Source organism: Anastrepha obliqua, chromosome 1, assembly GCF_027943255.1.
Source record: "Anastrepha obliqua isolate idAnaObli1 chromosome 1, idAnaObli1_1.0, whole genome shotgun sequence".
NCBI lineage: Eukaryota > Metazoa > Arthropoda > Insecta > Diptera > Tephritidae > Anastrepha > Anastrepha obliqua.
Window position 1 is genome coordinate 79,975,369 of NC_072892.1, and position 144,179 is coordinate 80,119,547.

Sequence of the window (144,179 nt, forward strand, 5' to 3'; positions counted from 1 at the left end):
TCCCGATAGGTCGACATGCGTTTTTTAATTAAAAAAAAATACCGCACTATTTCAAAACCGCATAAAAAAAGCCGCATAAAAACAGAACCTACTGTATATACGTTAAACATTACTTACAAACACCGAGTTAACCATACAGATAATTTTCCTTAACTAACCTTAACTTATTCCGTTGGTTGTTTTTGGACATGCAACCATATCGTTTCAAAAAATTTGGTCACATTTTGACCAACTTTGGTCCTATTCTATTCTGATATTATCTATATTTCACTCGAATGTCTATATACATATACAAGCAGGTATACGTGTATAAACAGAATTAGTAGAAGAGAAAGCAAATAACCAAAATGCAAATTATATTCTGTATTTTCTTTAAACTCCAATGCGAACACTTCACAGTTGCTCATTAACACAAACCTCTAAACTCGATTTTATAGTGCGATGTGACGCATATATGTAAATATCATATAACGCATATAAATTTACCGTCTACCATTTGCAGTGAGTCGCACTGTAACATTGTAATAGATTATGATTCTCTCCGCACACAACGTACAGAGGTGTGTTTTATGCTTTCGAGCTCATTTCCACGGCTATTGCTGACTCGTTTCCTCAACAGTGTTGCAGCTCGCGTTTCTGCGATGGTGGTGAGAAAAATGGCGTATATACACACACATAGCAACAACAGCGTATGAAACAATGGCACAGCTATGGCTTCTCCACTGCCGACAGTTGGGTATGTGTGGGCAGAACCATAACGCTTAATTTGCGGCACTCACATTGCTGGGTAGTTTTGTATAGAAACCAGAAAATCGGGTTTTATAGCAAATTATTAAAGTGAATCGAACGAAAATGGACTGTTGGCAAATACTGACGGATGGCAACGAACGAGTCCAAACGGCTGACTGAATGACTGACAAGGGGAACAGGTTCGCTGATTGTTGAGTCGCAACGAGTCAAGCACAACAACTGAACGGCTCGTCATGAACAGACCGAACGGAACACAGGAATCGGACTGTGCGCGTAATTGAAAGCGGGGTTTTCAGTTTTGTCGCAAAGCAGCGGCTCAAGAAATTTGACGTTTATTTATTAAATTGGAATTTGCTCTGGCGTTCGAATTGGATTCTACCGTCGCGCCCAAACGAATCTTTCGAAAACGGTTGAACTAAATACCATCTCCTTGATTCTTTATTTGCTTTGATAGTTATTTGCTAGTGCGTAGAACGTTTCGTCGATTGAAGTGCTTCAAATTATTAATCAGCTAAAAAAAATTATTAATCAGCAAGTGAAAAAGTGAAATAAATGTGTTGATAATGAAAAATGCTACAAATATTTAATTTTAGTGAATCATTTACTCAGTGTTTTTTTATAACAAAAGTATGCTTTAAATCATAGAAAATGAAAAGTTCTGAGTAAAACGTAGCATAAAATGTTTCGCTATTGTTTGTTAGTGCCACTAACTATGTAGTGGATTAAATAAAACCGAAAACGTGCGCTACAAAAGCAACAACTTATTTAATTTATTGTCAAGGTTAACGTCTTTTCACCAATTAAAGCTGGCACGAAGTCTTATTAAATAAAAGGCTAGTACTTGGCAACAAAAATAAAAACAAACAAAAATTATTTTCGTCTGCAAGTTTAGTTCACTATGAGCTCATTTTTAATGGGTTATCCACACGCACCGCATCATGTTCAAAGCCCAATGGGTATGGGCAATGGCTTAGATCCAAAATTTCCTCCCGTTGCCGATGACTATCATCACTACAATGGGCATTACTCCATGACCGCAACGACGGGACATATGTCGGGTGTAGGTGGCGCAATGGGTGGTGGTATGCCACCAGGTATGCCGACGCATCCTCATGCTACCCATCCTGCCGACATGGTCAATGATTATATGGCAGCCGCTGCTCACCATCATTCCACTGCCACTCACCATCCGCCTCACCTACATTCCCATACAAATAGCGCGCTCGCAGGTCACCACCACAATAATGGTTACACCAACTATGCTCCAACCCCTACTCACCATCACCATCAAAGTCTTGGATATTATGGGCATCACGCGGCAGCGGTGCATTCTGGTCCGCCGGAGTTCATATCGGCTGGAGCGGTACATAGCGAGCCGGTGACGTCCTTGGGCGGCAGTGTCTATCCACCGCCGGTCAATACACCGAATGGCATCAGCGCATCACTCACATCTAATGGATATTATGGCGGTTATTATGGTACAAACGGAAGTGTTGGTAGTGCCCATTCGCAAGGGCATTCACCACACTCCCAAATGATGGATATGCCCCTGCAATGCTCTTCAACGGAACCGCCGTCGAACACTGCGTTAGGGCTCCAAGAATTAGGTAAGGATGAAAAATATTATTATGGAAGTGAATGGTAAGAACCCAATGGAAGCTAAATAAATTGTATAATAGTTTTTGACTACAGATTTGATTTGATTATAAACATTTACAAATACTGGAAATTGGATTTTACTAGGCAAAGATTTAGGAATTTCGAGCTAAAATAGTAACCCTCCTCAACCCACAGGCACATAGTTTTGATGAAAAAGAAATCTACCCGGAAATGCGTCGTTGCCTGGAAGATTTACTGGTACTAATTGTTTTTATTTGATGCTCTATACTCTCAACATAGTAAAACCTAACCTCGTATGAATATCCGCGATCTAGATTTTCTTATTCCTTCATAGTGCAGTTGTATTTGTAAAATTCTTAATAAGCTTTTTCTTATGACAACACCTCAAATTCCCACCGGCGGTATATTCCGTTGCTCTGTTCGGAACGCGTGCGTGAATGCTGAAAAGCATTTTCATTTGAACATTTAGCGCCATGTAACCGTCCATGTATGGTCTTCATTTAGGTTATCCGTATTCGATGGCCACCAAATCACATTAGAGCTGAAATTGATTTTTCGAAAATTGTATTACTTAATTTTTACCTGGATATTATTTTTATAGTATGTTGATGTTTTGTAAAATTTTTTGTTGAACTCTAAGAAAATGATTCGTTGTCAACTATGTAGAGAGACATTCTTATGAGGCAACGAGAGTAAAAGACGTACTAACTATCAATATGAGTTTCAGGTCTTTCCTTCGCCAATCCAAAACATAATTTTAAATTTAACAATTTGTCAAGAGTTCCCTTGCTAGTTATGGTTGTTTATTCCAACGCAGAATTAGCCGATATGTATTCGGAAAACTATAACAACTTTAAGGCTTGCAGACGAGATGTTAAAAAATCAATTAGATTAAGTAAACTAAAATATTATGAGCATCAGTTTAGTACTGCGGCTGGTTAAAAATAGACGTGGAAAAGAATTCATGAGATCGGGATTGGGAACAAAAATTACTCTATCTCCGAATTATGTAAATGTGCTAAATGAGCAGTTTTTTCGATTCTGTAAATATTATATGTTACCAGAATTACAATTTAAACTTAAATATTGTAATGTTCCGTTATTGTTTCGAAGGTGTCCAGGACTGTCAAGTAGTTCAGTCTATACTTAGTGTCAAATCTAATGCGGCCGGTGTGGATGGCATTCATTCTAAGTCTCTTAAATGTTTATTACCAAAGATCTTACCGTATTTACTTACGTACTGAATACTATTTTGACAACGTCAATCTTTCCCTACTCTAAGAAGAGAACCAAGATTATACATATAGAGAAACTGAATGGTGACTACCGCCCGACTGCAATATAGTATGTATTACCGTTTCTATTTAAAGTTCTTGAGCGTACCATGTATTGCCAGATAAATACGTATCTGAGCCATAACGCTTTGATAAACTCATTGCAATCGGGGTTCAAATAGGAGCTGCACCATGGCACTCTTAAAAGTGTTGGATGATATAAGACTAAACATTGACAAAAAGCGTGTGACTTTTCTTACTTTACTCGATCCTTCCAAAGTATTTGACTCTGAAGACCCCGAACTTTTAACCTTGCAGCTTAAAAACGTGTTTCATTTTTCAACTTCGGCTTTAAGTCTTAGTGACGGATTAAGAGTAGTATGCGATGTAGACCATATCCGACTTCTTACCTATTACACGCAATGTACCTCAAGGTTCTATTCTTGGCCCTATTTTGTTTGTCTTGTACATTTTTGATTTGTTTAGTCATGTCCATGTACATGCCGATGATATAAAATTATATGTTAGTTGTCCCCCTAACTGCATTGATATTTGCATCAGCAATTTGAATACCGGCTTTAGATTTATAAGCAGGTGGGCTTCTGATAACGAATAAGTTTCAATGCATCCCTATGCACAAGACATATCTCAAGCTTGACTACTAAGCAGAAGTCAGACTAAATAACGCTGTGATTAAATACGTGGCCACTGTTAAAAATTTATGGGTTACATTTAATAGTACTTTGACCATGGAGTAATCACATTTTTATTGCAATAGGCAAAGTAATTGGTATTTGGAAATTTACGGACTACTCAACATTTTACACAAGTAAATATTCGACTGCATATTTGAGGCAACATTACTGTATGGTTGTGAGTTATATAATCATTTTGATAGTGTGTGCCATAGTTAACTTAGTTTTAATAATGTCGCGAGAGACGTTTACTGTAAAAAAACCTTTTTTGACCACATTTCTGTTTTTGAGAAATTTTTTGAAATTGCATCGGTATCTTTTGACGATTTGCTTAAGTTTAAATGTTTTGTGTTACTCCAGAAGATCATTATTACTCAAGAAATGAAATGTATAAAAGTGAACTTACGCTTCTAAAATGAATTGCTTCGTTACTTTGCAGAAAATTGTTGATTGTACTCAAATAATTTCGTATTCTTGAACTCCAATCAATCCCTACATCTCCAACTACAACCACTACAATTTCAACTTTTTTGGTATTAACTGGAATTTTAATTTTACTTTTATTGTTAAGTTTTGTAATATAATATGTTGCTATGGTTATATGTTCGACTTAAGTAAAATAAATAAAAAATCATTTCATGTATGGTCGTGTCAGTGGCATAGCCACCAAAGCATGACTTCTTTATACTGAAGTATATCCAAACCACGAGATTCCCTTACACTGCATGTTCGGAAGAATTTGCAATATCACGCAACGCTTCATTCAGCAAACATTGTTATTTAGTTAAAAGATCAAGAGCCTAGTCCGGGGACGAGTACGCAGATAATGCCAGCAGAGCTAATATCCCAATATTCGTTTTACTAACAAGGCTGGGTCCACATGAAATGGAGTTAATAATTTTTACAAAACGAAAATTCCACGTTCTAATGGAATCTGGACATCATATCCGCCTTTATTTTGGATGATTATCGAAATGGCAGGTTTCTAGGTCCTATTGTTTTACAGAACCCTTAATGTATGTAACCTTTTCCACTTGCACAAAAGTACGCTAATCACAGTAAACAAATATTTTCTTTGTAAAATGCATAAACATTTGTGTTTTTATTTCTTAAGTTAAGTTTTTAAGCTGCGAATTAAAAATAATAAGAGAATAACTTTCGAACCATGGTTTAGACTTCCAAAGTATTTTATTTTATTTAAATTTAAAGGTTTAAATATATTATGAAATTCCTTATCAATGTAAGTTGGTACGTTCTATTCAGTAGTCTGATATTTTTTTTAAACTATAACCAAATTCAAATTTAAGCTTTGTATAGCTTTATAAAGATAATTGAAATTCTCAGTAGGGATGCAAAATTTTGAAAAGAGTAAAGAGTACTTGCCGCGGTCGAGAAGATTAGTGCGTGACTACCATTTATTTAGTACCGGGTTCGATGTCCACTATGAGTTTGCAAATCAAAGGATCTCTACAAACCGTCAGCCATTCTAAAGTGGTGTAAAACTGAAGTTGTTCTTGGAAGAACCTCAAACCGTAAAAGGTTGTTGATATCTTAAGTGTATAGATTATCTATATTCGTTAAGAAGTAGGATTTTAAAAATCGGTTTCTGCTTCTGGCTAGAGCCGGGCATGTGCAAAAAAGGTGTTGAATTGTTTCCAATTCCTCCTCATTTCTGCAGCTACGACAGAAATCATGCGTGTATACGCCTAATCTCCTTGCATGATTTCCTATGAGACAATGTCCTGTGAGGGCCCCTAGTAAGGTCCTGATTTGAAGTCTACTCAGTTATATAATACTCTTGGATAGACGTAAATTTAGCCTTGCCCAAGTTTGCCTAGCAATATCGCAGGTGTTAGCGCTAATCCATCTCTGATGTGCAGAATTGATTAGTGCGTCCTTAATGAGAAGCTTACAAGTTGCGAGAGGTATCTCCATAAAATTACTTATGTCTGGCATACAGGTACCTTCTCTTGCAAGTTGGTCTGCCCTACAGTTCCCTGTGGCCTGGGATCCAGCATAAGATATTGTTTGGCCATCTCATTTAGAGATTGGCGACAACGTAAGACACTCCTTGATGTTGTTTGGAATGCATCCAGGGCTCGTAGGGCAGCTTGGCTGTCTGATAGAATGCAGATATCAGTTGATGATATTCTGTTTATCTTTAAACATTTTAAGGCTTCATGAATAGCGTTTATTTCCGCTTGAAAAACGCTACAATGATCCGGTAATTTAAAGGATTCACTAATAGAAAGCTCTTCGCAAAATAACCCTGATCCTACACCGGTGTCCATTTTGGATCCGTCCGTGTAGATCTTAACGGGTGTGTTCGGTGTTGGATCTTCTTCAAGCCATTCCAGTCTAGAAGGGATTTTCATTAGGAAATTCCTTTCGAAGCAAAGAATGGGAGGGTGATAATCACAGTCACTGGGTATATCCGTGTAGGAGTCTAAGATGGTTGAATGTCCATGTGTGACAGTTCTCCATTGTGAGCTCGCTTTGAGCCTTAAAGCGGAGCAGGCCGCTGAGTATTCGCAGAAGAGATCTAGGGGTGGCAGATGTAGCATGATGTCCAAAGCCATGGATGGAGTGGTTTTCATGGCGCCACATATTGCTAGTTCCGCTGATCTCTGCACCTTATTCAATAAATTAGAATAGGTTTTTTTCTGCATAGCACACCAGCAGACAACATTTCCATATAGAAGGATAGGTCTGACGACAGCAGTGTAGAGCCAATGAGCAACCTTAGGTTTAATTCCCCAGGTCTTACCTAAAGCTCCCTTACAGGCATAAAAAGCTAGGTTCGCTTTCCTGACACTTTCTAAGGAGTTTGACTTCCAAGTCAGTTTCCTATCTTTGTTTAGTCCCAAGTACTTGGTTTCTTCCGAAATCACAAGAGCTTCCCCTTTGAGCATAATTGGACTTAGCTGAGGGATTCTGTGTTTCCTAGTGAACAATATGAGATGTGTTTTGTCTGGGTTGACCCCTAGACCACACTTTCCTGCGTTCCATAAAAACGGTGAGAGGACTCCACCTTGCGGTGTACCTCTTCTTACCAATCTCCTGAGCATCGATTCTCCTAGTTCCGCTTCAATGATTCTGCTATTTAGCATTTTGCCAATGAAGCCTACCAAGCCCGGTTCTACCGTGAGATCAGTGAGTGCTGCAGTAATTGCCCCCCCCCCCTTCAACATTGTTAAATGCCCCTTCACTATAAAGGAAAACGGCTAAAGTAAATTCCTGTTTGTGCAGTGAACTCTCTGCCGTGTAAATAAGGTGATGTAGAGCTGTCTCTACCGATTTCCCTTTCGTGTAGGCATGTTGTGACGTAGAGATCAGATTTCTATCTATAGTTAGGCTCTTTCAAAAACTCGCTCTATGAACTTCGCAAATACAATAGATTAATTTTTTTCAAAGAGAATTTTCATAATCTGAAAGCGTTGTTTTGGCGTTATAGGATTCATGATGAATTGCTAAAGCTTACTGAATAGTAATGTAAATGTCAATGTGAAATAGTAATGTTGTCATGCAGTTAAACAAAAATATCCGACAAATAAGGAAAATAATATAGAAAAATGTGGGGACATAGATGAGAGTAAGGATAATAATAAAGATTAAGGTGAGGATAAAGATAAAGATAGAGCAAAATACATAAAGGTGACGAGCAGGATAGAAAAGGAGAATAGGATAGAGACAAAGATAGAGAGAGAGATAGAGATGACGTTGATAAAAGTAAAACTAATTGAATTTCAATCATTGGGAGAAAATTAGTAATTATTATAGCCCGCACGTCTAACAAATGTATACAAATACACACCACTAGAATGGGAGCGAGATTTGGCTTAGATTCTTTCGTAATAGTTTCTGTGGCGTTCACCTTTAAGTTGTCCTACAAGTAGAAGCTTGCATTGTTTTACCCCGTTTCCAAACATTTAGGAGTTTTCTATTAGCGCTTCTGTTTTATATTCTGTCTTATATCCGGAATGGAAACGCAATCCGGGAACTAATTACAAATACATTCGGTTTCGGCGGTCTCTAGAGTATATTTTGGAATTTGGCTTTTAATTTTTATAGCCTTTCGAAAGGGTTTTACTTCGCAAAATATTATATGCCAACTTCGGCATTATACAATGATATAAAAGGCTAGTAAATCAGCAATTATGCTTATTACAATTAATTAATAGAATGACTGAGAAAGATTTATTGGAAACGATAAATATAGCATTTGGATTATACAGGTTGGTTGAGAAGTAAAAAGGCCACAAAATAAAAGAATGTGAATTTTTAAATGAAGTTATTCATTTAACCCCCACAGTTTTTATAAGTTTGAAATCGTTCAAAAATCGCGTTGAGATTTAACAATATTGTTTGCACACAATTTTGAGCATTTTCTTCCATATAAAATACTTTCGAACATCTCTTTTCATGTGTTAGGAGAAAAAAAGTCTGCATGCCCAAAAGTTTTCTAAAGATCATGTTTATAGGGTATGAAATTTTGATGAACATGTTTTTTGAAATCCGTTATATTTTTGTTAATTTATATGTATGTATGCTAGGCCGGGTTGATTTGTGGGGAGGCAAAAAAATTACCCATTGCTCTGTGAAAATCATATTCTAGGGATCAAAATAAGAAACTTTGCCGAAGGAACCATACCTCTAAAACGAATTCTGATGTCTCCCAATTTGGGTCGAACTTTTTAGTTTCTTTTCTCATGTAAAGGCCAAAAATGGTGATATTTTGAAATGATTGTATGGGGAACATCCCATGGGAGTTCCAAGGGGTGTGCCACTGGCATGGGTGGATCGGCCGTCTAAAGTTAGTGGGGGTCGGTCATACATTTGGACTCGATTGGAGCACTCTAAATGGGTCAAAGTGGAATTTTTCGTTCGACCCAAATTGGGGGACATCAGAATTCGTTTTAGAGGTATGGTTCCTTCGGCAAAGTTTCTTATTTTGATCCCTAGAATATGATTTTCACAGAGCAATGGGTGATTTTTTTGCCTCCCCACAAATGACACTAAAAGTTCGACTCAAATTGGGGGACATCAGAATTCGTTTTGAGGTATGGGTCCTTCGGCAAATTTTCTTATTTTGATCCCTAGAATAAGATTTTCACAGAGCAATGAGCGATTTTTAAATCGACCCGCCCTAATGTATGCATACCAAAGAATAAAACCCGTCCAACCATGATACATCTATTAAACACCCCTGATTTAGATCCGACATAATTATTAAGATCGGATAAAAATTATGCCCTGTTCTTACATGTTAGGCCTAAATTTTCGTCTATCCCTCTGATGTTACAAGTTATGTATAAGTCCCATGGCCCATGAGTTTATTTGATTCCAAAAATTAACATCTAACTCAAATTGTAAATAAATAAAATAATTAAATAAATATATAAAATTTGATCTGTACAGAATTTAGCCTTCCTTACTAGTATCAATATAATCTCCCGTAATTGTAATACACTTATTCCAGTGACCCTTTAATAATTTTGTACGATCCCTGTAACGATTATCCTGAAAGTTTCCAAAATACTGTTCCCTACCTTCTTGTAAAATATAGAGTAATAGTTCATATGAGGTGCCAATGATATCAGCAGTTTTATGCTTAGTCAAACTTGGATCTTGGACGTCTACTACGTGGTTCATGTCCAATTCTTGCGTGCATAGCTGGAAATAAAGGAACAAGTTCCTTTACCATTTGCACAAATTCCTTATGAGTTTCTCTTGCTGATAAACCTTCCAAAACAAAGAATTTTATCATTGTACGATGCTCTATTATTTCCATTGTAAAAAATACACTGACTCGTCAAGTTTAAATGACTTGTAAACAAAGAATGAATTGACAGATCGATTGTGTTAAATAAAAGATGAAATATTAAAATATCGTACATCAAGTCGATAGCCTCTGCTGCTAATTGCTTTAATCATATAACGTAGGTAATTATAGTATTTATAGCTACATTTTATATAAATAAATAAAAAAATATAACATAAATCTCGATGCCTTTACTGATTAATAGACGTCGCAGTCAGTACTTCTCAGCCAACATATGATTTTAGATTTATATTTATATTAGACTAGCAAACCCGGCCCGCTTCACTGGGCACACTAAAATAGAATAGATATGGCTTAGAACAGAAAAGATATGGTTTTCATATTATTTATTTCTTTATTATTTATTCAAGCGCTTTGGGATAAACAATATTTTTTGTTTTTCTATTTGTTTTTGAAAAATATAAAATATAAATTGAAAATCAGGAAAAAAGAAGATTGTTTTTAAATAGGTATCGAAACTACACGGAAACCATCTTCAATACCTACTTAACAATGTGTGTAAGTTTGGTTTAATTCGGGGCAAAGACACGGCGGGTCCACGTTTTGGCATATATTTCGAGACCCTAGTCATCAATAAGTATGAAAATTACTCCGTATTAAAGCACTTATCAACAGCTTTCATTGTACATACACAACCAAAGGTTTCCCGGGTCCACGTTTTGACCTATATCTCGAGACCCCAGTCACGGAGCGGCATGAAAAATACTCTGTACTATAGCATTCACCAACAGATTCGATTTGATGTCGATATTGTACAAACACATTCTAGGTTCCACGTTTTGGTCTCTATCTCGAGACCCTAGTCACGGAGCGGCATGAAAAATACTCTGAACTAAAGCATTCACCAACAGCTTCCATTTGATACCCATATTGTACATACACATCCAAAGGTTACCCGGGTCCACGTTTTGACCTATATCTCGAGCCCTATCCACCAATAGGCATCCATGATTTTCATGTTGTTCGTTTGTTTCATAATAATCGGCCCAGACACACACGACCAAAATGTATTCAATTCTAATGAATGCCCTGTGCGGTACAAAAAATACGTGCGGCAAATAGCAAAAACACACTCACTTAACCGACGCACCGCACACACACGCGTTATCGGATTTCAACCAAACTTCACCGAAACCTTTGCTAAAGAAACACCAACAATTTGTGAAACTTTCATTGTTTTCCTTACACGCGTTGCTGAGATTACCGGAGACAAATGCACACTTTTTTTCAGCTTAATTTTTATATATATAGATTTGTGAGCCTACCCGTAGGTGATTTTTAAAACTAAAATCTCAAAATTAGTTCTCCTCGTTTAAATTGCAATTTAAAAGCAATGAATCGAATTGGGATGTGTATGACTCTAAAAGTAGGTTCAAAAAGAGATTTTTTCAAATACATTTAAATTACACCATTGAAAAGATATATTCTGTATTTGCTTTTATTCGACGTTTTAGTTCAAACACAGTTAATCCATTTGCTCTAAAGCTGTGTTTGTAGTCATCTTGATCAAAAAGATCCAGGAATATATTCAGAAATTTCAAAACACAAGTTTATTCTTCAAAATACTCCCCATCAAATGCAACATACTTATGGTCCTTAGGTCCTTTGGGACTAACCTTGCAGTAATTCTCCGCAAACAAACTTTCTGATGGTGTAATTTGCTGTTACTGTTCAACGTTTCTTTCACTTTATTGATGTTTTTATCAGTTTTCGGCGGCCTGGCACTACGTTTGTCACGTCGATGGACTCACGAGCTCTTCTGAATTCCCGACGTGATTTTAGCAAAATTTCAACAAAAAAAAAATTTATAATTGTAAAAGTTATCACTGTTTGTGTGGAGCTCGTTTCTCCAGAAGTCCCTTGCGGACAAGAGAAATTCGTTTTATTAATAGGTAGATAATCTTGTGCCTGATCGAATTTTTTTTTTTCAAAATTAACAATATGACAGTCACAGGAAATATTTTTCATATTTTCGAGAAAAAACCGACAATTAACTGTTTAAGAAATATCGAAACTTTAAAAAAAAAATCCTTCGATCAGGAAACGAGTTTTTTATGTTTTTCAAAAGCGGTATAAATTTTATTGAAATCTACCAAGCGGTTTTTAAGTTACAGTAAACACCGGTTCAAAAAACAAAGTTTTTAGAAAAATGCATTTAAAGATTTGCTATTTGCCCGAGCGCCCTTTGTTAATTGTTAATAACTCGGGAAGTATTTGTCACATAATTCACTTAAAATTTTCACACAATATTTTTAAGATATTATGCTTTAAGAAAATGCAAAAAAAATCAAATTTTTTCAAAGCATTTTTAACGCAAAATTAGATACAAGCTTACAATTGTTGAAAATACATTGCGAAGGTAGATTTACTCAAGACTGTGTAACTTTTATAAATGTCAAGCAAGGGCATGTTTGAATGAATGAAAGAGTGTTAATCACAGATGTGGCAATCTTAAAAAGGAACAAGAAAACAGACTCACGTCAGAGCACTACCTGGCGGGTGTTGCGGAAACCTCTTGATTAAGGTGGTAAGCTGTTTTTATTTAGAGGCTATATGAACGTGTCCACAAAGTATTAGACCGTTGTGCTTTGCGTGCCTTGCTTTTCACTGATACAATTCCATCGAATAAAGGTCGGTGCTTTCTCATTAACCTAAAATCACTAAATAGTAGAGGAATATTCTTTCCTTCACTTTCGCCTTCGATTTGGGGCTATTTACTCCCCATTGCTATTCGAAAAAATGTATTTCAATATTCTTCAGCGAAGAATATGTAGTTCTCTTCATTCTCTGCTTTCGATTTTTTTCCACAAAGTACTATTTCAAAATTGACTAAAGGTAAACAACTCCTGAACTTTGTAAACTTTCTACATCAAAACGAAATAAGTAAAGCATAAGTATTGTTTTTATTTTCATTATTTTTAATTGAAGTGTTAAAATAAAACATAGTTGTTTAGCATAAATCTGTGTACTTCTAGATGATTATTAATTAATGCTTGCTCTTTAATCAAAATGACCAGATAAGGTAATGACGCGCATCGTTTTGAGAGAAAATATTTTATATTTTTTTGGCAGTATTTAATTTATAGCAGAATCTAAGTCACATACTAATGCAGTAGCCACTTAATTAAGAGGCATGCCAGGGATAATATATAAGTTGTTTTGGACCTGCTTGGTGTTGCCGAAGCTTAAGTGTTTGCAGAAATCATATTTGTAGTCCGATTTGGCTCATAAATAGAATTTATAAAATAAGAAATTTATATTTCTGCAGAAAAAAGTTACTCGTTAGGTGGCGCAGGAGTAGAGATTCTTCAAACCATGTGTGCATTTGTGTTGTGTACCTGAGATATGTTTTTGGAGTCCAGCTAAGTTTTATTGGAGTCCAGCTATTTAAATAAATATTTACCGTCCGAAATTGAGTCACTACCGCTGTGATCAAGATTTAGTTCATAAAAATATTGTAGTGGTACATAATAAGTAAACGGGATGCAATATTTATTACATACACTTATTTATAAGAAAGTAAAAAATTTCACAGAGAACATTCCTTTAATTCATTTATAAAAACTCCGCATAATAGAAAACTTACTTTCACGGTCAGTTATCATATGCCGCGCCCTCGCGAGTGGAAAATTCAAAAGTTCTTTAGTTTTACATAAGATGGAAATCCAAAAATAAATTACTAGTGTATCTCGAGGCGTTGAAAATAAATACTTTGCCTTAACATAAGAGTGGCTTCCGTAGACGGATGAGTTGCGCGTAACTATCATTCGGTAGTGCCCGTGGTCGAAACCCACTGTGAAACATGAAACACTGAAATGATAGAAACAGTCTTTAACGGTCGGCCCTCGGCTGGTAACGACAAACAGCTGAGTGTATTTCCGTTACGAAAAACTATTTGCGTTTCGAAGACGACTTAAAATTGTAAATCATATGGGTGTGCGCTTCCTTTCGCACTATCTCAAAGATGCAAATTGCTGTGTAGGCCATAGCACAATGCTTTAAAACTTCTTGAAAAAAGCGCTGTCCGGATTTAAATTAGGACTACGGAACATTGACGGTAACGAAAAGGCAGATGAACTGGCAAGAGTTGGATCTACTATGAATAACGTTCTTGCCGAATCGGTGTAATCAAGAATACAATTAATCAATATAACGCCGAATCGCGGATTGTAGATGGAGAGGCCAGACGATATGCAAAATTAGCAGAACGTTACCTACCATTACCACCTACAACCTCAAACAAACGTCAACATCGTAAACATGAAATGATGGGACGTCTGGAGACTCACGGCAGTCATATCTTACTTTTGGTTTGTCGGAGGACAAGCCGCCAAAATAGGCATGCCTCACAACAAACTCTGTTCGAGAGTCTCGAACAACTCTCTGGCTGAGATGTCAACAACTTAATAAGATTCTTAAACCACGCAGACTGGAAATAGTCATGCTGTAAATAACCTGCAAAATGATGCGGAAGCGCCTGTTGGATTCTAGATAAATCACCACTTCAACCAACCAAGAAGCAACATCCGCCAAGCTTACTCTGAACAAGAGCCTATTCCGATATGCCTTCGCAGGTTTTCATGAGGAACTCTTTCATGACAGAAATACATACACTTGGAGGTTTGCTATTGTCTGCCGATATATATATATATATATATATATATATATATATAATTGGCACGTACACCCTTTTTGTGTGTTTGGCCGAAGCTCTTCCTCCTATTTGTGGTGTGCGTCTTGATGTTGTTCCACAAATGGAGGGACCTACAGTTTCAAGCCGATTCCGAACGGCAAATATTTTTATGAGAAACTTTTTCATGGCAGAAACGCTAACGCTATTAGAAAAAACGTTTTCTTAATTTTTGATCTTTCACCGAGATTCGAACCGAGGTTCTCTCTGTGAATTCCGAATGGTAGTCACGCACCACCCATTCGGCTACGGTGGCCGCCTACATACATATATTACATCAATTAAATTTCCATCATTAGCACATCAACAGGTTCAATCTTCCAAACAGTCGATTCATGAATGCCTAAATATTGAGAAGGTTGTTCAGCAAGACTTTGCACTACAGCAGCAATGCTCAACAGAACTATATTCCCGAAATTTTTTCATCAACCTGAAGTCGACTCACTTGGATGATTATTTCTACCAAAAATATCAAGAAGGAGATGTTGTTCTTAAAGATCGACCATTATCATATCGACAGAGTAAAATTGTATAACTGTCTACTTGACAAATGCCAAAGGTGACATAAAAAAGGTGCCGTCTAGGAATTATTCACTATTGACATCTAGGCGTCATGAATACCCTTTATTATTATTTTAAAAATTTATAGCTAAAAACTTACAGTCGAAAGCTTATGTAGCGAGTGCGGCATTTTCTAGTTTGTATGATAATTTTGTTTTTATTATATAAGATTTGTTAGAATAAAAAAAAATTGTACAATAAAATACGTATTTATTATATAAATACAAGATTCGTGGCACTTGCTTCGCTACTTGAAAAATAAAAGTCTCTTTTATCAAATAGTGTTCCTTATTTAAGTTTTTAGGGACTGATTGGCATACCATAGTTTGAGGTCACGCTCTTAAGTTAAAATTTGCTTGCTCGCCGTGAAATTCATTCGCAATTGTGTAGGTAGCGCAAGCTTCTGCTTTTGGACTTTAGGTTTTTAGCCTTTGTGCCACTATAGCTCTTTATAATTACAGTGCCGCTAGTTGCCTATTTTCATTCGTTATTAACATTGAAGTGGTACATTTCTGGTAGCAATGTCCTTGCATGCAGGTACACATTCGGTTTTACCTTATTAACCTGACATTTTCTTTTAAAGGTTTAAAGCTTGAAAAACGGATTGAGGAAGCAGCGCCCGCCGGACAACAGTTACAAGAACTTGGCTTGAGACTACGCTGTGATGATACTGGATCAGAAAATGTAGGTATCTTGAAGACGAACTAAAACAAAAATTTAACAGTACATTGACGTGCTTTTTTCCTAAGGATGACATGTTGGAAGAGGATCGCCTGATGTTGGATAGATCACCAGATGAACTAGGCTCAAATGAAAATGACGATGATTTGGGTGACTCGGATTCAGACGAAGATTTAATGGGAGAAACCGCAGATGGCGAGAGAATCATATATCCATGGATGAAGAAAATACACGTAGCTGGAGTTGGTAAGTGTCGAATAACAGTTTATTTTTAAACACATAATTAGTATATCATTTAATAATTTGAAAATAGCTAAACACATACATTCATTCCATTTCTTACAATTAAGTGTCATTCAAACTTTTTCTCATTAATCAATTGCCAACATATTTAAATAGATCCAAAATAGATCGGTAGCTGCAGAGAACTTCAAGTAGCCATTTGGATATGGTGTGTAAGTGGCTATAAATCTTTCGTCACTTCCAACTGATATACAAAGACTGTAGCACTTTATTAGGTTTTCAAACCATAAATAATATTTATCACGGCTCTTCAGGCTACCGATCCATTTTATTATTCGCCCTTGGCCAGAAGAGATGAAGATTGAGTTTTAAATTTATTTTACACCTAATATGGAAAACGACTCCCGTGGGATGCAAATAATTACAAGCAGCGGCCAACATCAGCCAGGCCACACGCCATTATTACAAATGCAATTATGTATGTATATGTATGTGTGTATAGGTATGTATGGATATACATGCATGCGCATAGATTTTTTGATTTGAAGTGTAGCTCATTTGTAACAAAATAAGCAGCGTCCGACAGGAGTGTGAGTGTATGAACTTGCACTGCTGGCTGCTTAACCAACGAAAGAGTCAAATGCTCAAATGTCAAATAATTTAGAGGGTTTTCGGAGCCAGCGCCAAGGCGAAGCTATAATCAGGTTCCTACTGTTAATGTTCATACACTTAGTGTGTGTATGTATGCGCATACTTGGACGCGCGTCGATGATAAATGTCACAACATTAACATCAAATGACACGGCTCATCCGTCACTCGGTCGGTGTCATCGCCGTTTGTTTGCGACTATGGAACAGTGCGTTGCATTGAGTCTATACTGGTTGCTATTGAGTCGGTGTACCATACTTTTATGCCAGAAGGCTCGGTTACTAGTTGTTCTCCTGAGGGCGATCATCATTTGTTGCTTGTTGAACATTTATTTTATGTTCATCATCAGCATAATCGGCTTCACATTGACATTCCATCTCAGATACCAGTGCAAGTTGTCTGAGGTAAGGTGTAAGACGCACGAATAATTTGGGCGAAAATGAGTGCCGCATTGGGAAAAAGTAGCAGTGATTAGGAGTAAAGAGAAGAGAGTACTAGGTATATCGGGTTGACCGGCCGTACGAAAAAATCTCCAGAAAAATCGTATTATCTGAAAGAAATGTAAGAGCTCCGAATTCACAATGCCAATTCTAAGGAGCACCGCTTAAACAAACTATGAGGGGTGAATCTTAATTGTACACATAAATATCCTGGTTTTAGTTAGAAAAATTATACACAGTATTAAATGGTATTTGGTAAAACCACATCAATACGTAATCAGTTTTTGATTCTTTTCCTCATAAATCCGGTCGTATGGTGGATTAAGTATTGCAATAAATCGTTTGTTAATCGCGCTGTATGGCAAGTTGCCCGTCTTGGAACTAAGTGTCGCTGATCTTTTGCTGATTAATTTTATCCAGCATGGCCGGATAGCGCTCGTCATTCTCACCGTAATGGCAGATACTTTCTAATTTCGAAAGAATTAAGGACCGATGATGCCACAATTTGGAAAAGTTGTTCAGGGGTTAAACGACTCATGATGACTTCCCAAACCTTAAATGCCAACACAGTTGATCATTTTTGCTGTCAAATCATATATCAACATCATGTCTAAAAACGGGAAGTGCTTGTATGAAAATCCTGCTTATAAACTCTGACTATGCGTACATTCAAAGCATTCTTTCCAAAATTTACCGGTGCTTCTAATTGAATGAAACGAACGACTATAATAGAAGTCAATTAAATTAAATGAATTTCCATTTAAAACAAGACCAAACTGAAATTTCATTTATTTAAAATAAATATATAAGCCGAATTTTGGTTCATTCGTTGGGTTTTACATATTTACACTAAAAGGTGGCCCAAAATTAATCATCCTATCGGAAGATGTATAATGTTTTGAAATGACGTTGTACGTCAATCATACTTGACACTTGTGCAGAAGACTGCTGCAGTGTAGAAACCGACAGGCAATGGAACACGGTCCAAATAAAGACTTCCATTATCCAATTTTTTTTTTAGAAAAAAAATGTATTCAAAAACACAATAAATAGATTAATTTTGCGCCACCGTACTTGTATGAATTTATTGCTTGGTAGTTTAAAAAAAACCTGTAACTTTCGGTTGAACGCTCATTGTAGCGTGGTCAAAATAGTGCATCAATCTTAAGTATAATTTAGTGATAAGTGCAAAATTAAATTCCAATGCCATTTTGTGCTTGTAAGCGGGATGCTCATATTGTGATTTTTTGTGTACATTTAAGTAGGTGAAATTTTCTTACAGGTTTTCTAGTGCTGTGGAAATGCTTATAACCGGTATGGTTATAAACGAGAATAACTGTACTACATATATTCATGTACTGTGAATAAATTCATTTAGGTGTTTAGACGAAATCCGCCTCCAATGTGAGGCATAGATGTTGTATTGTAAATGGTCGATTAACAAGATTATGCCGTTTCTTAATGGCATATGATTTTTATGACAATTTCTTGCATGGCTCTAATACAGTCAGCGTTTGTCATGGTCTGCCGAAAGGTGACTTTGTTTCTTAGCACTTCATGTTTCATGTCCACATCCAGGTTCGACAAATAATTTGGTGGGTAGTTATACTCCCACGGAATTTTGTAGGTAGATAATTAACAACGCAGCCAATGCTTTCATTACAGTTAAAATACATCATATTTTTTCCAAAAATTTTAAATGCATCTTTCACCAATCATAAACAACCTCGATTTGAATTAGTGATTGATCGTCATTTAATTGACTAATTACATTTGAAGAATTTTCACATACTACTGTGGGCAAAAAGTAGGGTGAATTTATTTGTCAAACTTCGCGTGATTAAAATTTCGCTCTAGTTATTTTTTTCATGAGTTGGCAGCACTGTTAATAACATCTGGGCCAACTTTCATGTGAATGTCATTATCAGTAATATATTTACGCTTGTGTTTACCAAACGACCAAGAGTGCATTTTTCGATTTTTACAATGTCTGATTTGATTGAGCAGAGAAGTGCCATCAAATTTTGTTTGCGGAATGAAATTTTGGCTGCGGAAACGTTTAATGTTTATAAGTGGTACAAAGACTTCAAAGAGGGTCGAGAACGTGTTGATGACTTGGAGCGCTCCGGACGACCATCGACGTCAAGAGATGACCAACACGTCAATAAAGTGAAAGAGTTAGTGCTCAAAAATCGTCGGTTGACTGTTAAAGACCTTACTGATATGATCGAAATATCAGAAGGATCTGTGAAAACCATTTTGAAAGACCATTTGGGCCTACGAAAAGTCAAATCTCGTTTGGTACCGAAAACTCTCAATTTCTTGGAAAAAAGTCGTCGCGTTGATGTGTGTGAAACAATGCTTTCAGACTATCAGGACAAGCTCAAATGCATCATTACAGGATATGAGACTTGGATTTATGCTTACGACCCTCAAACAACCGACCAATCAAGCGAATATCGTGCTAAAGGCGAGACCAGACCGAAAAGAGCACGTCAAAGTCGTTCAAAAATAAAGATCATGATGACAGTTTTTTTTTGATTTTCGTGGTGTGGTGCACTATGAATTCCTTCCACCTGGCCAAACTGTTAATAAGGAATATTATTTGAGCGTTATGCGTCATTTACGTGAAGCAATTCGTCTAAAAAGACCAGAATTATGGGCCAACAACTCTTGGTTTTTGCATCACGATAATGCACCGTCTCACACTGCACTCGTTCTTCGTGACCATTTCGACAAAAATTCCACGCATATCGTTCCGCAACCACCGTATTCGCCTGATTTGGCTCCGTGTGACTTCTGGCTATTCCCAAAACTCAAGAGACCACTCTGGGGAACGCGTTTCGAGTCGATTGAGGAGATAAAAGCTGAATCGAAGAAGGTGCTGATGGCTATACCGGAAATGGACTATTTGGCATGTTTCGGGAATTGGAAAAATCGTTGGCATAAGTGTATTTCATCGAGAGGAGATTAAAGGGGAAAGGGATGACATTGATTTACAAGAATAAATAAAGATTTTTCATTTTACAACCAAATTCACCTTAGTAGTACCTAAAAATAGTTGTTCGCCAAATAAGGCAACACCATGATCCAGGAGGGAATAAATATTCTTAGTTCAGAACACGAGTATTTCGAAGTAAAACAGTATTTCGAAGTATGCGATCAGTTAATAGTGCCGCTTAAAAGTTGCTTTGCAAACGCATCGATGTGTTTTTAGTAAATTCCTTGAAAGACTTCCTGAAAACATATGCATGGCGCGCAGACCTCATTCCATTATTTCAATGAAAAGAGTTTTTCGGTATTTCGGTAGGGCAACAATGTTACAAAACCGTTTAAATCACATGACAAGTTAACATGATTTTCCAGATCAATGTGAAAACATGTATAAAATGTTTTACCAAATTAATTTATAACTAAATGCTCCAAAAAAGTATGGTTTTTGCTTCAAAAAAATAATAATAGAATAAAAGCAGTATATAGAGCAGCAAACGTGGTTCACTCACTGAAAGTGAACTGCTCAGTCTGTCCGGGAGCAACCGGTACCAACCGAATGACAGTTACATACGCTAGATGAGAGTGAACTATATCAGAGAGAAATTAAAGAAAAGGGAGGTGCTAAGTTACAGCTTTTGATTTGAAGGCCATTTCGGTGGACAGTAGACTTTTTTTGTAGCTATGTTTTTCTTCGCATAATAACTGGGCTCTGCCCGTGTGAGTTGTATTTACAGTCGTTACATACTGCGCCTAATTAATAAAGTTCGACTGTTATGTGTCTACGTATGCGGGAGTATACTCGTGTACTTATACTCGTACAAGTAGTCTTAATGCATTCAACATGCAGGCATTCACAACAGTAGCTGTACGACATGTCAGTAACCAAGTAGTAATACTCCTCCTAGTTTTACATCTAAACGAACCACAATGACGCCATAATTATGATTATATGCATTTATAGTAGGTAAATTATGCCGCAGTCGGCTGTGTGCCCATTGACAACAGCTAAAACATGCTAAACTACCGTAGTGGAGTAATCATATACCTACACGCATGCAAATGTGTATGTCCTGCAATGTACGTGTATCTGTCCACCATCTGGGAATCCATTAACAACTAACAAAATGCGTTGAAGAGTTAATTACTTCGCGCGTTAAATGATAAACGATAAAATAACGAAATGTACAAAGCCCATTTCTCGAATTTTGCCCCATTTGACATTCGTACGCAGTGCGAAGGCACAAAAGCCAAAAAAGCTGGATGCCAATTGATACAATTTAGTTTACTTTTAACCGGTTTTGAATAGTATGGAATGGAAATAGTGATAATCGATTCATCGATCATAGGGACCAAGTGTTGTTGAAGGCTTTCTTGCTGTAGCTACCGAATGAGTACTTCGAAGTGCCGGTATAGTGTTTACCTTTAATTGTCATTTGAATTCCAGTAGTGAAGTGTTGAAATGAGCTGACAAGTAAGAACGGAAAAGGTAAAACAAAATTGAGAATAGTAACATTGCCTTTTTAATAAATACACATTTCGGTCGTCATTGGAAGAGCTTGTCGAATTTTCTATGAAACTAGGAGTAATTCAGTTTTAAAAACGAATGATGCAACATTTACAATAAAACAATGAATGAAATCAGGGAGCCATTCAATTGTTTATACTAAGTTTGGGTTAAATCGAAGCAGTAGTTGCAGGTTTATTGGCGTTAATTCCAAAGTTAGCAATCTAAATATCGGATTTATACTATCATAGTAATATACGAATTTAAATGGTATTTCAAAAGCCGTGCCTAGATGTTGTTTTAAAATAAAACTAAAACTAAAAATTTAAATTATTTTAGATTTCAATATTTTTATTCAAAATACGGCTTTTAGCAATTATATGCCTGCAGGTAAAATCCTCCAAACAGCTGATTCGATGCCGAGATATTGATGTTGAAGGTTGTTCAGTAACACTTTGTGCTACAGCAACAATATTCTTAACAGAACGCCTTTTTATATGCTCGACAGAACCAGTTTCTCGATATTTTTTCACCAACTTTTGAATTTCCACCACCACATGAATTTGGCGATATGTTGCTCTTAACGATCGACCAACGATCTCCTTGACAAATGTCAAAGCTGACATAAAAAAGGTACCGTTTGGGAATTATTGTCTATTAACATGGAGGCATCACTTTTGAAAGACCATGTACCTTCTGCTCAAATCTGAAAGAGACGTTATCAATAAAACGGTCCGCGGATGACATATGGCAAAAATAAATTTTTTGTTTTTTGGTAGGACTGTTATAAGCTTACATGGCAAATTTCAGCGTGATATGTCACATAGTTTGTTTTCTGTGCTACTGTAAACAAGTCAAGCTCGAGTGTGTTCTTCGAATTCTCTTTTATGACTTCAATTGTCTCAAAATGTTTTCCACGGAGCGGCAACTTGAGCTTGGGAAACAGAAAAAAGTCACATGGAGCCATATCAGGCGAATACGGTGCTTGCGGAACGATATTAACATTATTTTTGTTCAAATAATCGCGAACAAGACGTGATGTGTGAGCTGGTGTATTATCGTGATACAAGAACCATGACTTGTTGTCCCACAATTCCTTCCTTTTAAGACGAATGTTCTCCCGCAAACGCTTTAAAACGTCTAAATAATATTCAGCGTTAACCGATCGGCCTTGCGGAAGGAACTTCGAGGGCACCACACCTTCGTAATCGAAAAAAACAGTCAGCATAACCTTAATTTTTGAGCGACTTTGGCGTGGTTTTTTGGGTTGATGTATGGTCCTCTTTGAACGATTTGTACCACTGGAATTCACGTGCACGCGATAGAGCAGAGTCCCCATAGGTTGTCTGCAACATTTTTAAGTCGTCTGAAGCCGAAATTTTGTTGGAATAACAAAATTTCAATGAAATTCTTTGTTCAACTTGAATTTCCATCGTTAAATTCGAAAAACACACTCGAGCTTGACTTGTTTACAGTAGCACAGAAAACAAACTATGTGACATATCACGCTGAAATTTGCCATGTAAGCTTATAACAGTCCTACCAAAAAATAAAAAATTTATTTTTGCCATATGTCATCCGCGGACCGTTTTATTGATAACGTCTCGTTCATATTTGAGTAGAAGTTATTATGTAAATAGTAAATATGTTTCCAGTTAACTTTCTGAAGACTGTTCAGTAGGATGGGGTGAAAATTTTGTTTTTTAACCGCTTTTGACAGACCAGCAGAAAGTTGACATCTGGCATTTCCATCCCAGAAATAAGGGTGCAAAATATTAATTTGCTTCATCGTATGATGAGAAGTGTCCTCGAGCCCACTAATTCGCGAAAGCACTTTTTAAACTCAATCTTTTCATTTTCACTTCCCAAAAGTTTTATGTGTACGTACACACGTTCATACACTTGCATGCACTTATATTCACTTTTGGTTGTTGTTTCATTTCAAAGCATTTTCATGACCTTCTAAGGCAACTTATTCAGTGTTATTGATGTATTTGGAGACATCAAATGACTTTCAGTGACAAGCTTCCATGTTGGTTGACAAGTTGTGTCGGTTTCTATTATTTATTATTTAAATTTTTATTATTACTAAATTTATTATTATTTCACTTTAGTATTGCGATTAAAAATAAGTTGCAAACATGAAACTTAAAATCTCTGATATCTGAAGTTTATTAATAACTGTGTAAAATTCTATTTATTTTTCCAAATTTTATAAGGCGGGGAAGCCTCAAAACATTATCTTAAGAAAGTAGTTCAGTTCCTGCTATTTGTTATTTTATTTATTTACCTATTTAGCAAATTGAACAAGATCCAAGCCTATTTCGGCTTCAATCTTTTCTGGATTGTCGGTATAACAACCATATTTCACAAAAAATTTTAAGCAGCTCTGAGGCTCTCACTTGACGTCGCTAAGAACAAAAAACTGTTGTTTGTATTATAATGGTAACTCACAACTGAATGGAATAAGCAAGAAACAGCATAATAATTTTTTAGTGTGAAATGTCACCTTGACAAAGAGCATAAACTTTAAATTGTGTGATCGATACTTTACGAGATATCGATCTACCAATTTAGAATCCGTTCTAATCCGCTATAGTGATAACTATATTCGGATGCACTGACTTCTAGCTAATTACACAGTTCAGCAAAATTTGTCTACAATTTTTTGATTATCAGATATTCTTTAAAAGGCTCTCAACACTACCTCAAAGTATAACTCTTTCACTTTTCAATTAATTTATATCAGAGAAATACTCTGTTGAATTTGCAGTGAATGGCCGTTCGTAATCAATCTTTGCCTACGATAGCTCGACTAAAAATATAGATTTGCGTGCACAATTTGTTTCTTTTTGTCTTACAATTTTTTTTTTCAAAGCACTGAACTTTGTGGCAACATTTGACAATAAGGTGCTATAAAATATAGTGTGGCATTACCTTAATGTTTAGCAAAGAGGAATACATATAAAAATGATTTTGTATAATAGGGAGGGTCGTTTTATTTTTAACGTATAGCATTTTTAAATTTTACAGATATCCGACTAGAAATTTTGGTAAGGCGGTGATTAGGCTCAAATAAGGCAGACCGCATTCCAAATTTGCGCCTCATAAGGCAGACAAACTAGGCCCAAGTCCCGAAAGTAACGCCACACATCTGCCTCATTAGGCGCAGGTTCGAAAAACCGAACTTCGGTAATACTCCGGATGCCCTTCTACAAATCAGTTAGGAATTCCAGTTTATGCCTAAGTGAGACACTACCACAGATTTTCGTGACTACAACCAAATTTGGTATTGTTCTGGCAATTCTGTTTGCTGCCAATGCGAGGTAATATCGTTCTACAACTTATGAAACAACTTAAACACTGCGCACATACTGAAAATGCATAGTTGGCTATGCTGTTCGATGGCAGGAAAACAATGTGTCTCTAAAATATGTGTAGGCATTTTGTATCCAGTAACAAAAAAAGGCATATTCATGCGACTGTGGGCAAAAAGTAAGGTGAATTTATTTGTCAAACTTCGCGGGATTAAAATTTCGCTCTAGTTATTTTTTCATGACTTGGCAGCACTGTTAGTAACATCTGGGCCAACTTTCATGTGAATGTCATTATCAGTAATATATTTACGCTTGTGTTTACCAAACGACCAAGAGTGCATTTTTCAATTTTTACAATGTCTGATTTGATTGAGCAGAGAAGTGCCATCAAATTTTGTTTGCGGAATGAAATTTCGGCTGCGGAAACGTTTAGAATGTTGCACAAGGCATTTGGTGATTCAACCATGTCGCAGAAAATTGTTTATAAGTGGTACAAAGACTTTAAAGAAGGTCGAGAACGTGTTGATGACTTGGAGCGCTCCGGACGACCATCGACGTCAACAGATGACCAACACGTCAATAAAGTGAAGGAGTTAGTGGTCAAAAATCGTCGGTTGACTGTTAAAGACCTTACTGATATGATCGGAATATCAGAAGGATCTGTGAAAACCATTTTGAAAGACCATTTGGGCCTACGAAAAGTCAAATCACGTTTGGTACCGAAAACTCTCAATTTCTTGGAAAAAAGTCGTCGCGCTGATGTGTGTGAAACAATGCTTTCAGACTATCAGGACAAGTTCAAATGCATCATTACGGGAGATGAGACTTGAACTTATGCGTACGACCCTCAAACAACCGACCAATCAAGCGAATATCGTGCTAAAGGCGAGGCCAGACCGAAAAGAGCACGTCAAAGTCGTTCAAAAATAAAGGTCATGATGACAGTTTTTTTGATTTTCGTGGTGTGGTGCAATATGAATTCCTTCCACCTGACCAAACTGTTAATAAGGAATATTATTTGAGCGTTATGCGTCATTTACGTGAAGGAATTCGTCTAAAAAGACCAGAATTATGGGCCAACAACTCTTGGTTTTTGCATCACGATAATGCACCGTCTCACACTGCACTCGTTCTTCGTGACCATTTCGCCAAAAATCGAAGAAGGTGCTGATGGCTATACCGGATTGGGAAAGGATTGAGGAGAGGTAAACTTTTCTTTCAAAAATACGTAGGCTAAAAACTCGTTTCCAATCTATGGTTTCTTCTAAGCCTTCTCTTAGAATAATCTATAGAAACAGAAAATGCCATACGATTTGTCTAAAAATTTTGATCCGAATAATTTGATTCACCCTAATGAGCAAATTGGCTGTTTGGCCTCATAACAATGCGGCAGCATTATGAAAATCATAAAAAGAAGAAATCGTCTAAGGAAACTTGTACTATATTTACTAAGTAATGGGGTATTGGAGATGATTTATCTGCATCCCATATTATTGAATTATTTTTGCACAGAAGTATACATTTGTGAATGGAATATCTATCCGTTCAACGATCAATATCCACCTATTTTTCCACGTAATAGCCATAAATGACTAGAAATGTTATTTATCTGTAAGAAAACGATTTAGGTAAAAAACTATATTCCTAATTTAAGAAAAAACAGACAAGAAATTATTAAACGGTTTCGCCAAGGCAATGTATGTGTTAATCAAAAAGTTGTTGCCCTGAAAATGAGTGATTACGAATTTTTTATACTGCAGTTATAGAAATCTGTACGTACGAAGTATAATTTTCCAAAGAGGATATAGGTATGTATATGTATTTCTATTTATAGATTTAAACGATGTTGAATATTGCATGTCATTAATATCGACAAGTTATAGTACTTTCACGTTGCAGCGTAACGAATTTAATGTTTAACACTACATGAAGTTTAGCACGATTGTTGTTTTCTTAATTTCTTCCTTATACAACAATAAATGCTTATAACTTTGAACAAAGCTATTATAATAACTATTGTTCAAAAATATTCTCGACTAATTCTTAACAAATACTAAAGTTGATAATAATAAATAATTGGAAAGGTCTTAGTTGTAGTGCACTAGACTTTAAAAATTTATGCTGTTTTTATATACGCATATACATGGATTTGTAATAACACTGGTTTACAGCCAAAATGCACCAGAGACGCCGTTATGAAATTCCTATGTAAAATCACCGTCTGATTCCGAAAATCAAGGTTATTTTTTATTCTATGGTAACGTTTTTGAGATATTTACGAATTACCGTTATTTCAAAAAAACAAAAAATTGGGCCCACTTAATCATATATATCTCGAAAACGAATTGAGCGATTCCAAAACCGTTTAAAGCTTTTAAAAGGTAATAAAATTTCCTATAAACTATGTGTAAAACACTTTTTGCTAGGCCCTGCAGATTCAAAGATAACGAACTATCATAACGGATTTTTTAAATTTTTTTAGTAAAAATATAAAAAAAATTGTATTTTGAGAGAAAGGATCTCGAAAACTTTTTACTTTTTCGTGTATTTTTTGTTTTCACTCTAAGCTCTGTTTTATTACAAAAAAAATAAACTTTGATTAAACAAAATCGATGAACTAATACAAAAGTTACAAGCATTCAAGTAAATATATCCATATAGTAAAACTTAAGTATCCTACAAATAATAGCATATGTACTGTATGTATTCTGTCTTAACTCTATGATCTTATTTTATAATTGAAAAAGTTATGTGTCTTGTTTTGACGCTTATTTATATAAGGATCGGTTTCTCTTATGAGAAACCAACAGTAGTCACCCATCATAGCGACATCCCAGAATCCTTGATACCGACTTTCAATCATTTTCATTTGCTGGTGAAACCTTTCGCCATGCTCGTCACTTTCGTCGCCAAGATTTTGCGGGAAAAAATTTAAATGGGAGTGCATAAAATGAATTTTTAAAGACATATTTACTCCTGAAAGAAAATTAAAAAAGGAATTAGATAAATACGTAAGTGACACATTAGCATATAATTTTCTTAGGCTGGGTTAATCTTCCAATTCAGAACAAATTTTGGTCGTTCTTGTTTGTTCGGAGCAGGGCAATAAATTTAGATTAAGAGCTATATATTCTCATGTAAATTTAAAAATTTGCTTTAAAATTTTTTGTTTAGTTTTAAAGTTAACTGAGAAAACGGTCTTATATACATATATATATATATTGTATATATAACGGTCTTATATGTGTTTTTTATTTACCCATTTCCGCATTGTTTTTGATTAAATCGTTCTCTATCAGCTCGAAGGACTTTTGTGTTTGCCTAAAAAAGAAGTAACGACCTTTTCAAAAGAGTCCCACGCCGCTGCCTCCACTGGTGACAATAGTTCTTTGAAATGGGTATTGACCATTATTTTCCTTATTTGCGGCCCCACAAAAATCCCTTCCTTTATTTTTGCTTCTGAAATCTGTGGAAAGATTGTTTTCAAATAATGAAAAGCTTCGCCTTCTTTGTCCAAAGCCTTGACAAAGTTTTTGATAAGGCCGAGCTTGATGTGGAGCGGAGTATGAGTATTTTATGTTATGCACCCCAACTTGAAACGCGATTCGTTCTGGCCAATCCTTTATGATGTAGTGGTCTTGACGTGCTCGGCTATCTCATTTGCATAGAAAGCAACAGTATTTTGTGTATCCAGGTTATAGACCACATAGCTTTCCAACGACTTTTAGATCGGTACATATTTTCCAATCATGTTCTTCGTATTTAATTAATTTAAGCAATTTTTGCATTGTCTCATATGTTTCCTTCGTATTAACTGCATGCGCGATCGGGATAGATGGCTTTTGGTTGCCAATATGCAATAATACGGCCTTTAAACTTAATTTATTGCCGTCTATGAACAATCGCCACTCTTTTGAATCATATGGTTCACCAAACTGTTTAAATAGACCAGCAATGTTTTTGCAATAACAAACACTGTCCTTCTTCGTATAGTACTGGGAGAATTGTTCGTGATGAGTCCTATCATATGTTACCTTAACATCGGATGAAACAAATTTAAATTGTTGCATACGAGAGGCGTGTAGTTCGGCCTTTTCTTTTGACAATTCCAAATCCCTTATCCAATCATTGAGTTGTGCTTGTGACAAAGGGTTTCTTTCGTTTTCCGTTTGCAATTCAGTACAACATGATGCCGCGTAATCAGATACTGCTGTTGACAATGAAACTGGAGCCGAAACTAAAGTTAAATTTGATTCTGGCAATGTAGCTTCCGTTGAATTTAGTTCTGGTAATGACACTGTAGATACGCTCGCATAGGTTACTTTTCTTGACTTTCCAACCCCAAATACTTTTGTAGTACAAATATAGCAGTCCGTTGAATGGCAAGTTGGTTCCCTCCACTTCATTGGTGTAATAAATTTCATATGTCGCCTAAATAGATAGTTTAAGAATCATATGTACATATGACAGAATCATATGTACATATGCTACTATTTGTAGGGTACTTAAGTTTTACTATATGGATATATTTACTTGAATGCTTGTAACTTTTGTATTAGTTCATCGAATTTGTTTAATCAAAGTTTATTTTGTTTGTAATAAAACAGAGCTTAGAGTGAAAACAAAAAATACACGAAAAAGTAAAAAGTTTTCGAGATCCTTTCTCTCAAAGTACACATTTTTTTATATTTTTACTAAAAAAATTTAAAAAATCCGTTATGATAGTTCGTTATCTTTGAATCTGCAGGGCCTAGCAAAAAGTGTTTTACACACAGTTTATAGGAAATTTTATTACCTTTTAAAAGCTTTAAACGGTTTTGGAATCGCTCAATTCGTTTTCGAGATATATATGATTAAGTGGGCCCAATTTTTTGTTTTTTTGAAATAACGGTAATTCGTAAATATCTCAAAAACGTTACCATAGAATAAAAAATAACCTTGATTTTCGGAATCAGACGGTGATTTTACATAGGAATTTCATAACGGCGTCTCTGGTGCAGAAAAAAAGTTGAAATTTGTGATCCAGTGTAATTGGAGTGGGACCTAATATTCTTTTGGGAGTTTCGGGATGCTTAATAGCATATCAGCATATCAGTTAAAATCACGAAGAGAGAATGTAGGATTATGCAGACTGAAGTGAAATTTTGAGAGTAATTTTGGCATTATGTAATTTCAGAGGAGCTTCTCTTTACCTCCGAGATTTTAACAGAAAAGCATCGCTTCTCGGCCGCAATGCTAATCGTTAAACCGTTAACTAACAAATCTTTATATTGATAAAAATTGCTAAGAAAAAACTCGTTATAAATACTATTTTCTTTGTTCATAGTTTTTCATTTCCGAACTACCTGAATTTGTAACAGCAGCTCCGAAGGTGATTATTTCGTCGAATATCTCTGAAATTTTTATTAACCTCATCTAGTGTTTTTCTCCTAAGCATGGTCCCATATGAATAAGCTGCAATAGCGTAGAATCCTGGTAACAGTATATATTGTATGTTCGCTAATACCTAAACCATTCTGGGTTTTAAATATTCCATAAGCGGTAAAAGAGGTTACTGTCCCTGATAAAGCCACAACATAGATATTTTTCTTGGGCTCATAATTGTGTCAATATGATTTTAGTGAGGAATGTTATGGTGTGGCGCTACCCTTCCCTATATTACTCTGATAAGCTGTTTAGAAGGAGGAATATTGAAAATTGGCCAACGAGTTAGTGCTTGGTGGTGCTTGGGTTCAAGCATGGAGCACCAAATGGTGGAAACAGTTTTGCTAATACTAATAGTGGTCGCCCCTCGGCAGGCCATGGCAAACCTCCAAGTGTATTTCTGCATCAAAAAACCTCCTCATCAAAAAACCTTCGTCGTGCGGTGCCGGCTTAGAACTGTTGGCCCCTCCATTTGTAGAACAACATTAAGACGCACGACACAAATCAGAGAAGTAACTCGGCCAAACACCAAAAAGGGTGTAAGCAGGAATTATATAAGGTTGTCAAAAAAGTCTTGCGGTATTTCCGCAAGCTTGTCTTTGCAAGCGCGTAGTTCTAGTTGTATTCGTCGCATGGGTTCACGCTAGAGCTTTTTGGAAAGCTCTTTTCACGTGCTAATACGTGTTTGATTAATTGTTGTTTGCTTTTAGTCGTTCGTGAGTTATAGCGTCACAAACATGGAGCAACATAAAGAGAAAATACGGCATATTTTACAGTACTACTACGATAAAGGCAAAAATGCATCTCATGCTGCCAATAAAATTTGTGCAGTTTATGGACCCGATACAGTTTCCATTTCCACCGCACAACAATGGTTTGAACGTTTTCGTTCTGGTGCAGAGGTGATCGAAGATGCGCCACGTTCCGGAAGGCCTGTCGTCAAAAATTGCGATAAAATCGCTGAGTTGATCGAAAGATACCGGCATAGTAGCTGCCGTAGCATCGGTCAAGAGCTGAGCATGAGTCATCAAACCGTTATAAACCATTTGAAGAAGCTTGGATTCAAAAAGAAGCTCGATGTATGGGTGACACACGACTTGACGCAAAAAAACATTTTTGCCCGTATGGATGCATGCGAATCGGTTCTGAATCGCAACAAAATCGACCCGTTTTTGAAGCGGATGGTGACTGGCGATGAAAAGTGGGTCACTTACGACAACGTGAAGCGCAAACGGTCGTGGTCGAAAAGCGGTGAAGCTGCCCAGATGGTGGCCAAGCCTGGATTGACGGCCAGGAAGGTTCTTCTGTGTGTTTGGTGGGATTGGCAGGGAATCATCCACTATGAGCTGGTCCCCTATGGCCAAACGCTCAATTCGGACCTGTACTGCCAACAACTGGACCGCTTGAATGCAGCACTCATGCAGAAGAGGCCATCTTTGATCAACAGAGGTCGAATTGTCTTCCATCAGGACAACGCCAGGTCACACACATCTTTGGTGGCGCGCCAGAAGCTCCGGGAGCTCGGATGGGAGGTTCTTTTGCATCCACCGTATAGTCCGGATCTCGCACCAAGTGATTACCACATATTTCTGTCCATGGCGAACGAGCTTGGTAGTCGGAAGTTGTCCACAAGAGAGTCCTGTGAAAATTGGCTCTCCGAGTTTTTTGACATAGGGAAGCGAGCTTCTATAAGAGGGGCATTATGAAGTTGGCATTTCGTTGGGAACTCGTCATCGTACAAAACGGCGCTTATTTGACTTAAATCGCATTATTATAACCAATTTTATGAACAATTGAAAATTCAATAAAAATACCGCAAGACTTTTTTGACAACCTTATATATATAAATAATGGCACAGCCAGGGTTTCATCCTAGTGTTCTCATCACCGAGTAATGAAATGAGGGGTGGTATAGATTAACAAAAATTCATTAAACAAAATTGTTTGACTGGAAAGTTGAACAAACTGTTTAACATAGTGCCAACGACACAGTATCAAACTTAAGCTCTTATATTGTAATATATGGAATTTTATACCTCAAATTATCTTATTGAAATAAATTAACAACGCAGTGTCGGTATTTTCAATTCACATTACGCACCGGCTTGCACACTCAGTTGAGCGGTATACGAATACACATACGTATACATGTTTGAAACAACGAATAGTTTTTACGTACACACATGTTTGAATATAAATATTTACACCTTTTTTTGCATACTTTACTTTCCGATCTCGCGAGTGACCGTCGCGGCCATTCTTTATTATTAAAGAATTAATAAGAACCATAAAAAACACGTAATTGAACTATGAGCCTATTGTAGTAAATTTACTAATTGAGAGAATTGCGGATATTAAACCGAGCAGTTGCGGTTTCTTACTTTATTTGTAATACAAGAATGAATGTTCCATTGTATTCCATGCACGACCTTTTGACGCAAGGCAAAAGAGCAGGGGCTTGGAATCGGTTTTGCTGCTCGGTCAGCCTTGATGAGCCTTCACCATGCACGGTGGTTACACAAGGTGTGGCCAATAGTAAACCATTAATCGAGTCTCAGCGATTTGGAAGGAATCAGCTAATTTGTTGACGCGACAAGGGATGTGACAGCGGTTTGCTGGCAACATAGGTCGGCAAAAACTGAGGCTATGTTGGTGATATACGAAAAAATCAACCCACCTATTGCTCATGTTACTTCGTTGCTGTCTGAGCAATGAATGATTGTATTCAACTAACCTCACTTTACACAATTTGGTTTCATTTCATTCGCCTCTCTTCTCTATCAAATCCTCTATGACGTAATAGCATTTCAAAATTTCGTTTCGGATGGCCAAGCCTTGTAATCTATCATCCTTGACCACCATCAGCAAGATCACCATCATCTCCGCTACGGAAATTATCCATTACTTCTGAAATCTTTCAGTTTCTCTGGAAAGTGTCTTATTATAGCGCTGGTGGAACTCAAAATCTTTCTTCGACGGGGTGGATCACAAGCTTTGAGGCCCTTTAAATAATTTTCTTGTCGTCGATGTGTAATACGGATTTTCTGAAATCCCTTCCATAAATTTTTCACCCAAACCGATCTGCCTTCAATGGCATCATTTACACCCATTTCATATACCATGAATTGTCTCGCATTAAAAAATGTCATGCATTTGTTATATGGAAAAAATGCGCAACACCGTCAGTGAAAAAAATTATAAAAAATTAACTCAATCCTTTACCTAGTTCAAACTTGCACTTCATTAAACTAAAATTTAATACTCGATAAAACTGCATACCAAAAATTGTTCCAGGAACTCTAACTAAAATCCGTGGAATTGGGATGAAATAATTGTGGAATTTGTGAATTTTTTTTTAAGTTAGAAATTTTGTTTTAGGTATATGGGTTTTGTTAGACCATAAGCTACATTTTTATGAAAAAAAAAAACAGTTGGATATTGAAAACTAAAAGTGATCATAAGACATAATGCCGCGGTTACACGGGAATCAAAATCAGAGAACAGAAGCAAACTATAATATTTTTTCTTTTAAATAGATACATAGAATTTACATTTGTTGAATATTTCGAAATTACTACTTACTACTACTTAGATTACTTTTATTTGGCGCACAATGAAAAAGAGCAAATACAGATTAAAAAGGCAAAATACCAGTAAATCAGCATGCGCTGAAATAATTCAAAGTACAAGTTCAATATTACGTTTAAACATGGACGAATTCAATAAATCTCTGGTCATGCGAGTACACAGCCTTGTAACCGAGTTTCAATGGCAAATACTCGTACTCATTCGCTACAGCCTGCCCGGCCGCCTGTCCCTGATGAGGTTCCCAAATGTTGCAAAGGCAAGGCGTGCGCGTGTAGTCACTCGATGACTAGCGAAAAATCACATCCATCACTCCAAGGAGATACAGGCGGCGCACAGATGCTGCGAAAAATGTACAGTGCAGACGGTTATGAATTGTAAAATCGAAATACAACAAGAAAATATTGAAAAAACTACAAAACAGCAGCAGCAAGAAGAACAACATTTGAGCACAACAAGCAACACCGTCATCGTCAGCTTCCCCACCTCAGCAACAACAAAAACAACAACAACAAAAACCCACACAATAACGCAATGTCGACAATGTCGAGATGACGAAGTTAAATTTGAAAAGTTCGCTTTTATGACAGATGAAGTACGAATACTCGTTTTCGCTGAAAACAGCAGTCCCAGACAATCGAATTGACAAAGAGACAAATACATCAATCGGATTGGAGACGCATTTACTAACGAACGAGCGGCGAATTAACACCGATTCAGTTCTTCCCCTTCAGTACATCATCAAACAGCAAATCAGCGAATGCTCCAAGAAAAAACAAAAAAAAAATGCTCACTGCGACATTGGCCATACCACCAAAGCATAATTAGCGCTCCGTCGGATAAAACACGGCACTCAGTGCCTTATTGTTATTAAAAAGAAAAAGAAACAAATGGAGGGAAATACAAAAAACAAAAACAAACGTGGTGGCATGTGCCTTTAGAATACATTGTTTTCGTACCCCCTGCCTTGGAGCTGGAATTCACGCTAATTAAACTCTCAATTGTTAAGGGATTTTCAATGCGAAGTTTTCGAAATATAGTACAAGACCCAGAGCTGTGGGGCATCAGCTGATGGGTATTTATCAATTAAAATGCTGTGCTGTATGTTGGTCAATACAGAGTTGGTTTGTAGGAACCAGTGAACGAAAAGCAAGAAAGAAGCGAGTTAGTTAAAGAGTTTTTATACCCAATTCATATTTGAGTTAGTTACTAAGTGGCGTACTCGTATTAGTACTGTATACCTGCCCTAACCACTACTAAATCGTACCCCTACGATTTCTTATCACACACAACCTGTTGCAAAATTATAAGTACATCATTATTTATTCATAAAAATATGGTTCTTACTACAATAAAAACCTTATAACGCAAAATTTCAAACTTTGCACACAACTTTTCAGAGTTTCAAGATTTATACCGTGAAAGCTGGCAGAGAACCATAAAGTCGATCGTCCTTTCATTGGTGGTGATTTATTCTCCAATAAAAAGGCAAATTATTTCATTATTCATTGTGTTCACTATTTTGCAAAACTGTGTATCAAAGCAGAAGGCAAACATTTTCATTAATATATTTCTATTTGTGAAAAGTTCGTTTTTTTTAATAGAAAGTGTATATGAACATAATAAACTGAATTTTTTGTCTACTGTAATAATACCTTACAGGAGCATCCAAACATCATCATGAAAGCTTTTTCAATACTCTATAACGTCCTGAGTTTCTTGCAAGTGCATTGACAAGTTAACTCGCCATCGATCAGCACCGCTTGGGTATGGAAAGATAAGTTATAAGATATGTGATATATGTATTTCCGTTATGAAATGCATGCACATGAATACATATGTATAAAATACTAGTAGTAGGTTGTGGTCCACTTTAAGTTTTCAGCCCAAACTTATTTTGCGTGAGTTATTTTAATTTTTTTTGCTAATATCAAAAAGTGGTTTAAGAGACTTATTACTGAATTCATCGTAGAAAAATTATGAATACGAATGTTCGCTACCAATATGAAATAATAAATATCACTGAATTCCGGTGAATATAAAGTGTTGACAGATTCAGTTTCCACATTTCGTTATTTTGAAATCAAATAGAATAAAGAAAATAAAGTGCTTCGGCTTGTAAATAAAATGTATGAAAAAATTGAGTCATTAGCCTTTGTTATTGCGCTTGAGGAGAGGATATTTCTACGAACACTTCTTCGATGTTGCAATACGTTCGAAATGGAGCAGACAATGTAGGTTCATAAAAGTTCTCGTTAGGGTACAAATTGATTAATTTTTAAATTAATTTTAAAATAAGTTCATAAATTCCGATTAATTCTTCGCTGGGGGAAGCTACCATCATTACGAAGTAAGCGCTTTGAGAAGTAAACGAAATCTATTAATCTATTAAGCATAATATTATTTTATCATTTTCTTCAAAATGTTTCAGTCTAGATTAACATTTTAGTCAGGGAAAATTTTAATGCACCAATTTGCATTTCCCGCCGTTTTGAAGGATATATTACATATTTTTCAGGCTCGACGCTGCGAGTAAAAGTCGATATGACGGTGTATGCCAGAGGTCAATTTTGATAAAATAACAAGTGAAATAACAAAATGCCGTCGCTTTTGTCTTGGGGCAGATCGCTAATCCTTGAGACATTTGTAACTTCGCCTGGAGAAGTTACAGTAGCTGTACCTACCATGGGCGTATTGTAACCATTTCAAACCTGTTTACACAAATACATATGCATGTAGCGTTAGACTGAATTTTCTTAAATAAATAACTTATAAAAAATACTTTATTACACTTTATTGGGTAATGCTTTCGTAACATTTTCCTACCACTTGTCGCAGAAAATCTTTACGAAACTCTACGATTTTGCATTCCGAATGAATTCATTGAATCTTGAATCTACTTTCGTAGCTATTTGAATGCAGTGATGCCATTTTCGATGAGTTAACGAAAACGAACCCACGCTGGATTTAGTGATAGGGCTGATTATATTTTTGTAGATAGGAGTGTATGGACTAGAGTTTTTTCAAAATATTTTCTAATTAAAGTTTTTTCAGCTGAATACTACGTAAAGACGACAACAGTGCGTAACAGTGCAGACCCCATGAAAAGCGAGTAGTATAGGTACATTTTATATTTACTTATATTCCTTGCGTGCATATACATATAATATTTAAAATATAAAATGCTTCTTGTTAAAATTTTAATAGATTTAAGTAATTTAGAATTATTATTTACATACTTGATGTAATACTATAACGCCTCTGTATATTGTATAAGATGCGTTAATAAAAAAAATTTAATCAAAACTCATACTGGAAGTCTGCACTTATTGATAAAACTTGTTGGTTATGAGATGAAGAATATATGAAATGCACAGAAATTATTGGTTGAATAAAGTTATAATAGTCTTGTTGTATATGCATGTATTGGGTATAACAACAAAGCAAATAGTAGACTTAATGCGCAATTGTGTAGTTTGTCTACTATTTGGATTGAGCTGGTTGAAAGAAATTTCAAGGACGTTTGTAGCTTTTGTACTTAGTCATTCACTGTTCGAGCGAGTGATTGTTAGAATTCTTTGTTCCACCAATTTCATCGGGTTTTCCTTTCATTAAATTTTCAAATCTTTATTGTAAATTAAGCTTTTAGTTGGAGCCACAACATTAAAATTAGCTACTCGCTGGAGTATTTTTAGAAACAGAGAATAGTAAGCGACTTATTAAAAAGTAAGAAAAATATGTGAAAAATAAATACGTTTTAAATTTTTATTTCCATAAATGTTGTTAGTTACTTGGTATAAAAACCATCCAAAGTCATGTCTCTAACCTGTCTGAAAGCTTTACATTTTTTATACCCGCGCTCACTCGTGCACAAGAGTATTATAATTTAGTTCATATGCATGTAGAAGCACAAAGGAAGTGAGAAAGACTTTATACGTGCCACAATGCTCAGATTAGTATGCTCATGTGTCCCTCCGTGTGAATAATAACTCAAGCAAAATTAATAAATTTCAATAAAACTTGGTACAACTACTACTCTTTTTCCACCGTAGGTTGTATTAAAAATGGGCGGGAACGGTAATTTTTAAACGATGTGTTCCGTGAAACGATGCAATAAGTACATTCTAGAACTAACTTTGCCAACGTAATCTTAGGCTTATGTAGCTGAATATCAAAAATTCTATAAGCAACTTGTGAAACCAAAAACGTTACTAATAACAGACTTTGTAACAATGAAAGAACCATCAGAAGCCATTAATAACGATTGAAATTTCCTTTATTTATTTATTTAAATATGTTCAATCGACTAGAAGTAAAATAATGTGAGAACTAGGCAGACTTAAACACATTACCATTACCAAATATATAGACATTTTTAATTTTAGTGTAAGACTTTTATTCATTTAACAATCTGCTGATTGCCCCTTTTGGGGCGTAATTAATTTTGTAAAATTCTAATGAAAAGAAAATCATTGCGGCGTGAACATTTCAAGGAGGGGTGAACATTCGTTCCAATTAAGAAATCATGGATAAACATGAACCTGTGTAGGTAATCGGCTCTAAATCAGTCGAATTTGCTTTGATAACTGTTTGAGTTTTTACTAACCAATGCCTGAACATTTTCAATAGGGTTGGCATCAGGTGAATGTGAAGGCCCGAAACATAAACTTAAACTGGATGCTGAACAGTTCGTTCAGGCTGTCGCTTTTTGCCGGCCACGCTTATATTAGGTCGACTGTATGTAGTAGCGATGAGTTTATGAAACTAATTTTTACTCCTAATTTCAATTTAAACTTTTATATGTTGTATGTATGTGAAGATTGAATTTTAACTTTACACAAATTTAAATTATTTTCTAATAAAAGTTAATTGTTTATGCTTAATAAATACGGATGGTTATTATGTGGTTATTACTTTTTCCATGGAATTTTGGGAAAATATTTGAAGTTATCTCATTTACACGACTTTTTACAAGTACGAGCACGAAACAAGTGTTAGAGTCATGGTCGTAAAATCAAAAATATATAATTGAACTACATTTTTGAATTAGACGCATTATTTCTTCTGCTTATTTGGGAGTATAAGCGTTTTCGTCCTTTGCGAAATTCCGCCACTTACTCGTAAAATTTTGCTGAGTTGGATGATATGTTTGGCCGAGCATCATATTGGTCACTTTGCTATTCAACAGCAAACAGAAACACTCGTTATATAGTAACCTGCGTGCATTCGGGACGTCAGTTGGTAAATTTCCATACCCGTTCTTTTAACAGCCAGCCTCGATCTTGAAACCATTTCATTGCTGCTAAACTCTGAATGTAAATATATGTATATTTATACATATATATAATTGCAAACAATTTCAAAGCGAGGTTATGAGAGAGCGGAATCGAAGAAATTGCGAGAGGTCAACACGAAGTATGCCCAAAAATATCAATATAACAATAAAGGAACGAAGAGATAGATCAACCCTACTGATGTTCTGGCACGCTGGTGATGATATCATTTATTCTGATTTCTTCATCTGTAGTGGTTTGGTATAATATATATCGCATGAACCATTTAAATTTTAATGCTGAGAAAATGTATGGATATAAATATTACTTATTTCCGCAAACAGGTACACGCTGCTAAACTTGTTCAAGACTGATGTGAACAAAATTTAGTCGATTTTATTCCCAAGGATGAATGACTCCCAGCTCACCCGACTGTAGTCCCTTGAACTTTTCCATTTGAGGTTATACGCTAAGCAGAAGCTTAAAGATTACAAATATAAGCAATAGGCTTGAAAAAAGGCTTAAGCTAGATGTGATAAACAAAAGTTAAACAATAAAATAACTGGCTTTTAAACCAAATCCTTATACTTCAAATTATAATTGTTAGTCCTTTTCAACTTTTTCAAATGCAGCTTTGATTAATGAGAACTATTTTATATAACTGGTGATATACTGGTCACCTGGTAAATCTCTTTTCCAAATTGTAATACTCTATATATCGCGTTTCTTTCCGTTATGATATCATGAGTTTTATAGCTATAACTAAAGAATAAATTTTATGAGCTCTATATTATTTTATTTATATTCATAAGAAATATATTTTTTGTTATTTACACTTATCCAGTACCAGTCAAAATGACTATCGCAAGTTTCTATGTGATGAAAAAAGAAGTGCATTCGGGCAATTGTAGTGGCAATTTATAAGTGTTGCATCATTTTTTCGGGACAGAATATTATACTTTTTCTGGGATGCTGGGAAAACCATGATTCTGAGACAGGACGTTTGCAGGGGCGTTTTGTTTCAACTTATTTTCATAGTTATCACCAGACACTGTAAATGGCAAAACGTATGAAACTTCTGCGTATTTGGAAAATCTAGCCTGCATACTTATGGAATATATAATTGGCGCTTACACCGTTTTTGGGTGTTTGACCGAAGATGTTCTCCTATTTGTGGCGAGCGTCTTGATGTTGTTCTACAAATGGAGGCAGATATAGTTTTAAGTCGACTCCGAACGGCAATATATTTTTATGAGGAGCTTTTTCATGGCAGAAATGCACTCGGAGGTTTGCCATTGCCTGCCGAGAGGCGACCGCTATTAGAAAAAAACTTTTCTATTAATTGGTGTTTCATTCACGGAGATATAAGCCTAGGCATTTCCGAATGGTAGTCACGCACCAAACCATTCGGCTACAGCGGGCGACATATGGAATGTATTTTTATTATCATTATTATTGTTATTATTAGAAACGGCTGGTAAATCGAGTTTTAATTTTTTTTTGGGTGCAAACACTTAATGGGGCCCGAAGAATAAAATTACTTATGTTATTAAATTTCTAATAATAAAATTAAATTTTGCAAATTTTAATGCATAAATTCTGCACTTCCGCATGAATTAATATACGGGAATAATTAATTAGTAAAATAGGATTGTTTTATATTTTAAGGGGGGATTTGAACAATTTATAAAGCGTTTTTCAGTAAGAGCGCTTCAACTTTTTTTTGAATAAAACACAAACGGTTTGACTTTTTTAACTAATTTTTTTTTATTATCGAGTTTGAACATATACATTTAAGTATGAAATTCGATTTCTTTTGCATGACCACCGCGTGCACGTTTTACGAAGTCCAATCGTTGAACCCAATTTTCGACCACTCTTTTGCATAAATCGGCTGAAATTCCAGCAATATTGGCTCTGAGCTCACAAATCGTCGCCGGCTTGTTACTGTAGACCAATTACTTCACATAACCCCAAAGAAAATAGTCTAGAGGCGTCAAATCACACGAGCGCGGCGGCCATTCGACCGGTCCGTTTCTGGAAATAATGCGCTCATCGAACTTACTTAACTTACTTAACTTTGTGGGTACATTGGTTTTTCGGCAATCTCTCTTGGATTATCTTTCGCCCAAATGTGGAAATTCTGCTTATTGACGAATCCACTGAGGTGAAAATGTGCGTCCTTACTGAAGAAGAAGTGCGCGATATGCATTTTGATTTGAACGCCCGTTTTCATAATAAGCCTGAATAACTTTAGCGCGTTGCTCAAGTGTGTAGCGTTCCATGATGAAATGTATACTAATGAAGTTTACAAATAATAAGCGAAAAATAAAAAATATTGCGTCGTTCGCCCTCCCTATCGGGAAAAAGTTGAAGCGCACTTATTGAAAAACGCTGTATATTTGATATATACAGACACAAATATAGATATTATATATATTTAAATTTGCTATCAAGAAAAAACATTAATTAGTGATTTTGGAACGCGATTTGTTACGTTTAAAAGCTCGTGCAGTTACCCAAAATCTATTACTAAATCTTATAGCACTGTAAATATATTTCTCAAGGTTTGGGGAGGTCAAAAATCTTAATCTATACTTTCCTACCTACGAAAAGTTTAGAAAATTCAATTTTTAATTTATTTTTTTTTTTGGTGTGCGCGAATGACCACATCCTTAATCACAGTTGAATTTTATTTGGCCTAGTTATTTTAGCTTCCTATGAAATATTTAAAAATACGTACTGCACTAAAGGAGAACCTTTGTTCTTTCTAAATTGAACCCATCTTCGTCGAGCTTCTGGATGCACCACTGTGGAATAGTACAAAGCAAATTTACAGCAGTTTAAACATAATACAAGTCTTTTTTGGTTTTATTCATATCTAAAGTAGCTTCTTTTCAGAGCTCCCCACATTCTGCGCAACGGATTAGCAATTTCAGTGTTGAAGGGTGTCTAATTCGTCCGCAGTGTTTAATTTAAATGTACAAGTATTTTTCGCTACTTTAATACGAAGTAGCGTAGCGAGTGAGAGTGGGTTGTAAACCACGAACGAGTAACGTGTGTTCGTATGTTTCATGAGCTCATACAATATTTATTTTTCCTAACAAATTGCAAGTCATGTGACAAGCTGCTGATGCAGCTCCCGCTGTTGTTGAAATGTTGACTTGCTTTTTCTTCAAAGCATTTGCAGTTTGACACACATAGCTATTTAAAATATATATCCATATATATTGTAAGCACATATGTATGTATATTGTAAGCACATATGTATGTATATGTCCGTATACATAAAACTATATGTGTACTTATGAATTTATAAAAAAAAAATTGTATAGTATGTGTTTCAATTTTTAGAATGCTCGCGTGGTTACACACATTTCTGCACCTATAATATTTGTATGTACAACATGTACGAGTGTATGTATGTATTCTCAAATGAAACCAAATTAATGAGATGGCATATTTTATTGCATATTTTCTAATATTTTGAATTCTAATGCAATTTAATTAGAATTCGCCTTTTCACTTTAGAGTAAATTACAAAGACTATAAGTTTTACATTTAAATTTAAGTAGAAGATACCAGTTACACACATTGGTAAAAAGTTAAATAGATGTTCGAAAGTAATTAAATATGCTTATATGTATGTAAAAGCCTCGATTCTCCACTATCTGTCAATCGATTTGTTTCGTTAACAATATGACCTCTGCCAAAAAACCCGCTTGACTCTGATCGATTGTAAAAATTAAAATAATTGACACTAAAATGACATAAAATATTCAAATACTAATGAAAATCAGAAAAAAATAAAAAAATAGTTATTTACTATCATTTTTATATATGCATGAGTATTAAGGTGGTCCAGTGACAAGACGAGAAAAGCTTATCGCGCACAGCAATTCCAACACAAAGAAGTCAAGACAACAAAACTGTAAAAGGAAATAATCGTTAAATTATAAATTAAAGTGTTGTCACGATAATTAATCATATTTCATGAAATACTTGTACCACGATTCACATAAGAAGAAGCCGAGATGCGGATGGGTGTGAATGAAAATAATAATGGAAGGTTGTCGTTTATTACAATAAAGGCACGGAAGTTGTCTTGTTACCGGTAGTTGTTAGCCGGTGGTCGGTGTCAAATCTGGATGATCAGTTGCTGATGTCCGTATCGGTTCTAAGCTATTTACACGCTTTCGTTGTCGGCTGAATTGAAACCACACTCTCTAGCAACTGGCGAGTCAATTGATCGCATTCGGATTAAAAAGATAAACGAAATTAAGCCGCACCGGTCTAATAAGCCAGCTATATGGCCTGAACAACAGCGCAACGATACCACTAAAATAAAAAAGTAAAAAAAAGTCAATATGAGCAAAGTGACAACGAAACCGGTGTACTGCACTTTTGTGCCTTTCCTTACTTCACCAACATTCTTTGCCAGTAGTGAATTTCGAAAGCGTCAAGTCATAATTGTGCGATCAATCATGAATAAATTGCGGAGGAAAAAACATACTGACAACAACAACACACAACGGTTGATCGTTGAAGACGACCGAGTTTCAAACCTGGAAAATTGTTAAAGAGAAGCCGAAAATTGCCCATATCAGCGGCTTTATTGTTTTCAGCTCTCCCGAAGACTTTGCCACACGCTATTGTAATTGGTTTTTGATGTTTTGCTTACAATACTTTGTTTAATAATCAATATTAATTCTACTTACACCCCTGGTCAACTAATTAGAAACGCTGTATTGAAACACTATATTTTGACTGTCTTTCAATTGTTTTGCTTTTTATTTTTCATAATTTTTTTATTAAAATATAGTTCTTTCTATAACAAATATCTTATAAATCTAAGATTCAAACTATTTGATCAGAATTAAAAAAAAAATTGGAATCAGTTTAATAAAGTGCAAATTTGAAGTGGCTCAAAAACCACCACTTAGGTATTTGAAACTCTTTTTTACTGGCATATCACGCATTCTAAATATAAAATGCTCAAAGAGCGAACGCGCTTATTAGTTTTAAGGGGTTACATGGGTTTCGTCGGATCAAAAAAGGCCTACTTTCAATATTTTTTTTCTATATAAAATATTATTTATTTAATTCAAACTGTTTTCTGTCTTATAGATACATATTTAAAGAATATTTTCTGAAATTAAAAAAAAAAAAAAATTATAACTCCTCCATTGTGACGTCATTTCCGGTGACCTCTCGAAAAAAAGGTGCGGCCGCGTTGTCAGCATAACTCCTGACAGGCTCATCAAAAATGAAAAAAACAAAAATAAGTGCTTTAGTTAAGACCATAAACTCGTGCTTGAACGAAGGAAAGAAAAAATAAGTAAAAATTGGAATTTTGGCAGACATTTTTGCAAAAAACTGAAAATTTCTGTCAAATTTGGTTGACATTTTTTTTTTTTAAATAGTTGTAATTGAAAAAAAAAAACAAAATCCTTCGTTCAAGCATGAGTAAATTGTATTTCGAACACCTGTGTAAAATTTCATCAAGACCGGTTGAGTAGTTTTCGAGAAAATTTGACAACCGACTTTGAAAACACGGTTCCGAGAAAAACACGTTTAAAGTTTTGAGTAACAATAAAAGTGGCTTGGAGCGCACACATTCCGAAGGCTGTATTTCCGAAACTATTATTCGGATCGACTTGAAAATTTAGGATAATATTCTTGAGATGTTGTAGAAATTAATAAGCAAAAAAAAAATCGATTTTTTGAAGCCACGAAACCCATTCTGTTAAATGTTTTGAGAATTTCTAAAGTATTGGCAATATATAAGTTAAAACGTAACCGTCATAGTCAAATGTGTTTGTGCGTGACTGCCATTCGGTTGGCTAGGCTTCGAGACCTACAGTAGACATGAGGCATTAAATCATGAAAAAAGTATTCCCAAATGCAGCAGGCAAAGATAAACCTCGCAACCAACCTGAAAAAGCATCTGCATTCGGAGGCGGCATGAAACTAAATGTATCTTCATTCGTAGAACAACATCAAGGCTTATACCGTAAATCACTGGAAGAAATTCAAATACTTAAAATTGCTTCATTGTTTTCCACAATATTCTCCTTCGAAGTCACACTTCTGCATTTGAAACTATTTTCAAAGAACTTTTGCAACTCAACAACTTCTTCAGGCGATGAAAATTGGTCACCTCGCATTTTATTTTTAAGTTCCTCTGCTGGTACAGCTGCGCCCCGACTAGATTTTCTAAAAAAACACACGACAATTCGCTTTGAGGTGCTTTTTTCGGGAACAACTTTTGTTGGATTAAGCTCGTCTTAAAACACTCACACTGCCGATTGCTGTTTTTTTTCTGGCTAATACGCATAGATCCAAGATTTATTACCTGTTTCTTCAACATTTCCTTGCACCAATCGACACGAATGCTTTTTTGGGCAATTGACAAATTATTCAGTATGCAAAGAGAACAAATCTTCTTTATGATGAAGTGTTTATGTTGTATTGAATGTAAGCTAGTACCACTATTGCACAAGAATAACCCTGTCTAGTGATATTTCACATGATAATTTTGAGCTATCAAATGACACGGAACATCATTTCTTTCTGGCAAAGCAACCGGACGGCCCACACGAATCTCTTCCTAAAGGGATCGACGGCCTTTTGGAACTCGTTGCACCAGCGTTTCCAGTTACTAAGTATGGCACTTCACCACCAAAAGTCGAACTAAGTTCATCAATGTACTCTTGTCTCGATAATTCACGTCGAAAATCGTAATAAATTATCCCACGAAAATTTTCATTACTTAATTCCATCTTTTGGACGAGATGAAATTTTGAACTCACTGAAAAAAAGAAGTAAAGCTCGTAAGTGAAAATTTTAAGTGAAAGTACACGCTGAAAAATAGCAAACTTGTCGATAAAAATATAGAAAAGCGTATCATCACACGTAGTGTTGCAAAGGCACAAATATAAAAACAAACCCTGTATGTCTAATGAATAATTTTAGATTTCGCCTTCCTTTACTACGTGCCAAATAATAAAAATCTTGTTTCTGGAAAAAGGAATGTATCTGGGTGAATATTTACAAAAGGTTTCCACTAATTAGGATGTCAGGCCAAGAAACCTTCTCGGTTTTGTCTATTAATGTATACTATAAATATAAATAAAGATATATTTCTCTTCAGTAAATAAATTAAAAATGATTTAGTTGTTGTTTGCCGACAATAACAGTGAAAAAATTCGTTTTTATTTTAAAAAAGTTATAATATAATATAAATTTTTTTTTTTATTTATTTGGCTCTATTTCCAAAAACAAAAAAACAATGTATATGTATTTCTTATAATCAAACGTTTTCGTTTTTCCAGCGAAGACTTTTGTTCTTTACATACATTTGTATGCCTATATTAATATGCTCAAAAATTAAATGAAAGAAGAGAAAGAAAAATTAAATGAATCGCTCAGAAATGAAATGCTTTTCTTGTCTTTTTTCTCTTTCATTGAAATGTGACACATCAATGATATGGCACTTTAATAAATTGGCCACTCTTTGTTACCACATTAAGCACAGCAATCGACACTTTGGGACTGTTAAAAAACCGAGACAATGACAAAGCAATTTGCGGAAAGGAATAAGGTACATAGGCCTACATCAGATTGCCATCCGTCTCTTAATTGGAATTTTTAGATTGCGAAATGCCAGGCAGTTATTGCAAGTAAGCTAGCATTGCAATAACTGCCTTGGAGTAGACAGTATTAAAGGTGAATTAAAATATAATCCATTTGTGGACATGTGCACATTTGTATGAAGTGTATGTACTCGTACTTCAGTTTTAAAGCTGCAGACTTAGAAATTTTACTCTCACTATACCATAAAATTCCGTTGTAATCGATATTTTCTAGTGCTAGAATCGATTACATTTAATAATTTCAAATATATTATTCATATCGGCTGATATACTATATGTACTATACATACCATACATATAATTGAAAACAAACGCAACGATATAATATCTATACTACTATAATGAAACGGTAGGATGGTCGCACAGTGTATCGTCCGCATGTAAGTTGCGGCCAGATGTTGTCAATGTACTCCGACTTCTTTGAAAATTAGTAAACTCTATTCTTAGTAAATTCACTAGTAAATGCTATTCTTCTACTTAGGAATGAAGAAATATGTTTGAACTATGGTGAAAATTGGTTAATTGCCAAGCCCACTCCTCTTGGGGCGGCTATATTAAATATGAGTATGTATTTTCAAATAAATAAAAAGTATCAAATTGTCGGATTAGTTGATGTTTTTGAAAATAGTTTAATTACTGTCATCCGAGTCATAGTACAGTCCATCGTTTTCGTCGCTCTGATGTACCATAAAATTTGACAATAAACTTTGTACGAAGTTCTTTGACTTTGCTTATATTATTTGCCTTTCAGCAGATGCTGTCGATTCTGAAGATACAGTCACTCACACCTTATTTGATACAGATACGATTTTTTTTTTAAGTGTTCTATATTTTATAATATTTTGCGAAAATGGAAAAGCAGAGTATGCAGATGTTTGATTAATTTTGCTTTATTTCATTTCTCAACACAAAATATAAAAAACTGTCCTCTCACCGGCGCAAGTTTCAACAAACAAAATTATATTTTTAGTGTGAGAAAGTTTGTAGAGTGAGTTTGGCATAGAGCAATATTAAGTTTTATGTACGCTTGTGTTTTTAACCATGGACCGCATACTTCGATAGAAAAGCGTGAGTTAGTTTTGGAGCATTTCAAAAAAGGAATGTCGTATCGTAAAGTAGCTGGAATTGTACATTTGCGTTCGTCAACGGATCAGCACATTATTGATCGTTTTATGCATGAGAGTCGTGTGGTAAATAAGTGATGACTGGCTCCAACTAAAACTTTCACAGATGAAGAGTGTCAGTGGTTAGTGCGCCAAGTAAAGAAAAATCCGGCGAGGAGCGCTGCGAACTTCACTGAAATGATACCCAAAAAGATAAGATAAGATAAGACTCCACCCAGAAACTGTTTGAAGAATACTAAAGGAAGCAAATTTAAATGGCAGAATAGCCCATAATGAATCTTTCGCAAGTGCAAGGAATAGAAGTAAAAGATTGCAGTTTACACGTACCCATCTAAATAAGACCCCAACATTTTGGAGGCCCGTACTATTGCAGACGAGGTAAAAATAAATTTATTTGGACCAGATGGCAGAACTGGCATACGGCTCGAAGCCAATACGGCGCTCAAACCCCAAAATTTGCAAGCTACCATAAAACACGGCGGTGACATCGTTAAGGTTTGGGCATGCATGTCATTAAATGGAGTTGGAATTTTGACCTTTATCAAAGAACCAATGAGCGCACACCTTTATTTAAAACTTCTGCAAGAAAATTTTGTTCGAAGCGCTAGAAAATTACAAATTGAAGCTATTCGCTTTTATCAAGATAAGAACGCTAGGCATAAGCCACAAATGATAAAACATGGTTAATATATAAATGTCCCCACATTGTTGAAACTACTGCACAATCAACAGATTTGAACGTCATCGAAAATTTGTGGTCAGTTTTGAAGACAAATATAAAAAATATGATATCCACAACAAATCTGATCATAAAAAGGCGGAACCAAATTAGTCGAAAAGACACAAAAAATTAGGTTGACTCCAAGCCACGTAGACTTCAAACTGTAATTGATAACAAAGGATAGTTTCTGTATCATTTATGCTGTTGCGTGAATTCTCTGTATGTCTTTGTTTGTTTCGCATTACAATGAAATGTAACACTTTCTTGTACTTCATGTTGAGAAATGCAATCAAACAAAATAATTAAAATATCTGCATAAAATAGAAAGGTATTTCCAGACAATTTTTTTAGATCTCTTCAAAAATTTAATTCAATATTTTTTTCTTGTTTGAAATTTAAAACAGCAGCAAAACCAGATAACATAAGTTCTATATTTTCTCAACTTAATTTTAACATAAGGTTTAACGCATTTTTAGCCGCTTCTTTACACTGTGCAGACACGACGTACATTAAAATTACTATCAGAAGATTTCGGATGATGAGGAAATATAGCAGTATAATATATAATGAAATCATTTTGTACTGTTTCTGACTGTTTTATTGAGGATTTCACTGATATATGTAGAGAACAGTGATATCCTGATCTCATTGATGTGAAATTTTGATGTCACGTCAGTTTTGTTGCCGTATATGTTAAAATCTTTACCATAGTGAGCAAAAGCGATTGAGATAAGTTATCGAAGATCATGCCAGAAGCGACCTCTGTGTGTATGTATTACGTGGCTGCACTTGACAGTAAACATACGGATACAAATGGAAAGCAACACTCAATACATACAAAATTGGCAATCACATATATATATTCGAACATAACTTTTCTTTCAAGACAAACCCTTAATTTTTTGACGTGATAACCAAAAAATGCGGCGTCATTTTGCACATGCGGCCTTATCTTGCTCATGCGGCGTTACCTTGCTTGAACTGCAAGCGAGAGCGCGGCACGAACGACAAAGAGGCACAATCGGCCCCCGCGTTCGGCAACGTTCGACATCTGGCTCTCCCCTACTTGAGTGAGCATATATATGTACTCGTATGTATATGCGTATATGTAATATATATAAATTCACATATTTGTATTTGCATATGCCTTCTTCCTGTATGCATAGTAATGAACCATTTCTCTATGAGGATTATTAATCTGATTTACTTGAAGAATTTAAAATAAAACCTATTGTATCATCATCATCCTTACCGAATTTATAATTAGTGACGACTAGTTGTTAATAATACCTGTTGTTTTAATGTTTTTATTATTAATTTATTATTATAAAGAGTTTCAAGGGCAGGTGTTGATTTTGAATAAAATACAATTCTTTTAGGAAATAATTGTTATTTCTCTTTATTATGATAATATTGGTATGGCTCAATTACGTATGGAATAAAATATTGGCACACCTCCAAAGACCACCAAATGCAAATAGTTCCTTATCTAAAGGGTGGTTAAGTTTCAAGAGCTGGTGTTGATTTTGAATAAAATCCAATTTGCTTAGGAGATTATTGTCGTTTCTCTTTATTATGATAATATTGGTATGGCTCAATTACGTGTAAGATAAAATATAGGTCAAATGGCCGCCGCGGTCTCGCCGGCACACCTCCATCTGATGGTCCAAATTTTCGATGACGCTGAGGCATAATTGAGGTTCTACGCCGTTAATGTGTCGAATTATCTCATTCTTTAGCTCTTGAATTGTTGCTGGCTTATTGATGTACACCTTTTCTTTCAAATAACCCCAAAGAAAGAAGTCCAACGGTGTCGCTGACGTTTAGGTGTAGTTCACATTCAACATCGGCCCTTGAAATTTAACCACCCTTTATATGAAGGAAAAAATGGTAATATTTTCCACATGATAGGAAAAGTAGGAAATGAAAGGGAGTGTTTCGAGTGTAATGTGTCTTGAAAAAGTCAACTCGATGATGGTGCCTCTTAGTGTTGTTGACTTATTAACGACTGATGCACAATCGAAATTGAAAATATCTTTCATGAATTTGATAAATGTTTCGTATTTTTTCACGTTTGTGTACATGTAACTTGATCAATTCCATTACGATTCCATTTACCTCCTTCTCTATATCTATACAAAATATCTATCAAACAAATAAAATTAAATTTTCTTTTGAAAAATGCAACCATTCCATCAGTATTTTCTTATGACGTTGTCAAGTTAAACTAACGTCAGTAAACCGACTTTACAGACAACCACTTTTTTAAGGCTTGATTTTTTCACCTCGAAACGCTGAAGCGACATAATGTCTTTGCTAAATCTCCAGTCATGCTTTTAAATAATCCTAGCGCACTTGGACTTCAATCAACCAAAATTAGTATGAAAGCAGCGCACATTATTTCGATTATATGAAGTTAGGTGGCAAAAGTCAAAATCAATTGAAAATCATTTTGCTATTCCTCTGATAACTAATACCCAATAATATTCAGTTAAGAAAAGGTTTCGAACCGTTCTGGTACTTGATTATCTTTATTGGGTGTGGTTGGATGAAACTAATTATGATCTAAAATAATTTTTTCATCCTTCTTCGTTTTGCCAACACTCCACAGATGTAATATACACTAATCTATATAATTCCTGGTAGTTTCTGGCACTTTAACCTATTTAAGACATTTTGCTATTTATCTCACACCAAAAAATGCTACTAACTCAATACTCGTCACGTTTACATCTTATTTATACATTTATGGAGTGAAGGAAGGTTCAGCGAAATTGCTTATCGAATTGTGAAACCAAAGAATTACGATTCCATTTACAGTTTTCTTTGGTCCGCAAATTTCAAATCAACACGTACCTATCAAAAATGACTATTGGTTTAGAACAAATCATATTTCACTTTAAATTGATATATTTTTTATTCAGTGAAGCCCCATCTACCAGAATATGGTATCTTAATAATAAATATACTTATACAAATAAATGTATACATTCAATATATATCTGGAGAAATTATGTAGTATTGGCTAAGAAAATTCTTCTTCTTTTGTGTTAGGGCAGCAGGTGATACAAATGCATTTAAAATTTACTCAATTTTCTTGAGTCTTTAGGTTGAAAAAGGGTTGATTTTTCTCGTTTCCTCCGCCGCACTACACAGCGGCATGTAGTTGCCCTTGAGGAAAATTTTCTTTTAAGCTGTATACTTAGTTATCAGTTATTGTCCGCTTTTTCTTCGCGCCCTTCACATTTTTGATGTTGATTAATTGTACTGCTGCATAAAAACTCGCTTTGCACTGGCCGTTTGGCCTTTCCACGAGTGATGGCGACTGCGACAGAGGCATCAATTGCCACACCTTTCGCGTAAAAATGAACAACTGTGTCCGCTTACTGACAAAGTTAAATTAAAAATTTTCACCGTAGCCAAGAAGTCAGTACACATTTTGTTAAATTTGATTGACTGCGAGAACATTTGGCACCGCCATCTACTTGTAAAGTAAGAATAGATAAGACAATGCGTATGGCTTAAGGGAGTTGCGCGGAGTTCGTAGCATTCAGCTGTCGTATTAATTTGATGTCTTCAAACGCTAAAAGCGGTTATTTCTGTAAAACAAAATAATCTCGAAATTTAAACATTTGTTATTTGCAGTCTATTGTATTTATTGCGGTATGGTGAATTTCTAATATTAACAATACTGCAGCGAAACTCTAATTAATTATACCTAAAACTTTTCTAATTTTTAAATTAAACTAACATAAATAACTTTTTAAAATTTAATTGTGATATTTTTAGCTAATGGTTCCTATCAGCCGGGCATGGAGCCGAAACGTCAGCGCACCGCCTACACTCGCCATCAGATACTCGAACTCGAAAAAGAATTCCACTATAATCGTTATCTCACTCGTCGTAGACGCATCGAAATCGCACATACGTTGGTGTTGTCGGAGCGGCAAATAAAAATATGGTTCCAGAATCGACGCATGAAGTGGAAAAAAGATAATAAATTGCCAAATACGAAGAATGTGAGGAAGAAGACGGTAGACGCAAACGGAAATCCAACACCGGTAGCGCCGAAGAAACCAAAAAGGGTTAGCGCAAAAAAACAGGCGCAGCAACAGCAGCGGCAACTACAACAAACTACTCAGCAACAGTCGCAACAGCAACAACAACCGCCGGTAATAAATGAGGTAAGGTGAAACAATTTACTTAACTGTATTAGGGTTGTTCTCATTTTGAACTAAAAAGTGAAATTATAGGTTTCCAAACATGTTTCTCAATGTAAGTTTTGTAGAACCAGCGTTGGGCATTTTTACACTACCACCACTTCAGTAGAATATATCAACTTTTATTTATATCATTATCACAAACGGAATTCGATTTGAAGAATTCGGCGAACAAATTAGCAGCATTATCCTTGCCTATCCTTATCGTAGACCGTAATGGTGAGCATGACTTTTTCGATTGTATGAAGGTCCAAAAAATCCAAAGGATTCGACTTAATATTAGTCTAGAAATTGAGATGTGGTATATTTCGCTTTAGGCAGGGTTTAGCGTATGAGGTTTCTTTTTGTTTTTAAAACCCTTTGCTGTTGATTTGAATTGTTTTATTTATTTGATTTTGTTATTGATATTGATGTATTCCAATATACTTTGGGTAAAAATTTAGTATTTTAAAAAATTTATAATGATAAAATAATTTAAAAATAATAATCTGGGTATTAAAATTCCGTATACAAATCTGCTTGGGCCATAATATAGTTTTTAGGTACTCTGAAGAAGAAAGTGTATATTGGGATTTTACTTACATTTTTTTTTGTTATTATAAACTCAAAAAGAAGTAAAAACCAACTGGCTATTCAACAATAACAATGAATAAACGCTATTCGTGATATAATTTTGACTGTCGTTAGCGGTTAGTAAGTAATAGAGGTGGAACAAACAAACATTCTGCGCACTTGCATATCGGCAACCACTCATTGACAGTTATGATGTCGAGATTGTAAGAGACTGCGTTTATCTAGAAACCAGCAATAACGCCGATAACAATGCCTTGAAATCTAACGAAGAATCTCCCTTGCCAACAAGTACTACTTTGGAGTAAGTAAGCAATTGAGTAGTAAAGTCCTCGCTCGACGAACGAAACTAACACTCTACAAGGTTCTCATCATGCCCGTCCTATCGTATGGCGCTGAAGCTTTTACGATGACAATATCCGATGAAACGTCCCTTGGAGTGTTCGACAAAAAGATTCTGCGTAAGATTTTTGGACCTTTGTACGTTGCTGACGGCGAGTATCATAGGTGATAGAGCAATGATTCGTATATGCTTTACGACGACATAGACATAGCGCAGCGAATAAAGATCCAACGGCTTCGTTGGCTAGGTCATGTCGGCCGAATGGATACAAACACTCCGACTGTGAAAGGAACAGGTGAGGAGGAAGACCTCCTCTGCGTTGGAAAGATCAGGTACAAAAGAACTTGCCTTCACTTGGTGTTTTCAACTGGCGCCAGTTATCATGAGAAAGAAACGACTGGTGCGCTTTGTTCTACTCGGCCAAAATCGCTTTAGCGGTTATCGGGCCAAACAAGAAGAAGAAAAGTAATACAGGTACATTTTGCGACGACTTTTTCAGATTTACCAATTTTACCTTTTTTACCAGCTTTCCGGTAGAATTCTGTTGGACTGTTGTTAAGGAAAGAAGGCGTTGTACGCGATAGAAAGCTTGAATTACAACTTAATTGTATAATTTTTGGCGGCTCAAATTCACTGATATCCCTAATCTCTAAAGTAGGGTCATGAAAATGTCTACTAAGATTTTTAAAGTTATGAAATTAATAAATAAAGATTTTGCGTTTGGCTGAGATTTTCCAAGGATTTTCCAAGGGTCCATCTACAAAAGTACCGTTTAAGGTCGCTTATTGTTTTAGTTGATTATATGTATTATTGCGTGTGTATTGTTGCTTTACAAATACTTCCATCTTACCGAGTGAAGTAAGGAAATCATTCAAGATTTTCAAAGCACAAACACCAATCAAAATTCGTTGAATTTTTTTTTGAAGATTCTTGGATATGTAAAGATTTCGTCAATTAAGATGTCCTCAAGGAACCTTCATGAGATTTTATTCACTCCTAGTGGTTTGTTTTGTATGAGGGTTGAGCACAAAATAACAAGTCATATATAGTAAATTTAGCGGGGATCCAAAATTGGACATGGTGGGAGAGAGTGGGCAGAATACATTTAGCAGTTAACCATTAGGCATTTACCTAATCTCGCCTAATAGCTTGCACATGCGCCCCACGGACCCTTCACCGTTGGCTTTGAGCAGCTCTGTCGGTATACCGTCGGGCCAAAAGCCTTTGTTAGAAACGTTAGATAACATGAAAAAGAACAAAATTCGTTAATTTTATTTTCGCTGGTTTGCTTGGTGCTTTCAGTATCTGATCGGCCCCTTAGTATTAAAATAGCCTATAAATTTTTTGATGTTTTGAGAAAATGAATTTCAAACTTTTTGTCGAAAGTAGCTCTCACTCAAATCTCGTTATGCCTGTAAATATTTATTATTTTTTGACTGACGTTTTGACCCACTTTGTGGAACTAGAATTTGACAAAATTTTGACCACATATAAAATCGACGATGGAAAATCCAAAAATTCAATAAAAAAATAATAGTCTATGAGCACATAGGCTATTGTTATACTAAGGGGACGAGATGTAGTGCTTTTTGGATATTAAAACGGCAAAAAAAAAAACAAAAGTGATTTACTGCCTATTTCCCGTTTTAGTGTTTTTTGTTTCTCTGAAATCAAATGCAATCAACGTGCATTTCTCATAGATATTTAAAAACCTGAAATAATTTGAAATATTTAATGCTTTGCCATCACTGATTTTACAAAAATCTAATAATTTAGGTGCACTCAAATGAATCCAAGCTCAAGCAATCCTTTGAAAATGTGGCAATGAGGCTCTCGTCTCTGCCATACTTAAATGCATAATTGAATAATGCATATTTTGAAAGAATACTTTGAAATGAAGAATTTTGAAAGGGAAATTCTATAGTCTTAGACTAATACGATTCTTATTCAACAGTATTTTATAATATATTATAAGAAACTTTTAGAAATACGCCAGATCGATAGCCACAGCTGTTAGTTTATTTAGTCTTGCAATGCAACTGTTTATAACTATACAAAAAAAAAAAAATAAATAATTGGCGCGTACACTTCTATTAGGTGTTTGGCCGAGCTCCTCCTCCTATTTGTGGTGTGCGTCTTGATGTTGTTCCACAAATGGAGGGACCTACAGTTTCAAGCCGACTCCGAACGGCTGATATTTTTTTATGACGAGCTTTTTTCATGGCAGAAATACACTCGGAGGTTTGCCATTGCCTGCCGAAAGGCGACCGCTATTAGACATTTTTTTTTCTTCATTTTTGGTGTTTCACCGAGATTCGAACCAACGTTCTCTCTGTGAATTCCGAATGGTAATCACGCACCAACCCATTCGGCTACGGCGGCCGCCTGTTTATAATTATATTTCGTATAAATAACTAAATAGTCAAAATCGTAGCAGTTTCGTTCAGTAAAGTAGTGCATTGCTCTAAGAGAAAATGATTGTTGTGACATTTATTATATGACAGGCGATATAAATTACCACATCGATAGTAAAAACGTTTACTAAAATTCAAAATTCAAAGCCAATTTTATGGCCACATTTGATTTTTATGAATTTTTTATAACTTGGGCCACATCGGTAAAACGGTTCCTCAGGAGTCCTATATTACCCATTTAACATATATTATATATACAACACATATATACGTATATTCATATACCCAATAAAAATAAGCACAATGAATATAAAATAGATACATAGCAAAAATTTAAAAATTAAGATTTAAATGTAATTACTTAACATTGAAAGGCATCAATAATGCAGACGAAAAACATAATTACATATAAAGAAATATAGAGAATGTTGCCTGTTTTGAATGTTGAACGAAACTTAAAAAAAAATTGTTGAGAAAAACAAATTTTTAAAACAGAATAAGCTAAGCAAAACAAAAATAAAAATTTCTACTAATGAAGATTTCAATTGAATTATATTCGTTTTTAAAGCAAAGTATAAAAAATTTACATATACATAAGCACATATTTACAAAAACCCAAGACATGGTCTTCCATGGAATAACATATACATACATATTAAATATTATTATATTTAAAAGTAGAAGCCAAAATTCTAAAAACAAAAGCTTTTATTTAATTTATTTAGTTCGAATTGAATGACTTTACAAAAGAAAAAAAAAATTATAAGTATTTTTGGCTTATTATGTCTAATACTCAAACGAGTTCCTGGGCGCGCTCTCAGGCCAAAATGAGCCAGTCTCGGATGCAAATATAAGAAAAGCTTTCAATTTTTTCACCTCATTGCAATAGGTTCAAGAGAAATTGTGGCAAATATCGTTAGAAAGCAGTGTAAACTTGCCTACAAGTTTTTTAAAATGGGCCTGGGAAAACCTTTAACCGCAGAATAAAAATGATAAATTAGAGCGTTTATGGAATCCTGCTTAAACCATCGACATATCGCGAAGAAAACTGGTCGCAGCCAAAATGTGGTCAACATTTTTTTAAAAAATAACTTAAGCTATGGAGAAAATATTAAAGGAGGTACGTGCAAGGTGGAATCCGTTGTTAGTACTAGCCTGGCTATATTAAAACGCATCATCTAAAGTGATTAGCATGCAAAAGGACTGAAAGTAAGGAAAAACCACCCCTTAACGCATCTGAAATCCTGCTGCCTTCAGTTCTGCCGCGAAATGGTTTTCTCAGGCGAAAGATTTTAAAAAATCATTTATAATAATAATAATTTTTTTACAGGAACCAGATGGCTGTAATTATTATTTCCATGATACGCGAAAAAGTCATTTGACTTGCCTACATATTATAATAGCGAAGGTGGTGTTGTGTGTTTAGTTTCATACCTCAAGAATGAATGCAAAGCGCCACAAAGGCATACTTGAGAAAGCTTTTCCACCTTTTACTACCGCTTTCGGTCAATTTTCATGGAAAATTTGTCCCTTAAAGTCAATTTGGTAATAAGGAAGCTTTAATAGCGGCCATAAAACAAGGTTGGGTTGAAATTTCTTTGGAAACCTTAGAGAAATTGTGTATATCACTTCCAAATACACTTTATGAAGCAATATTAAATAAGGATACCCCATATAAAATATTCGGAATCAGAGTTCAAATGAGTTTAAGTTGGCTATATTTTCTTATTATTAATCTTTATTGGTATTTTGTATACTCTATTTTACACTTATTTAATTCTATTACAATTTTAACTTAAATATTTTTGATTTATAAAGATTGGTGTTTTTAATATAATCTTCCCAATTTCTACTGAATATGTTCACTTCATATAATATTATGCTCATTGTTTGTGTAAATCCTAATAAAGGGTGATTTTTTAAGAGCTATAGGAAAGTTTTCAAAAAAACACACGTAAAATTCAGAAAAATGCATGCAATTTTTATTTAAATCGATAGTACAGTCCATATAATTTAATGTTTGAAGATTATTTCAAGCAAATGTTGACCGCGACTGCGCTTCAGCTTGACATGAGCTTTAACATAGCCCCACAAAAAATAATCTAAAGGCGTTATATCGCACGATCTGGGTGGCCAATTGAAAGGTCCCGAACGTGAAATAAAATGTTCACCGAACTCGCCTCTCAACAACTCCATTGTTATGCGTGCGTGTGGCATGTGACACCGTCTTGCTGAAACCACATGTCATTCAAGTCAAGCTCTTGCATTTTGGGCAAAAAAAAGTTGGATATCATTTCACGGTAGCGCTCACCATTCACAATTACGTTACGATTCGCAGCATCTTTGAAGAAGTACGGTCAAATGATACCTCCAGCCCATAAACCGCACCAAACTGTGAACTTTTCTGGATATATTGGAAGCTCTTGCAATTCTTCTGGCTAATCTTCACTCAAAAATCGACAATTCTGCTTATTTACGTACCCATTGATCCAAAAATGAACTTCGTCGCTGAACACAATTTTTCGATAAAAAATTGCATCTTCGGCCAACTTTCCAAAAGCCCATTCACCAAAAATTCTGCGTTGCGGTAGGTCGTTCGGCTTCAATTCTTGCCCCAGCTGTATTTTGAAAGGCCTCACACCTAAATCCTTTCGCAAAATTTTCCACTTTGTTGAGTAACAGAGGCCCGATTCCTGCGAACGGCGACGAATCGATAATTGATGGTCATCATTAACACTGGCCGATACAGCTGCGATATTTTCTTCAGTTCGCACTCTACGTAAGCGTGTTGGTGATTTGATGTCCAATAATGTAAATTTGGTTCTAAATTTAGTCACATTAACTGGTCGATTAAACTGACCATAAAATGGAAGAAGGGCGCGATAAACTTTCTTAACAGAACACGCATTTTTATAATAAAATGCACAGTCTAAATATTCAGCCACAAAATAAGTTTGCTTTTCAATACTTTGCCACTCTTTTTAGGTAGTCTACTGCAGGTAGTCTACTGTATTAATGATCCTCCTCCTAATGTAGCACTAGTGTAACCCAATGAGGTCAACTAATATTATCACAATTAAATTTATTCTTTAGATATTTACACATAGAGTGTAATTCGTTGGCAGATATTTCGCGAAATTCAAAAACTATTCATTTAATTTCCCTGCAATGTCTAAATCTGATATTTTCTATAGGGTTTTGTGTAAGCCTTACACTTGACTCAAAAAACTAATTACATTTATTTAATATTTTCGCTTAAACAAGCTATTTTTTATATACATAGTAATTTTTTCATTTTGCATAGCAATTTTTTCTTTCTTTTTTTGTGTATTCAATTCACTGTTCTCCATTATCTAAAAGTTTTGTCCTATGATACGCCTTCATTTAAAAGCACTGCATCTATTCTGATGATCTACAAATTTATTAAATTATTCCAATTAAAATTATTTTGTTAAATCATCCCTCCTTTTTTAAAAAAAATATTTTAATTAAAATATTCCTTGTTGCTTAATCTAAAAACTGAAAAATCCACAAATTTTCCTTGTTCTATTTTTTGCATAATCCACATTTTAATCTAAGAAATGCTTTGGGCCTTGGCTTCCATACTTACTACCGAATATTTTCATTGAATTATTTTGTACTTTTTATCTTTTTACCCATTATTCGCATTTCTAGTTTAAATCTCTTGTATTTTTCCTCTTATTGACTTTCAGTGCATACGAACGGATAGCCTAGAAAGCATCGGCGACGTAAGCTCTTCTCTGGGGAATACGTCGTATATGCCCTTACCTAATGATGCGGCGAATTTGCTTAGCGCCCCAACGCTTCACCAGCACCCATGCAATAATAGCAATACTAACGGAAGTGGCAATTACAATGGATCTCAACAACAACAGCAGCAGCAACTACCAAATAGCCATACGAATGGTGGTGTTAATGTTCCTGGTAGCTTGCAAGCGACCGCCAACGCCAACAATCAAATGCATGCGAGTCTACATCCCGACGCTCAACATGTCCACGCATCACTTCCGCCACCACAACAGCAACCAGATATGATGGCGAATCTGCAACACATAAAACAAGATTATGATCTGACTACACTGTAGAAATCAAGAGCATGGGATAGACGTTTGGGATAAGGTTCTTAAACTATAATTAATTAATTCATTTCGATTGAGTGGTGAATCTAATTTGCAAATATATTATAGTATTTAAATGAGAGTCATTTTTTTCTGAAGCTGCGAAAAAATTAACCACGATAACTTAAACGGCGAGGCTCATCGTGGTTCAATTGCCAGTTTTATATAAAGCTACGCAAAACTGTTTTTTTGTATTTAAGTATTTCTTGTTATTAAAATAGTTAAACAAAACTAAATAAGTTATTGGGTACGAAGAGCGCATGTAATACATACTTATTTATATGAGGAATTGTTATTAAGTGTATATACATAACTATATGTACTTGTATATATATTTGTATATCCTTATATCAACATATTATGTGAATAAATAAGTTTATGCAAGGTGGCGCAAAATTAATCGTCATATCGAAAGATATTATAATTTCTGCAAGTGGCGCCGTACGTCAATCATATTCGACACTTGTTAAATAGCAGGAGTATACAAACAGACAAGATGCTCGACTCGAACAGACGAAAAAACATCAACCAGACGACGGGCTACGCAAATGTAAATCATAGCACGGACCTTACAGCGAATTTTAGAGAAAGACTTACGCATATTAGTGTAGAAATAGTGCAAACCGTTCATCAGTTAATGCCTGCTGATCGTTGGTGGTGTGTGAATTAATGTTAAATCATCCTCAACCTTAACAACGAAGAGGACGATTTTGTATTGAAACTGTCATCAGGAGCGACGAAGTACATTTTCACTTAAGCGATTACGTCAATAAGCAAATTCTTCGTTCTTGAAGCACTGAAAATAGGCGTGTGATAGACAAAGAATTCTTTCATCCACTCAAAACCATTGTGTGGTGCGGCGTTCCGGCGCAAGGAGTATTTGGGACGTATTTTTTTGACGACGTCATCTGGCTACAGGGCCTTGATAAACGACTTCCTCCCGTTTTTGCGAGCAGTTATCGCCGAAAATCTTGCGAAAATTCATTGAGCGGACACAAATGTGTATCAGTACTGGCGGCAGGCAATTGTCGGATATCATCTTTTCCACTTAAAAGAAAAAATTTTAAAGATCCAAATAAAGATTTCCATCACTCGAAATCATTTTTTTTATTTAGTAAAAAGTTACACAAAAATAATTTGGATGATTAATTTTGCGTTACTTTGTACATACAATACATGAAAGTTCAAATTAAGTATACTATGTAAGTACATATGTATATAGCATACTTGCAACCAACATAGTTGTATTCTTTACATCCATATATGTATATGTTCAAATTGCCTCTTTTAAAAGTGGCCAAAAGCAGATTCGGGAAATGCAGTGAATTAGTTAAGTAACAATATCAATGTACATAGATACATACAATTATCTGAGGAATTTTGGCCTACCAAGCACCAAACAACAGGATTTGAATGCTCTATGCCTTCATAGCTATAGCTAGGGACACGATATCATATTTAAAGTATGCATTGATACTCACATAAGGTATCGTTCTACATAATTTGGATATTCATTAATTTTGAATTGAAAAGACTGATACCGAAAATAAAGAATTATATGTGTGCACGCTCATAAGTAAGAGTTTGCACATGACGAGACAGGCTAGCGTCCTGGAGGAGTACATATTTCATCCCCTAAAGATTCTTAATTAGCTATTCGGAGCCGACTAAAACTAAAAGGGTCCCGGTGGTCCAGAGCTCAAAAATTTAGGGTATTTTCAGGAATTTTTTTACAATCAAAAAATGAAAAACGATATTTAAATTTTTTAGGCTTTTTATTTAGTTTCTTTTACTTACAAAAATGAAAAAAAGATTGTTAATCTTAATTTAAAAAATGGCGCTAAAGTTAACCCTCCCGAAAAATTGGACCTGTATTGCCCATTTAGGCTCTTCTATTTATCTAAAACACAAAAACGACTCTAGCTACATATGTCCAAATTACAAAATGGCGCGGTTTTGAATTTGACAGTTTTTTAATCGAAAAAATACGAAATAATTGAAATAATAATATAATTCTTGTACGAGCGATAACCATTGATGTTGTGAGCAACTTATTAAAATTTCAAACGATTCGGTTGAATAGTTTTTTTTTTTGACAACACCAGGCTGAAAACAATCGTTTCGAGATAAATGAGTTTAAAGTTTGAGGTACAGGAGCGAGCGTACCGCTCTGTACCTATGTAGTTAATGGGCTATAGAAGCTATAATATTGGGAATTTCCGCATGAAAATTTCACAGTATATTCTTTAGATACTATACTTTCGAAATATTGGAAAAACAAAAAATCGATTTTTAAAATTTCTAGACCACCGGGTCCTCTTAAGGCAGGTTTTCAACTTGTAAAACAAACACAACTAAAACACTTTTTAAAGTAAATTTAATATACTATTATAAATATTAAAAGACCTTACGATTTTTAGAGCTTAAGGAAACCAATTTCAATATTGTCTCGCATATAATTTAAACGAATTGAATTAGAAATTTTTTTAAATTAATTTTTACTAATTTAAGTTAAAAAAAGGTTGTGTTTCATTTTGATATTTTAAAAAAAAAAACATTTATTAAAAAAAAGGTTGTGTTTCATTTTGATATTTTTCAAAAAAAAAAAATTTATTTTAAAAGTTGGATTTCCTGCAATTCTTACGTTTTTTTGAATATCTTTACTTAGTACTCTAAAGTAGCACTAGAATTTCTTTGGTCCTATTTTTTTTAAAGCGCACGAAATACCAATTAACAGAAAAGGCGTTTGTAGTGGTTGCTCGGCAGACAATTGCAAATGCAAATCTCCATCTGTATTTTGGACAAGAAAACACTCCTCATAAAAAGCCCCATCTGCGTAAAACTGTAGGTCTCTCCAATTGTAGAAAGACGCATATCAAAAATAGGAGGAGTAGCCAATTATATATACAACATATATATATATATATATATATCTATAAATTATATAGACGAAACTCCGATTTTCTCGAACTCCCATGGCTGTAAAACTGTAGGCGTCAAGAATTACAAAGGAACAATGCGTACAAAGGGCTTTTCACGCTAAATGACATCTTTCTGATAAATTATTAGTATTTATTAATTCTTCCAGGATATGTTTTTCTGAAACTAGGTAGACAATAGCAAAATAGCAAAACTCCATGTGCAAATCTACTATGTAAAAGTTTCTCTAAACTACCATCTACGTTTCAGCGACATAAGACCATAGACCCGTTCAATTGTGAAATAACATCAAGCGTACACCACAAACGGGAGAGGAAGTTTAGCCAAACACTTAATAATGGGATTTGTCTACAACGTAGTATTGTATGCTAACCAAAACTACATAAGCTGACATTATTTACATACGTTAATAAACCGAGCTTTCGCCACTTACATATATACAAACCGCTCAAGCATTTTGACCAGTTTTGACAACTTTTTGTTTGCTTTTCTTTCATAATTTTCATTGATCTTTTATTAAATTCATAAAAATTTTGTTTATTTTATTATTCAAAAAATATCATATCAATCAAAGTTTCGAGCACTGTACAAAATTTATAAGAACTTGATAAAACTCATTCAAAATTTCAAACATTTTCATAGGAATTAATAAAAAATTGCATTACGAAGTTCAAGTTGGAAGTGTTTAAACTCTTTGATTTTAGCACATTTATTCTCTTGTTCTTCTTCTTAGCATCACAGTTCTTGATGAACCGTTGCTTCATTCACGAGCCATCTCCTCCATCGGATTATCTAAGTTTGTCGAATTTTTCTAATTCTATATTACAATAATACAAAATTTTAAGATTGAATTTATATGTTTTTTGTTAAGATTGAGCTACAGTCTCTTAATAAAATAATAAACACTATAAACAAGAAACTTAGTCATAACTGGTAAACATTTTGATTTGATTTGCTACCACTTTGTCTCGAGCACATACATTTCCACAAAAAGAGTTAAATGTTAATCAAATAATATTCTAACTATTCTTAAAGTTATGTGTGCTCATAATGTTGAAAAGGGTAAGAATAGCTAGGGTGGTTTCATATCTCCCTTTCCCAAGAGCTATAGAATATAGAGCTCGGAAAAGCATCTACACACGAATTACGAACCAGTCAAAATCTTATTATTTTCCCGATTGAAATTTATCGTATAAACTCACAATTAAAAATGATAATATCAACAAAAAACTTTGAAATCTATCCAAATAGCTTGCTTGTGTGCAACACAGAGAAACACTAATGAAATGCCATAACTGCTAGGAAAATAAAAGCTTTGTATTTTAACTCAGATATACTCGTTATTTACTACAAAAAAGTTAAACACAGTCCGTACTTTTCGTAAAATGTTCCATTTTTTTAAATTGTAAATAGAGCAGAGTTAGGTAGAACAACGAATAAATTCTAAAAAAACAGCAAAAGAGATACACTTTGCTTTTTTTTCGGATGTATGGAGGGAAGGTTCAATTTTGGTCAATAATCGTTTTTAGACGGGACCAAAATTCTACAAGCTATAGCTATTTGAAAATCTAAATAAGAAAATGAAAATATGCAAATAGTGCCGAGTTGAGGTTAAAAATGGTGGTAATCAGCGACTTCAAAAATCTCAGAGTGTTCGGTTTGACGATTTGATTGTTTTGCCACATTGATTCCATAAAATATCGTTTTAAAACTATTGAGACATAATATCGGCATTGAATGGTAAAGGGATCGGTTTGGTATCGTATCCGAAAATAGTGTTCCTAGCTATAGTTAAAATAGTCTATTTCTATAAATGTTAAATTAAAATATAATGTTTTTGCAAAAAGTCAGTCCTGAAGTCAACAGTCAAAAGTCCACAGATATGTACTTAAGTTAGAGAGTATATGAGTAGGTAGCTATTTAAGGTATATATGCTGATGTCTTAACTTCCAGCGCACATACATGTGTACATACATACCACACGGATGTATATTATTAATGATTATTTACTTAAATCCACATAGGAAGGACGTAACCTCAAATAAAATAAATTAATTGTATATAATTCTTAATTAAAATTTGATTTATTTGACCTGATTAAATGCTAGATATGTAAGGAAGATGTATACAAAAACTATAGACAATATTAATACCAAATATATTAAAACCAATACTAAATTCAGTTCATTCATTTGTTTTTCCAATTGTGGTGTAGGTGTATAAAAGTGAAGATAAACTTACAGAATTTAATATGTAGTTCTAATGAAACCCTTTGAAATGCTTACTGAACAATACGGGGTAACGCGGTAAGTAAAAAAATAAAATTGTAAGCTTCTACTCACAGAAGCCGTAAATGCAACAGAAATAGTGTAAGCTCAATTCCATAAGAAATACTTAAACATGTAGTGCAAACATTGAAATAATTAAGAGATAAGACTAACAGGTGGGTTGATAACTCCCGGGACTAACAAAGAAAACACTTATTTTTTTTTCAAAATTAGCTTGATTCATTAACGAAATTTCCATCAAGAATAACTCAATTATTTCTACCCCGCTCAAACCTTTCAATACCACTTTTGTAGAATGTCTTTTGCCTCAAAATAGGCCTCAATTTCAGCGATAACCTCTTCATTCGAGCGAAATTTTATATCGGCGAGCAGCCGATAGTCGGCAAGTCTGGCGAATACGGTAGATGTGGGAGCAATTCGAAGTTCGATTCATGTAGCTTTGCCATGTTTTGATTGACTTGTGACACCGTGCGTTGTCTTTCTTTTGAACAGTGAGCAAACGTGGTAGCCACTTTCTCACAATCAAATGTTCATGCAATATAAAGCCAACACCTTCTTCATCACTTTCTGATCATTCAAAACAGTTTTATGGATTTTTTTGAGATTTTGTTTTCTGGTGTTACCCATTTGGACATCTAATGCGTTGTGCATGATGGAGCGGACTCCATTAGCCATTGCTTCGCTTCAACTGTATTTTTTTCCATCAAGAAGCAGTGTAAAAGTAAAACACGAAATTCTTTTTTTTCCATTGAAAATAATTCGTTTTGAAAATAACAATAACTCACGAACTAATGAATAGAATATTATGAAATTTTAACAGCTGCCTTTTGAGGTTAGTACTAACTGAAAAAGAGGCGAATGCAATAAATCTAGTGCCATCTATGTATTAGGCTAGAACATTTCTATAAATTCTAACTTTCCGTTTCTATTTAAAATCACGGTACAAAGTTAAATTTCTAAGAATTTATGTAACTTCTCTATGCTACATAGGTTACTCTAAAGTACATAAAAGTCTATCTTACGTTGAGGATAAGTGATATATTAATTTTTTTTCATGGCCCCAACGGAGTGCGGAGGTTGCTATCGGACTCGCCGCCCGCTCTGGACATGATAGAATAAGTGTTTTTTTCTCTAATAACACTCAGTTCTCGCTTGCTAACAGCAAATCTTTGAATGCATTTCTGACACGGAACTATTTAGCACTCAGAAATGGCATAAAACTCGCGTCATCATCAGTAGTAAAGAAATATCAAGGCGCAAACTACAAATAGGAGAAGAACTCGGCCAAGGCCTATCAAAGGATGTACGGCATTTTATATTTTATAAGCATGTTGGAATCGTAGCTGGGTACTGTACACTACAACAAATTTGCATACTTATCCATTACGTACGTTAAGGTGGAACAAAAGTACATGTAAATTATTTTTAAATTTTTTTGTAATGGCATATCAATTAAAAGTTACCTTTATAAGAGTAATAAAAAATCACAATATATTGCCTTCGCAGGATATTTGTTTGAGGTGCCCCCAGCTTAATCAAATTTTGATAGTTTTTATTAAACTGCATATACCGACACAACTTGTCAACCTCCATTCAAGCTCGTCACTAAAAGTCAAAAAAATTCAAAAATTCCCTTTGTCCTAATGTACACATAAGAATACCGAACAAACACATTTTTCAGGGAATGCAGAAGGTTATGCATGTAGCGTTACCGGTGCTCACTCTCATTGAACTTGTCACTATTAGTTCTTGAAGTGACGTAATTCTAGAGTTTTTTTTTACTATTTTTTGTTCACAAACAACTTTTTTCTTTATAATCTTTATTCCTTGTTTCTTTTCTATTTTCTTCATTCCAACCTACCTTTCATGTTTGATTAAAAAAGCTGACTATTTTGACACATTCCTCTTTATTTCCACGCTCCTCATCTTTAATTAGTTTACGTATTCTATATTTTGCACACATATACAAACACTCGGCATATGCATACTGATAATGATGGCAGATAAGGAGTAGAAACAATAGAGTTTAATAAAACGATTCCCCAGCGCTGCTTACTTTTGGCCGTAGAAAACAACTGTTTTCTTTTGGTTACATACATATTTACACAATACATCGGTTTGTGTGTGTTTGTGCTTGAGTGTATCGACACAATGTTGCCATTGATATTTTTGCATACACACTTTTACACACATCCACGTTGCTTATAAGTTATTTTAATAAAAATTATAATTAAATTATAAAACACCTAATGACAAAGTTTGACTTATTATTTATTTATATTTTAAATTGTTTCTACAGATTTGTTTCATTCTACAATAAATATGTACTATATTTATCCAAGTTTCAAACTTTGTACAAAATGTATAAAAATTAAACAAATTTTCATCAAAATTTCAAGCATTTTCATGGGAATTAAGAAATAATAAATACATCTTTGAAATGGAGCATTAGTACCACTTCAAAATTGAATTAGAATTGGATAGGCTATGCAACTCCATACCCCACAATTTTTTACAAATTCTGACCAAAATGTGAGGAAATTTGATGATTTGTCGAATTTTTATAAATATTATACACAATTTTGAGGCTCCAATGTATGAGGTTTTTGTTATAGAATGCAAAAATAATAAAAATATAAAACAAAAATAATAAAATTAATTGAAACAAAATATATATCAGTATCATTATGTCACTCACTTTATATGCGTAAAAACACATGGACATTTTGACCAGTTTTGGCTATTTCACATCCACTATATTTATTTAGTGTTATATAAGAGTTTAATAAATTATGCAACAAAAACTTGACTGTAAAGCATTTTTTCCATAAATGGTACGTTAAAACTTTTTTTATGGAAGATTATGCCTAGCATCCTCAGCAAAAAAATTTAAAAAATCAACGGTATTTTAGAGTCAGTTGCATACCAAAGCTATTCCTAGAATTGGGATAAAACATTTGAAATTTGAGAGGAAATTTGCATTTTGTTGTATTTATAAAGAGAGATACTTTTCTATAAAATATTAATAGATACTAAATAAATAAAAGTAAAATAGGCCTCCAATTTGTGGTTTGCGTCTTGATGTTGTCATACAGATGGATTGGCCTACAGTTTTATGCCGGTTCTGAACGACTGATGCTTCTTATGAGAATATGGCAAAATGTACTCTTGCTTCCGGAGACAGCCTCTAGGAAAAAAATTTTCTGTAATTTGATGACTCAGGGCCACACAGAAATCAACTCAGCTACGGCGGTCACACGCTACAATTAAATTGGGGAAAGAGACTAATACTAAATACTTATTAACTAATCTACTTAAAATTAAATTGCTGAATTTTTGGCATTGTAGAAAAATAAAGACTAAACCATCATTTACCTTCAACTCTGAGTGGACCGGTGGCATGAAGTCGAAAAAGTGTGTGGATGAAAAAGACAATATGTACATAGTCTAGTAGCCATTTTTGTTGCTGGACAGGGTTCGTAAGCGTGCGCAGTTAATTTAGAAGGCGTTGAAAGTACAAGTATATAAAACTGGCAAGTGTCAGTGACAAGTGTCAAAGTGAGGGAATTGCATTTACTGTGGTTAACGAGCAGAGCCTTCGTCTCGAAGCAGCGAATCAATACAGCAGGGCCAAATTATGTAGAAGTACATAATTATGTGAGCAGAACAGGATATAAAGAAAGTAAAATGAAAGAGTAAATAGGCAACAAGAATAATAGTAGGGCGAAAGTAAATGAAATCAACAAATCTTTAATTCTAACATTTTTGAAATTTGAATAGTTCGTTTGCGAATTAATAGTGTTTTTTTTATATGTATAGGTGACAGTATTTGATATTGTGTGAAGTCATATAACTTTAGTACTTTGAAAGATATTTTTATAAAATTTTGTAGAACTTTTCAAGCTTTGACGGTCTCATGCCCATCGTTGTCCAGTCAATGTCTAGTGTATTGGGCCGCAAATGTTTATTTTCAAACTGTGCAAAGAAATTTTTTATTATTACTCGCGAGGTGAAAAGTTATGTGAAATATTGCAATACGCTACTTAAAAATATAGTTGTGATTAATAAAAAAATATATTTGTATAGTATCATAGCAGGTAATGCAAACCTCTGGAGCACACGCTGCCCTCTAATACAGCCCTGTGCACAATATTAGGCATTCTTGTATTGCATTCCGATTATATCAGAATTTAAATTCAACTAAAAAAATGCAGTAATTGATCAGAGTTAATCCCTTCAAACAAGTTTATACAATAACAAATTTCGCCAACTTTATTAAGAGTTGTCATTCCTCTCTGTCAGTTAATTAGACAACTTTGATCACTGCTATCAGGAGTATTGCCTCCGTCCATTGTAATAATGAGATTAACCGCATCAAACCCTGATTATCGATGCGTTTCAAACAATGATTCTTTAGCACACAATCACATTCACACTATTGACATTGTCAACAATCATCGTCATAGGCGTAGTCATCGTCATCGTCACCGTCATCGCCAAATCGACTGCTCGCGAGCTGATGCAAATGCTGATAATAGCATATGCTAACAAGATTCCTTAATTAAAAATCGATTTTCATGATTAATCACAACCCGTTGGCACCTGTTAGCTTCTGGAAATGTGTTCAACAAGGAGTAACTAACCACACACTCAGCACGCGAAAGGCAAACAGCTTTGCTTGGAAGGTTCCGTCTGCATGAGTGCTTTTAGACACTCGGTGGTATTTTGTGGTAGAGTCGTTCGTTGTCACGCTCGAGTGCACTTGATGGCATATACACACACATACTATATGCACGTATGAGTGGATTGAGCTTCTGGTTGTTGTTGATCATAGCGCTCGAGTTGACTCCATTGCGTTTACGTCATTTGAACTTCGCAGAATTATTTATAACTCCACTCTGTCCAATGCTTTACGCGCATAATGTGGGGATTGCCAATTCAAATCAGAAAGTGGATACATACATACACATGTGTTTGATGGATGAAGGATATCTAACAACCAAGTGACTTTAGAAGTTAGAATAAAGTGCATTTTGATAAGTATGAATTAGGTAATTATTATTCGTTATTTTATTAGTCGACTATAAAGGAGTAAAATATTCTTAGTTCGGCCGCCGCAGCCGAATGGCTTGGAACGTGACTACCATTCGGGTGTGCGTAGGTTCGAATCTCCGTGCATGAACATCAAATAATAGAAACGTTTTTTTCTAATATTGGTCGCCCCTTGGCGTTCGGAGTCGGCTTAAAACGGCATCAAGACGTACACCACAAATTCGAGGAGGGACTCAGCCAAGCACCTAACAGAAGTGGATGCGCCAAATAATTTATTTTGTTTTTTATTTATTAAAATATTCTTACTTACTAGTAATGACAAATTCCAACTCTGTTGGTTTCAGTGACTCAGAATATCATTTCAATGGACACACACACATGTATCAATAGGCATGCAATGTTATCCATTCAACTGTAAAAAAGAAACAACACTTCTGTCACAATGACAACGTGTTAACTTGATCAAACTCGCTTTCTTGCACAAATTTACGCACGCAAACTTATACATAAGTACACAAGCACATACGTACCAATACTCATACTTTGAACAAATATTTCAATACAATCAGTCTACCAGTTTTGGCATTGGATTGTCTTTTGCGAACATGAAAATACTCTTAGTGAATAATTAATCTTTGCGAAAGATCTTCACCACTTCCACCATGACGAAAGAGCGATTCACTGCAAGCAACTTAATATGTGAGTAATATGTAAATATATATGCATACATTCCAACATTTATGTACATCTACCTATGATTGTTATTTGTAAATTACATTTGCAATTGCCAAAGTCAAGCATTAAGTTTTGCTCTTACTTATAGTTCTAGGGCTTTTACTTGTATATATAAATGCATTCATGTTCGTACATACCTTATTTTGGGTAAGTGCATTTTACTGTACGATTTTAGCTTGATAGAATTTCTAAAAAGTTGCATCAAATATTTTATGTAAATACCATAGCCATAGCTGTTTTAATCTACTAAATAAAATACCTACGGATGTTCATGATACAAAGCAGAAAGGTACGACAAGTTTTAATATATTAATATATACAATAATGAAATAAGAGAGAAATCCCCCAATAAAATGGATTTTATATGTATCAGTTTTAAGCCTATTCCGAACAGCAGAGTTTTTATGAGGCGCTTTTTCAGGGCGAAATACACTCGGAGGTTTGCCATTGCCCGCCAAGGGGCTACCAATATTAGAAAAAACGTTTTCTATTATTTGATGTTAATTCGCGGAGATTCGAACCTACGCACCCCCGTATGGTAATCACGCACGAACTCATTCAGCTACGGCGGCCAAATCAATTGGCAATCTTGATTATTTTTATGTAGAATCGTTCATGACATTTATTTTTTAACGATTATTTCTTTCAAATGTTGGCCACAACTGCATCGTAATTCGGCTGTTATCTAATGACTCGCCGGAGGGCTTCGACGGGTATCTCGTAAATAAACCTAGTAATATTGGCTTCCAAAGCCTCAATCGAAGTTGGTTTATTTACAAAGCATTTAGACTTTACATACCGCCACAAATAAAAGTCCAAAGGTGTGATATTACATAATTTTGGTGGGCAATCCACTGGTTCGAGACCAGTCTTGACCATCTTATGGGAACCAAATTCATCGCTCGCAAACAAAACTATCCCAATTAAGTTTTTGCTATTTTCCACTTGTTTTGATAGACTAGTGAATTGGTTGGTTGGTTACTCACTTGTTTACCAGTTATTTACAGCATGACAATATCCAGGTTGTTGACATCTAAGCCAGACAGCTGTTCCAGGCTCTCGAACAGCGGTTTACCCAGGGTTAATATTCTGTCCTTCCATAGGGAGGGCATTCGCAGAGAAAATGGAAGATTGTTTCCTTTTTCTCCGGTTGTTTACAACTGTGACAGTATGTGTTGTGAGGGATGCCCATTTTGGCTGCTTGTTCTCCTATAGACCAAAAGCCAGTTATGACTGCCGTTAGTCTCCAGCCGTCCCGTCGTTTCATGTTTATCAATGTGGACGATTGCTTAAGGTTGTAGGTGGGCCATAACGTTCTGCTAATTTTGCATTTTGTCTGGTCTCTCCATCTACAATCTGCGATTCGGAGGTATTTTAGGGAAATTGCGCTCTTGACTGCATCTAGTGGTGTGAATACCGATTCTGCAAGAGCGATATTCATGACAGATCCTCTTCTTGCCAGTTCGTCCGCTTGTTCATTACCTTCGATGCTCCGATGCACCGGGACCCAGATTAAGGTAACTTTATGGTTTTCGCTCAAGATGGTAAGGCTATTCCTGGTTTGCTCCACTATTTAAAGATTCTTGTAGCTAAACCCAGTGCCGTAATTGCAGCTTGGCTATCCGAAAGAATAGCGATATTGCCCTTAAAAGAGGGATCTGCGATTAGTAGCCTACAAGCTACCCCAATTGCCAGTACTTCCGGCTGAAAGACACTGCAAGCATTAGGGAGACGCACAGATCTTTCAATTTTAAGTCTATGAGAATATATACCAGCTCCAACACCACAATCCATTTTACTGCCATCTGTATAGACTGTAGTGTCGAACTTGTTTAGTGAGAATCCCTTATTCTATTCTATCCGAGATGGAAAGAGATTGACAAAATTTCGGCTGAATGTCACCGTCGGGACGATGTAGTCAGTCCTCTTCGAGGTATACTGGGTTTGACGCAGTAATAGATTGGCATGGTCATTAGCTTTTTCCTTCCAGCGACCCGCTTCATTTAACCTAACCTCATTGTTGCAATCTTCTTGATATGTAGAACGGAATAACGTGTGTCAGGCGTTCAGGGCCTCCCTAGGACATGGTCTGATCGCACCGACTGTTATTGCACAGGCTGATATTTGTATTCTGCTAAGTAATTTGATGTTGTATTCTCTCTCTAGAGCTTTCCACCAAAGTACCGAAACATACGTTAAAATTGGTCGTATAACTGCCTTATACAACTATAATGTATACTTGGGTTGAAGACCCCATCTTCTTCCCAGCATACGTTTACAGGCATATAAAGCGTTTTCTTCTTTCTTTACCCGTTCTTCAATGTTTAATTTCCAGGCAAGTTTATAGTCCAGAATTAACCCTAAGTACTTTGCACTGGGAGAAAGTGAGAGGGTTTGTCCGTTAATGCTTGGTAGAGTAAAAAGAGTAGTGAATTAAACATTAAATAATTAAATAATATGAGTTCAATAGGCGCTGGATACAATTTGCCAGCATATCAAGTTTCTCCCGATGGCCGCGTCTACCAAATTGAATATGCTGGCAAAGACGTGGAAATAAGTGGAACGGTAATTGAATGCGTGGAAAGAACGGTATTGTACTGGCCGTGGAAAAGATTGTTGCCCGTGCATTGTATGAAGATAACACGGCTACCCTCATAATCAAGGTTTAATAAAAATATTGGCATTGCCATTGCTGGTCTGCTGGATATCGCGCCCCAAAGACCTTCCAATTTTCGACAACAATTTGAACGGACAATGTCACTGAAACAGTTAACAGAGCGTGGGTCGGCCTATGTACACGCATACACCTTGTACGCCCATTTGGAGTGTCGGTTATTCTAGCCTCATGGGATGAGAAACAGTAATACAAATCATTTGGACATTTTGCATGTGCCAGCGGAAAAGCTGAACAGCAGGCAAAAACAGAAATAGTGAAATTAAAATTTGCTGAAATGAGCGTAGGCAGAATAATTTAGCACGAGCGCAATGAACTGAGAAATAAAGATTTCCATTTCGAAATCAGTTTGGTGAGTAAAGAAACGAAGGGTCTATATCGCTTGCATCCTCAACCATGGTACGATCAGGCAGTTCAAGCGGGTCTAGCAGCCAAGAATGAAGATGACAGTGATAATGAGATATAATATGATTTTTTAATATATAATCTCAGTTTAGTAATAATCTATTGGATTTTGCTAAAACTGCATAAACGTGCTTTTATTTATTCAAAAAAATACCTAAATGTCAAACCAAAGAAGATCACGGGTTCAATTGCATCAAAAAATTTGAAGAAATATGGGCCGATGATTCCTCCAGTCCATAGGCTGCACCAAACGGTTGCTTTTACTGGATGTGGCTTCGGGTTGCTCTTTAGCCCAAATATGACAATTTTGCTTATTAACGTAGCTATTAAGCCGAAAATGGGCCTCATCGCTGAACTCCATAAGTTGGCCTAAGCGCGTGTACGATTTGTAAACGCATGTACAGGCGTGAGTCTTTCTATGATGAAATGCCAATGAATACTGAAAAAAATGATGTATTTAGTTTGACAATAGTCACGCGTAATCTGTCAAAAACACTGTAATAGAAAGAGTACCTCCAAGCTAATCACCCTTTATTATTATTTCATTAATTAAATAAATTAAATGAACTCAGTTTTAGGCTACATAAGTCGAAGTAAAAGTATCTCGATATAAGCTCTTTATATGGATTATTAGATGCAACACATGGGCCGAAAAGTCCCGAGCGTAACAAAGAAAACATTTAAACATTAAAGCTTTCCCTTTTATTTTTCCTTGCAGAATTAGTTGAAGTACATGATATGATATTTATTGTTTCTCATAATATGGCCCAAATACCACCGCTTTACTGTTATATTTAATACCGTATCGGGTACATTTGTTAAACAACACAAGCTTTGCTTGGTCACATACTCTTATGATCGTAGCAGAACTGAAAAAAATGTATCGAGGTTTTTCTTTTTTGTCTCCATGTTGGATTTCTGTAACACTCTGTAACTGGCTTTACCAAACATAAACTTGTGAAGGAACTCTTAGAGGCATAATATCGACAGACAAAAAAAAGTGGGCGTCATAGCGTGCTTCGAACCATAAAAGCCGTTCGAGAAATAATTCACAGCAATCCCCTTAGAAAGCAAAAAATCGTTTCCAAGGAGGTAATTTGTAACAGAACTTATGGCAAGAGTAAGTATATAAATATGAAGTTATATGAAATAAATAAATTTTGCTTTTATTTCAGTGATACATTTTATGTTGAATGAATTTTTCGCAGAGTATTGATCGGTATGAAAATTGGTATCGTCAGGGGAAATTTGCCAGCTAGTATGAAATGTGCTTAGATTGAAACATTTTACTTTCCACAAAATTTTTGTTTTCTAAGTCAGTAGGAAATGTTACACCCTCAATTCAAACAAACAACAATTTAGTTCTCATCCGAGCTCATGTAAGATAATCTTTCCATTGTCCTGCCTAGAGAAGTCAACCCTTTGCCATTGCACTTTAACAAAATTACAGCAACCAGTTTTTTAGAACCCATTGTACGTTAATCCTTTTAGTCGACATAGCTGGAGTTTCTTAAAGGGCTTCCTGTTTTAGCAAAATACACAATTACCCACGTATTTACTTTGTTCACAGTTGCTAATTTTATCCGATGTGCAACCGATTTACCGTTTTGCATACCCGTGATGGATACTCGTCAACGCCTACCTAACAACATGCAGCATTCACCTAGCACACTGAGTAAAGGATTGAATACAAGGACTCGTCTACAAGCGGTGCTCTCGCTGCATGAGTTGGCTGCCAAACGGATTAACTGTTGACTTTTCATTTTTCGATTCTGAGAACTTAAATCTTTGATGAGATGCCGCGTCGAATTGTTATTGTCTCTTATTGCTACTGGTCACTCAAATACATCTGTTTTCCATATCTATGTACATATGTATGTGTATCTTCATTTGTGTATGAAATTATCCTTATGAATGTAAAACATTACAATAGAATATCAATGGTGACGTATAAACTGGAATAAGCAACAGTTCAATGACAGTCTTATGGCTTATTTTATATATTTAATGCAATGAACTCTAGAATATTACAAACAGACTAGTGAGTAATTTGTACGATTTATTTTTCTAATTTGTTGAAATTTGCACGTAGCATTGAAGTTGAATAGAAACAAGTAAGGCAGGCTAAATTCGGTCCGAACTGAACTATATATGCGGACGGAAATTTAATCCTAACATATAAAAAGTGAGATAGAGATAGAAGGGCAATACGTACACCAAGTTCGGGCGAGTTTTATTGAGTCGGTATCCAAATACACGCAAAATTAGCCAAAAATTGAAGTTGCACTGCCGAATTTTTCAAAATTTTACTTGCGTAAGCATTTGTCCCAAGTTTGAGTAATTCCGCTTTATTCATAAGTAGCAAATATATCCTGTTTAAAAATTACCGGTGTATAAGCCAAGTGCGCGTGGTTATTGACCTATTTCGCCGCTGTTTAATACCAACCAAGTGCAAAAATTATAAATCTTCCGATAGGGTGATTAATTTTGTGACACCTTGCATATAAATATGTATATGGCTATATCTATCTGAATTCATTTATGCTATTACATTCAAAATTATAATATCCTTGTGTACACTAGTACTAAACTCGTTAATTGGCACTGTGGTCGATCTATTTTGAAAATTTGTAATTAACGTTCGATTAACTCTCGGGATATTTTGCAATTGAATTTTCTCTTGGACATAATACAAGAAAACTCAATAGTAATATCCTTAACGGCGGCAGCATAAGAGGTATAAAATTCTGGCAATAAATTGTGGAAGTTTTGTAATCGGCTTACTACGAAAACAAAAGGAATTTAAATGCGTTGCCAGTGGGGAGCAATTCTAAATTCTTATTCTCTCCATTAAATCAAATCGACTTTCCCTAATTTTATATTATTTTACTGACATTAAGGTAAGGGTTTGGATATTTTGCTATAGATATAATATTTGGCAGAAAACAAGTTAACATAGGACTAAAGGATTTAATTCAAGTTTTTTTTAGTATAAAAAAAAAATTTTAGTGCTATGCTAAACATAAAATACTTTGCGGCACCACCGCGTTAACATTTAGTGGCCCATACATCAAACGCGGGCGTAAAAGTGGAGCTCGGGGCCAAATAATATAAAATTTAAGCCCATCTTCAAAAGGATGTAGCGTATCCCGATTAAAAAGCTTAATCTTATGCTAGTATCAAGTTTTGTCTCCCCGCATAATAAATCCAGCGTCCATTTCGAATTCGATTATACTCAAACGGTATGAAACTGTATATAGATTCCTCCATTTGTGAAACAACTGTCTCACATTATAAACTGGGGGAGGAGCTCGACCAAACATTTAACAAAAGCTGTACCCGCCAATTATTTATACACACAGTCTTTCGAATGAAAGTGTGACCGGCAAAACTCAAACGTTATAAAAAAATTTAAATGCTGCTAAATAGGTGCATCCCTTTCACAATACGCAGTGTGCAATTCGTTAGTTTCGTAAGAAATTTAGAAAGCCTTCGTAATTTTTACGAAATAAGTTCCACATATGAAAAACGATTTGAAGGAGTGCTTTTATGCGCACACCCTAAGACGTTCATAAATAAATGGGTGTAACGGTACACCGAAGGTAAAATCGCTGACGACTTCCTCGGTAGGGGCTCAAAACGAAATACATCAGCAAAGCAAGATCAGAAGATCATGGATTTTTTTTTTGTTTTTTTTTTTTTTTTTTGTTTTTTTATGTTATTACTATTGCAATCTAGTTAACAAAACTAATAAGCAATTCATTTTACATATATTTAATTAAATTAAAACATCTCAAGTAAAGACAAAATTTTATGAAAAGAGATCATGCGGTTTCGTCCTTTTTAATCTTCTCGTGAGGTCATCAGTTACAAGTAGTTTGGCTGCTTCATCATTGATGTGCTGCTGAAGTCTCTTTTTATGTTTATTTGCGAATTTTTTTATGATATCCGTAATGGTGTCTATATCAAGATCCTTATGTAGATTGCAATTACGAATGTACCACGGCGCTCTAACGATGTCGCGTAATACTTTATTTTGGATTCGTTTAATGATGTTTTTGTTGCTTTCACTGGTGCAGCCCCAGAGCTGTATGCCATATGACCACACTGGTTTCAGTATTTGGTTGTATAAAAGTATTTTGTTATAAATAAATAGAGAGTTTAGAATGTTGGCCTAACAGCCAATACATTTTCTTGTATTTAAGAATTAACTCCTCGTGTTTTTTCTTGACATGTGCTTTCCATCTCAGCTTAGCATCTAAGGTCATTCCTAGTGGCAAAGCCGAACTTATCGTTACGTGAAGCTGAAGCAGTTTTAAGGAAAAGTGGTGTTAATGCATCCAAAAACAAGATTTGATTACATTTACGTGCAGAAGACCTCACAACCCGGAGCACATTGAAAAAACCGCTGCGCTCATTGTCACAACTCAAAAGTAGACTTGCATGGGCTATGGCAAATTCAGAAGGGAATTGCGCAAACGTAATATTCCGGATAAGTCTTCTTTTTGGGGGAATAGTTGCATACGCCGCTCTTGGTGTACTGCTGACAATCGATAACTTAACAGAAGCATTCAGTTAAGGTTCTGATGGAGCTGCACTTCCGAAAAAGGACTTGACCTTTTATTTGTGTTTACCGCCACCTTGAATGCAGTTTTGTCGAATGGCATTTAACAAAAAACTTTCTTACTGTCAGCTGTGAAGATGTTTAGAACATCTAGTCAACTTTGGATTTTACAATAATGCAACGATCTCAAGCATCAAAGAGATTGAATATTTGCGCATAATAAATATTATAAGTACATACAGTGCAGTTTGGCGTCTCCGGGGGAAATAAGCTGAGGCGATTACGACCTCTCTCTTGCTTCCACCAAACTCCGCTTCGACCAGTATTGTTGATATGTCGCCATCCAGGAATTCTGTGAATGGCAAAAATTTAATGTTGGTATCTATGATTATCGCAGCCCTAGGTTTGACAGCGCTTTTGTCATAAATTACCTGTGTATTTTGGACATTGAGGCCTTGAGGACGGCCTCTGTAGATCCAGTGCTCTTGGATCAGCCCTATGTTGATACCTCCGGCAAGTCTTCTGCTAAGCTCAGTGGTAGCAGCTTTAGCATGGTGAAGATTTGCCTGGAGGCACCTCATTTTGTTGGTTGGTTTTCGGAGTCGTTGGGAGGACTTTCATCCTCTTCTTCTAACTCCACTGCCTCCATTTGGCCAACTAACTCTTCCGTCGTTATGTATTCAGCTTTCAGCCTGAGGGTCACTTGGATGAAATGGTAGTTTAATCTACCATTGTACTCCTTCAGGCTGGCGGCTGATTTTTGGTCTACCGACTAGCGTTACGTTGGAGCCTCTTTCGGCTCTTTTTAGCAGGCACCAGGAATCAACATTGAGGCCTTTATTTTGCCCCTGAACAAAGTCCAGTATCTTGGCTGTCTCAACTTTGAGGGAGTTAGGAGAGTACCCCACTGCGATCCGAGAGCTAGGAATTTTGGATTCCTTTGTGGCCCACAGTGTTGCACCCTCCCACGGCGACGCATTTGAAATGGCCGCCTTGACCCATTCTGCCGATGTGCTCTCCTTACAGTGCAGGACAAGGTATCCTGCCTTGTAAGTAGTGCCCAAGAACGCTGGTTTTGTGGCCTTGTTTTTCCCCTCCAGTATTTTGTCCAACAGAAGTTGTTGGATAGAGTCCATTTGTTCGGTCGTCAGTACCGTATTAGGGTAGTCCTTAGTAAGTACTGCCAACCTGACTCCTGTTGTTACATATTTGTATGTGACAGTGGTCTGTTTTTTGAGGTTTTTTGTTAGCCTCGTGGTTGAAGCCTTCTTGGCCGCTTCCGCCATTTTTTTGTTTTATTGCGATTGGTATTCATTTTTGTTCCCACGAGTAAAGGGGTATATCGGTCACCTACGCCAGTGCCCCGGTAGCGCAGGAAGGCATTTTTGAAATGGGGCCTCGCCAAGGCGCCCCAAATCCGCATACTAGCGACTAGATCCCCCTCTAGCCAAGCATCCCTCGGCGTATGCTGTTCCACCTTGGATTGGGGATTTATACTTACCCAAGGAAGTTTACTCTTCCCGCCCGACTATATTAGCCAGGACCCCAACAGAGACATGACCGTGCTGGGGTATTCTGTTTCCAGTGGCCACCAGGGGGAGGAATAGTCGCACTTCCGACAGTCTTGCAGTTACGGCTCAAAGTCCACGAAGGCCTTTTGCGTTGTTCCCCCTACAAAGACTGCCAGCAATTGCCACCTTTAAGTTGAAATTTTAATATTAAATTTTAAGCCAGTAGTAACGACACGGTGCAAGAGACTTTGAAGCCGCTATCAGCAATTGAAACTGCATCATCTGCACAACAAATAATTTTTATGTTTTGATTGTTTCTCATTTACCATAACTTTAGTTGCGCAATTGGTAGTGAGACTTTTAATAAAAATTTGTCGAGCAATTTTTCTCTCTTTTAAAATTCCCAAGACGTCATTTAGCTCGGTCGAAAGCTTTTCTACGGTTTAAATACAAAACACATGTAAGCTGGACAATCAAATTCAACTCATTTTTCCATAATTTGTTGTAGAATGAAAATGCAATCCATTGTTGACCGGTTTTTACAAAATCCTTGCAGTTCTTCTTTTCCGTGCAAGTATGGCTGTAATTTTAATGATACGGTTTTTGTCTGTCGGTTTTGGAATTGTTACACTGGTTTTTCACTCTGATGGAACTTCAAGATGATATTGAAAAGCTCTATGTACTCTTGTTGAAGCTGTGTTCCGCCATATTTCAGCATCTCATTTGTGATATTGTCAGGGCCAGTTGCTTCTCTGTTCTTTAAGGGGGGACCCTGGTTTATGAGGTCTAAAAATTGCATCTCTTTGCGATTTTTTTTTAAGGAAAAAATTAATTTAGCACTGCAAAGTTTTTTCTATCTTTTAATGAACATTTAAAAAGTATAACAAATTTTTGTACTGGTTAAAATAAGTTCTAATTATCATGATTTTTTATTCTAGGTGAACTAAGAAAACTCAGAGAAATTCCACAATTTCAACTTTTTGGAGGTTTTAAAAAAAATGCCTTTCTATAAAAAAGAATTCACTTCAACTTGGTATAAAAATCTAGAAAATTTTTTTTTTATCTATTTTGTTAGTTCAAATAGAAGAGAATTTAAAACTGAAGGGAACAAGCTATGATTCATTTCAAAAGGTTCATTAGTTTTTTTTTCATTCATGTACGCAAATTCAAAGAAATCATAAAAATGAAAAGTCGAGAAAAGAAGATAAAGTTTGTACTATAGCTGTCCGGTCACAGCGTAACTACCTAACGCTCGCCTACCTTTGGCTTTGTATCTACGGAAATATTGAGAATTAGGCTCTGTAACTTTGTGTGAATATTCTGAAATATATTACGAATCGCTTAAAACGAAAAAAAAATAATAATTTTTTTTGACCTTATAAACCAGGCTCCCCCCGTAAAGCTTTTATTGCTATTCAATTTCATTAGGCGTTGCAACTTCGCTTGCAGTTTCATATTTATAGCAAGAGTCAGATGTTGTCATGGTGTCGTTTTTGTATAGCCCTTTAGAATACGATTCTCATTTGTCAGTATTTATTGGATGTAACTCGACAGTTGCATTTACTGCTCATATGTCGCTCCATCAATTTTGTAGAACTTTCTAAGATGATTCCTTATTTTCTCTTCTTTTTTTTATTTGTAATAATCGAATTGGTAAAATAGTTTCTAAGTTACGGCGGTCGCGCTTTTATTCGACAGACTGTTTAAGTTATAATTGCTATATAACAATATCTTTGAACTACACGCATTTTCAAAAATTAACTTACTTAAAGAAATAAAATACAAATACATATACAGATATTTATTATAGTATTAATCAACCTCATTATGAAACAATATGAACCGTCACTGATAACTTTTTAGTGGTAAATAGTCTTATGTTTCGAGTTACGAATATCATTTACTTCTTTTTTTATCGAAATAAAAATAAATACTCCTCTATTTGCATCAGAATTCGCAATTTTTTGTGCTGCTCATTTCGTTAAATGAACATTAGTGCTCCTTTAACTCAGAAACGTATATGTATTTAATAAGTTTCTTGTCACCTCCTATCACAGGCTGCTTTCTTTGTTTCTTATCATCAGGCGTTGAACGCAGATTTGTACCTGTCAATTAACCCACAATGCAGTTCATTTTTCTGCTTTTGTTCCCTTGACGTCTACTCATCAAAGTCGTCGAGGTGAAGCGTCAGATATTAAACACCAATGCAAGGCTGCTATGCATCACAACAAATATTCAAACAAATGAGTCTGTCAAAATAAACCATTAGATGATATTTATTCTCATCAGGAGCACATTTTCGGCAACAAATTAAATTTTGAAAAGAAAGTAATGGCATGTGAAAGTGTGTATGTGTTTATGCGCATTTTCCTCTTGTCTCTGAATTATGCATACAAAATCGTTTTTGTATTAGCTATTGAAAACAAATACCACAGCCCATAAATCGTTCGAAGGTGAGTTGGAGAGCGGTGAAGAAGTGTAGCAGCGAAGGTATTTTATTTGTAGCTATAAGTTGAATATGTACAATTACAACTGCAATGAGAGCCTCAAGTGTGGCCTCGGAAATCAATCAAGTCTCATCAATTTGCAATGCAGCTTCGAGTGGTGTGCTGAAATGAGTTGCTGTCGCCGTCGGTGCCATCGCCATCAAAGCCATTGATGAGTTCGAGATGTGGCGGTGCGCTTGTGCATGCGAATACATACATACATACATGCACAGCCCTTCACTGTGAGATGCTACAAATTCACCTTGTAATTAATGTGTGGCCATTTATTGAATTGCCAGTTTATGTTCGCATGCGGGTGCTTGGCTGAGGGCCTCGTTGTTTGGCTGCTTGTGGAACTGGTATTAAGGTGGCCGATAGTTGCATTCAGGATTGACTGACAAGACATTGGTTGTTCGTTCGGTCAATTGGTCGGTTGGCTGATAAATGCTGCACATGCGAACAAAGTTCCATACAAATACTTGCCCCTACGTGTGTGATGCCTAATTTGTAACCATTAGCCCTATTATGCTGATTTCAGTATGTGGGGAGTTTGGTTTGTTAAAAACCATTTAAATTAATTGGTTGATTTGTAAAACGGGCAAGTAATACAGAGAATCCGCCTTTTTGGCCAACAATTGACAACAATTGAATGAAAAAAATCCACGCTTTCCCGTTTACGCCGTTTACGCCGTTGATAACGGAAAAACTTTAATTTTCATTCAAAAATCGATTCTATCCATAGTTGAAAAGTAAAAAATTGGAGTTAGCTAACCTGCTTATTCAAATTTTTAATTATTGTCTGTTAAGTACACCGCTTTGACAATAAATGAATGAATGAATGAATTACGTTCTGGATATTGTAGCAGGTTAAACCCCTACATATCCAAAATCGACCCAGACATACTAAACATATGTCCAGCATGTGAAGGTACCCCGCACGACATAAACCACCTTTTCACATGACCCATTAAACCCACTTATCTAACACCCAGCTCCCTCTGGACCTAACCCGTCGAAACAGCTAGTTTCCTGGGCCTACCGTTAAATGAGCTAGACGAAGACGACCGGAGATTACCCTACACTGACAGGGCAAAGGTACTGCTGCAACAACAACAACAACAACAGTTAATAAGGAATATTATTTGGGCGTAATGAGACATTTACGTAAAGCCATTCAAAGTAAAAAAAATTAAGAACTTGTGGGAAAACAACTCGTAGACTTTTCACCACGATAACACGAATACCATTGGATCCTCTTCATATGCGATTTTTTTTTCAATTTTATCGAGTCAAAAATGCTCTCAGGCACCACTTCCGCGTTTCAACTGCCGAAAGGAAGTAATGAAAAAATCATAGACGGCTCTGATGGATATACCAAAAATAGAGTTCTAGAAAGGTTTCGGGAGATGGATCAAACGCTGGACTAAGTGCGTTGCAGTTGATGGGGAGTACTTTGAGGGTGATTATGTCACTTTTGAGAAATAAACTTGTATTTTGTATTTTTCTGAATACATTCCGAGAACTTTTTGATAAAGCTGGCAATTCATTGTTTATATATTTTCACAACACAAAAGCTTCGAAAAGGCGACAAGTAATGTGTGTGGGAAGAACGGTCTGGTGGTGAAAACGTGTGGCCTAAGTTTTCGACTTTCGTTTACAAAATTTATTTGGGATATTGTCTATAAAGAGATGTAATATGTTTTAAGATTTTGCGTTTATATATACTTATACACCTTACACACTTTGTGGGTATCTGGCCGTGGTAATCCTCCTATTTGTGGTGTGCGTTTTTATGTTGTTCACGAAGTGTTGGACTTAAGTTGACTCCGAACGGCAGATATTTTTTTGAGGAGCTTTTTCATGGAATAATTGCACCTGGAGTTTTGCCATTGTTTGCCGAAGGGCGACCGCTATTAAAAAAAAAACACGTTTTCAATTATTTGCTGTTCATGCACGGAGATTCGAGCCCATGCACTTCCGAATGGTAGTCACGCACGAACCCATTCGGCTACGGCGGCAGCCAAACAGTCGATATAGCGGAAAAAAATTCAAGAGATATGAAAATCCTCCAATTTTTATTTTGCACTCAATTAGGTACCATTCGACTATTGAGTCTATTGATCCATTTGTGCTTTTTTTATATTCGCTGTAAACTGTAAGCTTTCAGACATATGTTGCAGCAACAAAAAATTGTCCCACATCTTTTTAATGTTGAAGTTAATTTTATAAAAAAAAGTGTGGCCCATGCGTATAAGTTATAATGGCAAATTGTAGTAGGAGCTTCCAATTGTACCGGTATTTTTACAAGTATTTGTAGACTTTGGTGGGGTGTAACTTTGGAGATTGGATTGGATTGAGTGTAATTCCTGTTTTTTTTTGTTAATATAATTTTTTGCCGTTGGGAAGTGTTCAAATTAGTCTCCCCAACCTTTCCCTGCACACTGGTCTGAATGGCTTTTCTTTGGCATAAGCTCGACAATTTTCATCCAAATATTTGCACATTTTATTATAAAAGTGTGCCTCTTTAGTTAATTCTCTATGTTTGATGGAAATGCACAAATAATTTGTCCTTTGTAGCGTTGCAAAAATTAATATTGGCCTTTTTAAGTCTAAATTTTTCGTGCTTTTTAATTGCAAATTAGTTCAGTTAGTTAGTTATAAATAATATATTAAAGAGTGCTGAAAGGTATGAAGGCTTAGGTGGGATGAAACATTTTTTTGTTTAACGTCTCCGTTGATTTTATTCGTTTTATGTGATGTAGTCCTTTTGCTAGAGTGGAATCTGAAAGTAGCGTTGCGTTGTGGAGCAAAACTAGTAAAAAGTTGCTGTAGTAGCCAGACTTTTGGTGCTGAACTATTTGTTAATTCCTGCTTTTTATATGATATTTATTTTTTCTGCACGAATTTTTAATCATTCAATAATTGCCGAGCAAGTCAAGTTTTACCGATTTTTTTTTGTCGTTTTGACTGGAAATGGTAGACACAAATGCCGAGTAAAATATATTTTTTTTTAATTTGTTATATCTTGACTCATATAAGTAGTGAAATAAAATATATAAATACAAAATACTTTTATATTATAGCTTCTTTTATAAGTTTTCACTTTGAAAACAGTTCGAATCATGAAGAGGTTGTATGGGAAATATATGAAGACGTAATTCAATCTGTCCAAAAAGGCTTTCATAACTTATTTAAGATTTGCTTAGCTAACCAAGTGTCAAAGCTCTAACTTTCTGCCCTGTTAACATCAGATTACTCTTCAGGCACTAAGTTGGATTATCCATGCAAACTAACTTTAGGAGTATGTTTTGCAAATTTCATTGATAAAACCAAATATGCTGAAAGAATGTTTAAGAAAATTGGCAAAATACTAAAGGAATTTCAAAAGCAAATTGGTTGCGAAATTGAAAGATTTGAGAAAAAATACAAGAAATGGTGGGATGGTTAACTTTTACTTTCTGGGCCAAGCGATCCAACTGGGCCCGTTTGGCCAGTAAAAGGCTTTACAAAATGCCACGCGAAACATATGAGCAGGAAAGTTCCAATACTAATCGAAATAAGTACACGTGTGAGCTTGTGTAAGGCTGTCAAAAAATAACTATTCCACCGAATCGTCTGAATTTTTAATGTTCTTCACAGCTATGGCTATCGCCCGTACTCAATTATTTCGTATTTTTTTATTAAAAAACTGAATAACCCCGATTTTTACAGTGTCAAATTCAAAACCGCGCCAAATAGTGAAAATGGTTCCACCAGGTTTAATTTTTCGGGAGGACTAACTTCAACGCAGTTTTTAAAATTAAATTTTTTTTTTCATTTTTATATGTAAAAGAAGTTTAATAAAGGGCCTAAAGAATTTAAATATCGTTTTTCGTTTTTTTATTGTAAAAAAATCCTGAAAATACCCTAAATTTTCGAGCTCTAGACCACCGGGACCCCTTAAATGTGAAACCTGGATTTGAGTGCAGTTCAAGCTCAGAATATTTCGCTTTTTAATTATTTTATTATTTTATTTTTTTAATATTACCTTACATCAACAAATTAAAAAAATTTAACGAAAGAAGTTCTTCGCAGAAAAAATTCTAAATTGATTCTCTGATTAACTGGCATAAAAAGGAACTTTTGAGATAAAGCTTAATTCCTTGCTTGGTAAAAATTGTTAAAAAAATATTGAAATGATTTCCTGATTAACAACCATTCAAACGCGAATGTTAAAACTCAGACTTGAAGAGGACTTATGCCATTGCATGCCTAAATTATAATCAACCTTTTCAGAAAATTGTAAAAAAAACTATTGCTTTCTATAATATTTTCGTTTCTTATAATTTTCAATCAACTGAAATTTGAAGGTAGTATTCTTATGAACGCAAATGCTTTCCCTATTTTTGGGGAAATGGTTACCGATTTTTGCAACATATTTTTTACGATGACAGCAGGAACTTTACAGCAGTGCCCATTGCGTCGAATGCATAATTCTCACACAGAAGCAACTGCATCTAGAATTAGTGTACGAATATGTGTTGAACGGCTGGAAATGGCGAGTTGAGTGAGCTGGTACACTCGTTTGCCGTACAATATCTCGAATAATTGACATTTGATCATTAATCAAAATGCACAATGCAGACATTTCATTTCGTATTTTATTTGGGTGGATTTTTTTTTTCATTTTCATTTTATTTCCCTTGCTGTTTCTGTTTCTGTTTCGGTTTCTGTTTCTCTTTCTGCATCTGTATTTGTTTGGTTTTAGTTTGGTATTGTTGCTGAATTTTTTTTTTATCTGTTTTCCCGTTGCTTTTAATGCAGCCGCCGAGTACGCCTGCTGTGGCACTACGATGCTCTGCATTGCGCCTGTAAGTTTCACCATCCCATATGGATGCATGGCATAATGATAGTTCCAGTTGCAAATGCCGCCATAACAGTCATACCACACACCAGTAAAGGTCTTTCCTACATTTGCAATTGCATCTAAACTGATACAATAGAAATAGCCCGTAACAGTTTTTGCATTTTCATAATTTTTTCTAAAGCTTTTGCCTTTCATTTTTTAAGTAGAAGCCCTTCGCAGCGTAAACACAATTTGATTGGCATTCAAAAGCAGTTCGAGCCCACGCCGTCCTTTGCTTTTTAAGCCCACCCCATGATGGTTAAGTTCTGTCACAAGTACTTGAACTGACGTTTCAAATCCTCACATATTATCTCCACTTACATGTGCTCGCGCACCCTCAATCTCCCGCTTGTCAATCATAGCGCTTTTACCGCCATCAAAACTCTCACTTGCACGGCGTATAGCGATGAAAGTCTTGTTTGCACAAAGGACAAACAGACTCACTTAAATACACACACAACAATATATTCTAATTTGAGGCACATGTGCCAGTATGTGAGTGAAATATGAAAGCAGTTCGTGATCCTTACCTCATCCCTTACCATAAACGCTGAATACTGCCATTTTTGTGGTGTTGTTTGTTATTCCTTCGTATCGTGTTGTTATCCTCCATTTTCTAGTCGAGCATCATTTCTCCAATTCTTTCTGAGCCCCAGAGTCACATACTCGTATGTATACTTACATATGTATGTTTGTATGTATGTAATATGTGTGCATTTGACAATCGCATTTCGTAACTTTATTCCGATCACAAATACGCTTTTACATGCATGTGGCCACGTAGCAATGTTTAAGAATACACTTCAATGTCAAGTTTTACGATTTTTCCCAGAATTTTTCTTACCACTTTGAGGGTGTATCCCCAAGCTAACTAACATTTATATATAAGTATGTCAAATACACTTACCATCTTAGTGTGCATTAGTTAAGGCTTCAGTATGAAATGCGGGGATAAACCAATATTTTTACTTACAAAAAGCAATATTTATTGCAAACGAAATAAATATTTTTACTTTAAAAGTAAACTTGTAAACTCATCACTAATGCAAGCATTTCAGTAATTTAGAAAAAAACTTTAATTCATTTCGTTGTACAAGTATTAGGAGCATATGTATGTATATGATTTACCAAACCTTTTTCACTAGCGGTCATATACTTTTTCTTCTTTTCTTCCAACTAATGCAACTAATGCCAATCAAAATTCTCCTACTGCATTTGATTTTAGAGTTCTACAATTTTATGAAATTATTAACGTTTTTTATGTTTTTATAAATAGTATTAATGGAAATTATTCAGTACTTTTGAGAATTGAGTGCCTATTCCGGTATCGATTCTTTTAAGAATTGAGTACTTTAAAGAGTGTATGGTAATTTATTTTTAATCAGGAATTACTTATGTTTTTAAAAGGATCCAGGCCTCCAATTAGGAAAGAAAACACACAAAACAAAATCAATTGCGCGTCGCTGAGTCCATCTCGTTCATTCCACTCGTTTCGCTTTAATATTTATGACTTCTTTTGAGCACTGTACTCATAATTTAGCACTTAGAACTAGTACAGTGCTTATTTTAGATATGGCACTGAGTGCCTTGAATTCGTACTGAGTACAATATTCAATTTTAGTATTGGTCCAACACTATAAATTCGCTTCATCACCTTCCTTGCGAAGGGGTAGCTTCGTCGACACTGCCTAAGCTACATATCTTTGACATTTGTAAGTCCTTGCGTCTTAGTTAAGAATCCAATGAAGATACATACTTATTGCATGCAATTTTTGGATTAAAGGAGTATTCTATAACACGCCTATCCATGCTGAAACCTTGGAGCTGCGCAGTATGTACAACAGAAAGAAAAATGTTTAGAATTAGAATGAGAAGTAGAATTAAAAGTTTATCGTTAATCTTGTATGCAAATCGAAAGCATTGTAAAAGTAGTGCTGTTCACTGTAACTCGAAAGCCTGCACATTATTGTTTTTTGATTTTTCTTGATGATTAATTACGATAGGTATTGATAAGCTTAGTTTTAAAATTCTTATTTTAGTGTTTTGATTGATGCTCGACGATTTCCAGATTATTCGCAACTTGTGGGAGTCGTTGCACGCTTTATTTACGCGCGAATCTACGAATCTGAATCCGCTAATCCGTCTTTGAATACAACATTTCCTAGTAACAAAATTTATCTACGTCATCGATGAGTACCTCGTTATTATTAATGATAACATCAAAAGGATTTTCCTTTGCTGAGTTAAAGCGCATTATTCTAGTTTTATTGAAATTCACCTTAGGTCAAATTTTATCTGCATTTTTTACCAAAATTTCAATTTTTCTTTATTGGTCTGTACCGTATGCGCGGTAAAACATATATCATCCGCATAGTCCAAATCGCATTGCTTTTCAAGAGGCATCCATTGGTCTCTTTCCGTAAAATTGTATCTAAGACTGAAAAGAAGTGGCGATAGTACACAGTCCTGTTGTGCTCCGTTTTATTATGTGAATTTTTCCCTGAGTTTGCCTTTAAAACGCACACAATTCTGTGAAACCTTATAAATCTCCTTTATTAGATCGATGATTTTGATTGGTAAGCCATATCCGATAGCCTGCCATATTGTATTTCTTTTAATGTTATCAAACGTTCGTTCGAAGTTAACAAGTAGGAGAAATAAAGATGATTGCCACTCTATGGATTGCTCTACATATATTTATACGCATGTGGTGAAGTGGTGCAGGTATCAGCGTCCTCGTCTAAAACCTCTTTGTTTTCGTCTCAGCTTAGCGTTTAGCTGAGGGACAATTCTTTCTAATATTAGATCTTTATACTTTCAACAGGAGGTGTTTTTTTTCAACTTTTTATCTTCATTGCTTTATCTACTTCTAAGTTTTCGTATTAAATAAAGGTAGCTTTTCTAAAATTTTGGGGGCTCAAAGATGACTTTAGAATTTTGTGGAATTTCTTTTTTAGAATTTTATGTAGAATATAGAAATTGCCCCACCTTAACGTACATCCCTATTTAATTCTGCATTTTTTTCTTGGACAGAAATCAATTTTTACTTACAAAATATGCCAAAATTATAACAAAGTTACCAAATTGCCAAATAGTTTAAAAGTTACTGAGATGGAACTTAGGTAGAAAGTTACCAACTGTGGTAACCGTGAGACAGAGCGAGAAAGAGCGTCGATCTCATTAGGAGATAGTAGGATAATCACACAAAGTACCGAATGCAGAGGTGGGCCGGCTCTCAATGATTTTGAAGGAATCAGCTGATTTGTTGACGTAGCCGGGGTTTTGACAATGGTTTGTTTATGGAAAAACTTAGATTGTGTTGGTGATAAAAGAAAGAAATCTACATAATATTCGCTCACGTTGCTTCGTTGCCGTCTAAACAACGACTGATAGGACGAGTGTGTGAATACGTGTAAAATGATCATGCAGGACTTCCCTTTGCAGACACCAGAAGGATTTACTGTGTGGCAACAATGACAGTAGGTATTCATAGTATTGACTCTCTCACCCTTCTAGCAACGCCAATTATACAAATCCCCTGTTTTTCGAAGAAATAGACAAATGTATCAAAGCCATATGTAGATTGGCACACAGTTCTTAGCTTTTCAAAATAATTCCACGTGCCATAAAATTATGTAAACACCTACAATTAGCAGTTAAATATAAAAATGTGTTTAATGATAAAAAATGAGAAGAAACGAATATACATAGTTGCTTATTCGGTTACGCAAAGCACGAGTAATTATTACTGGCAAATAAACTCTAATAGCTCTTCGAACGAACTTATAGGATATACTCCCCCATGATAAATTGAAATGACATTAGAAACAACCAGACTATTTGCGCACATTTATCCTCAAAGTAATCAACTAACTACATACTTTTATATACTCCAGTTGCGTACACATGCGAGGAAAGTAAATTACTCGGGGAATCCAAAGTGCTGTTCAAACAAAGTGACAAAGTGTTGATATTTCGAGTAATTAAAAGGATCTAACTAATTTGAGGGAAAGTTGAGTTTTGACCAAAGTCCATTCATTATCATGAATTCCTAAATAGCTGATGAGTGCTCGATAAAGCTCTCTTTACACGTTGAAATACGTATGTGCATGTATGTATATGAGTGTGTATATACATATGTGAGCAGCTGTCTGTACAGGACATTGGATAGAAATTGGCATTAGAGCGCTTTTGACAAGGGCTTTTGTTGCTTTCGCTTAGGGTTGTGTTTGGTAAATGGTATTGTTTTGGGTGGACGCAGTAGTAAGTGGTGGAGTACATGTATTTGTGACTTATATATGATGGGCTTATGTGTGGGTGTTGCACATTAGGGTGCCTCACACAATATGTACTAGAGGCTGATTTATTGTAAAGTAACATTTTCTTTAGAAATAACATTTTTTTAATATTTTATTCATTTAATATTAGACTATAATCAGTTTGGAGAAGCTGTTGATGTCATACACAGGAGTTGTACTACGACACTTATTAAAGTTTGAGATGATACCAGGCTTAACATTGACAACAATCTCGTAACCTTTCCAAAGCTTCTGGGCCATCCAAAAGCTTTCAAAACTGTTGATCATGGACTAGCTGGCTTGTAACTTTAAAAAATATTTCACTCTTAGGAAATGAAATCATACCTCAGTGATCGTACACAAACTGTATGCCAGTCACATCTTATTCAGCTGCCTCTTCATATGCCTATAACTGACGGTGTTCTCCAAGGTTCAATGGGCCAAGACCAACTTTTGTTTGTACTATATCTTCTGCTCAAATATGAACGAGACGGTATCAATAAAACGGTCCGCGGATGACATATGGCAAAAATAAATTTTTTGTTTTTTGGTAGGACTGTTATAAGCTTACATGGCAAATTTCAGCGTGATATGTCACATAGTTTGTTTTCTGTGCTACTGTAAACAAGTCAAGCTCGAGTGTGTTCTTCGAATTCTCTTTTATGACTTCAATTGTCTCAAAATGTTTTGCACGGAGCGGCAACTTGAGCTTGGGAAACAGGAAAAAGTCACATGGAGACATATCAGGCGAATACGGTGCTTGCGGAACGATATTAACATTATTTTTGTTCAAATAATCGCGAACAAGACGTGATGTGTGAGCTGGTGCATTATCGTGATGCAAGAACCATGACTTGTTGTCCCACAATTCCTTCCTTTTAAGACGAATGTTCCCGCGCAAGCGCTTTAAAACGTCTAAATAATATTCAGCGTTAACCGATTTTGCGATTTGTCCGATTTTCAAGCACAATTTCCTTTACTTTTCCGATGTTTTCGTCGTTTACTGATGTTGCTGGACGACGTTCATGAGGCAAGTTTTCAACCGATGTACGCCCTCTTTGAACGATTTGTACCACTGGAAAACACGTGCACGCGATAGGGCAGAGTCCCCATAGGTTGTCTGCAACATTTTTAAGGCGTCTGAAGCCGAAATTTTGTTGGAATAACAAAATTTCAAACAAATTCTTTGTTCAACTTGAATTTCCATCGTTAAATTCGAAGAACACACTCGAGCTTGACTTGTTTACAGTAGTCAAACTATGTGATATATCACGCTGAAATTTGCCATGTAAGCTTATAACAGTCCTACCCAGTGGCGGATCCAGGATTTCATAAAGGGGGGGGGGGGGGGGGGGGGGGGTTGGTCCGGGGTATTTTAGAAGGGTGTTTTTATTAAAAATCAATTTCGTGAATAAAATATGGCATTATTCCCGCTGCATGTCGTGACTAGCCGATGAAAAAACTAATAGCTCTAGATATCTTGTAAAAAAAATTCTAAAAATAGTAAAGGACTTTGATTCAAAATTACAAGAATAATTGGCGGTTTTTATACATCGTGGGACACCTTCATAAATAATTACGCCTATTTAAGATACAATATATTATAACATGTGTTGGAGCCAACTTGCAATTCAACCATGTATAGTTTAAGTATGAAAAAAATATCAACCCTGTTTGTAACTTCTTTACTTCTTCTTCTTGTATTAATGCTTACTGTGACTCAATTCACTCCAATAAAGTTCTTCAAACGAAACGGTCATGTTTATATATAATATTATATATTTAATTGCGCTTTTCTCTAACAACATGTGTTGCTATATAACGGCAAGAAAGTTACCATGAAAGAGCCGTTGCTAAAAAACTAACATCAGATTTGTAATCATCGACACCAATGTCGAACATACATATATTAGTTTTCTAAGAATCTGTTGCGCCATTAAAGAGGGCTTTTAAAAAAATGAATTTGCATGTCTAAAAGTCTTAAATTCAAAATAGTATAACTCTTTTTTCATTCATCCTAGAAGTCTTTTAAAAAATGGATTTTAAAGCTACAGAGTATTACTTTGCGATTCCGTTGTGGAAAATAAAAAAAAAATTTACCTTACTCAAAAAAAATTCATAAAGATGTCCAAAATCGGCATTTCTTGACTATTTAACCACAAATTGCCAAAAGTCCTGACGTGCTGGAGCATTTTCAAGATCAAATTCGTTTTCAGCACAAAAAAAACTTCAAGAGACACTCGTAGCCGTTTAGGTTCCGGACCCGAAACCCCCCCCCCCCCCCCCTCCCCCCCCGTGGATCCGCCACTGGTCCTACCAAACAACAAAAAATCTATTTTTGCCATATGTCATCCGCGGACCGTTTTATTGATACCGTCTCGTTCATATTTGAGCAGAAGATACGTTAATTATCTTCAAAGCATACTAAAATATTGCAATATTCTTGTTTATGCCGATGATGTTGAATTGTATTATATTTCAGTTGTGCTCTTGTGTCCGGCAATAAATAAATAACCTCACTACTAACTTAGAAATAAGTAGGCTTGCGATTATGGGTTGCTCTTAAATCCAAACAAATCACAGTGGACCGTTTTTTTTTATAAAAAGCCGTTTAAACTTGACAACTGCAATAAAATGAAACTGAAAAATTCTGTTATAATAATTGTGAACACTACAAAGAAAGAAATTAATAATTTTCAACAGTACTCTCACATGAAACAACCAAATCTATATTGCAATGTCAATCTTTATTCGTCGAAATAGTTCTTTGTTTTCTGATCTCTATAATCTCAAAATGTTGCACTCGTCCTTAGTTCGGTACAGGTTATAATATGCGGTATTTGTTTGGACACCGTTTCATGCAGTCTGTATTGATAGATTCGAGCCTGTTTAGCGAGCTTTTGTGCGATTTGCTTTGCTCTCGAAAAATTTCGTTGATGCCATTCCACCTATCGCTCTCGTTGCTTTTGAATAAATCTTTCGTCTGCAGAGTCTCCACGTATTCTGTTGTCGATTTGTTGTGCCTTTGATGTTTGTGCGAGCTCAATAGATTGTCCGTATCTGCACAAGAAAATTCATTTTAATATTTCCTCACTCATTTTCCGTTTTAATGAATTGTTTTTTTATGGGTATTGCTAAAACTGTTTATGATATGACTGTTTCTTTTAGGTGGACGCTAGCTCAATTTAATGCTTATTGTTCTAATTTAGACTTTGATCTTTCTTATTCTAAATCTACTTTTAAGAAGTTACTCATAAGACTCTTGCCATAAGGTCTTTGTTTGTACCTATCCATTTTATACTCTATAAGCGTCCTTTTTGTAGATTAATAAATGAATAAGTAAACAAATTTGTAAGTTATGAACTACTCAGCACTTTGCTCCAGTGGAAATTCGGCTCCTTTTAACAAAAACATTAGTACTTACTCTTGCCATAAATTCTCTGAGAAATTTTATAATGCATACGCGAGAACAAATTCGAAGAGAAAAGTCCCGCTATATTTGCTTTTGTTCGTATGCATTGTCTACTCATAAATTATACTATTTCGTGGCAAATTTCGTTTGTTAACAATGGAGTGGGGAGCTAATGAAAGTCGCATTGCAGAGATTGCTTTTCATAAGTGTGTTTGTTTACCGCACGATCCAACGTTTTTCCTAAACAACTGAAGTGACAGAAAAAGAAATGGTCGACCTCGTGTGGTTCGAACCAGTGCAGAAATAAAAGCCGTTCGAGAAAGAATTCGCAGAAATTCTCTTAGAAAGCAGAAAATCATGCCCAGGGAAATGAATGTATCGAACAGACTCATGTAAAGATTAAGACTTTCGTCGCTCAACGGGTCATCTTATGACAACACGCTTGAAGAAAATTAGACTCGATAGATGCAAGCAGCTTCTTCGGTGGCACGCCGTCAATAGCTATGAAAATATCTATTATTTCATTTATGCTAAAACTTCTAAAGACGCAAAATATGTTATTCCAAGGGTTCAGCGTAGCCACCATCCAGCCTCCGTAGTGGTTTGGTGGGGAGTGTCTTGTAAAGGCGTTACATCTCTTCATTTCTGCGAAAAATGAGTTAAGACTTGGACAAAAGTGGACCAGAAGGATGTCTTAGAAGACGTGGTGAAGAAGTTGAGCAGTACTTTATTCAATTGAGAGCGTTGGATCTTCCAGCAAGATTCCGTTCCAGCCCATAAGGACCAGCAGTGACTAAAAAACAATATTCCTGAACATCTGAACATCGTCCCGAAGTCTTAATTTAATTAGTATGAAGTGCAGTTGCCTAGTAACAGATCGTCAGCTCTTTATCCCGCTATCCGTCTTTGGAATCCCATGCCACAAAAAATCAAAATAATCAGAAGCACACCGCGCTTTAGAGGTGAACTGCTGCTTACTTTGCCAATAATTGCTAATAAGTATGTATCAGGTCAGTCTATGTGATCGTGCGTTTTTTAAGGGTGGTTTTAACATTAATAAAAAAGATGTTTAAAGCATTTATTAATCAATAATAAATTTTCCTTCATTATTTACAAAGTCTTCCCAACGTTTAGGCAAATTTTTAATTCCCTGCTCAAAAAATGTGTTGTCCTTGGAGCCAAAATACGCTTCGATATCCCTTTTATAGCTTCTTTTGAGGAGTAGTTCTTGTTACTCATATGGGATTGAAGCCCACGGAAAAGGTGATAATCACAAGGTGCAATATCCGGTGAGAATGGTGGATGCGGCATTAGCTCCCATCCGAGCTCGTTCAGCTTGCCTAACGTTTGCCTTGCGGTATGAGGTCTTGCGTTGTCGTGGTGAAACAAAACTTTGCGTCTATTCACTAAAGGCGGTCGATTTTTGTTAAGTGCCTGCCCTCTCTCAGGTTTGATAGCTGATGGGAATAATAATCAGCAGTTATCATCTGGTTTGGTTCCAGAAGTTCATAATAAACAATACCGGCTATATCGCACCAAATAGACAGGAGAATCTTATTGGGGTGAATCCCATCTCTAGGGGTCGGTTCTGGTGTTTTATCTTTATATAACCATTGGCGTTTGCGAACAGGATTATTGCAAAGTACCCATTTTCCATCACCAGTAACGATCCTGTTAAAAATTCTTTCATTTTCAAGCCGTTACAACAACTGTTCCATGCGATGAATTTAACCTCTGAGCTATCATATCGACTGTCAAATTTGGCTCAGTTTCCACGAGTTCGAGCAAGGCGTCGGAGTTAAAAACTTCAGGACAACCAGCGCGCGGGGTATCCTCCACGTCACAGTTACCACTTCGGAATTTTGAAAACCTCTTTTGCGCAGTCCTTACACTCACGGTATCTCTTCCGTGAACAGTGTTTATTTCCACTTTTTATTTTTACCACTTTTATAAAAAAATACAAAATATGCCTCTTATACGCGTTCGAAGATTCCTTTTTATTTTTTAACAACACGTGATTCTATCCGTGATTAAAATCACTTGTTGAATGCACACCTAAACGTCAAGTCTTTCTCTGCATTTCATTTAACATTTTTCAATTTCAGATTAACTCAATTTGAACCATAGAAAGATATACAATCGAGCAACGCGTTAAAGTTATTCAGGTTTGTTATGAAATCGGGCGTTCAAATCAAAATGCATATCCCGCTCTTCGTGATTTTTTCTGTCAATTTAATCGTGCAAATGTGCGTACAATCGGAAAAATTGTGCAAAAGTTTGAGCAAACCGGGTCTGTAGGAGATGTGAAAACACCAGTGCATGCTCGTACAGCTCGTACTGCAGAAAATATTGCTGCTGTTCGCGATAGTGTGGTTGAAGAGCCCTCCACCTCAACTCGTCGTCGTGCCCAACAATTGCACCTCTCACGCTCGTCGTTGATGAACATTATGCATAAAGACTTGCATTTACACGCTTACAGGGTGCAATTGACTCAAGAATTACAGCCTCTTGACCATTTCAAGCGTCGTCAATGGTCAGAATGGTGGCTGGAAATGGCAAAAGTGAATGACCAATTTTCAAAGAAAATCATCTTCAATGATGAGGCACATTTTCACCTCAGTGGATTTGTCAATAAGCAGAATTGCTGCATTTGGGCGAATGATAATCCAAGATCGATTGCCAAAAAACCAATGCACCCACAAAGAGTGACTGTTTGGTGCGGTTTATGGGCCGGCGGCATCATTGGGCCGTATTTTTTCCAAAATGAGGCCGGTCAGGTAGGTACTGTGAATAGTGTTCGATATCGTGAGATGATAACGAACTTTTTATGGCCCGAATTGGAAGATATGGATGTGGACGATATGTGGTTTCAACAGGACGGTGTCACTTGTCACACAGCTAACGAAACAATGGCTCTTTTACGCGAAAAATTTGATGGCCGAATAATCTAGTCATGGCGATGTCAATTCGCCGCCAAGATCATGAGATTTGACACCGTTGGACTTCTTTGTTTGGGGTTATTTGAAATAAATGGTGTACGTCGATAAGCCAGCAACAACTCAAGAGGTAAAGGATGAGATAATTCAGCACATTAACGGCATAGAACCTCAATTACGTCTCAGCGTCATCGAAAATATGGACCATCGAATGGAGGTGTGCCGCCGAGGCCGCGGAGGCCATTTGGCCGATATTTTGTTCTATACGTAATTGAGCCATACCAATATTATCATAATAAAGAGAAATGACAATAATTTCTTAAAAAATTGTACTTTACTCAAAACTCAAAATCAACACTAGCTCTTGAAACTTGACCACCCTGTACATCAAAGATAATATAAATACAGTTGTTGTTGTTGTTGTTGAGGTGGTTGAACATTTCTTACCTGAGAATGCTCCTAATTAGTGACTAGCACCGTTTTAATACCACTATCTCGTGAAATGATGAGATTTTTTTTTTTTTTTTTTTTTTTTTTTTTTTTTTTTTTTTTTTTTTTTTCTGTTGTTTCCAAGTCAGATCCATTTAGTGAGGTCCAAGTATAGGAGCAAATCCTTTATCTCGATGACTGAGATCTCCTTAATTTGCTGTAGGAAAGGCTTACCGAAGGATCGGAGTCGTGCCCTGGCTAGTCCCGGACATTCACATAAATAGTGGAACAGACTTTCCTTCGCCTCTTCCGCTTGACAGCTTCTACAGATAGGATTGAAGGGTAGATTGAGTCTGGCTGCATGATCCCCTACTTTCCAGTGTCCTGTAAGGGTTGCAGTGATACGTGAAATGTTTGGCCGAGAACATCCTAACAGGTCATTCGTCCTTTGGAAATTAAATGACGGCCATGTGTTTTTTGTTGTGATACATGTAGGTATTTGCTTCCATCTTCTTTCGGCTAAAGCATGATAGTGTGAAGCAATAGATGCTTTTAGTGTGTTCAGTGGGGTGGAAACTGCCACCGCCTCTGCTATGTCTAGTGTTGAGCCCTTTCTTGCTAGCTCATCCGCTATCTCATTGCCTCGTATGTTCCTATGACCAGGAACCCATATCAGGGTAATTTCAAGCCAATGGCTGAGCAGTTTCAGCTCCTCTCTACACTGTAGGACCAGTTTGGATGAAATGTAGTTGGAGTCTAAGGCCTTGATAGCTGCTTGACTGTCTGAGAAGATAGCTACTCTTGCACCAACTACCTTGTAGAGTTCTAGGGATTTGCATGCTTCTCTGATCGCTAAAAGTTCTGCCTGGAACACGGTGGCATAATCAGGAAGACGAATTGATTGAGATAGGTTGAGTGGCTCCGAATGGAAGCCAGCTCCCACACCACAGTTCATCTTAGAACCATCGGTATAAATTTCGATGTCGTATCTTCCAATCACCTCTCCTTTGCTCCACTCGGCTCTCGGTGGGAAACGTACCGTAAAGCCTTTCTTGAAGTTTAGGTCGGGGACTGTGTAGTCTGATCCGTTTTTGAGCAGCGGGGGTCCCTGTAGGAGGATCTTACTGTGACCGTACGACCTTGTTGTCCAGCTTCCTATGTCTCTGAGTCTCACCGCGCTGCAAGTAGCTATTGTTTTAATGTGTAAATCTAATGGCAATAGATGTGTTAGTACATTGAGCGCTTCAGTAGGACTGGTGCTAAGCGCTCCTGTAGTTAGGATACACGCTGTTCTTTGTATCTTGTTCAGTTTAGTTTTGTTGTATTTCCTTTCTGTTGCAGGCCACCAAACCAGTGCCGCATATGTTAGTATTGGCCTTACAATGGCTGTGTAGGACCAGTTGGATAATTTTGGTTGGAGACCCCATTTTTTTCCCAACATTCTCTTACACGTGTAAAGTGCTATATTTGCTTTCTTTACCCTGTACTCTACGTTGGACTTCCAGCTGAGTTTGGGGTCCAGGATAACCCCTAAGTATTTTGCCTGTTTGGTTAGCGTGAGGCTGACGCCGTTTAGTTTTGGGAGATTAAAGTTTGGCACCTTGATTTTCTTGGTGAATAGCATCAGTTCTGTTTTTCTCGGGTTTACACTTAAACCACAGTCCGTGGCCCAATTGCTGAGTAATACCAGAGCTCCTTCCATAATCTCACTGATTGTGGTTGGAAACATTCCTGAAACCATAAATACAGTAGTTCCGTTATATTCCACGAATAATTTTTTGAATGCAAAAATCGTACAAAAGTGAAATTATGGGTAAAATACGCACGAACTTATGGGCTGACCTGATGCATCCTTCTTTTGTCCGTTTCTCTTCTCTGCTATTTTTATGCCTTCAACATTTCAACATTCTTCGTATTTTATTTCCTACTGAGTCCCTTTGCTAACTCCATACAGTACATTAATTCTATACTTAGTGAATTCAAACATTGTAAAATAAGTTTTGGTTGCGTGTTTTATAAATAAATAACTTTGATAACTTTTCACAAAAAATATAAATGTAATGACTAATATAAACCTAATTTGTGTGGGTAGCTGAGTTGCAATTATTTTCCTTACATACAATGAACAGATTTGAAGGTCAATTTAAAAGTTTTTATGGCAAAGGATGCAACTGTAAGCACCCTAATGTACATATACTCGTACATGTGTAGTGATTGGCCAACACATATTTGTAATCGTATGGTCATTCTGGAAATCACGTAGAAATACCAGAGAAGCTTACCCGACGGTCAGTGCCAAAGAATGCGGAGAATGTCCTATAGGACTTGTATACATTTTGGGAATGCCTCTTTAAGTTCATGAGTTTGAATGAGTGTACAAACAAGTTAACGTTTGTTTATCTACCTATTTTCAAGTTAAAAGCCCTTAAAACTGTTAATAAATGCAAAAACCTACTACCGAAAAGGGGAATTTAAAGTGTCGAATGGGCGAACTTAGGAATTAAATCAATGTAATCACATACATAAATATGGACAAATACGTAGTCGTGCGATCATTCTATATGAAACGATGTACTGTAATTCAAAATTTAAGCATTATTTGAGTAGTAGAAAAAGTAGGAGGATATTTGAATCACTTAAACGCTACAGAAAACGAAGAGGCATAAAATCCAGCTGGCTTAGGCGCAACCAAGCAGCGTCTTCAGTCCCAAAAACACCTTCGTCAAATATGACTGACAGGTTTTCAAGATGTTCACACTACCCGTACGTTTAAAGCGATTTGGGGAGAAAAATGGTTCACATCATCTACTCGCATGTGTGTGCGTCGTGCGGGCACATTTTAATTTATAAGTACATATGTATGTATACTCTCTTACTCATACATGCACGGGTGCACATAACTTAAGGATTTGATTGTGAATTCTGAAGTAAAAAAAAATTCGAATTGTCTTAACAAAAAGAATCATATGGTGGTTGCATCGTTGGCACGAAATCTGTCTATGGCCATCCAACGAGCCAAGATAACCATTTACTATACTACAAAATGGCTTCTATTCTTCATTCAATTGCCATTCGATTTTACGAGTATCTATTCGACGGCGTTAAACATTGTAAATTTTTAATTAATGAATTTTCTTTCAGCTGCTGGTGCATACAGGTCCACATGATTCTATGTATTATTGTCTTTAATCTTTAGAAGTAAAGGATCAACCAGCGGCGGGCTCCTTTTAAAAATGCTATAAAAAACATTTTAATATTTAAAAAAAAAAAGTTGCTTTATTGGCAATAGTAAACCTTCCGAATAATTAAACGAATATAACTTCATTCAAATTGTTCTGCGACAGCCCTACAAATCATCCCGATTTCTCTAGGACTGTGTTCGTGATTTTGATTATAACCAAGAGGTTTGTGTGTGAATATCGTTCGATAGGTCTAGCGTTCGAAAGCCATTGTCATCATGGCACAACAAATGAAAAATTTGAAGTTATTGCTAATCACGACTCGCAATTCCAAAGCTCCAAGTAAATTTCTGCTATGGAATAAGTTTCTCATAAAAAATCGTGTGCCGTTCTGACACGCCAAACCAAGATAGACACCAAAAATAGAAGGAAAGACTGAGCTCAACACCTAGTAATCGCTACCAAATGAAATAATATCTGTAGAAAATATTATAAATATGCATTCTTTGTTTTTATTGTTTGGCCGAGCTCCTCATCTTATTTTTGTGGTATGCGTTTGATGATGTTTTCCACAAATGGAGGAACCTACAATTTTATACCGCTTCCGAACGGCATATGATTTTTTATGAGGATATTTTTTATGGGAGAAACACACTGAAGAGCGACCGCTATAAAAACTTTCTTTGTTTCGAATTTGTGCACTTCTGAATGGTATTTATGCACCAATCCATTTGGCTAAGGCGGCCGCCATACAAAATGTTTTAAATTGGAATTCTTTACATTTTTGGTTATATAAAGGGGTTTTCAATAAGGGCGGGTAGATGTTGGATTGGAATAAAATGGCGTTTGCTGTATGGCACGTAGCGCCGTCCTGCTGGAACCACATGTCGTCTAGGTCCATATGGTTCATAAGAAATTGGAAGGGCCACCACGTCTGCCGAAAAATGGGCGCAATGCGAGCAACGTGTGCGTTAATGAACACTCATTTTGATAATAAAGTTTTATCATTTGAACGTGCTGTTCAATCGTGTAACTTGCCATGATGATTTGGCATAAACAACTGAATAATAAACAAAAGATTTGACAGATGTCACCAAAACAAAATGGCCGCCACAGGGCGCCAAAATTGACCCGCGCCAATTGAAAATCCCTTTATATATATAATTGGCGCGTACACCCCTTTTTGGGTGTTTGGCTGAGCTCCTCCTCCTATTTGTGGTGTGCGTCTTAATGTTGTTCCACAAATGGAGGGACCTACAGTTTCAAGCCGACTCCGAACGGCAGATATTTTTTTATGAGGTGCTTTTTCATGACAGAAATACATGTCATGCCCCCTGCCGAGAGGCGACCGCTATTAGAAAAATGTATTTCTTAATTTTGGTGTTTCACCGAGATTCGAACCGACGTTCTTTCTCTGAATTCCGAATGGTAGTCACGCGCCAACCCATTCGGCTACGGCGCCCGAATATAATGGGACAAATATAATGGGCTTAAATTCATCGTTTAAAGACCTCTTAAGAAAATAAACAAATAATGGATGTGGCGGCCAATTATAAATCAATTTATCATCGGTTTAAATGTAAGCAAGTCAAAATTAAAGAATATGATTTTTTAAATGAATATTCAATACCCTGTAATAATTTTGTATCCTTTCTATGTTAATCTTACAGAAGCACGATAAAATACTGTTCACAGCTTTTTATTAATTCTACATGCAAAATATAGAGTTCTCGTTCATCTGAGCTGTCTATGTACCAGCAATTTCACGCTTACTATAGTCAAACTTGGATCTTCACAAACAATACATATGCACATACGAGCAAATGTTTGTTGATTTTTGGGGTTCTGTTGCATTTTCTGTACAGTTCATTTCTGCGCGATTCATTTTCATCGCTTGTTCGACCACGTGCCAATTCTAAAACTCATCGAAATGAAGGAATATATTATTTTAATACTTGCACTATTTTTTATTTAAAACATCCAAAACAAAGAATTCTATCACTGCTCGATACTCGTATTCGGTTCTTTCCATTGTGAAAAATGCACTGGACTTCAGTTTCAAATGGCTTTTAAGAAAAGATTGAATTGACAGAACGAAATGAAATATACGGTGTTTTCATGCGAAGTATTAACCGGCGTATAAATTTGAAACCTCTACTGGTAAACAACATGTAAGATGACGGTTCTGGCTTCATCTCACGAATCATGGTCGATATTCATTTTAAGTCTTGATCTTTTCCAAATCATCTACACAGCATCGATGTTTTGCAGCCCCTCACAAAAAAAAAAAAAAAAAAAAATAGTCCAACGAGTCTGATCGTACGTTTAATCAAAATCACCAAAATGCAAAAGAGCAATTGAGTTATGCGCTATGTGACATAATGCGAAATCCATGTATCTTCATCTTTACAATTACATGGACTTTTTCAGGATTACCCATCAACAGCAGCGCCAGCTTTGTTTGTTAACGTAGCCGTTGAGATTAAAATGTATATTTTCCGAAACACATTTAGATAATGTCGGCCGCCGAATGGGTTGGTGCGTGATTACCATTCGGAATTCACAGAGAGGTCGTTGGTTCGAATCTCGGTGAAACACCCACATTAAGAACAATATTCTTCTAATAGCGGTCGCCCCTCGGCAGGCAATGGCAAACCTCCGAGTGTATTTCTGCCATGAAAAAGCTCCTCATAATAATATCTGCTGTTTGGAGTCGGCTTGAAACTGTAGGTCCCTCCATTTGTGGAACAACATCAAGACACACACCACAAATAGGAGGAGGAGCTCGGCCAAACACCTAACAGAAGTATACGCGCCAAATATTTATTTATTTTTTATTTAAATAAGATACACAGTTTGAGCAGCATAACGTTTATGTTAGGGTATGCGTGAGGGCCCACTCATACGAGAAATGTTATGTTCCTTGTGATACCACTGTGATGATGAAGAGAGAAAAAGAGGAGATAGAGGATTGGGGAAAGAGGGTTAAGTTTTAGGGTTATTGAGTACACCGAACGTTGACTGCTTACGGTTGTGTTAACCACCTCGACCAAATTCGTCAGGTGTGTGATATCTGAACCTGACATATCCGCAGCAAAAAAGTAAGAGTGAAGATATCTAAATCTCAGCCCAGGGAATACATCACAGCTGAAGAGAAAGTGCTGAATAATTCCACCACATCCTTCAGAGGGCCGCTACAGAAAGGCTCGCGGCGTGGATGTCTAACGGACTATGTCCGAAAAGGATACTTGAAGCCCCCTGAAGGAAATCTCAACCCTCTTATTAAGATGGGAAATCATCTCGCTTCCTTGTTTAGCCAGTTCTTTTTCCCAGCAGTTGACTGTAATATTCCTGTGATAAAGTCAACAGTTTAAGGCTCACTCTTTACAAGTTTCAAAGAGGAAGTTAGTAAACTGGGTTTGCTCCTGGTGCAATTTTATCGCTTTGGAATATACATACAAACAAATAATGTATCTATTAAACATTCGCCGCAACTATTTTGATTTCAACAACCAGTGGCCTAAATTATGTTGAGTAAAATTAAGTATGTAAATATATAGGCATATATGTGAATATGCATATAAAAGGCGTGGGTTATGCCTCAATTGAAGTTGATTATGTAAATCATAAATACTACGAGGGTTGCCGTTTATATTTTGGGCTTTTGTGTGATGAGCTGTAATTCGATATTTTTATAGAAAAATTTGGAATTCTTTAGCATCCTTCCGTATAAAGTTTTCACTTATTTATTCTTCTTTCAGTGAGTTGAAAAAATCATCTTGCCCAAAAGGAGGAATAAACATAACTCGTGGAAACAACTTGCGGTAATTTATTACGATTTTTGACGTGAATATCGAGACAGGAGTGCATTGATCCACTTATTTCAACTTTTGGCGCTGAAGCACCACACTTACTACTGTGGGCAAAGAGGAAGGTGAATTTATTTGTCAAACTTCGCGGAATTAAAATTTCGCTCTAGTTATTTTTTTCATGAGTTGGCAGCACTGTTAATAACATCTGGGCCAACTTTCATGTGCATGTCATTATCAGTAATATATTTACGCTTGTGTTTACCAAACGACCAAGAGTGCATTTTTCGATTTTTACAATGTTCGATTTGATTGAGCAGAGAAGTGCCATCAAATTTTGTTTGCGGAATGAAATTTCGGCTGCGGAAACATTTAGCATGTTCCAGAAGGCATTTGGTGTTTCGACCATGTCGGAGAAAAATGTTTATAAGTGGTACAAAGACTTCAAAGAGGGTCGAGAACGTGTTGATGACTTGGAGCGCTCCGGACGACCATCGACGTCAACAGATGACCAACACGTCAATAAAGTGAAGGAGTTAGTGCTCAAAAATCGTCGGTTGACTGTTAAAGACCTTACTGATATGATCGGAATATCATAAGGATCTGTGAAAACCATTTTGAAAAACCATTTGGGCCTACGAAAAGTCAAATCTCGTTTGGTACCGAAAACTCTCAACTTCTTGGAAAAAAGTCGTCGCGTTGATGTGTGTGAAACAATGCTTTCAGACTATCAGGACAAGCCCAAATGCATCATTACGGGAGATGAGACTTGGATTTATGCTTACGATCCTGAAACAACCGACCAATCAAGCGAATATCGTGCTAAAGGCGAGACCAGACCGAAAAGAGCACGTCAAAGTCGTTCAAAAATAAAGCCTGGCCAAACTGTTAATAAGGAATATTATTTGAGCGTTATGCGTCGTTTACGTGAAGCAATTCGTCTTAAAAGACCAGAATTATGGGCCAACAACTCTTGGTTTTTGCATCATGATAATGCACCGTCTCACACTGCACTCGTTCTTCGTGACCATTCCGCTAAAAATTCCACGCATATCGTTCCGCAACCACCGTATTCGCCTGATTTGGCTCCGTGTGACTTCTGGCTATTCCCAAAACTCAAGAGACCACTCCGGGGAACGCGTTTCGAGTCGATTGAGGAGATAAAAGCTGAATCGAAGAAGGTGCTGATGGCTATACCGGAAATGGACTATTTGGTATGTTTCGGGGAATGGAAAAATCGTTGGCATAAGTGTATTTCATCGAGAGGGGATTAGTTTGAAGGGGGTGAAATTGATTTACAAGAATAAATAAAGATTTTTCATTTCACAACCAAATTCCCCTTACTTTTTGCTTACAGTAGTAGTTACTGTAAAAATCTGGTACAGTGAGTTTCAAAGTTGTCATCAATCCATGCAGGACGAATTTCAACAACGCCGTCCTAAAACGGATGTTGTAACAGAAACAATCATATGACTTATTGCGAGATAGAGACATGCTTGGGCATTAGTGGAACCAGTATATATTTAATATTGTATGAACATTTGGTCGTCAAGAAGATTTGTTCGCGTTGGATACCGCATATTTTGACAATTGCCCAAAAAAGGACTCCTGTCCATTGATGTAAAGAAATATTAAACCAATTCAGTTGCGGTGGCTGAAAGCATGCATATGACATCGTAACAGGTGACAAATCTTCGATCTAGACATATGAGCGGGAGCAAAACAGCAATCGACAGCTTGGATGTTCCAAAACGAGCTTAATCTAACAAAAGTTGTTCGCCAAAGGAGCGTCTCAAAACAAATGGTCACCTGTTTTTCGGGAAAATCTGGTAATGTCGCAACTGTACTACTAGAGAAATTTTAAATAGTCAATTTTGAGCGGTACACAACCATTAGTTTGGCAGAATTTTTCGTAGAATTAAGAAAAACCAACCGACGAAGACGAATCATCCTTCGCCATGCCAATGCGAGCTCGCAAGTTTTTGAATATTCAAAAGAGCAGGTGCCCTGATTTGGCAACTAATGATTTCTTTTTGTTCCCGAGCATTAAAAATAAAATGCGAGGTCAACGTTTTTCAACGCCTGAAGAAGTTGTTAAAGCCTTTAAACAGCTCGTTTTGGAGGTATCCACTTCTGAGTGGCAAACGTACTTTGAAAATTGTTTCAAACGAATGCAGAATTGTATTGGCTTCCCAGGAGAATATTTTGAAAAACATTGAAGCCATTTTCATTATTATTTTAACGTGTTTTCCTTTATGGGCGCAAAATATATAATCATATAAAAAACAGTTATGTATGCGAAAGGAATGTATTGGTTATTTTGTCATTTATCGCTTAACTAAGTAAAAGAGTGAGAGTAGATTTAAAAAACCAAATACATTTACTGCTTTGAACAGTATTCATTAATGTCTTTGCAACAAATTTTAACCATCAAGTAGATAATATAATATACGAAAAAGTACATCGAACTTCAATACGATCTCAAGGTGCGTTCTATAAAAAAGTAGGGTACGTGGATCCATGGGAGCAGACATAATATTTATTTGGGCTTAAGAAAATACAAGTATAGGTATACGAAATATAAAGAAACGTGGCCATATTTTTTAATTTTCACCGAAATATCAGAATATTTCTAGCTAAGCTACTTAAAATACTAGTCTGAGAATAAAATGTCTATTAAGAAGATATGTGTGAAAAATATTTGAAATGAAGCCTATGATCACAGTAACATTGTACAAAGTTAGGATTTTACAAACTAAGCGTTAAAACTTTTTCTTTTCATATATGTATTAATTCAGTATTAGAAAGTCATCATCACAGGACAAAAATGCGGCAAAGTGATCCAGAAATGAAGCACAAAAGTGACAAGATCTTCCTACCTCTGCGAGCCAAAGTCCAAGAAATATCGTGTGGAGAATTCAAAAGTTGGTTTTACTATTCCAAAAGTGTTGTCGATTAACAATTCATTGCATATCACCAAACTGTTAGTGCGCATTTCGATTCTGAGGCTCTGAAGCTTCTGATAATCACATAATCTAAGATGTACACTCGATTTGAAACGTGCAAATGTCTAAAAAAATATAGCGGCTCTAAGGGAAAATTTATTTAATAATTATTTTTAAACTTGCGTAATTACATCGAAAAAGTACCAGCGGTGACTTACAAAAGCAACTCCAAAAGCGGAAAGTCATTGTAAAATAAAACGTTGTTCATTTTCATTAAAACTGTATAATCATGAAATGCATTAGAAAATTCATTAGGTGTGAAATTATAATAATAAAAATCATTAAAGTTTGTTTGCTTAATGCTTTCTACAGAAATAAATTGCACGCGAAAACAATTGTTGCGTAATACGTTAACAAATATTACTTTTTAAATTGTTTTACCAATTTTATTACTAAGAAATATCTGCTCAAAACCGGCATTTTTAATCAGCTCCAACCGTTTCCAGCGCTACCTGTCGACAAAGAGCAAAACAGTAAATTTTAATCTGTTCACAATAAGCCCGGTTTGTGTCTAAGGTTACACTCCAGGCAGCCACATCGATTGTGAATGCAAAAACCAAAGAACGTAAACGAACAAAGAACGTAAAAGCGAAGAGTGTAAAGAAAGAGAAGGCGCAAATATGATTACGATGTATTTTTAGTACAATTGAGTTTTGAAAGTCTCGCTAGGAAGGAATTTTAGAACACTGGTAATATAGACACCACACTAAGTTTTGCATCACACATTTATCACCTCATGATTGCATCTATTAAACGTTTTATCAATTTCTTATTTTCCTAATGATAAGCAAATACAGAAAATGCACAAATGTTTTTAGATCAGATCTAGAAAACAGATAAATTAATAGGTTAGGTTAGGTTGGGTTGACCTGGCTGGCTGAAAACCGGACGTATTGGTCCTTAGTGGTACCAGATGGAGCTTGACCCTTATGTTCTCTTGTAATAAACCTGCGTCTTTTGCGGATCCAAATAAGCTCTGAAGCTCTAACCGCGAGTGGCATTCTAACCTCTCATATTGTAGAGCTCCTAAACATTGCATTCGGGTTCTTGCTAATGCAAGGCAAGAACATAAGAGGTGTTCAAGGGTTTCCCTCTCTTCTAGTTCATTGCAGAATCTGCAGCTAAAATTGTTTGCAATTCCCATCTTGTATGCGTGTGTCGCTAACAAATTGTGGCTGTCCTTTCTTGACAGGGGTACCACGAATCTAGCGTACTCGTATTTATCTGCATTCTGTGTAAACATGCTTTTCGCAGTTTTGCAAGTGGCTAGATTATTCCACCTACTTTCTATCCGTGTTTTCATGTCCGCAGCGATGTCATTGTATATCGTATTGAAAGGCTTTAGTGTGTCGTTTTCTTGTTCGAATTGTATGTAAACAGCGCTTTTGGCAATCTCATCTACAAATTCGTTTCCTGCAAGCCCTTATGTCAGGGTACCCATTAGATGAGTAACCGTCTGTCTGCGGCTAGTCTCTCTATGGCTTCCCTGGTCCCAGGAACGTTTTTAGTTGAAATTTCATATGAGTTTATTGATTTTATTGCCGCTTGACTGTACGTATATATTCATATTGGAATTGCTCGATACCTGCACTAGCGCTCTTTCTGCAGCCTTTCCTACCGCAAAGACTTCTGCTTGAAAAATACTGCAATGATCAGGGAGCTTAATTGGCCGCTTGATGTCTAGCTCTGCGCAATGAATCCCTGCTCCGTCCATCATTCTTTAGCTGTCAAGAAATATATTAAGCGTATTTGGCCTAGGTTTCATACCTCTTTTCTACCCCTCTTCTTCTATTGTTGTTCGGAATCTCTTTACCCAATTGTGAATACAGTTCAATTTATTATTTTATCTTCTAAATCGGCAGTTCATTACATGGTGCACAAATTTAGAAGGTGTGGTCAATATCAGTTAAGCGGCTCTCTGGGAGTTAGAAAGAATCAGCTGATTGGGTGACGTATCTAGGGTTTGACTACGGTTTGTTTACGAAACAACTGAGATTGAATTGTTGATATACGAAAACATCCATGCAGACCACACTCATATTATTTCGTTGCCGCCTGGATCAGAGATGACTAGATACGAAATTATTTTTCTTGTGAGAGCGTTGTCAAAGTTTGAATTTTTTATAAAATTCGTCAGTAATGCCACACCGGCAGAAACATTGATTGGGTATTTTTTAAACCAAAATGGGGAATTTTCAGTTCCTATAACGGCATTTATGTAAGTATTTAGTGGCCCATATCCCAGTAGGCTAATATCACCCGTATACACCTAAATGTAATGAGCAAAAAATTTAAAAATTTAAACAGAAAAATATTGAATACCAAAAAGAAAATTATAAAGTTGTGCAGTTTTTTCATATAAAATAATAAGTGGACAACAAAAGTAAATTTGTAAAACAACGAACAGAAAATAAAATTAACATTTTTATAAGATAACTTATTTTTTATATGATAATATAAAAATAGTTAACAAAAATATTTATGTTTTTAATATATCAACAACTAAGGAGATCACAACTCAATTTCAAAACATATATATGTATGTACATATTTGCATAAATCAGCAAAGTCTGATTGAATTTGCCTGTCCTCTCATAAGAATCGTAGTGTAACGCATATACATACGCACACAAGATGAATTAAAGTACAAGCCGAGAAGGAAATAAGAGACTTTGTGAAAATTCTTTGTACCTTATTTCTGGCAGCCCAACATTTCGTCTATCAACCTAAGGATTGGCAGTACTGCCAAGTACACAACCGAGTTTCTGGGCGCGCTCTCAGATAAAATGAGAGAGTTTCGCATCTTATTATCTTTGGTCTGGACAACGACTGAATGGATGACTGTGTGAATACGTGTGAAATGATCGTGCCGAATTCTGCTGCCGAGTTCCAAGTGACGTAGCAGCCAACGTTACTCCTGGCAATCTATCATCATTGGTCAAACCTGGTAATCTTTTCTTGAGTTCATTAGATTTTATGGTCAAAAGTTGTTTAATCGTGTGGGCAATATCAGACCGTAAGCCAGATAGAAGCGAATTTGACAGACTCAGCTGATGGGTTGCGAAAAAAACTAAGAATGTGTTAGTGAAACACAAAAAAAAAAAAATTGCATAATGTCACTTCGTTACCGTATAAACAGCGATTGATTGCACGAGTGTGGGAAGAGGTGTGAATTGATCGTGCAGAATTCGGCTGGCGAATAAACCCTTTGATGTGGCAGCCGAAGTAAACTAAATCCATCATTCTTGATTAAATTCGTTGTGAATTATCAATGTTACTGGACGCTTTTGCACGTATTTGTGTAGATATGTATATATGTATCTCACTTTTTCGCTTGTAAGCAACAGCCAGTCAATAAAATTTATTAAAAATATGCAAAATTCATTTGCTTACTTTGATTAACCCCTTAACCTACAATGACGGGCATAGCCCGCGTACGATAAAAGGGCCAGGACTGAATATTACGTGTGCCATAGTGTGGGTTAAAAGTAGATGATTTGAAAAAACTGCGCCAGCTGGTATACGATTTCGGCCACACATTTTTGAATCTAAACCGTAGGTTAAGTGGTTAATTATGTGTTTTTGGTACTTTCTTATATATGTGTGTGTAGGGGTAACAATATGACTTATGTATGATTCTTTCCTCTTTATTGCTATTAATATTTACAATATCAAAAAGAAAAACAGTTCTCTTATATTCTATGTAGATGTACAGGTACCACAGTTAGACTTAATGTGTTAATAAATTGGATGTAATCAAATTGTGGAGATTCAAAACAGTAGAATGGGTGTTTAATCAAAAAATGTCCACTGCAGTTGCCGTGATGTCCGAAAAATTTAAGGCGTCGAATTAGTCGAATACCTTTAAACGTTTCCCAAATTACCAGTAAAAATGCTCTATATTAATTTTATAACATTTATTTAAAAAATATGTTGAGAAAGCAATAATTTTATTGAAATGAATATGAATTTGCAAAATGAGTGCATGTATAAAATATTGTTAAATACATTTCAACTACTGAGAATTTAGTGTTTATCACGTTGGGAGGTGTAGTTATTGAAAAAGTGCTGGTTACGAACTAAATTTGTATGCCCTAGTTCCAGTTTCCCTTTAGTTATGTGTGTATGCATATATGTATAGTATTAAATAATTTTTTTACATTTCCTGGTTTTCTCCTGAAGTACTCGTATATGTGCAAACATGTACGCACGTAATCGTACATACATACAGATGTAGTATGTGGGTATAATAATTTCAAAGCAAATTATATAGAGTGCAGGCTTGTCCGGTTCTACTATTCGGGCTCGGGTTCGGATCGCACTGTAGCATGAAACACCAAACAACAGAACATTTTTTTCTAAAAGCGGCCGCCGTCCAGCATTTAATGGTTAACGTTCGATTGAATTTCTTCCATTGAAAAGCTTCTGATAAAATACCCATGCGAGAACAACGCTTCCGAATTGTGGGATTACTTTGAAAAAAAAAAAAAAAATTAAATAGGTTAGCGATACATTCTTTACATTATATGTATTGTTGGATGCGTTTTGTTCGACTCAGCAGCACCTTTTGGAGTGCATTCTCACCTACGATCCAATCTCTGTCAAATGCAATAGCAATGCGGTTGTTCCAATGAATGAATTTCGTTCAGGTTATATAGATCTCTAAGATAAGGCAAACCCTATACGGCCAACCGTCGGACGATTAGCCAGAGAATCGTTTGTAATTATTTGCATAATGCTGACCTAAAAACAAAAAGCTTGATGTATAGATGTCACACTATTTGAGGCAAAAAACGTTTTAGATCGGATTAGCGCCTGTGATTCTTTACTGTACCTTTTTATTTGACCATGACTTCGACTTACATATATTAATCTAAAATTAAGACAAAAGTTAAATATTAATAAATTAATTTTTTTTTACAAACACCTTATTCTCTTACATTACATTTCAAGCCTTAATACACAACATTTTTATAACGTTTAATGCATTGGCATCTCATTGTAAATACATACAGTTTGCTATGGCTAGTAAACGCTAGTGTGTGGTGCAAAAGGTGAACGTAGTTGTAAATATCAATCGTTTCCAGTCCGGGCTGTAGTATAGTTATCATCAGTTCAAACCTGTAGGCCGTTTCTGCAAGAAATGGACAAACTTATAAGAATATCACATTGATCCGAATAATTCACACAAAATTCCATAAATTGGTCAAGAAGAAGAGTTTCTGTAAGCATTAATCGACAAAATATGGAACAGTCAGGGAATTGTATGCCAATCGACCAGTATTGTCTAAATTGATAAATAACTATTTATACTGCTCTAAAAATCTGCGATCATATCGTGTTGTGCTAAATACGGGTGGAGTATGCCCTTACTTCGCATTTGGGTAAGCAGCCATGACGCAGCGTTGCTGATGACTTCATTCAAAATGAATGAATGAAATACTATTTTAAGAAGCCACTTCTGTAATTAATTATTGTACATATTTTCAATTCATATTTAAAATTTAATGAAATATTACCTCTAGAACTACGTAACATATTGTGGTAAATTGTATATACATTCTATTTCCACTTAAGTATGTAACATATGATATAAAGGTAAGAATATTGCAAAAAAAGGTTAATAAGTACAGTATACAAAATCTGTACGGAACATCGGAAAACAATAAAATCCTCTAACGTAAACTAAGAAGCAAAAAATAAATTTCCACAGATTATAAAACTCCTCCTTAGCTTTATAGTATTCACAAGTTGTTGCCACCCCAAGGTCAAGTGGGAATAATGACCGACAACATTTAATTCCATTTGGTTACAACAATCCTTTCGATCGAATATTCATACTGAAATGGAGAGGAACACATCCGTTAACTAGTGCAGTTGTCGATCAATTCGATAAGACGAGATCTCTATTATATGTATACATACTGATCATTCTGATAAATGGCAACGGCGAGGTACATATGTGCTGATTAAAGAGAAATTAGAAGTGTATTTAATATTAGTAGTAAAATGACTTATACATTTTTTTCCTGGAGCTGTTTTATTAGGAGCAATTACCCAACTGTGAAGACACTTTACATTACTTTATAGCTCGTCTGAACGACTTCAGTTGTTCTTGGGTCCAACGCAAAGGTGCAACCCATATCCAATACTTTGATGACTGGAGTATTAACATCAAACTTATTGAATGTGGACATCGTCCAGGCTTCAGCCAACACTTAGATGCAATCCAACTTAACTCCGCGGGAGCACTGTTGCCACAATCCACACGTAATAAGCCTCAATTAAAAGTAAACCATAGAATTCGCTGATTTTAGTTTTATTCTCACTTAGATATCACTTATTTGGACCGAAGTTGTATCCACATTAATATTCCGTCCCTAATGGCTTTTTATTCAATACATAGATATTCGTAAATACTCGTATGTGTATGTGCAAGTCGATTACTTCTACCCTGTGAGATACCTGTAGAGACGAGCTTCTGATAGGCCATGAAGCATTTGTATTTAATGCTATTTCAACAAAAGCCCGGAACTACAGGGTAGGTCACGGGAGCGTTCAAATTGTTTCTAAGCGAATGTAGTTCACGAAATCGTATAGGCTGAAACAAAGAAGAAATAAATTTATTAGGGCAAGCTAAAATAATTTAATTAATTAAAGGTAGAAGGTACAGTTGAAATATTTTTAATTGAAATATTCATAGGCGCCACGTCAAAAGGCACATACGCCTTTAATAGGCAGTAAAAAAATATTGGAAAAAGGGTCACTTTGGTATACTCTCTAATGTTAGATAATATCGGGTGTTTTTTTATCTGCATGAGAAGTTGTTTTTTTATCTGCTGAGAATGGCAAACTGTGTTGACATTTCTGTACAGTAAGGTTTGGCAAGGCATTATGAGTCGTTTAACGCCAGAACAATGCTTCTAAATTGTGGAAATTTACTTAAAAAAAAATTGTTTTGGAAGTTCATAAAGCATTGGCGGCACCATCGGTCCTTATTTCTTTCGAAATGAAGAAGGAGCTGTGGTTAGGATAAATGGCGTGCGCTATCGAGCCATGCTGATTAATTATTCGTTTCCAAAAATTAACCAGCTAAAGATCAACGACATTTGGTTCCAACAAGAGGGCGCAACTTGCCACACAGCGTGCTTAATAGTCGATTTATGGCAATACATAGATAGATAGATAGGTAGATTATTTTTTTTTTATTATGGAAATATTCATAAATATCTTGAAAAATGGTTGGCTGTCGGAAAAACACAACTAAATTGATATTGAAAACCAAACTTTTTCCAAATGAAATGCACAGTTTAATTATATTAATTTAGAATTAATTGTCTATATTTTAAAGCACTAGTGACAAACCAAACTACACTATTTCCTCCGCATGAACCAATTCCATTCAATATATTATTAACTTTATATTGGTCTAAGTAGAATTGCTCAAAGTACCGATATCTAATTTGTTTCAAAATAGGGCGCCTTCCTGGGAAGTGTGCTATGTTTTCTAATACCTTCAAGTTATTACAAAGAGAGCAGTTTAAATTTTTGTGGCCTCCGAGATAAATAAGATCGCATCTGGCCTTCAAAATTCAAGAGATTTTATAATTTTAACCGTATCGTTGAAATAGCTTTTACCAATATTATGATCTAGGTCCTTGTACATGCGAGGAGTTTTCAAAGCTCTTTCCCACAATCTCTGTTTGTTGGTCGAGCTCCCAGTGTAAATGAGTGCGTCCATGCCAGTATTCTACGGCCTCCTATTTGATATGTCGTTAGTCAGATTTAGATTTAATTTTCTTTCTAAGTTCTTAACTGCTTTTGCAAGATTTAAGCCACCATTGACGCTATACGGCCAGATTTTTTGGAAAAGTGGTCAAAAGTTAGACTGAACGAATGGACAATGTATCTCAGAGTCGTGGCGGACATATTCTGGATATCGTATTCAATAAATAAATGTGAGGGAATTATCTTCCAAATTATGCTAAAAAAATGTATTCCAACAAAATTTCTGTTTCGTATTATCATTTAACTTCTCAAGCTCTTAAAAACACACCCGATATTATGACGAACATCCCATCAACGTGAACTGAAGTTCAAATTAATTCTCATTGAATTAAGAATTACATTCATTATTCACAGTTGCTTTAGGTTTTCGAAAAAGTTAGTTTTTGCCATCCGAGTCCATCGAAAATGAAGCTTCTACTATAGCTTGCCTTATAACTCAAGGCCATACATTTTACAGCTTTGATGTCAAGCCGATAGGTTATGTATAGTTGATCCCGCATTTTGCGCTACCTGTTCAATTTCAGAACAGTAACGAGACAAGAGCAATGTTTTAATCTTAACACAGATAAGAACTCCCAAACGGTCCTTGCTCAATGAAGCCACTACGTGAGTGTCTTGCTTAACTAGTTTATCTAACCACTTTCGTTTTATACTTGGTTTACTGCAAGAATGATAGAAAAAAGATTGCGCACATCAGAGAGTGCTTAACGTCGCATTAGCTGACTTGTGCAGTGTTTCCAGCCATTTGCTCTTTGCAATAAATTTAGTGCTTTTTTTATACCCAAATGCGAAAATTTATAAGTTTGGAGTTTGTTTCTTTTTGTTTTTAATTTAAAGCTACCGAAACTGTAAGTTAAAAAAACTGTATTATTAAACAAAAGAATGTTAAAAAAGGTCACTCTGAAAGGAAATGAAAATTTGTTGGTTCTTATAAAATTTGATATTTTTAAAGTGCAAAAAATTAGCTCCTTTTAAGGTTATGCAAGAATATTAAAATTTCTACTCTCAACTCTTCTTAACATTGAAAACCTTTCTACACATTTTAAAAAGCGTTTGAATTTACTGAATGCGTAATCATTTCTTCCGGTCCTCAATCCTTAGTGGGACATAGGGCATCATGAGGTGCATTTATAGTAAAAATAAGCAAGAAAATACTGAAGAAACCATAACGACATTTTACCAAAAAGAGTTACATAACCTCAAATATAGCAAAAAAGTCGTAAATTAAGTTGTACATAACCATAACACATTTATTTAAAAAAACGCGCATTTTAAAGACAATTTGTCACACATATAAAGTTCTTTAAGTAATTCAATAAAAATGTGGTGTTTTATTTTCTTTAAATGGGAATTTTAGTGCTTTTTTATTTATATCCAATCCTAGGAAACAATGCAGTAGCGAGAGAGAGATTTGACTGCTGAAAGGAGAAGAACACTAACAATAACCGCAATCGGGGGCAGTGCGACCAGATGTTAAAAAAAAAGTAAAGCTAAATAAAACTGAGTGAATTATTGAACTAATTTTTAAAAAATGTATATTTTACAAAATTGTAAACATAACATTTTATTAGAACAGGCCAGAAAAATGTCATGAAGAAAGAACTAAAACTCATAAAATAAAAAAAAAATGCTAAATCAAAGCACGAAAATGGTAATCTGGCCATAATGGTTCTAATACGACGTCACTCACGTAGAGAGGGAAGTAACGGTACTACGATAGGCGCCACCTCATTATTCTTTCCATCATGGGTTTACTGTGCCGAACTCTCTCTTATTCTGCTGAGAGTGGGGGCTAATCTCAATTTTTATCAGGAACAGTTGGCTTACTGAGTTAGCACTAGTAACAAATGAAATGCCCCGCCTTCAATACGAAAAACTATTAGTCTAAGAGCTGGCTACATGAAAGTGCCCGCATCAGGTACATGGACAATTTATATTGAAAATAATAGTATTAGTGTAGACGAATATAAAAATGAATGTCTGCCATTGCAAAACTGGGGCGCAAAGGGGGGATACGCAGTGAAAGGTGTGAATTTTGGGTGGGAAAAAATTCATAAGGTACAGGGATTCTATGTACGGGAAAAGGTTGGTTATATATTTGAGAAAGTGTAAAAAAATTGGCAGACATTTTGCGAGGGGCTAACTCGCCGGCAGACTGCGCTGAAGACTGCAAAAATTAATTAAAAAAAATCATAAGGTACATGAATTCCAATTATTGTATTTTAAAGTTTAAACATTCCAAAAGTCATTTACAAAATGGCAGACAAAAAAGTGAGGGCTAAGGGCGCGGCAGACGACGTTAAAAAGTGCGCTACAAATCAACATTTTTAGTCATATTCGCAATCGGAATCTGATTCGGACGTGATATCTCCTTCGCTATCGCTATATTCATCTTCATTTGATTCGCTTTCTGCGTTAACGTCTTCATCGCCTGTAACAAAGCACAAAAAAAATATGTTCAAAGTACAGCCCCAAGCTACACTGACATTTGTTTAATAGACGGATTCTTTCTCATACATTGTATCAAGAATTTACCAAAAACATTCGGAAGTATCCCCAAAAAAAATACTTCAAATGGTGACTAACAATGCAGCCCGTGAAATTCATGTAATTTTTGATAGATATTGGTCACCATCTATCAAAGATTACGAAAGATCTCAGCGAAGCGGTTCCTCTGGTAATCGTATGTACGTGATTTCTGGACCTGAATAGACTTTAATAAAGAACTCCGAAATAGCTTTTTCAAAGAGGCACTCGTGAAATTTTTAATCGTCAACTGGCAAAATCAAGAATTAATTCCATTCTTTCAAAATAAAAAAGTGCTACTCAATTTTGATAACTGTTATCAATATGAAGCTGTGAATGAAAGCATATTATTTTCAAAAAATGATAAGTTTACTCTCGATTTACATGAAGAGGCGGATTCAGAAATAGTATATCATGCGTGCAATATCGAGTCAACAGCGAACATTCTAATAAAATTCTCAGATACGGATATTGCCCTTATTATGTTGGCTAATATGATTCACGTACAACACAATAGCAAAGTTTATATTCAGACAGGGGTTTGGAATAAGCAACGAATAATTGACGTATCGACGTTGCATGAAAAGTTAGGCGAGATAATGTGTCAATCTCTGCCACGATTTCATGCTTTAACTGGCTGCGATTTTAGTCCCGCATTATTTCGCAAGGGAAAGCAACGTCCTTTACAGATTTTGAATGAAGACTTACAAAAAGCATTCGGTCAAATTGGACATGAAGACTGTAATGAAACCGCTGTTTTCTCGATTCTTGAAAAGTTTATCTGTAATTTGTACAACTTTCCGTTGTTGAGCTCTGTCAATGATGCACGATTCGCCTTATTTTTAAAAACCTATAAGGTCACCGATTTGGAGGAACCTTTCCAAAAAAAAAAATTGCAGAATTTTGACTCATCCACTTTGCCTCCTAGCCAGGCTGAATTAACGCAGCATTTATTGAGGACCAAATATATTGCTACAATATGGAAAAATGCTCATAAGAAAATTCCATCATATTTACAACCAGAAACTTGCGGATGGATATTAGTAGAGGGAAAGTATACATTTAAATGGTTCGACGGACCACAGCTGCCTAGTACAATACAAGATATTATTGATTCTGGAACAAACGAAGGTAATATATTTATCCACAGAACATATAACTATTCCATTCTATTAAATGTCTAAAAATCATTTTGCTTTGTTCTTTGTTACAGGCGATGAAGACGTTAACGCAGAAAGCGAATCAAATGAAGATGAATATAGCGATAGCGAAGGAGATATCACGTCCGAATCAGATTCCGATTGCGAATGTGACTAAAAATGTTGATTTGTAGCGCACTTTTTAACGTCGTCTGTCGCGCCCTTAGCCCTCACTTTTTTGTGTGCCATTTTGTAAATGACTTTTGGAATGTTTAAACTTTAAAATACAATAATTGGAATTCATGTACCTTATGATTTTTTTTAATTAATTTTTGCAATATTCAGCGCAGTCTGCCGGCGAGTTAGCCCCTCGCAAAATGTCTGCCAATTTTTTTACACTTTCTCAAATATATAACCAAACTTTTCCCGTACATAGAATCCCTGTACCTTATGAATTTTTTCCTTATCCAAAATTTACACCTTTCACTGCGTATCCCCCCTTTGCGCCCCAGTTTTGCAATGGCAGACATTCATTTTTATATTCGTCTACACTAGTACTATTATTTTCAATATAAATTGTCCATGTACCTGATGCGGGCACTATCTATGTAGCCAGTTCTCCGTCTATATATGGTTCATATAAAAGAAATTCAAATATGAAAATAGTTTTTTAATTAAATAGCAAATTGGACATTTTTCTTAATCAACATCCGCTGCCAAGAAATTATAAAATTTTTGTGTTCTGGTAGCAGAGCCCACATTTGTTGAAAAAATTGGTTTAAAATATGTATATGAATGGAGAGGGTCAGCACTTGTTCAGTGCAGCAGGTTAGCTTAATACCCATATACTGCATCGCTTGCAAGGTGAAAATGCCCATAAGAAATTTACCGAAGTTCCATTCTTCGATGGCCTTAAAAATCATATCAGTTCATATCAGAAAATAGGGTTATGGAAACGTCTAAGGAAGAAGTCAAGAATTTTCTGATTAATTTCTCGACTGTTATCTATCAACGAACTTATTCCAATTCTCCAAATATATTGTATGTTAATCTATACGTATTGCATAAATTATTATGTGTATATGTATGTCTGGTCCATATCTACCAACCAGCATTGTTTCGTTGCAAGTCGCTCCACTGTCACTAATTTGTCTATTTTCAATGATTACTGCATTTCAGCCTTCCAGAACAGATCTCAAGTTGATACAATTTATACAGACTTCTTTAAAGCATTTGACAAAGTATCGCACCGAATGCTCTTGTCGAAGCTTGCATCATTGGGTATACACTCCACGTTTTTGTCGTGGATCAAATCATATTTGTCCAACAGGCACTGCGTTGTAGCCGTGGATAATACAACATCCCCTGCATTTATTGCATCCTCTGGTGTCCCACAGGGAAGTATTCTAGGACCCCTTCTCTTTATACTCTTTATTAACGATATTGGTACTTGCTTTTCTTTTGCTGAACCCTTGTTGTATGCTGATGATCTTAAAATATTTGCGGTGATTAACAGTGTTAGGGACTCTGAAAAGATGCAAACCGACTTGCACAATGTCCGCAACTGGTGCTATTCAAACCGTTTGTCACTAAATATTAGCAAATGCTTTCACGTAAAATATGCTAAATCAAGCAATACTTTGCATACTTCGTATAGTATTGCTGACTTGCCTTTGCAATCCGTTGAGGAAATTAAAGACTTAGGCGTTATTTTCGACTCTAAGCTGAATTCACCAGCCATGTTAACCACGTCATAAGACGATCATATGCGATGCTAGCATTCGTACGCCTAAATTGTTCTGCATTTACCAACCCACACACTCTCAAAACATTGTATTGTGCTTTTGTTAGATCAAGATTAGAGTATGCCGCTGTTATTTGGAGGCCGTATCAAATAAGTCTGTCTAATCGGATAGAGAGAGTTCAGAAAGTCTTTCTTCGTTTTGCGCTCCGATCTTTAAACTTTTCTGAACCTTTACCATCGTACCGCTCTCGATGTTTATTGACTTAAAACCACTTTCTGGATCTATTGATTGTCCTTCCCTTTTAAGTAAAATTCAATTTAATATACCCAATATAAGGCTCCGTCAGTACGAAACCTTTAAAATTGGTTTCTCGAGAACCAACTATGGGGCGAATGCTCAGATTCCTAGGGCATGTGCAGATTTAAATATGTTTTTGAATTCTTCTAGTGCTGATTTTACATGGCCGCATGGCATCTTAGTCAATCATCTTAAATCGTTCTTTTCTTAGTAACTACTAAACTATTGTACAGTAGCTTAATATAGTCTGTAAGAATGTATCCATTCAAAGACAATAAATAAATAAATAAAAGATATCTTTATTGAGTAATAATGCAATGGCAGGTTAATGAGCACGCAGCCCCAAAGCTAAAACATAAAATTTGCATATAATTTCCCTCAATTTTGTTTTATTTCCCATTTTCATTAACAACGTCTGCTTTATAAGAACACGCCAGGACTGGGAAATGTTCGCGCCCAAAAGGGGAATAAAAGTATCTATTTGGAGCTACACAGTATATGCAAATGCTTTCCATAACCACTGTTAATTTGTATTCCTACAATTACCTTTCGTATAGATATTTCAAACTCATTTCAAGCTTATTTTTTATGTGTACTTGCTTGAAAGGTGGTGCAATGCATGCAAAAAATGCATCCAGACTTACATATATACCTGTTTTTTTTTTAAATGTTGCTTCTTAAATAAACGCAACATAGAAAGTGACCATTATTAATTCGTACAGCTTAGTTCGTGCAAACTTCAGCTAGAATTTAGTTACGTCGAGTCCTTCAGCGATTATTGTTTCCCATCGTTTTCTCATCCACTTTTTTTAGTCTCATATGCTAATTTTACGATATTTCTGGTTCTATTCTGCTTTATATAAATTTTGCCTACTACAACAAGTACTCGCAATTTGATAATTAAGAAATGTTATTCCCGTGAACTCATTCAGAAATTACGTTTATGTTTATCGTTAATACAGTATGTTATTAAAAGTTAAAAAAAATTTAGTTCCACTGACACAAAAACCCATAATGGGTAAATTCAAATTCGGTCAGAATTTTTATTTTTTATTCATTTAAGTAGAAATTCAAAATTAAGTGTTAACAACAAAGTAGTGATATGTAAATTAATAACCTCACCCATTTGGAAATATGGGATAGAAATCCAGGGCACAGCAAAAAAAAATCAGCATCCAAATAATTCAAAGGAACCATTCTAAAATACTACTACAAAAGCAGGCTTTTATATACCAAACGACGTGATCCTCAGCAACCAATATCGAAGAAATGCCCAAACTACCACAATTGGAGAAAGTAGGCAAACTCCAACAGAACTCACAATATAAAAAAAAAATAAAAATGAGTAATAATACAATGTAACACCAATTAAATTTAATCGGAAGCAAAATTGAATGTTTATCTAATATTGGGTAGAGAAAGAAGAACTATTAAAAACAATTACTTATTGTTTAAATTTAACAAATCGTAATTTAAAAATGGGAAAACAAAAATTACATACAAATTCCTAAAAATACATTTTTTACAAACTTGATTATTCTGCTTTAGACTATACGTCGTCAGAATCTAAGAACCCGAACAGTACAATTGAAACAATTAGCTCAAGCAAGAAGTGACAGTTGATACGACTCATGACTATACCCTTAATAAACAGAACCGGTGCAATTTGTCTACGTATTTCTAATGTCGGCATGAAAACAGAAGGCCTTACAAATGGAAAATATAAACTCGTTGTACTCGTGACTTCTGCGTTAGGAAGCCAATCATAGATCTTGAATTTGCAATCATAAAATCTATATGTTTATATACTTACATACCCTTTATTTAGTGTTCGGCTAGGTTCCTTCTCTATTTTGTGACATAAGGCTTGATGTTTTTCCACAAATGGAGGGACCTACAGTTTTACGCCGCTTCTGAATGGTACATAGTTTGTTATGAGGAGCTTTTTAATAGCAGAAATACACTCAAAGGTTTACCATTGCCTGCTGAGGGGCGAGCGCTTTTAGAAAAAACTTTCTATGATATGGTGTTTCCTGCCCGTAGATTGAGCCTGGGCACTTCCAAATGGTAGTCAATCACCAACCCGTTGGGCTACATCGGCCGCAAGGTCATTTTCGAGAAATAGATGACAACCAGACATTTCGTTTCATAAATTTCAGTGACAGTTACAGTGCTTCATCGGTAATGATAGCAATTGTTACTTTACGTGTACTAAAATAAATACTATATTATATACTGACATTTCCAAGCGTTAATAGGTAGACAATTAGCATCACATGTCTGCAATCTGAAAAAGGCATCTTGAAGCTTAATGCAGTCAGGCACGTTTATTATGCGACGGCATATTTTCGGCCGTCTGCGTACATTAGACAACGTGAAGTTACGAAAACGTCCGGAATATCATCAACAAATATCAAGCAGAGTGACGTCGTTGAGGTACTCTAGTAGGGAATTCACTAACACTTTTTAATGATATTCGCATTGTTTTCTTTCCTTAGCCAAACTTTTAACGATTTCGCTATTCGGTAGCACATTTCATAACGAAATCGATAAGCTATTCTGGTTAACGACAACAATTTTTAACAAAAATAAGAGTGAGTGACTTTAATTAAAACGAAATTACATTATCAAAAATTAATTAAGTATAATATTTGGCTTATGATTTATCGTGTAGAGAGGAGGCAGTGAGCCTTCGAACAGTAAATCGACGCTCGCTCTAAAATGTGGGCAATCCTTTCCATTTGGCTACAGGGGAATCCCAAAATCCATTCCACTCATCTCCAGACTTGGCTGAGACTTAATTTCTCATCTTCAAAATCAACTTAGAGGTTCCAGAATAACAGCGATTTCGATTAAAAAAATTAGATTTGATATCTTCTAAACAGCTTAATCAATTTTAAATGCTGCGTTTATGTTACAAGGTTCAACTGCATCGCGTATTTTTTATCGACGACCCGCAGATGAGCAATGTGGAATATCCATGAGGCAGCCGTCCGTTAGCCGAAGTATGTATAGTGTAACAGATGCAAGTGGAACAACAAGTCGCAAAAGAAATTTTTAATTGAGTTGTTCGACTGTGGTGTGGCTTCTTTTAGGAGCTGTCGATGATATCCTAAAGCAATTTATATACAAAAGTAAATATTAATTTCAAATAAACATTTATTTTATTTTACTCACTTTTTGCAAACATAAGGATGATATATGTATTTAAGAAAAAAATACTCAAAATTGAATTTAATAGCTTGGTTAGTACTTGTACGTCTTTTTGTTATTCTTCTTTGAATTATGCGCTCATTTTGATATATCATTTTTCTATCAGTTTGAATAAATAGAAGCAGATGTCTGTTTAATATTAGTTAACATAAGTTTGTGAACAGCAAAACCGTTAACGCAAACGACAAAAACTGTAGACACAAATAATAATTGCCGAATCGTTTAAAGTTGGTGAACTGCACTACAAAAGTGGCTTTAATCGCATGAGATACAATATTATTTATGCGGACGAATTTCGTCCTATCAGCAAGATAGAATACATAAAAATACAAATTTGTCAGCACTATGGGCTTACTGCATTAGAAAATTAAGAGGCCATGAGAGGTCACAGAGCCGCAAAACTTAAAAAAAATTGTTTTGGCTGAAAAGAAATCCTTGCTTACTGCTTCCTTAAAGAAAAAGAGGTTAATCTTGGCAAAAAACCGTCAAAACTGGGCCCAGGAGTAGTAATAATATTTAGCACCGAATCGAAATTTTATGTTTGGAATGGTGGCAAGAAAAACAAAGATTGCAATAACGTCTGAGGACGGTAAAGTTTCCGTCAAGCGAGGAGACATGTCAGTAAAGTATATTGGTAAATTGCACTTCAAAAATGGAACAGTAAAAGCACAGGACTATATAAATTCATTGGAAACTAATTTACTTCCAGCAACTAATTTACGTGCAAAACAGTGCCTCGTCCCACCACAAAAACATTATTCTAGAAGAGCAATATTGAATATTAATATTGAAATATTTGATTACTAACTAAATGGTTTAAGTCTAGACTGTCTTAAATTACTATAATAATTTTTCTAAAATTGTAATTGGTTAGATTTTTGTTGTAATATTTTGCATTGTTTTTACGAATTAAATACAATTTTGCTGGAATGTATTTCCCATTTTGTACTCGTATTACATTTCACTACATTTATCAAACGACCATTTTTTGCTGGTGGTCTCTTTCAAGGCAAATGTGACCATATGAAAATATGCCAAGCACAACTATAAACTGCACACAGACACATACATATACAAGTTGAAAGGCCAGTTGCTATTTGAGCATAGCTCAACCGCAGTTCCGCCTTCTCTGCGGTGAAGATAACAACTACAATGCCAACTGCAGTCACAATCTGGTGCACAATCTAGCTGGTTTCCAAAAATTAATTCAGCTTTCAGAAGAGGAAATGCAATAGTTAAAAAGTTTCTTTCTTCACTTCTTGAATTTTTTGCGAATGTGAAGTGGCATTTGGCATTGGCGTTTGTCGCTGGCATAATAATGTACCGAAAGTGAACAAAAATATATGTACAATTATATATTCGAGTACATTTTCGCACTATGGCTGTTTCTGAGTTTGTTAAGATACTGTTTAATACTTAAAGTAACATTTAAATTTAAAATATTAATTTACATTTTAAACTAAACTATTATGTTGAATTATTACGAGTTTTTCATTTCATACCTATGAACATTTCATACCTACCAACAATTTCAAACGTTTATTAACAAAAAATGGTTACAAATTTAATCTTCAAAATAATAGCCATCGCTAGCGACAAATTTTTCCCATCTCTCAGGCAATTTGTGGATGCCGCGCCAAAAAAATTGGCCGTCTTTGGCCGCAAACCAATCATCGAGTCATTTTTTGGTTTCTTCATGAGAATTGAAGCCCTGATCGGAAAGTGCGTGGCCCATCGATGCAAACAAATGATAATCGGAAGGCGCCAAGTCTGGTGAGTAAGCCGCATGCACCAGCGGTTCCCAATCGTAGGTCTCCACCAAATCTCGGGTCGCTCTTGTTCGATGTGACGGTGCATTGTCACATTGTCAGTTCATGCCATCTTTCGACCTTTAAAATCATGCCCATGTCTTTCAAACGTTTGGAAATGGTTTTTTTCACCCTACTGCTCTGTCATCATTTCTTGCGTTTGATCATCATCTTCATCCAACAATGCTTGCAATTCGGCGTCCTCAAAATTTTTCGGTGGCCGGCCACGGTCCTCGTTCTCCACGCTAAAATCACCACTTCGGAATTTTTCAAACCACCTGAAGCACTGCTCTACTTAGAGCATGTCCACCATAAGCTTCTAAAAGAATTTGATGAGCTTGAGAAGCGTTTTTCTTCAATTGATAACAGAAAATCAACGATGTCCGCAAATCGTAGTTTGAAGGCACGAAATTCGACATTTTTAAGAGCAACAAAAATGCATTGTTGTGTGAAACGCAACAAACAATGAACTGAATATTGTTGACAGATGACAGACGAAAAAAACAAGCCATTTGGGAAGGTTTAAAAATACTCCTAGCGACATCTATGGACTAATTAGCTGAAAGTCTCATTTCATAGGTACATATCTGGTAAAATGAAGCCATATATTTAATACTAAATACTAAATGATTATCATGCTCTTACTCCCATACGTCGTAACTACAGCTTCAGTGATATCTGCCCAATTACATAGAGCAATATACTTCTTTTTCAAATATGAGGAAGTGTAGTACATATACCAACTTCTTTTTCAAATCTATTTCGAAAATCTGATTTTTCTTGCACTTGCTTTATATATACATCTTCATGTATATAACTTCATATGTACGGCCGCTGAAAAACTCTTAAGAATGATACCAAGTTCTCTCCATTTGAGACTTTTTAAATAAAATCACTTAAATGTTTTGCATATTAGGTTTCATATTATAATTTTTATCGAGAAAAATTATAAATTTGTTTACTTCATGTACTAAAGTAGATACAATTCGAAAATCCTTCGAGAAAAATACTTAAGATCGTTGCAAAATAATGATCAAATCATAAAAACGCAGACGGAAAGGAAAAATACACAGTGATATTTTGTTGAAAAGCATTTCCATTGACATTTTAAACCTCTACAACGTAAATTCTGGTCCGTATAAGGAAGCATTCAATTTTGAAGTATCTGAACGTACTTGACCACATCCATGTTATCTTTAGTACGATGAATTTTCCTGACCCCGTCCCCGAAAAGCAGGCGCCACCATTATTGTGTCTCCTCCGTGCTTTATGATTGGTGAGACGAACTTGGCCACCGCACGTAATTCCTACCATATGGACCAACTCTATTTATTTTTGTTTCACCGCTGAATAAAATATAGCACCACTGATTTTGGGTCCAGGATATGTGCTCTCGAGCAAACTCAATTCGGCGTTGGCTCTGCTATGCTGTTACCAAAGGCTTCTTTCGTGCCAGTGGACCATGAAGCCCTGCGTAGAAGCCCAATCAAAGGATAACTATTTTGTGAACAGGTGAACGAAAATTTCTCTTCTCAATCTTCCTGGAATCCTATTTTGACAATATTACATTTTCTGCTGTATTACACTCAGAAAAATATATTTCAAAGCATTAGACACGATGGGTTTTTGAAACGTTTAATTGTGATGAGAAGGAAAAAATATTTTTTTTCGGTATTTTGGTTGGTAAAGAAAGAAACATTCCCAATATTTATGAAACATGGGGCAGCTGGCATCTGTTAACTCAGTTTTCCAAGAATTTGGTGAGGGCTATATCTCTCAAATTAATTGCTCGATATTCGTCTTAAAGGTCAGATTCGTTAATGGATTGTTCGCATAACATTGGCTATTCACAGCACCCCACAAAAAGACGCAATTGAGATCGTCGCGACGGCTAATAACTAGATTACCGAACTTAGTGCGCCTGCTAAAACCAAAAATTTTCCACGTTTTTAATTTGCAGGTGCGAAAAGCTCTTTAACATGTTTTTGTAGCACTCACCGTTGACGGAAATGTCGCTTCCAACTACATTTTGTATTGGCTTCTCGACGATCACGTGCATGTTTTCTTGTTAACATAGCCGCGTTGTTGAAAATGAGCTGCGTCAGACAAGCTGATTTTTCGAGCAAAATCTTAATCCAAAAGCAATAACGAAGTGGATGGTGGTAATAGCTGAGCTAATTGGACCTTCCAAGCGAATAATGTGCTTCGGTTGTGTGATTGATGGCGAGTCGATGTTCCAAGATTGAGTCGCACGCTCTTGGTTACCCCAGCTATGTTCTCGTCAGTGCGCACCGTACAACGGCGGGGACCGTGAGTGTTGTCTACTAGAATTCCAGTCTCATGAGCGTTTTGCACAAACGTGCCAACAGCAGACACGGCAGGTGCCCCATTTCGGCCTAAACTACTTTTCAATAAACGCATTATTTGAGATACACAGCATTGACTTTCAAAATATTTTTACAATATTTACTAACATTCTTCAAACGTAAAACGACTTATTTCGTTCTGCGGAAATATGATATTGGCTTTCTATGAAGACTTACAGCGGGAAAGAGCTGTCGCTGTCAAAATAACATGTGATTAAAAATAAAACCTCTATATGGGCCACCCTGGCATAGATATATGTAGTCTTTATAAGCTGAAAAATATTAGAATCGGCTGGAACAAGCCGATTTCAAATTAATTGAATCATGGTTAACTGACTTTTTCGCCACCATCGCCTTGCAAAAGTACTAAGTTAAAAGCACGTTATGTAGTCAAAGTATCAGTGACAAGCTGCTGAGAACTTCAATTCCGTTGAGTCCCTACCAGGGATAATATTGTGCGCGTGACTGTGAGTGTGTCTGTACTTAGCTAGCGTACACCCCTAGCGAAAGCTCCCAAAATTCATTTAGGTGTCAGCTCGCGTTGCTGCCGCTGACACAGCAGAAAATCCTCGGCGCTTCGAAGAAACGAAACAAAAATCATTCGGCCTTAATTTGTAATTTATAAGAATGATTTCTTCATATCGAACTCAAGAGGATCTTTAGACTTCCGCTAGCTTTAAATGTTAAAACATCACCATTTTAACAACGCGCTCACGAAATTCGATATTACATATCCGCATTCGCGGAGTGTATACACAGAGCTGTACACTATTAACTCAGCTATTGGCTAACAGCCCTTGAAGACAATTAAGAGTACGAACGCCACTACAATCGTTAAAAGAAAACTTTAAATTTCAGCTTATTGCGCTTCAGCTTATAGCACATATTGAATTTCGCACAAGCGGATGTCGAAAATCTTTACTCTGAAATTTTTGCCTTTGTGGCAACCATTGCTATTGCTACGAGTATACTTGTTATAGTATTTGTCCGCAGTCGTAGTTGCTATCTAAATTGCACGAAATGTGAAATTTTACTTTTAGTTCTGGGAAATAACTTTATCGTGTCCATTTCAGTTTTAATTATAAAATTATGCACATCTACGTAGATAACTTGCATGTACTTGAATACGAATATTGCATTTGCAAATTTGGCTATGGATGTTCACAAAATTTAAACAGTTGTATTCATAAGATATAAGTGGAAAGGAATATTAAGGCTTATACTCGTAAAGGCTGTTATGAAGTCTGAAACTCGTAGGCGCCCTAAAACTGTGGGCCAACATAAATAAGCACGCAACAAATTTAAGATTGAGCTTGTCTAAAGAGCCATCAATTGTCAAATATTGGCAGAAAAGATAACAGGTATAAGTAAAAAGTCCACCAAACATCCCCTAGCTACCAAAATTAGCACGTCTTAAGAGGGGGGTAGGGTTTTTAGGGTCAAAAAAATCGATTTTGGTTTATTTGAGAAAATGAATGTACTTAATCTCAAGAATGTTGTGTCCAAATTTTAAGTCAATCGGTGCAAAACTCACAAAGTTAGAGCATTATAACCGTTGGCCGCTCCGACTCGGCTACCTGCTATAGAAAACTTTAAATCTGGAAAACGACGTTTTTCAAGTCGGTGACCTCTTTCTCTGAATCTACTCGACCGATCTTCCTGAAATTTTGTACACACTTTCTCTACATAATTACCGAGGTAACCCGGGAAGGTTTTTTTCAATTTTTATTTATTTTACAATAAACAATATTATGCGATTTATCGTCTAAAAATCGCACTTCTACTTCAAATGTTAAAAAAAATTGAAAAAAAGTTTTTTTTTTAATAAAAACTCGTCAGGGTTACCTCGGACAATTGATTACCTAATGAAAACTCTTTGATTTTTTGATTTCAGATGATCTAATGCTGAGAAAAACTGTCCACGGCAATTTTATATATTTTCTTGGGAAAATTTTTGAAAATATTTTTGAAATATGAGTTTACAGTATACTAATTGGATAAATAAATTTACATGAATCATCTTTCCAAAAAAAATTCATAAATAAGTGCATATTTTTAGTGGAATTAACCCTACCCCCCCTTAATATAATAGAACACGCACCATGTTTGCGTGGATAAATTTATTATCAGATAATTGGTTACTCTTGAGAAATTGTATAGATATTTTGTTTGTATTCGTTACTATAGGTATAATTGTGGTGCCGGAATAGTACAGAGGTCTCCTGTAACTGCATCGGTATATCTAACCTCAAAAAGTGGGTACCAGCCCTCGGATTAAACATTGAATACACATTCGATTGACTACGGTTTTGAGTGAGGACTCTTTTTTTATGGAGAAACCAAAATATTTACTACTATGTTGTTGCTGGAAATGGATAAATCAACCGATGGCCACCAACAACGATGCAAATGCACACGAAGTGCAGTGGACAGCACGCATAGGAATGATCGAGAAGAGTTGCTTTTCAACCACCTTTTAATAGCAAGCTTACTTGCATACGCATATACATACATATGTATAATAGAGATGGCGACTTAGCTTTATTACGATTTGTAGCGAAAATCTTTATGGTCTCCTTCGTCGGCCATAATTAAAGAGATGATTTTAAATCTATCTTTAACAAGTTAAGAACTGTTAAATTCGGTCCGGGCCCAACTTTATATACTCACACACATTTTAATAAAATTTAGTAGACGATGTAATGTTTACAACATTAGAGAGATGAACGGAAATTTAGTCTTACGATATAAGAAGTGGATGTGGCTTTTGTATCAATAATATTTAAGTATATCTGTCTCTTAGTTCGTTATGTGTAAATTCTGTTGTAGCGGTTTGTGGACTTCACCACCTTCTAACATATGAATCATTTACTTATGTTGTCATCTCACATACATACATACATTTGTAGTTTCATAGCATGAGCCATTATTGCATATTTCGTTAGATTGATTACTGGATATGAACAAGTCGCTATTGTGGAACAAATGCTTTGATAATAGATTACAAGGTTTGGCTAATAACTATGGTAAAAAAGAAAATACTGACAGTAACTTCGGCTACCAAGTCATCGGGGATTCGGTTGCATAATTCTGCCCGCTCATCACACGTATTCACACATTCGTCCAATTATGGTGCTCACAGTCATCAACGTATCGTAGTCTCTTTCCGTTGCCCGTAGGATACACAAAATTGATCAAAATTTATCCCGTAGAAAACAACTGTGTTCGTTTAGTTACATATTTACACAATACATCGGTTTGTGTATGTTTGTGTTTGGTTGTATCGACACAATATTGCCATTGATATTTTTGCATACATACTTTCACACACTTCCGCGTTATCAGTTATAATTTTTCATTCTTTAATAAACCAAAACCAAAAACCAACAAATGCAAATAGTTCATTTATCTATAATTAACATTATTCAACATTGTTTTTAAGTTATGTTAATAAAAATTAAAATTTTTCTAAGTTTATTTTGTAAATGATTTCGTTTGGCAACACTGTGTGGTGAGAGAGCAATCAACCGACATGATTCTACGGAAATTTCCAAAATCCTACGATAAAATCTACGATCCTATAGAACGGAAGGGTGGTGATTTTCCATTTACATGGGGCTCTCGTTAGTTTCATCGTAACAGCTAAGACGGGCCTGCGTTTACGTTGGTGAGTGTGAGCAACATAAAGTCTGCGTTGATTTTTTTCGTATATCACCAATACAATCTCAGTTTTTTCGTAACCAAACCACTGTCATAACCCTGATTCTTTTTTTTTCTTGATTGGCGCGATAATCGCTTTCGCCAATCGAGTTGAACAAAGCGCGCCAGTCGTTTCTTTCTCATGCTAACCGGCACCAGTTGGATACACCAAGTGAAGCCAAGCCCTTCTCCACGTGATCTCTCCAACGCCTTTCTCTTCATCTGCTACTACCAGCCGGAGCGTATATATCCATTCGGACGACATGACTCAGCCCACGAAGCCGCTGGATCTTTATTCGCTGCGCTATGTCTATGGCGTCCTAAAGCTCAACCAACTCAGCGTTCCATCGCCTGCGATATTCGCCGTTGCCAACGTGCAAAGGTCCAAAAATCTTCCGCAGAATCTTTCTCTCGAATACTCTAAGCGACGCTTCATCGGATGTTGTCATCGTAAACGCTTCTACGCCAGGACTTTTCTATTCAATTGCAAATAGTAGCACTCATTGGCAAGATAGATTCCACCTTGGATTTCAAGGCTGGCATTATTATCGGTATTAATTCTGGCTCCTAGATAAACGAAGTTTCTTACGACCTCGAAATTGTAACTATCAACAGTGACGTGGATGCCGATATGCTTGTTTGTTTTACGACAGAAGGTACCCCGGTTACGTCAGTAAATCCGTTGATTCCTTCAAAATCGCTGACAGTAGGCTAACGGTCTGATGTTGGCCACTCTTCTGAATTTTGTACATCGTGGAACAAATTTATTTTTGATACTGCTAGCTTGTGAGTATATGAGAGAGAGAGCAGATAATAATGGGGTGAGTTGAGCAAACAATGAAAACAGTTGAAAACAATAGACGCCCTAAATACAAAATAAGCGGCTTTAATTGGACACTCGATAAAATTGTTTTGGAACAAGTTTGTTTTTACATATATTACAAACAACAGTGATTTAACCCTCTTTCAAATGCACTATGCCTTGCTTTAGGTCAGCTCTTTTTTCGAAGTCAACGAATCATTGTGAAATTTGCTATGATTATTAGAAAACTCACTACTGAACCTTATATATTATTTTACTGAAAAAAGTATATGGTAATGAATGCGTATCGTGTGCGCCTATTTTTAAGTAGTTCAGGCACATTCAAGAAGCCGTAAAGGCTTGAATTTTAATTACGTCAGGAGTGCGCTGTCACATTAAAAATGGATGACAGATGAACACTTCTAGCAACAGTTTGAACAATGGAAGAATTGCAAAAAGCGTTTTAGAGATAAGTGATGGCGATAATAAGCAAATAAATTTCTATAATATCAATATAAAATATTTCACCCCATCAGTCTCGCTATTTAATAGCCACACCTGATATTTCAGACTCATTATAGTGTTCCTTTCCACGGAAATCTTTAATAGAAAGGCGAAAGATATGGTAAAATTGAAGAGAAGCCAGAGGACGACAGGAAAAATTCTACTATTTACCAAATAATTAAATGGTTCATGTGCTTTCAAAATGTTTTTTATACAGAACAAATGCATGTAATTATGCTTATATTATATAAGTGGCTCTTATTTTTTTATATTTTGTAGTGTAACTGTTACAAAGGGGTCATTTGGTGGGAATATTCATTTGTTTATTATATTGTTTTTGAAATTTTAAAAGGCCTAAGTTAATCCTAATTCTTAAATACGATATAAAGGGTGGAAAAAATTAAAGAGTAGTAGTTTTTTCAACTTTTGAGATGATGGAGTTGCATTTAAGTCCCGCTGAATAACACCCAACCTTCGCAAGCTGCCATATGTTTTCACATAAACTGCGAAAACTTTTTTGAAAAACATTAACATTTCCAACAATGGGGAAATGGTTGTCTGTTATGGGGATTCTCTGGTGCATGACTACCATTCGGAAGTGCGTAGTTTCGAGTTCCCGTGCATGAACAAGTTTTTTGGAATAGCGGTTGCCCCTCGGCCGGCAATGGCAAACCTTCGAGTGGATTTCCGCCATGTAAAAGTTCTTCATAGAAAAGATCTGCCGTTTGGAATCGGCCATAAATAAGAGAAGCTCGGCCAATACGTCCAAAAAGGATGTAAGCGCCAAAGAAAATCTCTCTAATTCAATTGTAAAGCGACTTTCATAAACCAAAACTAGTCCCTAGTGTTGCCTAGTTAGTGTATGGAGGTGCAGACTTCGGATTCTTGTGAATTTGTGCCGCCGCCAAATGTCCGATGGTTTTTATAAGAAATACAGAAGTCCCAGATTCGGAGCGTCGCCGTAGCAAAGTAGCTTGTGTGTCACTAGCAATCGGTTAGTCCTGGTTCAATCCCCACAAATGATGCAAAAAATGTCTTCTAATAATATATTATTTTCCCGCGACCAAATGCGACCGCTATTAAAATAAAATTGTTTATGTTTATTGTTCAAAATAATTCGAGCTTTTCTTTTCTGGTGAAACTGAATAAAAAATACATTTTATTTAAAATGGTTTTGTATTTACAGATAGTAACTCACATTAATACACACATATGTAGGTACATGCATACATACATACACAATCGCCTGTCAGGTTTCTTGCACATTTTCGTTGCTTCAGAGGCTAATTAAAACTTTAACACTCATTTAACCTAGAACATCACAACGATTTTACATCCATTTACCCGTTGTGAACTTCATAGATACATATTTCACGTCTGCCATCATTAATTGCAACTCGTTACTACCGACTGACTCTTTTTCGGCGCACCTGTCTGCTCGAGTTTAGAATTACGCTCGGCACGTGCACCTTCATACGGATACGTTTTTCTCTATTTTCAGTTTTATTGTTTACAAACAAACAGCCTTTCGGATTTGGAATAGTTCACAAGCACTGCACATCATATTCATATATCAATCAAAAACTTTATTGGGCACAAAACGAGGCTTAGCGACGGTGAGCAGTGAGCAATAATAAATATATCAACAACAAATTTACTTAAGATAGGTCTCTGGAAGCGAGTCGGACAATGCAAACACAGGCTAGACGAGCTGCAGACGTACTGCTAACAAGCCGCCTGCCATTTATTCTAGAACACTTCGCTATTATTCACAATATTCTGCCTAAGCACACACCAATGCTATTCGGTAAAACGTGAGATGAATTGTTTTTGTCCGTGTTATTTAGTAACCAAACCTTCAGCGCTTAAGCTCTGGTGTCTATATAGAATAAAGAAAGTAGCTGCAACTTGTCTGCGAATTAGAAATTGCTGTATCCAACGAAAAATCGTAAGGAAGGTGGACGTTTCTGTATACGAGAGAGATTCCTGTATACTTACACACCTACTCTTTTATGCTACATCCACGTTTGCATTTACAGAAGATGCAACTTCAACCTGGCCACATTCCACGATCCACATGAAGCGTAAACATTAGATAGATGATTTTCTTTCTTGAAAAAAAAAAAGATTAAAGAGAACAGCGACCTTCAATAAGCTCGTGAATGTTTGCGTGTTTGGTCAATGAATCGAGCCACAGCATCCATTTTCATTGCAATGGCGAAGCATAAACGGAATGGTCGCAGACATGCGCATTACTCCTACGTACCAAAAATATGTATGCATGCAATTCCAAAAACAGGATGCTTTTTCTCATAAGCAAAAGAGCAAATAAATGTATTGTATGTACATAGATACAGACATATCTACTCGTATATGTATGAGTATTAGGAAAATATTCCTGCAGTCGAATCTACCAGCACGTCTCGAAACTCCACTTGTTTGTCTGCTCTCCATTTTCAAGTTTAGCAACTGGTCAGTTTAACCCCTTGCATTACGATTAACCCTTTGCGATCGTATGTCTACTATCAGCTACCACAGCATAGTAATTTTATACTGCATTTTTTTATAGAATTATCCTTCATAATCAGGCGGCCGCCGTAGCCGAATGGGTTGCCGCGTGACTACCATTTGGAATTCACAGAGAGAACGTAGGTTCGAATCTCGGTGAAACACCAAAATTTAGAAAAACATTTTTCTAATAGCGGTCGCCCCTCGGCAGGCTATGGCAAACCTCCGATTGTATTTCTGTCATGAAAAAGCTCCTCATAAAAATATCTGCCGTTCGGAGTCGGCTTGAAGCTGTAGGCCCCTCCATTTGTGGAACAAAATCAAGACGGACACCATAAATAGGAGGAGGAGCTCGGCCAAACACCCAAAAAGGGTGTACGCGCCAATTAAAACGGGGGATTTTTTAGCAATTATCTTTTTAAACAGTTAGTTTAAACAGCTGCCGCATGTTTCGTGTTTTGTTTCACTGTCACACATCTTCAGTTTGGTCTATAATTTAACCATGAATCATCTTACAAACGAACAACGCTTGCAAATCATTGAGTTTTATTATAAAAATGCGTGTTCTGTTAAGAAAGTTTAAAGTCGAAAAATTGTGTTCAGCGACGAAGCTCATTTTTGGATCAATGGGTATGTAAATAAGCAGAATTGTCGATTTTGGAGTGAAGATTAGCCAGAAGAATTGCAAGAGCTTCTGATATATCCAGAAAAGGTCACAGTTTGGTGCGGTTTATGGGCTGGAGGTATCATTGGACCATACTTCTTCAAAGATGCTGCGAATCGTAACGTAACTGTGAATGGTGAGCGCTACCGTGAAATGATATCCAATTTTTTTTGTCCAAAATGCAAGAGCTTGACTTGCATGACATGTGGTTTCAGCAAGACGGTGCCACATGCCACACAGCATGCGTAAAAATGGAGTTGTTGAGAGGCGAGTTCGGTGAACATTTTATTTCTCGTTCAGGACCTGTCAATTGGCCACTCAGATCGTGCGATATAACGCCTTTAGATTATTTTTTGTGGGGCTATGTTCAAGCTCATGTCTATTCAGTCAAGCCTGCTTCAATTAACGCATTGGAAGACAACATTAAAGCATTTATATGTGAGATACCGGCCAAAACATAGGAAAGAGTATGCAAAAATTGGACTAAGCGGATGGACCATTTGAAGCGCAGTCGCGGTCAACATTTGCATGGAATAATCTTCAAACATTAAATTATATGGACCGTACTATCGATTTAAATAAAAATTTCATGCATTTTTCTGAATTTTACTTGTGTTTTTTTGAAAAACTTTCCTATAGCTCTTAAAAAACCACCCTTTGTATATATATATATATATATATCCTTCATAATCTTACATGTTCTGCATCACTGCTCTTCCAACAGAAATTAATTCCGACCAGTACGACACCCAGTCCAAATTCCATACGACCGCAAAGGGTTAAGTCTCGAAGAATGGTACTCATGTTGACAATTAAATTTAGAGTAAATCATTATCATAAAATAAAATTTAAATATTTTTGTTTTTATTTAATATATTTATAAATGTGAAACCTATCTGATTTGTAATATAACATGTCTAAAAAGTAATGAAAATGTTAAATAACATTTGAAAAATAAAAAACTTTAAGTAGCAATCAAATTAAGACAAAGCGAGCAAATATAATGCGTGAGAATTGAACTTAGTACAGAAAATCTAGACGGCCGGTACACGTCATTTCCAGCCAAGGTGTTAACATGGGATGGAAACTATTTGCCGACGAAAAGTATTTGTCTTTGACGTGAAAAAAAGGAAAAGTATTATTATTTGTTCATAAATCAAAAACAATATGCGAACACAAAAGTTGTATAGCAGCTCGTGATTGAGAATTCAACCAAGGAAAATTCTCACTAAAAGTAGTAGGTTGTATTCAATATCAATTGATCTATACAATGCGATAAAATATTTCAGAGTTTTTCGAACTCTTGTAGCGATTCACAAAAATTGTTTTAAGATTTTGAAAATTTTTTCTAATACCTAATATTTTTCGCCTTAAGTTCGGCATTCGTAATTTAAGTAACTGTAAGAAATTTCAGTACCTTAGTGCAAGTATAAGCCGTTCCAAAGAAAAGCTATATGAAGATTGAAGTTTGTACGGGAGGTACTAAGCCCCTTTCTCCAATGCCTACCACATTTCTCCATAAGACAGGCAGTTTGCTTAGCTTTTATGGTGCCGTAGAAAAATGATTCGGAAATTCCAGTTTATATGGGAGGTGCTGGAATGAAAAGCGAAAGTAAAAAGTGAATATTTAGTTCAGTAACACAAAACTCATAACGGTTCTGCAAAAAAACTGTGACTCTACACATTTAAAATGTACAAATTATATCACAAATTATTTTCAAAATCTATTTCCACATCAATTTAAACTTCTCACCATAAATGGACTTCAAGTCATATTTTACATTTTGCTAAACGTGTTTCCTAACGATTAAATTGTCATACTTCATCTGGTATATCATGATTGTCACAATAACAACTTTCTCTTTTAAATCCGTTTTTTATGTGAAGCAATGCATTTAATGAAAGAAGGGGCAAACGGTTGAGAATTTGACTTTTTATTTCTTTATATGAAATGAAATTATAAATAATTGCCTTACTCTTGTAATGCAACTAGCAGTTATGGCTATCTGCCTGACGTGTTTCTAAAATATTTTTATAATACAAGTATATTATAAAATACTGTTGAATAAGACTCGTTTATGTCTATGGTTACAGAATTTCATTTTTAAAAGTTTTCAAAGTATTCTTTCAAAGTTTTCAATTATGCAAATCTGCCAAATCTGGCCAAATTTGACACATTTTCTAAGGATTTCTTGAACTTGAACCCATTTTAGTGCACCTAAATTTGTAGATTCTTGTGAAATCAGTGGCTTAGCATTAAATATTTCAAATTATTTCAGGTGTCTAAATATCTATGAGAAATGCATGTGGATTGCATTTGAGTTCAGAAACACAAAATACACAAAAAGGCCACTAGGCACTAATTCATTTTTTTTTTGCGCTTTAATTTTCAAATAAATCACCAATTTTCGTGATTAAATCACCAAGATAGTAAATAAGGTTAATTTAATTTATTTATGTTGATATTTATTTTCAGTCACGAATTTTAAAAATATTTATATAAATGTGGAAAGGGCCATGCGGATATGGAAAGGTTTTATAAAAAATAGAAATGTAAAAATGATTGCAGCTTTCATTATACGAGCAGCGTTGTAGATACTTCTATGCTCTTACTCACGAAAAGAACGGGCAGTCGGTTTGGTTTAAAATTTTTTTTTTTAACTTTAGCTCTACATAAAGACGCAATTACAGTCAGAAATATCTATATGTATTCCGATATTCAGGCAACTCTGAAACCGCCCCAATCATGGAAATACTCTTCGGAAACAGTGCTAGAGTGTTTTTCTCTATAACAGGGCGACAGTAACATTGGGGGTAACCGTAAGGCGGATGAGTTAGCTAGACAGGGCACTACGCTCCAAATTACTCAATATAAAGTTGATATACCTAGGCAACATGCAAACTGCTGATAGATAGATATGCCTTAAGTATTGCCAACAATCGCTGGAGACAGTTACATACATACTTGTAGCATTAGCAGACAGACATGACCAGAATGGAATATGGGTGGCACTAAGAGACTATTTAAATTTAATATTAGTAGGACTCCTATCTGGCCACTGTCTTATAGGAAGGCATGCCAGTAGAATTGGGGCACCATATTTTGACTTTTGCAGAAGCTGCTAGGATGTAGAAGAGGAAGAGAGAGTTGAACACTTTCCATGCGGGTGCATGGCTCTGTGTAGGAAAAGGTTGAATTTGCTCAGAATCGCTTTTCTGGACAGCATCGCGCATGTTCTTGGCGCGATAACCGCTTACGCGATTTTGGCCAAGTTTAACAAAGCGCGCCAGTCGTTTCTTTCTCGTGCTAACCGGCGCCAGTTGGACACACCAAGTGAAACCAAGTCCTTCTCCACCGGATCTTTCCAACGCAGAGGAGGCCTTCCCCTTCCTCTACTACCATGAGCTGGTACCGCATCGAATACTTTCAAAGCCGGAGCGTTTGTATCCATTCGGACGAAATGACCCAGCCAACGTAGCCGCTGGATCTTTATTCGCTGCGCTATGTCTATGTCGTCGTAAACGCCGTTGCCAACGTGCAAAGGTCCAAAAATCTTACGCAGAATCTTTCTCTCGAACATTCCAAGCGTCGCTTCATCGGTTGTTGTTATCGTCCAAGCTTCTGCGCCATACGTTAGGACGGGCATGATGAAAGTCTTGTAGAGTGTTAGTTTTGTTCGTCGAGAGAGGACTTTACTGCTCAGTTGCCTACTTAGTCACAAGTAGCACTTGTTGGCAAGAGAGATTCTACGTTGGATTTCAAGGTTGACATTGTTATCGGTGTTAATGCTGGTTCCTAAATAAACGAAGCCTTCAAATTATAACTGTCAACAGTGACGTGGGTGCCGATACGCGAGTGCGCCGACTGTTTGTTTGAAGACAGGAGGTACTTCGTTTTTCACCACCAGACCCTTTCGCTTTGCATGTTGCATCTAATTAGCTAACTGGATTTATAAAATTCATAGGATCGTTTAAAGAGGACCAATTCAATCACAAGAGGCCTCCATTTGGCCTAGGTGCGGGGTAAGGTAGCCAATCTACCTACCTAACCTAACCTAGCACTAATAGTTCGATAGCGTTAAGCAAAAATAACGTAGTTAATCATCATATAGGTATTAATAAAAATTTAACACAGTCGATTTCCACATATGAAGTGTGTAGTATGTACATACTGTAATTTTTATACTCACAAGTCTTCTGTGACATGTACAAATATACTTTAATTGTATACTTACATGTGTACACTGTTAGAAAATATAATAGAAACAAATTTAGTAAATTCAATGCATCGAAGACCTGCAGATGTCATAAAACAACGTTTTATCTTTTACGTTTCTTAAACACAATGAAATTGTATTATGCTGTAGAAAATTCGAAAAATAGGCTATTTTTTTTATTAATTTGCATAATTGATTAAATTTGTAAATCACAAAAAATCCGGAGTTTTCTAAACTAAAATGGTCAATAAATATATGAAAATATTTGTTTCTATTAAAGCTGTATTCAACTTAAAATTTTTACTAATTTTTCTACCATAATCTCTAACCATATTTATTACACTCGTAAATATTAGTAATTTGAGTTTCTTATTATGCTCATTTTCATTTCAGAAGTCAAAAAGTTTTTAAAGCTTACATAGAGACAATAAAATATTATAAATATATTAACCAATATATGTATTAAAGTTAAACCTTATTCTGTGTTTCTCACGCATGGATTGAATATGAAGGGATGAAACGAGTTCTACAATTGTTTTCAACACGTCCAAGTAAATCAACCCCAATGCAATTGTCAGATGCATGGATTCAGTAGTATAGCCGTCAAAATGAACGAGTGGTTGTGAGTAAATATGGGAGTATGAATTGTGATATGTATGTATGTATATAGGTATGTATCATGACTCTATGTTCACAAATCGTAACAGTCTGCATTTCTGCAAAACGTTTCCAATCGTGGAGAAGGTATGTATCTTTTAAAAATCAATAATACTATGTTCGTTGCACTGCTATTAGGAACGAGTGAGCGTTTTTACCCTGCAGCGCGTTTGATGCGAAACTACTCAGTCTCTCGCTGTAAATGGCATCACACTCGGATTCGTGTGGTCCTCATAAAGGCAGTTGGCGCGCCCAAACGATGTCGACAACGACTCGTAACGTTTCGCCTCAGCTTGATGTGACGGCCATTTATTGCCATAGACACGCTGAAAGGAAGTTGTTTATTGAGAGTCCTCGACGCACGCATTACCTATAATATACGTACTCGCCTCGCGAATTTAAGCACAAGAAATTCATGTACATCTACATACGCATATACACGCATAGAGTTTGCTTGCAAGAACATCTACAAATTTGCAAATAATTAAGGGCATCGAAATAGACATAAATATGGCAATCTATATATGTATACGTACGTAAAAATATATGTGTATGTATATATTTTTATATGTATATGTATATAAACATATGTACAGGGTTCACCATATTTCATGTCGGCATGTGAATTCTGAATAATTAAAAAAAACGTTTTGCTATATTATTTTCATTATTATTAGTATGAGGGAATTTAGCATTGCATCCTGAAAGATCTGTTGTGCTCCCTTCTTGCATTCAGAGTATTTCTCATCCCAGTTTCTTAATAAATTTTAGTATTTATTTTATTTAATTTCATTCTCTGTTAAAATATGTTTACCCAGGTGGCTGCCCCGCTAAAGTATGCAGATATTAGTGCTGGGTACGAAGACACCACAAGTACAGTGACCTTGCTTTATCATACTTCTTCAGCTAT

The 144,179-nt window shown here is 35.8% G+C and overlaps 1 protein-coding gene and 1 pseudogene across 1 annotated transcript; both read left to right on the forward strand.

The window, feature by feature from the left end:
- The first annotated feature begins 1,378 nt into the window (after window positions 1-1,378).
- On the forward strand, window positions 1,379-60,742 carry LOC129248494 (homeotic protein deformed). The gene is made up of 5 exons (XM_054888059.1): window positions 1,379-2,357; window positions 16,016-16,116; window positions 16,182-16,359; window positions 52,832-53,226; window positions 60,303-60,742. The coding sequence occupies exons 1-5, from the start codon at window positions 1,649-1,651 to the stop codon at window positions 60,693-60,695; spliced, it is 1,776 nt and encodes a 591-aa protein (XP_054744034.1). The 5' UTR covers window positions 1,379-1,648; the 3' UTR covers window positions 60,696-60,742.
- A 13,458-nt stretch (window positions 60,743-74,200) lies between these two features.
- Window positions 74,201-74,948, forward strand: LOC129244707 (proteasome subunit alpha type-3-like; annotated as a pseudogene).
- Window positions 74,949-144,179: the final 69,231 nt, after the last annotated feature.

Bases quoted from the DNA above. Each gene is read 5' to 3' on its own strand.
- LOC129248494 (XM_054888059.1), top strand. From the start codon at position 1,649: ATGAGCTCATTTTTAATGGGTTATCCACACGCACCGCATCATGTTCAA. The intron at 16,117-16,181 runs GTAGGTATCTTG...TTTTTTCCTAAG, and splicing joins ATGATACTGGATCAGAAAAT to GATGACATGTTGGAAGAGGA. The intron at 53,227-60,302 runs GTAAGGTGAAAC...ATTGACTTTCAG, and splicing joins AACCGCCGGTAATAAATGAG to TGCATACGAACGGATAGCCT.